This window comes from Onychomys torridus, chromosome 18 (assembly GCF_903995425.1).
Source record: "Onychomys torridus chromosome 18, mOncTor1.1, whole genome shotgun sequence".
NCBI lineage: Eukaryota > Metazoa > Chordata > Mammalia > Rodentia > Cricetidae > Onychomys > Onychomys torridus.
In genome coordinates, this window is record NC_050460.1 from 35,614,975 (window position 1) to 35,733,902 (window position 118,928).

At 42.2% G+C, this 118,928-nt stretch overlaps 1 protein-coding gene across 1 annotated transcript; it reads left to right on the forward strand.

The window, feature by feature from the left end:
- Positions 1–33,292: 33,292 nt before the first annotated feature.
- Slc9a2 (solute carrier family 9 member A2) lies at positions 33,293–116,453 on the forward strand. Its single transcript, XM_036168452.1, has 12 exons — positions 33,293–33,740; positions 66,234–66,697; positions 74,004–74,254; positions 88,545–88,762; positions 89,356–89,558; positions 101,795–101,884; positions 102,812–102,882; positions 108,436–108,597; positions 109,658–109,754; positions 111,762–111,893; positions 113,493–113,586; positions 114,822–116,453. The coding sequence occupies exons 1-12, from the start codon at positions 33,449–33,451 to the stop codon at positions 115,193–115,195; spliced, it is 2,448 nt and encodes an 815-aa protein (XP_036024345.1). The 5' UTR covers positions 33,293–33,448; the 3' UTR covers positions 115,196–116,453.
- Positions 116,454–118,928: the final 2,475 nt, after the last annotated feature.

The following is a 118,928-nucleotide window of genomic DNA, read 5'->3' on the forward strand; positions in this document are numbered from 1 at the left end:
GTGTTAGAATGTGTGACATCAGTCAGTGTCACTGACTTTGTAAAGACGTGAGAAACTTCTCTCTACATAGTTTCCCCCATATACTAGCCAGCCCTGTAAAAGTCACATATTTAAGATGAACTTATCTCATGCTAAGTTTTCTGTCTATCTGACTTTCTATTTGCCTATTTCATATCCTCCTAGACAATGCCTTCAGGCCTGGGCATGGCAACGTGGGAATTTGAACAGAATAACTGGTAGCAGGTGTCTAAAGACCATGAAGAGTTATAGCTGGGTGTGTGCCGGCAGCAGCCTCAGTGAGAGCCAGAGTAGCCTTTGGGAGCCACCAGACAATTTCCAAGAGACAAGTGACCCCTGTCTACAACTTGAAGAACACCAGCTCTAAATCCAAGAACAGGACGCACCCTTCTACCTGAGGGATCCAGGGCCTGGTGTTTGGTCTTGTTATCATCTGTGATATGGAATCAGGACTCAGGGCATGTTTGTTTCTGAAAGCCAATGTGACTAGTGTTTCTGAGATTAATTTTTGTCAGTCTTTGCTCTCGGGGTTTTGTCTTTCCTTAAGGGCAAATTCCCTGGCACCGTGGTCCCCTCCTGTTCCACGTGGTGCTTTAGCTGGCACAAGAACTGAGGTTGAAATAGGAGATTGGCTTTATGGGTGAGGTTCCTGTTTGTTCAAAGCCACCTCCTATCTTTCCCCTCTGAAGCCACCAAAGAAAACTCTGGAAATCCTGAAGTGACCCTTAATTAGCTCAGAGCAGGAGGAGGTACCAAGTAGCAAAAATAGAATGCCTTACTTGGATTTCTTTTTTGTGTAGCATATAGTGTCATGGGAGCAGAAAGGCTTTCTGGATAAATCAGCCTGCTGAGCTTCAGCTAGAGGGCCAAGTGTTGAACGAGAGATTTCTTTAGCTCTAGTTTCTTGCTTCTCGGGGTATGCGGTCATCAGCTTCCAATGGCTTTTTCCTTCCTACTGGGGTTTGCCTCCAATAGCAGAGGTGAACCTGGGGGAACAACAGAAGAGCTGATGTTGTCTCATGTGATCCAGACTTACTCCTCTGTATGCCCCTCCCTAGACACCTTTGCCCCCTTACTCCATCAAACCACGTCCTCAGAGATGTTTAGAAAAAGCACTCGGGTCCTTAGAAGTTCCTCAAGCACTAGCATTTGAATAGTTTCTATTTTGAAAAAAAAAAATGTTTTTCAGCCACCAATGCGGTGCAAAGAACTTTCAGGCGGGAGAGGGACTCCCCTGACATCCCAAGGAAAGCCTTCCTAAAAGAAAATGGGAAATGTGCACAGATCAGTATACAGATATAAACCAAAACAAAGACTGGCCAGAACTGGTATTTTAGCTGGATTTGAACTAAAAAGGAACAGCCATGTTGATCCCAAGCAGTTGAAGTAAAAACTGGAGAACTCAGCCTTACCAGATGAGTCTCTGGAGGCAACCAGCAAGTGCAATTCAAAGAATTATGAAACCTATGGTTATGATTTTCCTACGCATTTTTAGTCTGCCCCCCTTTCCTTTGGAGGGCTTTTGATTAAATCTATTGGGCAAATAGAAAGGATTGAAGGCTATTGTGGAGATAAACTAAATATTTTCTTAGTAGCGAGGTATTGCTACTGTCCTGTTGGCTATGACAGACGCCATGGCCAAAAGTCATTGAGAGGGAGAAATGGGTTGGTTATTTCGGCTTATACTTCCAGGTCACGATCCCTTATGGAGGAAAACCAGGAAAGGAACTTGAGGCAGGAGCCTGAGGCAGAAACCATCGAGGAATTTTGTTTGTGGCTCTGTCTCTGGCTGGCTCCCAGCCTCTTACTCCTCTAGTCTCTTATACAGCCCATGTCCACTTATCCAAGGATGACACCTCTCCTGGTGAGCTGGGCCCCCCTGAATCAATTCATAACCAAGACAGCCCCCCTACCCCCCTTAAATTCCAACAGGCTAGTGTAAACTGGAAAATCCCTCAGTTGAGACCCCAATCCCTTGTCAGGGGACACTGGGATGTGTCAAGTTGATAAGTGGAGTTATCTAGGACACAGGGCTAATCACATGTAAAACAAGCCATACCCACTTGTCCTGCCACTTCACGACACTCAACACTCGTGTGCACCAGACTCAGCCAGAGGATTTGTTAAGGTTTTTGCACCTTGATGCTTTCCCTCTTGTTTTCTCCAAGTAAGCCAACATGTCTGTGCTCAGCCTCTGGGATGCATATTGTGAGAAATATACACAGCACTTGCTATAGGTGAAGCAGAGGGTTTTATTTAGCTTAATCTTCACTTAGCATAGCTAGATCTTGTTTGAAGGCTCCCCCTCTTTCCTGGTCTCCCCTGTTGTGAGTACCTCCAAGTCTTTCTCCATCCCTGGCCTGCCTTGCCTCTTCCCAGGGAAGCAATGCTCCACAGGGACTGTTTCCTGGGTGCTCAGTTGGAGCCCTGATGGTGCTGTGTATCTCCAGGGCAGAAGATGGTCCCGTGCAAAACTCATTCTTGTTGTGCCCATGTTGTGCAAGACCACCATAGAACTGATACCCAATGGAAAAAAAGGGGAGGGGGGTTATTGATAACAAGCAAGCCTAGGCTTGGTCTGTGTCCAACACTCTGACACAGTGGGTGGAGGAGGATGGCCCTGAGCTCTCAAAATGAGGGTTTTTTAAAGGGAAAAACCATAATCAGGGTGGTACAAGCCTTTGTGTCATATAATTGGGTGAGGGTGATTAACCTTTGAATTTACTGGTTGGGGGTTACAGTTATCATTTGGGGGTAGGTCTGGACAAGTCCCAGGCTCTGTCCTTGAGCTGCCATGGAGGCTGGCTGCCCTAGCACATACTGACTGTGGGGGCCGACTCAGTGGCCCAGGCTCTGTCCTTGACTCATACACACAGATCTAAGTTGGTGAAGGGTCCCAGACAATGAACAATTGACTGAACCTTGAACAGTCAGAGTATGCGCAGAAAGGGAGCTACAGCTAGGTCTATGCCTTTTGTTCATGGCCCTCCCAGGAACTGCTTGCCCATGTCTCAGGAAACTGAAATTGAGGCCTGGTCTCTGAGAGAAGACTGAGCAGCCTGTTACGGTGACTGCTTGGTTGATCCTTTCTGGTTTTACTCATTACAGCTTCAGTTACACTATACGAGGATACATTTTATACCTTATACATTAACCCATTTATACTTTACATATCTGTAAGTCATGTGAACACTGTTATCTCACTTTATGAAAAGTGTGCCTCAGAAAGGAACCGTGTGATGAAAGTGAAGACTTTACATGGGGAGAACAAATAGGTGGGAATCTGTGGATAAGAAAAGTTAAAACTTTCCCAGAGATAAGACCCCAGTTGCAGACTAGCACAGCCACATGGTATAGTGGGAAAACACCGTGCTAGCCTCTTACTCTTACTGGAAGCACAGGGAGTTCAAAGACGCTCTAACCTTAACTTCTCATGAAACCAAACAAAACATGACCCTTCAAGACTGAATCTAGAGGCCTTTAGGAAATGCAAAGAAATAGTGTAAATAACAAATTACAGATTAAACACAAGCAATTTATTATTAGCAAGTAAATCATGTAAACATTTAGGGTTGAAACTTACTTAACTAGTGCATAAAAATCAAAATTATACACATGAGTGGATGATAGGCAGTTCAGACATGTGTATCTCATATAGGATTTAAATTAAGATAAAATATTTATTTCTCCAGACTATTGTTTATCTGTGGTTTAAAAAAAAAAATCTTCCAAATCCTGGTATGGTGGTTTGAAAGAAAATGGCCCCCAAAGGGAGTAGCACTATTAAAAATCCAAACAAAGACAGGAATTGGCACCGTAAGTGGGGTATTGCTGTGATGGGCCTGACCATAGTGTCTTGTTTTGTTTTTTTAAAGGAATTTGGACTTTGGTACTTTGGATTAGGAAAATAGTGGAATAGTTTAATGTGCCATACTAGTAGAAGCATGGAAGACAATGGTGCTGAAAATGATCTCAACTGTGGGAATCAAGATGTTCCAAAGGAGAAGAATATTAATGTGGCCTAGAGACTGACTGGTCTTGTGGTATTTTGGTGAAGAATGTGGCTGCTTCTTGCCCTTGTCCAAATAGTCTACCTAAGGCTAATGTAAAGAGTTTTGGAATAATTCCATTGGCAGAGGAAATCTCAAAAACAGCCTAGTGGTTATTAGTGTTAATGCTGATGAAGATGTATATAATGAAAAGGAGAAAGCTGAGCAACTAAAAATACAAAATGTATAGGTTGAGAAAGTGGACACCAGGAAAGAGAATAGAGCTGAATCCCGTGTTCAAGGAGACAAACAGATTGAGAAAAGGAATAAAACGTGATTGCATCAGGGTAAGATCCCACCCAGCTAAGTTTCCAACTTGTGAAAAGGAATTAAAGAAAAGCTTAGAGCTGGGTGGTGGTGGTGGTACATACCTTTAATCCTACAACTTGGGAGGCAGGGGTGGTGGATGTCTGTAAATTTGAGGTCAGGCTAGTTTATAGAGCAAGTTCATGAACAGCCGAGCTTAGGCAGTGAAGGTAAGCATCAAAACCAGAAAGCTGGTTAAGATATAATTGAACAAGGGGCCATGTTCCAGTCTCGCCAAGCAGTAGAACTTAGCAGCTTCAGCCACATGGTTTTAGAGTTAAGGACAGAGGAAAGGGGTTATGGAATTTGCCTCTGTGTCTAAGTACAGCTGCTGAGGCCAGGTGTGTGTTAATAGGGTGTCTCTGAGTGTAAGTCTAGAGAGGTCATTGTGTGAAGCTGTGAAGTTGAAGCCTGGTTGCCTTGGAGACCCCAAGATATTGGAGATACCAGAGCCATGGGATACCTGCTGAGGAAGGCCACTAACAGGGAATGGAAATGGTCCAAGAGAAAGAACTGTGTTGCAGTCAACAAAGCTGAATGGAGTTAGAGATCTGAAGAACATTTTGACATCAGACAGAGATGCAGTTTCAAGTTTGCCCAGTTGGTTTTGGTCTTGCTTTGGTCCAGATTTCCTCACTATGCTCCCTTCCCTATGTTTTAGAATGCTAATGTATATCTTGTGCCATTATATGTTGGAAGTATGGGATCTGCCTTTTGATTTTGATTTTATAGGGGATTTCAGTTAAGAGATTGCATGAATCTCAGAAGAGACTTGGACTTTGAAACACTGTTGAGAGTGTGATAGACTATGGGGACTTTTGAATTTGGATTAAATCCATTTTTGCATTATGATCTGGCTATAAGCCTTTGGGAGCCAGGGAATAGAATGTGGTGGTTTGAAAGAAAATGGCCCCTAAAGGGAGAGGCACTCTTAAGTGGCGTGGCCTTGTTGAAGTAGATGTGGCCTTGTTGGAGGAAGTGTGTTACTGTGGGTGTGAGCTTTGAGATTTCTTTTGCTCAAGCTTCCCTCAATATGACATTCAGTCTACTTCCTGTTGCCTGCATATCAACATGTAGCAGCTCCTTCTCTGGAACCATGTCTGCCTCCATGCTCCCTGCCATGATGAGAATGGATGGACTAAACCTCTGAAAATTTAAGCTGCCACCTCAATGAAATGTTTCCTTGATAAGAATGGCCATGGTCATGGTGTCTCTTCACAGCAATAGAAACCCTAACTAAGACATCTGGCTGTGTGGCAATTACAATTGTCACTCCACCAAATGAATTGAAGGAGGTCTGCCATAAAACTTCTATATCATAGACTTGTCATGGTTATTAAATCCAATAACAAATGCTTGGGGGCTTTGTCCTTCTGTGTTAATTCTCTTCATGGCACATATATCAATCTGACACTCGCTTCTTCTCTGATTCATGCTTTGCACCCATAAGCACAGTATAGCTACCCAATATTAAAAGTGTAGTCAATGTAGCTGTTGAAAGATACTAGCTAATTTGAATGAGTATAAACATCAGCTCTGTGATGTAGCAGCTTAGAGATGGTTAGCTTCTTCCTCCTCCTTACCAGCCCTTGAGTAACTCATCTTTATTCCTGAACTTCAGTTTTCTCATGCTGCTTCAGAGATAAATTTCAAAGGATTAAAACAATGGTTATTACCATGCAAAATATCATCTTAATAATGTAGGTAAATAGATTTACATCATGTGTAAATTTACAGTCATGTAGATTTAATTATATTCTGAATGATCTTGTTGATAGTGAAATAAGTGTATACTCTTCCTTTGCCTTCTAATTTGAATGGTAAGAACATAATTTTTCGTGGATTTCTTCTGGAATTGCAAATAATTCTGTTTTATTTTGTCTGAGACAGGGTTCTACTTTGTAGTCTAGGTTGGCCTAGAATTCACTCTATAGCTAGGTTGAGCCTTGAACTCTTGACAATCCTTCTGCTTATAGGTATGAAGCACCACAGTTGGCTTAGTTCTATAATTTTAAATATTGTTTCTTTCTCACTATGTTAAATCAGATATTACAAGCACTTCATACTAGCAACCCATTACTGGTTGCTTTTGCTTAGGGCTTCAGTTCCTTAAGGCTGCTGTAACTACTATTAAATTGATTTCCCAACCATTTTCTGCCAATTTTTTTCATCATCAATATCAGCTGTACATAGAGTTTCTGCTTATGTGTTCATCAACAGTGGCCATTTGAGCTTTAAAATAATTTACTAGAAGAAAAGGAAGTTTTTTTTCATCTGCATCATTTAGTATGAATGGGGATGAACCTGTTTCCCCTTGCTTACACATTTTAATTTTCTTTTATATGTGTGTGTGTGTGTATGTGTGATATATGTGTATATGCATATTCCTATGTTCCTGTGTGTGCATGTGTACAGGTATGTGTTCATATGTGGAAGCTAAACGTCTATTCAGGGTATCTTCCTTGGCCATTCTCTACTCTTTCCTTCCTTCCTTCCTTCCTTCCTTTCTTTCCTTCCTTCCTTCCTTTCCTTCCTTCCTTCCTTCCTTTCCTTCCTTCCTTCCTTTCCTTCCTTCCTTTCCTTCCTTCCTTCCTTCCTTCCTTCCTTCCTTCCTTCCTTCCTTCCTTTCTTTCTTTCTTCCTTTCTTTCTTTTAACAATAGAATCTCACTATGTTGCTTTGGCTGGCCTGAAACTCTCTATGTAGACCAGAATGGTCAGGGGCTCCTTATTATTTTTATTTCTTTTGTTTTATTTATTTTTTTAGTAATTTCATTATTTGCCTGTTCCTCCTTATTTTTTGAAATAGGGTCTCTCACTGAACCTGTGAAGCTGGGGCTCTCTGATTCAGTTGGACTGGCTGGCCAGTGCATTCTGGAGATAGCCTGAGTCTACCCCAATAGCTCAGTGGGAAGAGGAGCAGTTTTACTCAAGAAGGAAGTTGTAAAGTAGGGTCATTCACCTACACTTGTAATGAGAACCATGACTGTGCCGGATAGTGACTTCCCTGTCATAATCAGTGCTTGTTATCACTTGTAAACCAGGGTGGGGAGGCAGAGGCAGTTTCTGTTCTGGGCCAAACCTCTGAGAGGGAGGCCATTTATCTCAGTGGAACCCAAAGCTAATCAAACTCCCATTGGTTCCGTTTGCTCAGTTAATCAGGCGAAAGAAGTTAGTCATTGCAAATGTAGCTTCAACTCTATTGACATTAAAGGTCTCATTCTCATTCTCATGACCCGTGGATAATTGCTCGCAGCATTTATCTGGAACTACTCCATTTCTTTAAAAGGAATCACCAGCATGCTCTATATTCAGCGCATGTAATTTGTTTTAAAACCAAATGATGCTTCCGTTTGTCAAGCAGTTTCCCTGACACATGCTTTCATAAACCATCCATAAAACTCCATTTTCAATGTTGGGAGCCAAGTGATGATCACAGCTGAAGACATTATAGAGAGATGGGTCTTGATCACAGCTGTAGATTTAGCTCTGTGGGAGAATAAAAGGATGTCACCAGATATCCCACTGCCCTTGCCCTGTCCCACAGTGTTGGGTTGCATCAGTTGAGACTGACATTTTCACCATATCCCAAATCTAGCTGAGAAACACCTGCTGCTCTGGGGAAGATAGGTGGGGTTTGACCATTGCTTGCTGTAGGGAATCCCATCCATAAAGACTAATAACAACATGTTAGCTCATTTCTCAAAAATAAGATTCATGATGATTTATTCTCCTATGTGATTCTGTGAAAAAAAATTCTGTGATGCATTTAGAAATATGGAGAGGATTTAAATGACTCAAGTTAATCAGATACTGTTTTCTTGGTTTTGGAGACAGAGTGCCTCTAACCCATGACCCCCACCTTAATCTCCAGAGTGCTCAGATTACAGGTGCTGCCAGGTCCAGTGCTGAGGTTTGTTTGAGAGTCACATAGAGTCTGTTAAAATCTCGTTATACACTTAGTGTACAGAGTCTGAATAGGATGTTGATGTTTTTGCCAATGATCTCACCTGTACTTCTTGTTTTAGTATGTGTAACCCTCTCTTCTTTTCCTATTCCTCCTCTTTTCAGTACTGTTCGGACTGCCTCCTCCATATACGTCTTTACCCCTGCAGCTTGGTATTGGTGTTTCATGACATACAATAGATGGTTGTTGACTGACTGAATGCATGGTTCCATTGTTTGGCTGGCTGGATAGACTTTTAGCAGTAATAGTGCCACAGTGACCCCTGTTGATGAAACCAGAAAGTGCACTGTGCGGACTGATTTTAATGACAGTGGTATTCACACTGAAATATGAGCTCTGGCCAACCTAGAGTCCAATAGGAAAGGACATCAAAGGTAGGTCAGCATTTGGAAAGGAGAAGGAACAGCACCATTGGTTTCTCTATGTGAGAGCACAGCTCAGCATGTTTCCTTGTTTGAGTTTTTTCTTTCTGTGACTCATTCAGGGCCCAAGCATAAGTTCAGTACTTTAAATGACTTTACTCTCTTGCTGTTATTAAAAAAATTCAACATGTTATGCTGCAGGTTGATTTGAGTTAGGATAGTTAGCACACTCTATATCTTGATTATTCATTTCGCACATGTACATTTTCAGGTATGTTTGTGTGTGTGTGTGTGTGTGTGTGTGTGTGTGTGTGTGTGTGTGTGTGTGCTTATGAGTTTGGAGGCAAGAGTTTGACATGAGGTGTTCTCTATAAGTCTCCACTTTTGGAGGCAGTCTCCCACTGAACCTAGAGCTTGCCCACTAGGGATCCAAATGGTCTCTATCTCTCTAGCACCAGGATTATAGGCATGCATCCAGATTTTTGCATAGGTCTTGGAGGATTTGAACTCAGGTCTTCAAAATTTCATATCAAGCACTTTGTCAATTGAGTCATCTCCTCAGGCCTTTACTCTAAGTGTGAACAGAAAAGGGCATTGTGACATTTTAGATTTTTAAGCCATTATGATTATTATGATTATGATTATGATTATTATTATTATTATTATTATTATTATTATTTACTAGTTATAAACTGATGGATAGTTATAAACTCATCTCTCCAACTTTCTTTGTTCCCCCACATAATCACATTGCTTGGTGTAAACTTAGGAGAAATGAAGGAGATTGCCTTTGATTACATATTTAAAGTGATGATCCTTTTAGAAATGAGGCTCAAGAATGCTTGATCCTATGAGGGGAGTAAAGAGAGAGATGTTGCCACCATATCATAAATGCCGATGCTAGAGATGGCTGAGGAGCTGAGAGCCTTGAGATGCTTCAAACTCAACATTGTGCCTTCAACCTTTAACTGAACTGGTTAACTTTCTGCACAATTAACTTGATTTCCAGGCTGCACTGAACACAAACTATCCCACATGGGCTGTGATCCTGTTTCCCCATCGAACAAGGAAATACAAAATTGCTTATCTGCATACTGATAAAACTTAAAAGAAAAGGAAAAAAGAAAACCAGGAGATGAGATATTTGCTTGAATACAGATGTCATTTTTTTTTCTTTTTTTTTTTTTTGCCAGAGCTGAGGACCGAACCCAGGGCCTTGTGCTTGCTAGGCAAGCACTCTACCACTGAACTAAATCCCCAACCCTAGATGTCATCTTAATACTAATGTTATCTAAATAAAATTAGGATGAGTTTAGAGGTCATGATAGAGAGCATAGAAAGGGACGCATAGGAAGTGTCTCCCTGTAGAATTAAAACATGCTTTCTTCTGAATGAGGAATGAAAACACACTGTTTCTCACTTCCCTGTCCTTGGTGAGGCTTTGTCTATGTGAATACCATCAAATTGTGCTGTGGTCCTCCAGGCTGTGCTATACTCCTCCAAGCTGTGCTGTAGTCCTCCAAGCAGCAAGATGCAGACCTTGAGCTGCAGACCATTGTAGTTGGAATTCAAAACACATGCTTCCAGATCAAATTACCAAACTATTTTTGTAGGACTGAAGGCTTTGTCTGTTTATTTTTCTTACACACCTTCTCCTCCAAACTTTTAAAGAGTGCTAAAAATGATACAGAACCAAAGAAGATAACAATAATAAAGCAGAAGCCCCAGGAGGAAGGAAACCAAAAGAAAACAGAGGCAGAAAGGTTATGAATGCACGCAGCTCCAGAAGCTGTGCACACTTTTGCCTGTTCATGAGCCTCACCTGTAGCTTTAAACCAAGATTTAAAGACTCTGGCCAAGTGCTGCACAGACTAATACAAGGCCAATCGAGTCCTCCAGATAGTAACAAACACTTGTAGAATTAAGGCTGGACACTTTGCGCATAGAATAAAAACATACATTTCCTGGGAATTTCCCTTCAATTGCTTTTCCTGATGAAACGCCCAGTTAAAATTGAATCTCAACAAAGGACACATACTTACTCTGAACAGCAATTCCTAGTTTGCCTGTGATTCAGGTAACTTGGCGCCAGTGTTTGGATTTGCTAAGCTTGCCATGCGGAGGAAAGCATTGTGTAGGGTGCCAGCCATCTAATCCACACATGGTTCCAGTTCTGATCGATGTGTAGGACACTGTGAAAGGACAGCTGTGGACCACAGTGCAGCTTAGTCTTTTCAATACTTATAGTCTAAAAACAAAACAAGAAACTTCAAGTACATTCAGAAATGGATGCATTTGAGGAGAGATTAACAACTAGAGACATTGTGAACACGGTGTGTAAATTGATTGCATTGGTTGATCTTACCGATTATCTACACACTAGTTGGGAAACAATGGTGGTTTGGCTTGCTCACTTGTTCTGTTTTCAATGTCAAATAAATGGTTGGGTACAAACATTTTAGTATGTTAAAACAGAATTTCTAGTAGCTGGTGGATGGTTCAGTGGATAAAGTGCCTGTTCAGCCCGAGGACCTGAATTCAGAACCCTCACCCCAAGTACTGGTATGAAAACAGATGTCAGGGGCTTGATGGATGCCTAGCCCAGCCTGCTAATGAGCTCCAAGTTCAATGAGAAACTGTAACTCAAAAAGAAAAGGGGGGGATGGAGAAGATATCTGGAAGACAAGCTCTGACCTGCACTCACACAGGCACAGGCGTGGACACTTGTAAACACACACACACACACACACACACACACACACACACACACACACACAAGAGTAAATGTGTGAAAACAAAGTTCACAGAGCTCTTCCATACCATTCAGCTACTCGGCACTCCCAGAAATTCTAAAGCCACAGGCCTCCATTGCTGCTCACAGGTGTTTGGTTTCCCTCAGATACCAAATTTGTAGGAATCAAAAGCCTCACCAGAGATGTTTGACTTCCTTTTTCTGTCTTGGTGAGTCATTCCTATCTGGTTTACATTGACATGAATAATAGCATATTTATGTTCATTAGTTTTAAAGTACTAACTTTAGTGTGAGATAATGAACTACTGGAACACATAGTCAAGACAGGGACTACATTTTCTCTTTCATCACACTCAATTCAACATTTTTTTCTATATGGGGCTGGACAGCAGAGCCAGGTGCCCATTTCATGTTCCCATGTGTAATAAGCACCCACTCTAACTACATACCCAGCCCTCAACAAATATTCTTCAAGATAACTTTTGAAATCTCATTTTTTCAAGCTTTGCCTCTGTGACAATAAAGTTAATTTTCAGTGTATTAGAGTTCAAACTTAATCCTGATTTGGTAGTCAAATGTTAATAGAATTCACAAAATAAAAACCCATACATGAAATTCTTAGCATATCATAAAATCATGACCATAGTTTGCCTGTCAGTATCTCTATTAGGAAATACTTAGTTTCTGTCATCTATTGGATAGACAGTACTCTTCAGGTCATCTCTGAGAAACTGTTGGAAAGGAATAATTGCAATATTATAGGTAGAATCTTGGAAGGTTAGTTATGGGCTCAAAGAGTGTCATCAGGGTGTTATATTGAGAGACAGTCTCAATATGTAGCCTCAGCTGACCTGGAATTCATCATCCTTTTCTCTCAGTCTCTCCAAGTCTACCTTAAACTTAGAAGAAATTACCAGAAGTCTCTCAAATAAGTTGTATCATTTATATGTAAAATCACAGAATAGAGACTTACTTAATGACAATATCTACTATGTATATTTTAATCTCTGCCTATCTAACAAAACAAGCAAACAGAAATTGTATGTCTGTCTTATATTAATTTGAAACTCATCAGTTAGGAAGGAGTTGTGTGCTGTGGTGCATCCATCCCTTGCTCAGCTCCTTCTCCTGGGGCACATTTGCTACTCCTGATGGCTTCACTGAGCGCCACAGGAAAGGAGGTACGGCTCAAATTTCTCTAATGGAAACTGCGAAGTCCAAGTCTTCCCACTCCCACTTGGACAAAACAAGGAGTCCAGTGTTGCTTACCTTGTGGCATTGGACCCTCCGGTGGACTGGGACCTTTGAGAGTGGTCCAAGAAGAGGCCTTAGGTTGGTGTCACAGCTGTAGTACTAGCAGCTTCAGGCTGTGCTGCTCTTGTCCAGGGCTGTGGAGCTCAGTGGCCAGTCTGGATTAGAGTATAAACAGTTAATGTTCTGAACCTCAGTTAACTCCTCATGTGTTCAGTCAGAACTGTTGGCAAAAGCAAATGTATTCATTCTGCCTACAACCATGGAAACTGCACAGTTAAGTAGAGGGTCAATATGATATGCCTGTAAATAGTGAAACCTATCAACAATAACTTTTTCTAGTGTATGAAGGCAATCTGACAACCAAGTTTTCATGTTACTTGGAGTCAGCTGGGCTAGGTTGAACTAAAGTCTATCATGGTGTTATGTGGCTATGTCCCTGGGACTCTCATTGTCTATATATGTCTCTCATGTTAATTAGAAATTCATCAGTTTGGAAGGAGTTGTATGCTTCATTGTACCCATCCCTAGCTCAGATCCTTCTCCAAGGGCCTACTTGCTGCTCCTGAATGACTCCACTAAATGCCATGGGATAAAAGGTACAGTCCAAGACAGCTGAACCATCTGATGACCCCAGGAATGTTCTTTCTATGGTACTGATGAGGCACAAAAGAGCTATCAGAAATATGCAGTCAGTCAAGTCCTAGATAGAAATTGACAATGGAGCTTTCTTCCACTGACCTCATGGTCAAAACCAGAATTACAAGGTAGCCAAGCATGCCCTGCCATAGTGAGAAACCTTTGCCCAATTACTTGACCAATGGCACAGATACAAAGAGGGGTGAAGAATGAGCAAAGGGGGGTAATTGATGGGATCTTTTCAATATGTGCCAAGTAATGTTTACAAATGCTTTTTCAAAAATTTTCTGATAGAAACAGATATAATGACTGTATATCTTCCCTATCACCACTCAGTTTTTAAAATTCCCATTTTATCTTAAAAATGCTTCAGTTATTTATGGATGAATTAATTTATTTAGTAACTATTTCTAGGGGTTGAGAGTGTATCTTTGTGATAAAGGTCTTGGCTGGTATGAATGAAGTCTCAGGTTCGATCCTCCCCAGGACAACAGTAACAACAAAATCTAGTCAGAGAATTTGCTACATGGTAGATGTTCTGCCAAGATTTAGAGGACAATAGTGAACAAGGGAGGCAGAGTTTCTACAGCAAAATGCGTGGACATAGACAACTAAACAGGAAATGTCAGTCCAATGGAGGAGTGCTATTCACGTCCCTTGGAAGTGCATTTAACCAGACTCATGGTGAAAGGGAAGATTTTACAAGAAACTGTCAGTTGGATGTGAGCTAGAAGAGCAAAGGTACACTGAAAAGAGGGGGGGAAAGAAGTGCACTCGCAAGAGGGAGAGAACATGGTGACTGAGAAGACCAAGTCCCACGTGGACCAGTCCACAGACTACTCGGGCCACAGCAGGGAGAAATGCAAGACAGGGATGCTGTTCCAGGATGCAGGGCAGAGATGGAATGGAACTTTCAGGGGGAGAGTAGAGATGGAAGCAGCTCCTAAGGACAACTGGCATCATAACATGATGACATGGCTTGGAACTTGATTTTATGTCACGTGTGAAGGAGCGGGAGAATCCAAGTATGATTTCAAAGGCTTTTTTTTTTTTTTTTTGAGAAATCAAATACACAGTCTTATATTTAAAGAAATAAAAATGAAAAGAAAGGGTGACATTGGAATTGTGGGGGAGAAATTGTCCTGTTAAATTTTATTTTGTTATGATGAGAGCACTTGAAATAGAATATATCCTCTTAGCACTTTCACAGAGCAATTTTGGTAACTTTAGGGACTGTTGTATAGCAAGTGTCTAAACCATACCTCACTGGTTTGCATTTCCCTCTCTACTCAGGTGTCTAAGAATTGACGGGTCATGCAGCAGCTCTTCTGTGGCTGGCTTATTTCATCCCCTGTGTCTTCAAAGTTTATCCTTATAGTTGCATATTGCACTATTTCTTTTTTTTTCAAGCCTAAAAGGAACAGTATTTCATTCTATCTATATCTATAAATGTACACATACATATATATGTATGCATCTCTGTATATATTAATTTTAAAATATGTCCACCATTCAATGGACATTTGGGTTGTTTCTTCATCATCCTGGCAATTGTGAGTAGTACTGCACATAAGAATGGTAGTATTGCAATGTCTAGTGAGATGCCACGTCAGTTAAGAGTGCATATTGCTCTTGCAGAGAACCTGAGCTCAGTTGGTCAGCTCATAGCTGTAGCAGGAATCTTAAATGGTCTTATTAATAAAATCAAACCTGGAGCCAGGAATTGGGGTGAATGCTAAATGATCAGAGAAGCAGAACAAGCCACAGCTTCTTCACCTTGCCAGTTCCTCAGCTGATCCTGTTTCCTCAGACTGGATGCCTCTGTGTCCTCATCCAAATGGGTCTCAGCTGAACTGCTGCTCCAAAGCCTAGAAGCTTAACCAGCTCTAGTTCCTGGTTTTTACGCCTTATATACCTTTCTGCTTTCTCCCATCACTTCCTGGTATTAAAGGCTCTTGTCACCATGCCTGGCTGTTTTCAGTGTGGCCTTGAACTCACAGAGATCCAAGCAGATCTCTCCCTCTGGAATACTAGAATTAAAGGCATGTGTGCCACCATTTTCTGGCCTCTATATCTAGTGGCTGTTCTGTTCTCTGACCTCAGATAAGTTTATTAGGTTGCACAATATTTTGGGGAACATAATATCACCACATATAGCCACATTGTAATTCCAGCTCTAGGGGTTCTGATGCCCTCTTCTGGCCTTTTTGGGTACCTGCACTAACATGTGCACATACCCCATACAGACACACTTCTGTCAATATAATTCAAAAATAAACCTTTAAAAAGTCAAAATGAAAAGAATGTTAACATGTCAAATTCTGATTTCCATAGCAAGGTAATATGATAGTTTTATTTCTAATTGTTTTAAAAAATATTTAATATAGTTTTCTATGGTGGTTGCACCATGTTATGTTTCTATTGTTTACAAAGATCACCATTTCTCCATGACCTTGTCAACACCTCTTTTCTTTTAATGTTTAGTTTGGCTCTAGATGCTAATTCTAGTGAGTATAAGCTAACAGCTCATTATGGTTTGGATATACACTTCTCTGATCAACAGTGATCTCAAATATCTTCCCAGAAACTTGTTAGACACTCATATGTCTTGGGAGAAATATTTACTCAAGGCTTTAGGAGGTGTGGTCCATGCCATGGCAGGTCTTCAGTGAGAAAGGTGTGGATGTCAGTGGGGAGGGAGAGACTGGATGCCAAAATGTGAGGAAGAAATCAGGAGAATGAGGTTCTACATGAGACTCAAGAGAATGAGATGCAAAGTGAAAGAGCCAAATACTATGTAGTAGGAATTCAGCCTCCCCTAGTGTGATAGACAGAAAGAAAAATAGGAATCTAGAAGTCAGTAAGTGCTGAGTTTTCTGTGTAGCAGACAGTTCTTGGCTTCAGTTTCTTTTTCCTTTGGAGAAGGGAGGTGGTATCACATAGGAAAAGAGGTAAAATAGGTTTGAGAAAAACAACGAAAATTGAGAGAGAAAGAGCACCGGACTGCAGTGCTGAGGGCTCAGGAGAGCAGGAGACCTCACATTTCTACATCCCAAGTCTTCCCCGCTGGACTATTGTCACAGTCTGAGCTCATGTGTAGAACTGGACATTCCACTTGAACCAAGGGAGCCCCAGCAGTCCTGGGGGACAATGGAGAAGATCTAAGACCGAGGTGTTTGTGTTGATCCAAACCAACACTTTACTCCGTAATTGAACCATTTGGAGTTTGGCTACTTTGGATGGCAGTAGGTGGGAGAGAGTTTTGACTGCTCAGAGTCTGTTGCTCATCTTACTTGTTTGTTCCCAGGTACTTTGGTGGAATTATTAGACAGGTGGTTTCTTTGTAGTCCCTATATCCAATTACTTGGGAACACATACACACACACACACACACACACACACACACACACACACACACACACACACTGATCTGTCCCTGCACTTTATTTCACAAAGCCTCCAAAATATTTATGAAGATCAACATTTTAGGTTATTACTTCTAACTAGAAACCACTTTTAAGTGGACCATTGTCTCATTCATGACTTTTTGGGTGAAGACTCAAGCCCAAGGCAGCAGTTTCCAACTTCCCGGGGTATGAATTCATCTCAGGAGGAGAACACAAGCCAGGTACCTTGGAGAAGAGGAGATGACATCAGAGTCTCAAATTATGAGGAAGAGGCTGTGAAGAGTGAGTCACGGGTTATTGAAATGGATAAGAGGTAGATCCCAGGTACTCAGAGAAGAATGCAGGTCTGCTTAGGGGAGATGTACATAATCCCATAAAAAGTTTACAGAAGCAGGCTCTTGTTTTCTTGTTACAGCCTAAGAGAAGAACTGGTTTTTCAGCTTTGTTTGATGTCAGTGACTGAAGAAACAGGCCTTAAGAACCGGTTCTTACAGGGCAAAGACAGCACTGTACTGCAGAGGCACTTCAAAAAGGAAGCAAGCTCACACCTTGAGCTGGACGTACACAACGTTTCCAAGCCAAAATATTCCATCTGTCTTGGCTGTCTTCACAGACACCATGACTCTGATTAAGTCAGGGGGTAAGCCACATCCGTCGTTTAAAAGGACTTCGATGCAGCCACACAATTGATTTATTCTTGTAAATGTAGCCTGACAGCCATTGTGAAGTTCAGTAGACATCTGCTTTCATCTCTGCCAAGCTTCCTCATCATCCTAGCCATCTAAATCTCTATCTGCTGTCTGGGACCATAGCAATGACATCAGTGACATAGAGAACTTCAGAATAGTCGGAGTTTTCAGACCAGCTGAGAGTCAGTGAAACAGTCTAATTAGATGGAGTTCAGCTTACAATGAGAAGTAAGGACGCCTCCTTGTTTGGGTGAGGGAAGGCCATGGCAATGCAAATATTCATGTCAACATCAAAGACAAGCAGGCAGGGCTGGATTTATATTAATATTGGGTAGAATTATTTAACCCATTCATGGCTTCAAAATGAAGTGTGTGTGTGTGTGTGTGTGTGTGTGTGTGTGTGAGAGAGAGAGAGAGAGAGAGAGAGAGAGAGAGAGAGAGAGAGAACAAGCATAAGAGAGGAAGAAGAAACAAGAAGACAATGAGACAAACACTGTACCAGAAGAAACACTTCTGAAAGCCAATGGCAGTGTCCCTGGCTAATCAAGGGATCATCTGAACTTCCTTCCCCTCTTTTGCAAATATGTAAATGGGAAGGGTTAGGAATATACCTCAGTATCTCAGTGGTACTATGCACTGTGTGTGTGGAGCCCTGTGTTTGAACTCCCTACTGTATTTTAAACCACCACGACAAATATGTACACACACAGACTTGACAAAGAATTAAGTATATGGACTTCAAGGTGACTGGCAGGAACTGACACCAAATCAGAGAGTCTTTGGATGGGAGTTACTGAATTCCTAGGCAGCACACTAACTATGGGGTTTCCACCAGAGAAAGCGAAGGGGGGAAGAGAGGTGATGTACAAGTGATTTAAGAAAAGAACAGTTTAAATAACCATTCCATTCATTTTACTTCATTCATGTGTCAACAGACAGGTAACTTAACTACTTAAAGATTAGCAAGGGGCACTGTTTGGTGACCAGAAAACAAGGAGGCCCGTGCTGAGATTGATGCTCTGATTTCCTTGTTTCCTTACTGTCCACTGTGGAGATTCCTATCACAGATGACCTTTGCTGCTGGGCTTTTTCTCTGCAGCTGAGCTGTCTCCTCTCAGGCTTAGTCCCGGGAACCTGCTTGCTGAGGCTGCTTTCTCTAAGAGCCAGCAGGGGTGGGGGCGTCTCACACTAAAGGACAGCAGGTGCCCTGTCAATAAGAGCTCTGCTTGACTGACTGCCCTTCTGGGAATTCAGGTCTTGCCTGGGAGAAGGAGCATTTTAGAGCCTGTGTGTGTGTGTGTGTGTGTTGTGCGTGTGTGTGTCTGTCTCTGTATGTGTGTCTTTCTCTGTCTCTCTGTGTTTATATCTCTGTATATCTCCCTGTCTTGCTATATCTGTTTTTCTCTCTTTGTCTGTATGTCTGTCTCTGTGTGTGAGACTGTGTGTCTTTGTCTCTGTCTCTTTCTGTGTGTCTCTGTCTCTCTGTGTATTTCTCTGTGTCTCTTTTTCTATATGTGTATTTTATTTGCCTGTCTCTGTCTCTCTCTCTGTATGTGTGTATGTGGTGTGTGTGTGTGTGTGTGTGTGTGTGTGTGTGTGTGTGTGTGTGTGTGTTGACAGAATGCTTCTCGCCTAGATTTGATGTCAGATTCTGTGTGAACTGGTACATTCATGGAAAATGCCCAATAACCTTTCACATCTCTGTTTTCAGAAAATCACGAGGATGGATCAGGCTTTTCCTATATTCCTTGGCTTCATGGGGAAAAGTCATTTGAGTGTTACTGGTTTCTTTTGTTATTTTCTCCTATATCTCATTTACTCTGATTAAAGTTTAACACAATGGTCCCTTCATACCTGTGGGGAGCCATCAAGTCCAGCTCTATGGATATCAGAATCCAGTGATGCTCAGTTTACATTTGTACATTACTATGAACACCATCCTGTACAGCATAAATTATATCTAGATTATTTATAATGCCAAATGCAATGGCAATGCCATGCAAATAGCTACATTGTGTTACTTAGGGAAGGAAGCTCCATATTCAGCACAAAGCAATTATTTCAAAGGAATATTTTCAGACTCCAGTGGGTTAGATGTCCAGATGTTGAAGCAGAGGGGCCACCACATTTCCTAATGGCAAATCAATACTGTAGAGCCTCAAGATGGCTCACCATATTTCTGCACATCCATAAATGTGCTTATTCCATATACTGTTTTTATTTAAATCTCACATTCCAATGAAAGACCTCTTATATGGTGCCAGATAAAGACTTGGAAATTTTTAAGGTTTATTAATGGGTTAAAAATCATCAAAACACCAGTGTTATTCCAGAGGAGAAAAGGACATGCTGGGAACCAGGAGGTAGAGTCTTTCCTTGTATTTGACATAGATCTTTGAGAAAGTCTGTGCGTTTTAGCACCTCATTCTCTTTACGTGAAAATGAACATACTGAAATGGAAACAATTAGGGGTATATATGTGTGTGCCAGTATGTATGGTTCACACAGTATATGTCAACTATCCCCAGGAAAGGAAAGTCCTGCCCTCTTTTCAAAGTCCTTTTCTTTCTCCAGTCCTGTGTATGGAGGTTGATTTATGCAAGGGGTATGGCAGAAGTCACTGTTCATTAGGACAGACATATGTGATTGCCCTTCTGTCTTTGGTTCTACTGCTAGGAATGTGGAGATTCCCACAGTCCCCTGAACGTGCCACCAAAAAGACTTCTGAACTCTTTCTATTTCAGTGGTTTGTTTGGCTCCATCTCAAGCCTGGATCACCTGGCTCTCACCCCCCACACTCCCCCACCCCCGTGATTCGATGTTACTACTAAACAAAAGCATCTGGGAAAACAGTGTCCCCAGCGCGGTGCGACTTCTCACAGGCGGCCCTTTGATAGTTCTGGCGGTGTGTTCCTAATAAAGTGTTGTTGGAAGCCCTTTCTGCTGACTTTTGACTTCAAGGACTGCACAGAATTTCTGGCACACTGAGCTGTTAACTCCTGAGCTTAGTGACTGTGTCAAAGCTCCCTGGTTGCTAGAAGTGAATCTGAGTAGGCATGGATTGCTTCTAAAACTTAAACCTAAAGAAGCTGTATTTTAAAACCCAAGTAAATCTGAAATCAACTCTGGTAGAACTGAAATTAAATTCTGTAGGAGTGGATGAGTGTGTGTGTGTGTGTGTGTGTGTGTGTGTGTGTGTGTGTGTTCACTCTGTGATTATCCTACGTGAATGATTATAGATGCAGAAAACACAGGTAGGCAGACTTGGTCTTTTAACACCACAATTATGGACTTCAGGTGACTCTTAATTCTGTTTTGACTCAAGACTTATGTATTAGCTAGGGTTCTCTAGAGTAACAGAATTTAGAGAGAAACTGGGGGCAGGGTGATATTTATTACAATGATTTACAGGACACACACAGTCCAGCTAATCCAACAATGGCTGGCTGTGAACAGAAAGTCCAAGAATCCAGTGGTTGCTCAGTCCTTGAGGTTGGACATCTCAGTTGACCTTCAGTATACCCTGGAATCCTGAAGAAGCAGGCTTTAAGGTCAGGGAAAGAATGGACTTGCTAGTGAGGTGAGAGTAAGCAGAGAAAGCAAAAGCTTCCTCTTTCCATGCCTTTCTATAGGCTTCCAGAAGAAGATGTAACCCAGATCAAAGGTGAGTTTTCCCTGCTCAATAACCTGGATTAAAGATGAGTCTTCTCACCTCAAGTTCTGGATTAAAGGCATATATTCCTATCTCAAAGATCCATATTAGAAGTGGATCTTCCTATTTCAAATTAAGCAAAAATCCCTCCCAGGTGTGCCCTGTATTTTTGGGTTTTATAGTTCATTCCAAATGTAGTCAAGTTGACAACCGAGAATAGCCACCATAGCTTACTTCCTAAGTCGGTTTCCTCTTCCATTTTCTTTGAAAATTTATCTCTCAAATTCATCTTTCCGCTCAGATCCTAAACTTCCCTTTCCTTAGTCCCTCTCCTTCTGAAACAGAGACGCAAGGACATAAACACTTCATCAAGATCCTATCACCACACCTGCCATCACCTACTACCAGGCTGTATCATCTGTGACTGTTTTTCTGTTATCGATTAGGTTGCTCCTAGCCAAAGCCCAGTCCCTCTGACAGCCCATTCTTTGGATACCACCCCTTTCAACTAACAGAATAGTGCAGTCACAATTTCTGTGTTCCTCCTCCACACCATTATTTCTTCCTCTTTGATTGGGTCATTTCCATCACTATGCAAATACTCAGTTATGTCACCAGCTCTCAGGACTTTTTCCCGTCTTCGACTCATCACTTCCAACCGGCTCCTGTCTCACTTCCCCCCTTCCCTACAGAGTCTCTTGCTGGTCCCACTTACCCACTGGCTCCTCCATTATTTTCCTAAGATATTTTCACCAGGATTTTATGACTACTGCTCCACTAAACTTGCTTCTCTCAAAGTCCTCGACCTTGCCTGCTTTTAAGTCAAAGGCCATGTCTTTGTCTCCATACTACCTGACTCTTGATAGGGTCTAATGGTCATTCACTTTCCTGTGCATGGAATGCTTATTTGGAATCTAAAACACAACTTATGTGAGGTCCTTTCTGTTTGCCGCATGCTTCTTCTCACTCTCTAATTGGTTCTACATCAGCTGCTTGACTTCCAAATGCTGGCATGTTACACGGCACAGCCTTTGGATCTCTCTCCCCTCCTATGACTCATTCCATAGATGCTTCATATACACAAGGTTGCTAGACAATGGCCAAAATCTAATATTCTCCCTCACTAATGTATAGTTGCGGCTTGGAAAAATCTGCTAAGCTAAAGATGATTTTGATTGCTGGTCTAACCTTTGCCAGTGGAATACAAGCCAAAGAGACATGGACTTTGAAAATTCTTCTTGTCAGTCATTTAACTTCCTCTATGCCAGCCCAAGCCTCTGTGGGGGTTTGAGTGAGAATGTGGCCCCCACCCCACCCCCCCCCCACCGATGAGCTCATGTATTTGCATGCTTAGTCCCTAGTGGGTGAACTGTTTAGGGAAGATTAGAAAGTGTGCACTTGTAGAAGTAGGTGTGGCCTTGTTGGAGGAAGTATGTCATTGGGGGCGGGCTTTAAAGTTTCACAAATCCATCTCAGGCCCAATGTCTTTCTCTCTCTCTATTACTGCCTGCTGCCTGTGGATCAAGGATGCAAAGCTGCTTCTCCAGAGCCATTTCTGTTCACTTCCTGTTATGATGTCTGTGGACTAATCCTCTAAAGCTATAAGCAAGACCTCGAGTAAATGTTTTTTTTGTTGTTGTTGTTTTAGTAAGAATTGCCTTGGTCTTGGTGTCTCTTCACAGCAGCAGGATGGTATCTAAGACAGTTTTTAGTAATAACAGGAGTGGAGACCACTGTGGCAGGATTGACCACAGTACTCCTTGGTGGAATGTGGATTTGGGGATTTGGGATTAGGAAATCATTTGACTGCTTACTTGGCCATCCTAGTAGGAGCTTGGACGACAGTAGTGCTGAGGGCGATGTAGTCTAAGCATGTCCAGCTCAAGTGTTTTCCAAAGAGAAAGAGTAACGTTGTGATATATTGGCAAAGAATGTGGCTGCTTCTTGCCCTTGTCCTAAAAATTTGCTGGGGGATAAATGGAAGAGTTATGGATCATTGCATTGGCTGAGGACATTTTAGGATAGACTAGTATTGAGTGTGCTGTGTGGTTATAAATGATAACCCTTATGCAAATGTACCATGAAAAAGAGCAAGAAGGGAAAAATGAAAAACAAAACTGTATGTACAGTGTTAGGAGAAAAGGGGCACCTGGAAATGTAATAGTGGAACGAAGTCCTGTGCTCAAGGAGATAAAATGTTTAAAGAAAGGCCTGATGCAAAATAGAATAGAGAGAACAGTAACTTCAGAGCAAGACTCCATCCAGATAATCCTGCAACCTGTGAAAAAAAAGGCCTGAGGGATTTACTAGGCAGGCCTTAAAAACTAGAGGAAGTTCATGTAAATGCAATTCAAGGAGGAGGCCAGATTCCTGTCCCAACAAGTAGAAGAACTTGGCAGCTTCAGTCACATGGTAGTTCTAGATTTAGAGTCAAGAAGAATACTGGACAAAAGGAATTGTGGAATCTTACTCCACTGTTAAGGAAATCCACTGAAGCCAGAAGTGTCGCAGGAGAATCACCACAAGGAGGTCCAGAAAGGCCACTATGTGAAACTGTGAAGGTGAAGCCGGAATTACATTGGAGACCCCAAGGTGTTGGAGATGCTAGAGCCATTGGACACCTGCCAAGGAGAGCAGCAGATAGGGAGTGGAACCAGCCTGAGAGAGAAGTATATGATATATAGCCAGCAAAGCTGGAAGGGAAGAGCCATCTACTGAAGTCTTTAGCATGAGACACAAAGTTGTGGGAATTTTGAATGTGCCCATTCAAATAAAATAAAATAAAATAAATTTTATTTTCAGATTTGCTGTGGTCCAGAATTTCCCCACTATGTCCTGTTTCCTTCTTTTTAGGATGGTAATGTATTTTCTATGCCACCATCTGTCGGAAGTATGTGATCTACTTTTTTGTTTTGATTTCACAGGGGGTTACAGTTTAGAGATTATCATGAGTATCAGAAGAGACTTTGGACTTTGAACTTTTAAATAGGGCTAAGACTGAAAACTGTGGAGACTTAGGAAGTTGGTGTTTTAAATGAGAATGACCCCCATGTGTAGTTGGAAGGTTTTTCTGTGTCTCAGCCAGCTGGTGGTCAGGACAAATCTCTCCCACTCGCGTCCCTCAAGTAAACACACAGAAGCTTAGATTAATTATAACTGCTTGGCGATTAGCTCAGGCTTATTACTGGATACCTCTTACACTTAAATTAACCCATAATTCTTATCTATGTTTAGTCACATGGCTTGGTACCTTTTCTCAGTTCAGCCTTGCCATTTTGCTTCTTCTGTGTCTGGCTGGAGACCCCTGACTCAGCCCTTTCCAGAATTCTCCTCATCTGTTTATTCCACCTATAACTTCCTGCCTGGTTACTGGCCAATCATCTTTTTATTAAACCAGTGTACAAGGGCATTATCCCACAGTACCCATAGGCTCATATATTTGCAGGCTTAGTCCCCAGTTGGTGAGCTGTATAGAAAGGAGTAGGCGTGGAGCCTTGTTGGGGGAAGATTATCCCTGGGGGGAGAGGACTGAGGTTTCAAAAGCCCAGCCCAAGCCCAGTGCCTCTCTCTTGGCTTGCTGACTGCAGATCAGGATGTAAAGCTCTTAACTGCCTGTTTCTCGTCATGATGATCATGGACTAAACCTCTAAATCTGCAAGCAAACCCCCATTAAATGCTCTCTTTTATTAGAGTTGCCCTGGTCATGGCGCCTCTTCACAGTAATAGAACAATGAACTAAGACAGCCCCCGAATGACTATGTGAATCACCACCTATCTTCACCACCATGGAGTAGACTTTAAAGGGATGAGATTTTCTACTCATTAAAGCCATGAGGTTGAATTTCAGGTTCTAGACTGTCATTTAGGGGCTAAAGTCTTCTGTAATCACATCAGCATTTCCATAATTAATATATCAATCTATTGGCTGATGTAGAAATTGACATGCTCAAGCCTTATCATCATCGTTTGATAGAAACATAGTGTTAAAGAATAATTCTGGGGCCTGGGTGGTGGTGGTGCACACCTTTAATCCCAGTACTTGGGAGGCAGAGGCAGGTGGATCTCTGTGAATTTGAGGCTGGCCTGGTCTCCAAAATGAGTTCCAGGAAAGGTGCAAAGCAACATAGAGAAACCCTGTCTCGAAAAACCAAAATAAATTAATTAATTAATTAAATAAAAAGAATAATTCAGGGCTCAAAGTATAGATTCAAAATTTTGATCTTGTACAATTTTTTTAAAAAAATTTGAGTCACCTCATGTATGAAGTAGGTATACTAATATCTATAGTTTTAACATATAAGTATTTAATGAGATGGTAGATACAATTGCTTGCCAATTAGCCTGCCTCAAGATGTGCACTCAGTATATGTTAACTATTGCTAGAACTCTATCATGTTTTATAGTTCTCAAGAGCAAGACCTGTCTGATACATCTTTGTATTTCATGCAGGAATGACTACTTAGTGCATAGTAGGTCCTAAAAGTATTAAATTTGGAGTTTTATGACTAAATTGAAGGAAGGATGGACAGATGAAAAGCAGGTGAATGGCAAGCAAAACACAGTGTGGAATGGTGTAAATCAATGCTTCTGTTCTTTAAGTTGTAAGGTCAGTTATATGAAATGTATGACTTTAGGGGCTGCCAGACATGGCAAGTTGCAGGTTTTATTCAGCTTTTTGCATCCTCCTTTCCAATGAGGATCCCCCAGAAGCACATAAGAAATCCTCTCCTCTCAGCTGTTCAAGGTAATCCACATTCAATACAATCTTTGCAAAACCACTTTTTAGAGTCAACTTAAAGGACTCACACTTCAAGTTTAACTGAAAAGAGCAAGTAGAAAGAAGAGGGAAATGCTGAAATGCAGACGTGTGTGTGTGTGTGTGTGTGTGTGTGTGTGTGTGTGTGTGTGTGTGTTCGTGTTCCTGAGGATTGAACCCACAGCCTTGCTCCTGCTAGGCAAGCACTGTACATCGAGTGCCAGCTCCAACACCCCCTTTTGACTTCTTGTTTCCACACATAATCTCACTAAGTTGCCTAGAGTGGCCTTCAACTTGTAGTCCTCCTGCTTCAGCCTCCCATAGCTGCAATGACAGTCTACATCATCAGGCCCGGCTCCAAAGACTGATGTGGTTTAAATTTCAGGGTCTCTATTCTCTATTTCTAGGATTGTGCTTACAAGTGTCTTCGCTTTTGTTTTGTTTTTGTTTTTTTCCTTTTTGTTGCAATGCCACAGACTAGGATTGACAAAGAGAAGGTTATTATTCTTGCTGCTTCAAAATATGGCAGAGGGCAACAAGGGTGAGACAGAGCATGTGTGCCTGAAAGAGCTCGCCTTTCACAAAGCCCACTCCTGAGTTAACCATTGATGTCATACTCTATAAATGGAACTGCCTGTTGGTGACAGTGGAGCCTTCCTGATCCAATCACCTCCACAAAGTCCCTCCTCTCATAACTGCTCATCTGAGGGTGGAGCCTCCAAACCATGAACTTCTGAGGGACACAAAGCACAGCAGTAGGTTTAATCGTGTGTCTGATGCGAGATTGGTTGGATAAGTTCTAGAACAGTGGGCAGAGTACACATTTGTAAAGATGTGCTTTATTCTCCATTACTGTTTTAGAAACTTGTTTATCATGAGCTCCTGAAGCTTCCTCATTTGGCCAAAGACACAGAGAGGCTTTTCATTGCAGGAGCCAGGCAAATAGAGACAGGCTGGATATTTGGAGAGTTGATTGACCATGTGCCTTAGTGCGACCTCAGGGTGCCATCTGAAGGCCCCACTGGTCCCATTTTTGCCTTCTGACTGTGTTGCAGCTCAGAGTTCTGATGATGCCTGCAGAGTTAAGGAACAGAAGCATCCATCCTCTCACAGGGAAAATCACAGTACCCAGGACAGGATAAGGCACAGTGGACATGTTTGTCCCTTTGACAGAGATGTGTTACACTAGGGCCTTCAATTTTGGAAAAAGCCTTTTATAAAGAAAAACATACAAATATCTACAGAACACAGTTATTCACATCAATTAAAAGTTCACACAGTTCACACAGATAAGGCCCCGAGTTTCTACTGAGTCATTCTCCATCTATTTATTTATTTACTATACTATTCATGTATTTCTTTGTTGAGACAGGCTCTTGCCATGTGGATAAAGTTAGCCTTGAACTTGCCATCCTTGTGCCTCGGCGTTTGAGTGCCGAGTTCATTGGTATGTGCCACCATCACTAAGGTTAAGACTATTTAAAACAAACCTAAGGCTGAGTGTGGTCTTGAATGGGTTCTATTTCAGCAGTCACGAGGATGAAGGAGGAAGATCATGAGTTCCAGGCCAGCCTTGATATGTAGAAACATATTGTCCTCAAAGAAGGAAAAAGGAAAAACACAACAACAACAACAACAACAACAACAACAACAACACACACACACACACACACACACACACACACACACACACACACAGTGGTTTAGAGTTCAGTTAGTGTTAACTGTGACCATAAAATCATCACCAGCCATTGCACAGAGATCAGCATTTGTAGATAAAGATTTTTAATTGAACTGTCATCACAAACTAAGGGTTAATTATACACATTTTAAAGAAAGGAGACTTCAAAATGTAACCATTTCACAAACGTGACTAGTGTGGCATCTTAACATCTCAAGCCTCTTAGGTCGTGTGGAGAGATGAAAGGACAGGTGGAACATCCCCTATTTCAAAATCTGTAACATGAGACTCTACAAAGGCTGTAACTTTCTGAATGCTGGTAAAAGAACACAGTGGAAAACTGATTTAATTAAGGATCATAGTGAAAGCACAATCGTACTTAATATAGCATATTACATTACAGACTGCGAATATCCCCAAATGCAGGGGTGGAGATCCCAAACCCCAATTCGTCTAGTCTTTGGTGTTTTGGACTGCAGACCCTGAGCCAGCATTGTCGAGTGCAAGAGTCTTAATCAGGTTCCTGGCCATTGATCTAGCTCAGACTGAGGCTTACAAGAACTACACTAGGCATTAACCTCTGGGGAGAGTGCTGGCGCCCTGCTGTGGCACCAGGGTGCCACTGCCTCTCACAAGCAATTCACTTCCTCTTCACCTGAGAGGAAGAGATAATATACACATCCTTCTGGAAATATTGCCAAGAATGATTTGCACAGTTCTTAGGATATGGAGTCCTGGGGCTGTTTCTTCACATGGAAGATCCTGGGGGCACCCGCCTTCGACAGCTCTTCCCTAACACCCAACTCCGTGTGGCTGTTAACTTAGGCATCTTCCAGAGGTTGCTGAAACAGGCTGGGATCTAAGACTAGGTTTTTTGTGTTTTGTTTTTACATGTTCAGTGTTTGCTCCAATCTCAACATTTTTATTTGTACAGGGCATGTCCTCTCATGCTAATTTAGGTTTATTTTCCTAGCTGCTTTCTCTTGCACCTATAAATGATACTAAATGCTTTCTGATTCTTTATCTTAAGATGGTCCCCAGATGCTGTCCTGCTTGGAAGCTTCAATCCAGGAGCGATTCCTGTCCATGGCCTCTACTAGCTGCATGGATATTCTCACAGACCGCTGTGGGTGAATGAGCTAATAATGGAGGCAAGGCTTCACTGAGAAGAATCATAAGTACTTTGACACTACTTGAGGGGAAATCCTCAAATCTGTAATTACTCTTTCTGGAAATATCTGGGGTTCTTCTAGTGCAGTTAGATCTTGGTAGGAAAGTGTTGTTGGTTATTTTTTCATTCTTTTACTTTTTTTATTCTTTGACTCTTTAGGGGGCTGCCACCCAGCTTCCAAATAAATATACTCACTGACTTTTTCTTACTTTAGTTTGACTTATTTCTAGCCAGCATTTCTTAAATTATCCCATCTACCTTTTGCCTCTGGGCTTTTATCTTTCTCTATTTTTCTTTATTTATTACCTTTTTTTTTTTTTTTTTTTAAATTTCTTACACCGTGGCTTGCTGTGCAGCTGTGTGGCTGGCTCCTTCTTCTATTACTCCTGGACCTCCTTTCCAGATTTTTCCTCCTGTGTATTCTCTCTGCCTGCCAGCTCCTCCTATCCTTCTCCTGCCTTGCTATTGTTCCCCTCTTTATTAGACCATCAGGTGTTTCAGACAGGCAAAGTCACACAGTTTCACAGGGTTAAACAAATGCAAAGTAAAAGAATACAACACATCCTTGCATCATTAAACAAATGTTCTACAGCATTAACAAATGTAACACATCTTTAACTAATATTCTACCACAGGGAAGGAAAGACACATGAACCCCCGAGTATGAACCAGAAAGCGCTAGATAGAAATGTGCCATGGTGAGCCCGAGAGTGTCTACGCTGCACCCGAGCCCACCATGAGGAAGGACTGAGGCTGGGTGGCTCCTGACAATCATACTTGTATTGATCAGCCCATGTTTGGATTCCCATTGTTCTTCACACTGTGCTTGGAGCTGAGAGTGAAGTAAATCAAACAGACCAGCCACCTGTTAGGTACTTAGAGAGCTACGTAGTGTGAAAAAGAAAAATACAATCAATTGTTGAGAAGTCATGGGAGATATCTAGGGGCATTAAGGCAGGTGTTAGGTGAGATGTCCTGGAGTTAGCTACCTCAGTTAGCTGAGTCCTCAAAAAAAAAAAAAAAAAAAAAAAAAAAAACACAGGGAGGTGATGAGAAAAAGCTCCTTTGTACCAGGAACAGAATGAGCAAAGGCCCTGTGGTAGGAGGGAGTACGACCACTGGCCAGAGTTCATAAGGCATGAGGGTTGGAGAGAAGTGGGAGGGACAGAGGTCAAACTGGGGTAAATCATTGTAGGATTTGGCTCTTCTAAACAAGGGACTGAGAAGCCACTAACAGGTTTTAAATTAGTAGAGACAATATCTGGCCGTTGTTTTCAGTCACCACACAGGCACAGGGTGTAAGCAGGGGTCTCAGGGGCTGAGCTAATCCTTAGGACCCTTTGGGGAAATGGCCAAGTCAATGGTAACACAGGGGCCACATTAACTTTCCTCACTGTGGTAAACACCGGAGTAAGGACAAGGATAAAGGCTAAAAGATGTGTCCTAGCTCTTAGTGAAGGGCGTTCTGTCCATGGTTATTTGATGCTGTTGCTTTGGGGCCTATGGCAAGGCAGCAGCACACAGGGTGTATGACAGAGAAAGCAATACACCTCATGGTGGCCGGGGAGTAACCGAGAGATGTGCCAAGCTCCCCAAATGCCCTCCAAAGTCTTGCCCTCAACGACCTAACTTTCCACTCTTAGGACCCACCTCCTAAGGGCCCACAGCCTCATATCGCCACTCCACTTAGTGGCCACGTCTTTAGTCAATGGAACCGTGAGACAGATTTAAGTTGTAAACCTGACAGGGTATGTGTAACTCATTCTTAGTTCCTTCAGGTAAAATGTGCGTGTGTGTGTGTGTGTGTGTGTGTGTGTGTGTCGCACACAGTGCATGTCTGAAGCTCATTGGACAATCTCAGGTGTTTGTTGGTCCTCATCTTGTCCCTTGCTTGAGAAGGATCTGTTCTTTGTCACTGGTATGTATGCCAGGCTCTCAGGTCTGGGATCACCTGGGATTCTCCTGCCTTTAGAAAAGCTCCACTTTCTCCAGAGGAGTCCTGGGCTGACAGATGCAGTGCTGCACCTGCCTCCACATGCATCCTAGGACTGAAACTCAGGCCTGCCATTACCACATGGACTTTATCAGTTGAGCCCTTTCGCTAGCCCCAAAGGGTTGGTCTTTGAACTAACTCACCTCTTTTACTCACAAGACTGAATAAAAAGTGTTTTGTTTTTCCAAATTTAAAACTGAATAGTCTTGGCAGTGGCCAAGATTTATAGAGTTACAGTGATTCCAGCATCTGTCACCCATGTAGTCCTCTAGACAGTGACTTCCAGAAACATGGAGTGTCATTCATCTTAAGATGCAGTCATTCTTGAGGGTCTATGACTAGATGTCTAGGAAGAACTGTCTGAGTGACTCCACACCACCTCCGAAGAGCTGTCTGAGTGTGCAATTGCTGTCCGGTGATATCACAACACCTAGGAAGAGCTACCTGACTGTGTGCTTGCCCTCCTGTGGCATGACCACACTTAGAGGTAACTGTCTGACTGTGCGCTTGCCCTCCTGTGGCATGACCACACTTAGAGGTAACTGTCTGACTGTGCGCTTGCCCTCCTGTGGCATGACCACACTTAGAGGTAACTGTCTGACTGTGCGCTTGCCCTCCTGTGGCATGACCACACTTAGAGGTAACTGTCTGACTGTGTGCTTGCCCTCCTGTGGCGTCACCACGCTGCAGAACTTGGCTGTTTGGCTTACTCCCACAGAACTTCATCTTATTGAGAATTGTATTTTTTTTTTAAACAACCTCTAAAATATTCTTTGTTGTTCTCTTTGGTAAATAACCTAGAATTGGTGGACAATTTGTCCTGGGGTGGAGGGTGGGGTGGAACCAGATTCAGCAAGGTCAGACCTGCGTGTGGATTCCTTCTAGATCTTTAATAGAAAGCTAGTGTCCAGTACTGATGTGTGTGCAAGTCTTCGCCTGTAAAATAGATACAGTTTTGCCCTCCCTCCCAGCTTTGGGATTTGTGATAACCAATATTCAAGCAAAAGCACTTCCTCCGAAGAAAAGCACCATCCAGGAAGGAAGGAAAACACATCGCTTTGCATGTCCTTTCTTAGAAAGGTGGGGGACATCATTGTCATACAAATTCCCAGCAAAGAGGAAAAGGGGTTGAGCTCTGGATGTTTCAGGGAATCTTTACAAGAAAACAGAAATATCTTCACAACGGGTTCCACTTCGCGTCTGACAAACAGATACTTGAGAAGATATTAACAGAAGGATTCTGTGTCAGCCCTGAGAATCTTTCCATTCCTGGCTGAACTGGCCCCTGCCTTTCCAAGGCTCAAAGGTTCCCCTGCTTGCTTCTGCTCAGGTGGCCAGTTCATTCCTGATAGCCTCTGCTGACTGACCGCTTCTGTTAGAACTTTGAAACAAACCTGCCTGCTGTGTTAGACTGAAGGGTGTGTAGGGGCAGGAGCCATGCAGAAAAGATAAAGATATTATTTCACCAATTTAGGAGAAATCCTGTGAGTTAACTGGGAGGCAGCTGGTTTGCTTCGGGTTCCTTTCAGTTTCCCACCATGAGGAGTGAGGACACCGGGACAGTGGGATCGCAGGCAGGGCACCTGGCAAGGCCCCTGCGGAAGGTTGGGATCCGGAGGAGGGCCAGTTGGCTCTGGGAGAATCCCCGCTCTTCCCTGGTCTTTCCAAACCGCAGCCCGTCCTGTAATTATCCGAACAAGTCCGTCTAAGCTAGGCAAATCACTGGTTTTCCACGAAATAGTTATGTTTCTGATGCCCTCGGACAGATTCACCTCGAAGCCTAAAATCAGAGATTGTTTTTCCCCCAAAGCTGGGGGAGGGAAGGAAAGTGGAGTCCATACTGTTACAATGAGTAGAAAAGTGGAAAGAAAGAGTTCCGGGGGAGCGTGGGAACACTGAGTTCTGAACCGGGAGTTTCGATACGCAGAGAACAGGCTGTGTTCAATGTGCTTTTTCTCCGGAGGGGTCCAAGTCGCAGCTCTTCTCGTCTTCCTGAGGACCCGAGCGGCTCGGCTGTGTGAGTAGGTCTCTGCAGCGCCTGGTTGTGGCGAAGGCTCCCCAGTTCCGCCGCTCCCAGCGTCGCCACCCTGCCTGAGCCTGCGGCGCCTCCTCGCGTGCCAGCGCCCCGGGGTGTCTCCTTGCAGGAGCCTGCGGGGGGAGGGAGCAGGGCGCGACGCGTGGGTCGCGTCGGTCCCAGCCCTGATGGACGGCCGACGCTGCCTCCGGGGCGGGGACAGCTCGGGCCACCGTGCGCACCGCGCACCTATTGCACCCACAGCTCGCGGGCTCCCGGGTGTAGCGGGTCTTGGCCCGTGGGACCGGATAGAGAGCAACACGACCGTCGTCCCAGAGTCGCCCGCGGGCTGCGGCAGGTGCCTGTCGCACCGGGTCCCCGCGTCCTCCCTCCCCGCCGCCTGGGCGTCGCGCCCGCCCCGCCCCCGTCCCCGCCCGCCCGCGGGCCGCCCCGGGCAGGGCCTGCAGCTGCCGGGCATGGGAGGGTGGCCGGCGGCGGAGGGCGCCTGAGCGCGGCCGAGGGACCGCGCGGTGGCCTCCTGTCGCTGCGCGCTCGGCTCCGGGCTCCTCACAGTTCGCAGCTAAGATCGAGCAGGCTGGCTGCAGGGACCCGGCCCTGTGGCGGCGGTGGCGTGGTACTCTCTCGCTGTCCAGTTGAATTAGAGGTGCTGTCCCTGCGCGATGCGCTGAGGGCGCCCAGATCCCTATACCGGCGTCGCTGCTGCGCCCCGAGTCGCCGACCCCATGGGACCAGCGGGCACCACGCGCAGCGTGCGGGCGCCACCGTCTCGGCTGCTGTTGCTGCTACTGTTTCTGCAGGTGGCAGTGCCGGCGGGCGCGCTGGCCGAGACCCTGCTGGACGCACCCGGGGCCAGGGGTGCCAGCTCCAACCCGCCAAGCCCAGCCAGCGTGGTGGCCCCGGGAACGACGCCGTTCGAGGAAAGTCGGTTGCCCGTGTTCACCTTGGATTACCCCCACGTGCAAATCCCTTTCGAGATCACTCTGTGGATACTACTGGCTTCGTTGGCCAAGATTGGTAAGCGAGCTGTACCAGTGGGTGGGGGCGGGGACGATCGTGCTGGGGTTCCTGGTGGGTAACCCGCCAAGTAGGCAAGTAGTTGGTCTCAGATAGTGGCCACCTCCTGTACCAAGGCAGCCTTGGACAGATAGATTAGTTTCTGCAGATTCAAAGATTTCCTGTTCTTAATTCGACACTGGCCTTGGAAAGCCCGGGGAATACTGACTGGCCCATGGCATAGGGACTCACGGCTGACTTCTACTTGGAACTTCAAGTTTAACAGCTCTGGGACAAAGTTGATGGAGACCTGTGAGCTGAGGGAGGCAGTGGACAGGGTGAATTGTATATCATCTTCAAGTAGAGTGGGGAGAAGAGGAGCAAGTGGAAGTGGGGGCAAGATGTTGATGGGACAGGGTACCTTGGCCAGACACAGACCCTCCCCGTGTCCCTGACTGATGAAACCTTACCTGAACAGTGGACACCCGAGTGTATGGAGCTGCAATACCAATGCCCTCTTCCTTCTCTCTGGACCTGCCACTATCTAGAAAGCCTTTTCTTTAGAGGTAACTGAAGCCAGTGGGATCAGATATTCACAAATAATTAACCCACTTACCCCACCATCCCCACTTCTTAAGTTGAAAGTGAAAAACTCAGTACCCGTTTTCTCCTCTCTTTTCACCTGCCCACTCCATCCTGACGCTCAACCCCGCAGCTTTACTCTGTATTAAAGCATATTAACTATTGCCGCACTGTTCAAAAAGTATAAGGTTAAAAGGGCAGAGTGTCCCCTGGGTTTTCTGCAATCGCTTTGTGGAATGATGCAGTGTTTCATACCTCCCTGCGGTCAGAGGGAACTCACTGATGAATGGAGAGAAGCACCAGTGGTTACAATACAGGAAGTGCTGGACGGATGCAGACTGTTTCCAAGGTTAACCAGAGTATGGCCAGTGGGAGCTGTTCACTAGAAACAGCATTCTAGGGAGAAATGAAAGGCGTGGAGAGAAAAGGGGTGGTCCAAGCAGGCGGTGGGGACTGTGTATAACTGTATGGAATTTGCAAGCTAAGCCTGATATTGACTTCCCAGGTTAGAATAAATCCATTAACCTATAATGGTGGTTGGCAAAGTTGTCCTATACTATGTAATGACTTTGCAGTCTGGAATTGCTGGCCCTGGCATGACTTGCTAGCTGAGCGCTGGTATAAGGAACACAGACTTCCTTCTCAAGCAAACAGCCACATAAGCTCATGGCCTCTAATAATAGCCTGAGATGCGGTCTCTTCACATAGCCCTCACAGCATCCCTGCCCTGTAGGGAGCGCAGGTGTGAATACTATCACCGGAGAGAGATGGAAACCAAAGCTGGAAAGTTCACATTATGAACCACAAAGTCAGCCACACACACCAAAGGTAGACAGAGAGATTGGCTCTGGGTAACCTCCCTCTGCCTGAGTCAGAGCCTCCGGAGGGGTGCGTTTGTGCCTGAGCCCATTACTGCTCTTCTCCTCTAACACCCTCCTCTGGTCTTCACTCCTGATTATTTTAATCAGATTAATTACACTAATAACAGCCGCTAGTGGGCACTTAAGTTCATTATCCCTCATTTTCACAGCCTTCATCCTGAGTAGATAGGATGGCCCTGCTTTGGAGAGGAGGGAGCTGAGACAGGAGGAAGCCTTGCTGATGGGTGGAGAGACCAAGTTCCAGCTGGGAGGGCCTGGCGTCTCATCCTCCCTTGAGGCTTGTTGCAGTGTGAGAATTAGGCGAGAATGGGTTTGTCCATTATTCCTAGGACAGCGAGGCAGGCGTGCGTGCGGGTGGTGACAGTGAGGTCCTGGGAGCATCTGCAGCAGCTGTCCAGTTCCCATCCATTCAGTGGCTTTTGGACTGTCTTCTGTGCCTCGGAGCTTCTTGCCCTCTGTCATAACCCCAGAGCTCTTGTTCTGCCTTTTGGTGCCTTATCACCCCAGCTGTGGTATTCTATTCATCTTAATGGACATCATCCTTATAACTGTGTGGTATTTGGTTCAAAAGTGTGCATGCTTGTGTGAGTCAACCCTCGAAGGCACCTTTATGTGTCTGTGAACAATGTTCTTAGCTCAGTGCATGGATTTCCCTGGCTCTCTTCTATTTCAAGGGCCACTATTCCTGCCTTCCCGGAGCTGGGTTTGACCACAGTCATTATATATCACACTCATCCTCTCCCAATCCGCTTGCCTTTCTTGAACTCCATACTTCTCTGGCCACTGGGGCAGTGCAGAGACGAGAACACAGATATTCTTGTCTCCTTCCCAGACAGAGGTCCAAGTAGCCAGGTGCTGATTCCCTGAAGTAAAGTGGAGGAAGTAGGTCTCAGGACCAGAAGTGGGGTTTTCAAATTTAAAAAGCTGTTAGTTGGAGTCCTTCACTATGTTCTTCCTATTTTATAACCCAGTCCTCTCTTGCATCTTTGGCTGCTTCTGGAGGAATGCACAAATACCTCGATATACTCAAGTCTCCTTCCCAGATACTCAAAAGTCTTTCTCTGCATCCTTCCCCTAGACCCTTAACTCTCTCTTTGGCTTTGAACAAGACTGTCCTGGTGCTGCAGAACACTTTCACTGGCCAGGAAAGGGAGTTCTGAAACAGAAACTGTGGAGCTTCATATTAAATGTTTACACTTTATGTATGGAATATACTTTATGGTTTATCTATCACCAAAACAAAAATATCCATGGCAGAATTAGAAGTAGAAAGACATTAGCCTTTTCATAGCTTCCTAGTTTCAAATGTCAATTCTAATTACATATAAGTTCACTAAGTTTGGGTCTGGTTAATGTTAGTATGTGATGTTTTTATTCATTTGCAGTTTTTTATTAGTAAAGTTTATTTAAATATAAAAGAAGTTCTGTTTTAGCATTTGTGTTTAAAACCTTTTATGTGTGTGGGGGGTAATTTACATGGCCTAAGTTGCTCATATTTGGGAGAAATGGTGAATTCAGCACACATGGGGATATGCAGTTATGAGGCCACACAAATGTCAACTCATAGAAACTGGGGTTCCTGTTTGGAGCGTTTTAGTGCAAGTACCTGGTGTGCCAGAACTTACCTGCTACAGAGAACAGGGAGAACCATTACCAGGGATTAATCTAAACAAGGATGAACAGGTTGCACTTAATAACATTTGTAGGTGGTTTAAACAAGGGTGGTAAACTTAGACTGGCCATCTAGATTACACTGCATCGGGATTTGGAAGTCCCCTTAGAGGTCAGAAAGTCTTCTGGTTTTATTGTAAAAAGCATAATTCAACTTACCTTCTCATCACTTCATCTGGTTATTGGGGGAGGCGGGCAGGGTAGGGAGACAACTTCCTGATTATTTGCCTAAGGATTTAGTTATAAGATTTCCTGCAAGCTTGATGTTGGAACCAATGATGATGGGTGTGTATGTGAAGCAGCTTAACAGAATGAACAAAGAAAGCAGAGTAGGTTTAGCCCACCTAGGGATGAAGCGCCTCCTTGCCTTTTCTCTAGGTCCTTGTGTGTGTACATTCTTATTAGCCTCACCATGCATATAATTCTGCTAATGTATTGATTTTATTTTTTTGTGTGTGTGTGTAGTAAAACCCACACATGTTGCCTGCTGAGTCTTGTGTGCAGGGATAGAGCTCTATCTGGCAATATGAGGAATGCAGAAGAAGAAGCCAAACACAGTTTCATGGTGTGCTTTACAGCGGTCTTCTTCCCTTTCTCTCCTCCTGAGCAGGGCCATGGGGGGCTGTGTCTGCTCTAACCTGAGTGAACATGGCTGTATAGTCTACTTCTGCTCAAGGTTTAGGGACAGAGCACTGGGTTTCATCTTTATAGTGATCAAATTCCCTTCTTTGTCCCAGGATTCCCTGGGTGCTCCTTACAGCATAGGGGTCTTGCAGTGGTCAGTCTATTTGCCTTTTCTACCTGGTGTCACTGGTTACCCTTGGCCTTTTTATTTTCTTGACCCTACAATTTGGGGTTAGAGCACAGTATTTTTCTACTTCTCTCCATCTTGTTGTTTGGGAAATAAGTTGTTATTATTATCACTATGACTGTTATTATTACTATTTTGAGAGAAAGGCAAAACATTTGGTCCATGAAGGTGTCTTTTATGGGCTCCAGACTGCCATAAATTTAAAATATGAGATTCAAAAGTTGTATAGCTTCCTGAATTACAAAGATTTTTTTTTTAACCTCTGGAACAAAATATGTCTCCCTGCACTTGACTTATTCTATATCTAGTTTGTCTGAAACTTATGTACCATCTGGGGGTGGGTGGGGTGAAGTTCATGATATTTGCATCTCATTTTGTACATATTGTGTGTCTGCTGGCATGTGCTTTGATTTAATAAAGCCAGAACACTTCAGATTCTTTTCTCTTGAAAGCACCATCTATGCTCGGGGCTGCCCATACAGTTTTAGTCTGAAAAGGGAATGCAGTAGCTTTTTCATTTCTTTCTAAAGACTAATTCAGGCACCCTCAAGAAGGATGTCAGGACTGAACACCACTGTGTGCTTATTTCTAAAATAACAGGTTTTTGTTTGTTTGTTTTTGCCAATTGAAACATCTTAATGTTTCTCAACTTTAACAAGGATAACCTTATTTACCGTTAGTGGGGCGCTTAGTTCTTGTGAAGCCTTGAGAAGTATAATAAACACACACACACACACACACACACACACACACACACACACACACACATGTTTTCTTTGTAGGGCTGTAAAAACTCAACTGCAAAATTAAGTGAATTTGGTGGTTCTGCTACAGGGATAGATTCTGGATGATGATTCAGTTATTTTAATATGCACAGTCAATGCCCTATTTGATTTATTTGTGTTTTTTTGAGTCAGTTTTGGTAACTTATATTTTTATGTCATTTGAACTTTTACATTTACTGAGAAAAAGACTTTTTCAGAGATCTTAAAGATCTCTAGCTGGGCGTTGGTGGCGCACAACTTTAATCCCAGCACTCAGGAGGCAGAGGCAGGCAGATCTCTGTGAGTTCGAGGCCAGCCTGGTCTCCAAAGTGAGTTCCAGGAAAGGCGCAAAGCTACACAGAGAAACCCTGTCTTGAAAAACAACAACAACAAAAAAAAACAAACAAACAAACAAAAAAAACAAAAAAAAATCTCCATTTGCAATCATGTGTTCCGTTTATTCCTAACATTTTTATTCTTGTCATTCTTCATCCTGACCGAAGTCATTTTCTCTTGTATTTTTTTAAAAAAAAACATTCTTACTTGTTGGTGTCTAATTTTACAGCTTTTGCTCATACTTTTGTGTCTTTCTTATTCTTGTTTTCTTTGACTTATTTATTTAGTTATTAAACTGAAAGCTTAGATTGTCAATTGTAGAGTTTACTTTTCGATAATATGTCAGTTAACTAATTCACCCAAACCATTCATAATGGAAACCCCAATTACTGTTGTTTTAAATATGTATCAAATACGTGCAATTTTTTGTGGCCATCTGGGCTCCCAACTGACTCAATAACATTGGTAAAATAACTTCCATACTTTACTAAGTTATTGGAACTCCTCAACAATCCACTTTGTCTTCATTATTCTCTCTATGAGTGTTGTCTTGTGCTCATTAAGTTCAAAGCCAGGACACATTGTACCTTTAAAACTAAGACTACAGAGTTCCAGCTTACACAGAGAAACCCTGTCTTGAAACACGCCCCCCCCCAAAAAAATGAAAAAAAATCATATTGATAAACATTGAGATTATTTTTTCAAGATTTATTCCATTTTTTTCTTGGATTTATTAATTTTATTTTATGTCTGGGTGTTTTGTCTGCATGTATACATATGTACCATATGAGTGTTTGGTGCTTGTGGAGGTCAGAAGAGGGCCTTGTGTCTCCTGGAACAGGGCTTACAGGTGGTTGTGAATCGTTATGTGGGTGCTGGGAATCCAACCCAGGTCCTCTCAGAGAGCAACAAGTGCTCTTAACTACTGCACCATCTTTCCAGCCCAGGGGCTGTATTTTCTTCCTTTATTTTGAAATTTATGCAGCATTGATTGCATTTTGATTAGAATGCTGATCATTTTATTAGAGTCCAATTCTGTGTGGACTAATGTGAGGCTGTTTTAAAATCAGATTTTCCTATGTGAACTTGAAAATATGGTTAAAAAGTAAGAGTATTTAGTGCCATGTATTGTACACATTCACAGGCATGCATGTATACACTCACACACGTATTAGATCAAGTTTCTCATCTTGGCATTGAACTCTTCAGTACTATTACTAGGGTTGGGCTGCCTTATCAGTTTCCGGCTTGAATAAAAGCTACCACTATGAGGATCTATTTGTAATCTTGTCAAGTATTACTGTGTCTGTTTTGAGCCCATGTTATTAGGTGTATATTGATTCAATATTGTTACATCTTCTTGGCTCTCCCTTTATAGTTTTCTCTGGGGCTCAAATTTGACTTTATTTGTATCATTGCTGTTACTCAAAATAGAACTGGTTTCTGCAGTTCTTCTTCTCTCGGGGGTGTTGCCACATCGGTATTTCTCAGATACGTCTTCTCCTACATCTTAGTAAAAAATTAGCAATGTCATTTTTATTTAGATGTCTCTCATTAAACCACATATAATTGGATTTTCTGTCTCTAAAACTTGACATCTCTGCAGTTTAAAAGAAAGCACATTATTACATTTATTGTAATGATTTATTGGGGCTCAGTTTATTCTCTGCTTTTACTTGACATCTTTATTTTCTTTTCTTCCAATATTTTGGCTTTGCAGGAATTTTTTTTCATTTATCAAATGCATAGCTACCTCTTCCCCTCTTCTCCTCTCCCTCTTCTCCCCTTCCTCTCCGTCAAACATAACATTTGCTATTTCCGTTGTTTTTATTAGCCTGCTCCTGAAGATGCTTGAGCTTTATACATTTTAAAGGCCTGTTCCCAAGTTTAAATTGTTTCAGCTCGGCTTTCTCTATGTCGTGTTTATTTAGATTTGTAAACATGTTCAGCATCTTTTCTTTATGGTCACCTCTAGCTCTTCCTTCTTGATTATTCCCCTTCTCCTCACATGTATTCTTCAGTGCATACTTCAGGTATGGCCTTGGTGTTTAGCCTTGTTCATACCTTTTTGTTTGTTTGTTTTTGTTTTTTTCTGGTGGTAGAGTTTTATCTAGAACGTCATACATTCTAGACAATGACTGCCAATGACTTCTGTCCCAGCCCTTTGAAAACATCATTAATTTGATTATACTCTGCAATGAAAATTAAACTGAATGTAGGGCTTGGAGTTCTTTTAATTAGAAGATATGATGTCATTGCTCTCTGCCCTCTTTTTTTCCTAAGGGCTATTGTGTTATCCCACAGCCCTTCAGAATTAATTTGACATTTTCTCCCTGCTTGCATTTTGGAGTGTGTGTATGTGTATGGGGGTCTCTGGCGATTTCTGATATTTGGCTCCTGTCTTAATGTGTCTAGAAACATTTATGTGATATTTTTTTCTCCTATAATATTTGTTACATGCCTTTTCCTTATTTTTTCTATCTCTCTTCCTTCCTTTGTTACGTATTTTTCATTTCATCACATCTTTTTGTTTCCAATTATCATACTGCCCCCCCAAATACTTTTAATTTGTAGTTAGCCTACTTCTTATACTTTTAATCTTAATTACATTTTCATTTCAACATTTTGTACCCTTTTCAAGTCCACCTGCCTTCTATTCGTGCTGTTTTACTTAATTGTATTGATTATGGCAATCACTTCATTTTCGTTCTTCCTACGGTCATTTTAGAGTTCCCACCAGCATTGATATTTTTTCTTCTAACTCTGGGTTGTAAATTCTTACATTTAGTACATCTCCTGGAATCCCCTTTTGGATATAAATGACTTATATGTATTGTAATTTTTTACTGTGAGCTGAGCCTCACTAAGGAATGCTTTTTTGGTTGAGTCTGTTGACCTTATAACCTGTCCTTACAGAATGGTTCTCAGCATTTCATGTCAGTGACAAGTTTTAGTATTTGTGTCATAACTTGGCTTTCCTGTATGAATTGAGCCCTGTGTGATGCAGACCTGGAATTCTATTTCTATCACAGGTGAGTTCCTTCCTGGCATGGAGCCATATTGAATTGGCCAGTTTCCTTTCCTTTTTCCCTGGCTACAGGCATCTTTTTCCCCCTTCTATTTATTTATTTAGGGCAAAGTAGTTCTTTGAGAGTCAGGAATTTCTGCAAAGGCCCTTCCTCCACTGGTCTAAATCTTATTACCTATTCTCATGTAGATGTTACAGTATCGGGTCCCAGCATAGAGGATGTACAAACAGCTCTGTCTGGAACTCCCCTGGCTCCTGGATCGCTGTGGCCTAAACAGCCACTGACTTCTCTTGCTTTACTTTCTCTTCTTATGTCTTTTCTCCTAAACATTATCTTCTATGTTGACCCAGGTGACTAGACATTAATATAATCTTTACTGAGAGGAGGATATGCTTACATCTATATTGTTTTATACTGTGGTGATGGTTTGTATGAAGCTTTTTAAATAAATGCTTTTAAAATGTATTTAACTGATTCACTGATGGTGTGTGTGTGTGTGTGTGTGTGTGTGTGTGTGTGTGTGTGTGTGATTTGTATGTGTTGTATCAAAGTGCATGGTACATGTGAGGGGTTTAAAGGATGATTTTGTGGACTCTCTTCTCTCCATCCACCTTTAAGTGAGTTTCAAGGATTAAACAGAGGTTATTAGATTTGCATCTTCAGGTTGCAAGTGTCTTAATCCCCTGAGCTGTTTTGCCTTCACAGAAAGGTTTTCACACATTGTTTAAAGCTTATGGCTAGTTGTGATGGCTTTTCACTTGCAAGAAAAAAAAATAACCATACTTTCCTCATTTTAAAAATATTGGACTCTGAAAGAATGATGCTGCTGACTTCATTTTATTATCTATGATTTTTTGCTTGTGCAGAAGAGTACTAGCTCAGGCAGGAGTCGAAGAAGCACTGGAGGAAAATACTCCCTGAAATACCTTGGAAATAGGATGATCGAGTTCTATTCTGGTCTTAGATCTCTGGGGAGTCTTCACCTTGTTGGGTCTCCCATTTCATTAGTGGAAGTCGGGATTAATGGAGCTGTATGTCAGTTCTCTATGCTTAATATGTCTATATGGACAATGTGAGAAAATTCTGTACAACAAAGCTTTCAATTTTTTAAAATTCATCCATCCATCCATCCATCCATCCATCCATCCATCCATCCATCCATCCATTTTGCATCCTGTTGCAGTTTTCCTCCCCTCCTCTCCTCCCAGCCCCTCCCCTCCCCTCTCTGTTCCCCCAATCCACTCCTCCTCTGTTCCTGTTTAGGAAAGGGCAGGTCTCCCATGAGTATCAATAGAACATGGCATGTCAAGCTGCAGGAAGACTAAGCACCCTCCTCCCCCCATACATTCAGGCCGGGCAAGGCGACCCAGAGTGCCTGTTTGTTATCTGAAAGTGATGTGTGGACATGGGTGGGTTGTCACTGTGAAGGATGCCTGCTCAATTGCAGGTTACTTACTTGCAATTATGCCTTTCTAAAGTGATGAGTCATAATTGAGGTACTTCCTGCAATAATTCCACGCATTGTCCGTCCGCCTTCATGGGCTTTCTCATCTGGATGTATAAAGTTCACTCCTTGTTTGAAGACATCTTTGTCTTCTTCCATCTCTCTATTCATTCCACAGACAGACCCAGTTATGCTCTTTAAGCTCTGCCTGTGACTGATTCATACTTGACAGACGAATGCCATATTGTTTCCTCATTTTGACGTACAGAAGCTTACAGGGCAAAGAGAAAAAGTAATGGAACAAACAATTGTATGTAGAAACTTATACTGAAGGCTTAGGGCTATGTAGCTTATTAGTAGATACTTAGTCTTTCTTCCTTTCATTATTTATTTGTGTCTAGCCTTAACAAGGACCTGGGTTTGATCTCTGTAGAAAAGCGCGTTAGAGATGTGTTCAGGTATTCTTTGGTTGTTGCTTTTGCCTTTTGAGTTTCATGTAGTTCAGGCTGTCCTTGAATTGTCTATGGAGACCAAAAAAGTTCCAATTCTCCTGCCTCTGCCTCCAGGGGCTGGGATTACATACATGTGTTACTAAGCCTTGCCGTGGTTTATGTAAAGTTTATGCATGTAAAGTTCCTCAGGCAACCGCAGGACAGTGAATAGCTCTACTTCCATATTTCTGTGTCTCAGTCACTAACAAGTCTGCTACTCCCAAGTCCTGAACTTGTTTCCCAGGATCTCCAGCCTGGAAACCTGAGCACTGTAATGAGACTAGCATTGTCTTCTCTTGCAGTGGGTGAGACTCTCACAGTTTCTTTCATAAGATAATAACAGCTAAGAAGGGCAGGGTATTAGTCCCGCCAGCTATTTGGCTACATGCTTACTTAAATGCTCACATGTTACTTAATTCTCATAGTAATGCAAGAATGTAATCCCAAATTTCAAAACACAGGAAAAAACGTGAGGTCAAGGGAACTTAACTACTTTGCTTCAGACAGCCCAGCTGGCGAGTGGGTGACCTGGGGCCACAGGTTGTTCTTCATCTCTGTGTGGTGTTACCTCATCACTTCCTGGAAGAAAAAGCATATTGAGTTACAGTAGGCCTCTTGTCTGTGGGGACTGCTTCTGTGCATTCAACCAATAATAAATCAGAAACATTAGAGCCGTACTGGATCTATATACCAAACACTTGAATATGAAGGGTTTTTTCTGGTTATCACACTGTAGTATAGCTATTTAAATAGCATTGACATTGTTCATATGTTATAAGTCTTTTAGAGAGGACTTAAAGTGTGCAAAGAACATTGCATAGGTGCTATGTAAACAGTACACTAATGCATGTAAGAGACTTTGGTACCTGAGGGGATTCTAGAACCAATGTCCAGAAACTGTGAAGGTCAACTGTGTCACGCCCACCTGTGGTCTCAAGAATGCCTCAGTAGATCTTATCTACTCATTCTTTCCTGGACAACAAAGAACTGACCTTGAGTCTCATGCTTGACCCCTCTCATCTCTTTTGTTCAGATTGTAAAATGCCATTGAAAAATCAGTCTATCGTGGTAATTCCATCTGCACTGTGAAGGCACAGGGCAATTGTGAGAACCAACTGAAATAATACACAGAAGCAGCTTGTGGCCTAGAGCTGCTAGTAATACGGTTTCCTAGCAACCCCTCTCAGTGCGGTAGGATGGAAAGAACAAGGAGAGAGTACCCGGTAGCAGCATAAAAACTGGAACATGAGTCTAGAATTTTGGAGTCTTGGTGGAGCCTTTTTGTTGTTGTGGTGGTGGTGGGGAATGTACAATGTTTATGCTTTGAGATACAGTAATCCTCCGTGATCTGTGGTTTACGTCCCACACTATCATTTACCTGTGGTCACTTGTGGTCAGGAATGAATCATTTCATTAATTTCAATAGTCTTATTTCTTTCAAGAGATAATACCTGGGGTTGGAGAGATGGCTCAGTGGTTAAGAACACTTACTGCTCTTCCAGAGGACCAAGTTCTGTTCTCACCATCCATGTCAGGAGGCTTACAAACCACCTGTAACTCCAGCTCCCTGAGGTACCAGCACTCACAAGCATATACCCAAACACACACACATAATTAAAAATAAAAACAACTTTAAAAAAACGAGTGTTCAAGAGAGAATAATTGTACCAACCTAGCTATTATACTAAGTTTGTTGTTGTTGTTGTTGCATACATGTGTACTTGATGACAGATCATCATGTACATTTGGAGACCTAACCACACACAAGTGACATGCATTAAGATGTGGTGTTTGTGAAGGAAGGGACTATATCTATTTGACTTGCTGTCTGGAATTGTATCTGACATATAGTAAGGAGTCAATAAATAATTATTAAGTAGGTGAATAATAATTAGAAAACCTTTTTGTTTCTCCACACTCACTTACATTGTACAGTAATTAAGGTAACAAAACACCCTGCATGACACCTGTGGTTTAGATGTATTGTCCTGGCACATATATTATTTATTTGCCCTTTCACTCTCAAATATCTTAGCCTTTCCACTTGCCTATAATGTGCATTCTATTCTTGAACATACTTGAGTGGTCATCTAAACTCTAGTTTGCAGAATCCCAGCCCCACCACTAACTTGCTGTGAATCTAAGGTCACATGATTACCCTCACTCACCTCTGCTATTTTACCCTACAAAGTGAGATGCTGATAATGACAGCTTCTTCATGTAACTGTCCTGAGGACAGAGTTGCCTTGCTTCAAACTTGCAGTCTTAAAGACCTCAGAAATGTGGCTCTCCCTAACGAGAACAGATATCTCCTCCCTTCCCCAAGTGTAATAGCATCTGGCAAAAGTCCGTGTTTTGCCCATTTGTTCTCTGGCAAGTTGTTCGGTTGTTTAGATGTTCCGGCCCCCTGCTGTTGGTGTTATAAGTAGGCTTCTATCCAAGTCATACATATTTCAGTTCCCAACATTGCATAAGTGAACAGAAAGAAAATCGTCTGTCTGCTTTTGCTTAGCCTGCCTTGGAAAAGAAAGGCAATGCACACCCATTGTTCTCACTAGTTCCTCCTGGAAACTGAAGGTTGAGCAGCCAGGCATAATAGGTGGAGGCCAAATCAGGCCCTGCATGTGGGGCCTCTCATAGGCAAGGTGTACCCCTCCCTGTGGGAGCAATCTGTCTCTATGACACTCCTCTGGCATGTCCCTGGCAACCCAGGGCTGTCATAAGTATTCATGGATAAGTCAACTATGTACAGGCAGTGGAAGTACATCATATAACATACACACACACACACACACACACACACACACACACTATAATGTATAGTATATAATGCACAAACATGTTATATATTAACACATCACCTATTATTATGGTAAAATATAATAGACACTATATAAAATAATAAAAATATACATTATAATAGAATATATAAAATATATTATATATACATATTCATGATATAACATAAATAATAAATATATAGATGTAGATAATCCACTTCCATCTCCCACTGTCCTCTCTTACGCTCTTCACACTCCTACTGAACTCATGCTTCCCAGGATGTGTGGCCCGTTGCATACGATGGAGGCTGCACAGATGAGCATAAGTGGAGAATTATCCCTTTAGGAAGAAAAACTTTCCAGTAGTTACACCACAAATAACATGGCTGGTTCCCTTGCAACAACCATTAGCTGCCTATAGGGCCTCAGGGATGGGTGGGGTCTCATGACACCCCCCCTCCTCCCATGATAGAATGTTGATGGTCCCATAGAGAAAGGAGATACTGGGGGTGGAGAGGTCTAGTTTTTATGCTTTTTTTGAGACAGGGTCTTGTATCCTAGAATGTCATAGAACTCATGATTTTCATGCCACAACTTTCAGTAGATGGAATGGTTGGTGTGCAATAGTGAATTCAGCTTTCATCTTTTCCATCTGATTTTTCACTCCTGGTCTTCACAGTTGGCAAGAATGCCCTGTCATTGTCCGTTCTGGGCTACTCCCATCACGGAACAGCATCCGTCTTTCATAACTGTTTCAAACAGTCTGGAAGATGATGCTCATGGCAGCTCAAGGGATGGCTTTCAAAGAAATCAGAACACATCCTGTCTGTGTGAAACAGCCCTGGCCCCAGGTATCTGTGTTCTGCTATCCAGGCCAACCTTCTTCTCAGCTTTTGGCACCCTTAACTGGTCATTTATGTGTGAGTGAGCTACTGTCCACAGCCTCCACAGAGGCTTAGCACACAGGCCTCTTGTTTTTGTCTCGTTACAATGTGTACAGTTAGGACCAGCACTTCCTTTATTTCTTTGGTTATTTCACAACTGCAATCTGCTTTGTTCCTCTGGAGACTCTTTTATCTCGTGCTGGGTTCCTGCTGATACTTATTCATGTACAAACACTCTAAGGCAGTGGTTCTCAACCTTTCTAATGCTGTGACCCGTTCCTCATGATGTGGTGACCTCCAACCATAAAACTATTTTCATTGCTACTTCATAACTAATGTTGTCACAGTTATGAATTGTAATATAATGTAAAAAAATTTTGGGAGGTAGAGGGCTGCCAGAGGGGTCACGACCCACAGGTTGAGAACTGCTGCCCTTAGGCCATCCATGACTGTTGATCAGTTTGATAAAGATTCTGCGGATAAGACAGGTGATCTCTGTACTTAAGGAATTCATTTCCTCTCTTGTGATGACACATGATGTTTCAGGCTTTTGCTTTGAGACCCATTAAGCCAATGGACCATGATAATTTTTAGATCTCAGAAAAATATGCAAAATTGGCAAAATTCCAGTTTTCTGTTTGTCTGTCAAGTGAATCAATGGGCTTGACTATTAATTAAATGAAGAAAACCAACTGTGATGACAGTGGAGCCTTGAGATCCCCCGCCATGGAGCCTGAAGATGCTTATGTTCACCCTGGCACTCATGGGAGTCCCTAAAGTTTGCAACTGCAGCCAAATGGGTGTGCAGACCACCACTCAGGAAATCATACACAGGGAGGAGGAGGAGGAGGAGGAGGAGGAGGAGGAGGAGGAGGAGGAGGAGGAGGTAAAGCCAATGGAAGGGTAGGATTGTAAGCAGTTTAAAAAACAGAGGAATTTCCCAAACGGGCCAGTTTCTTACTTTAGCCTGTGTATTAGTCACTTTTCCATTACTGTGAAGGAACACCTTGACCAAGGCAACTTACAAAAGAACACCTTTAATGGGAGGCTTACTTACAGTTTCAGAGGGTGAGTTCATGACCATCATGTCATGGGGGGGTGGGTAACAGGTAGACATGGCTACAGATAGACAGACATGGCCACTATGGAACAGTAACTGAGAGTGTACATGTTGACATAATAACCACTGGGGAGAGAGAGAGAGAGAGAGAGAGAGAGAGAGAGAGAGAGTGTTTACTGGAATGATGTGAGTTTTTTGAACCCTAACGTCTACCCTCAGGCCCAAGCTTTCTCCAGTAAGACTACCACACCTCCTAAGCATTCCCAAACAGTTCCACCAACTGAGGCCCAAGACTTCATACTTATGTCTCCATGGGGGCCAGCCTTTCTTATTCAAACCATCTCATTTCACTCCATAGGAGCCACTAGCATACAGATATTCCCCCTGCCCTGTAAACAAGTGGTGACTGCTACAGAGTGTTAGCAACCACTTAATTGAAAAGTCAAATTAGATGGCAATTGTTGGCAATTGCAGATTTCTGTCCTATACTCCCATCTGTTTAAGTAACTGGTCACTTCGTTTAGCAGCCAACCTCCTGAAGGAATAACATTCGACCATAAAATGATGTTTCCACCTAAGATGGTTGCAAGGGTGGGGTGACCTCCTTGGAAAAACTTGTATAATTTTTAAGGACAGCAGGACACCAACGACAAAACCCAAATCAGAGTTAGTTGTTTTACTAACACATGGGCTGAAAGAAAAGATGAATCCTAGGACTTAGCCTCTGCTGGGGCAATAGAGTGAAAATTACTTTGGACCGTTGGCCTGCATAATTTAAATTTAGGTTAAAGCATACCCAAGTCCTTGTCACTCCCAGTCCAGTGCCATGCTCATTCCTTTAGCTAATCTGTGCAAAGGGCAGAGAAAGAGCAGTTGGAACTTAAAGATATCTAGACTCTAATTCCACCTAAATAATGTCTCCGCACTGGGACATGTCACCTGGGAAGACGCTCTTCAGGTTGACCTGTCTCTTCCTAAGCAACTTTATTAAATAGTGTTTCTAAAATGTGTGGACGTGGGGGTAGGGGGGATGGGGAGGCAAAATACACTGCGGGGTGCCTAGAATGCAAGAAGAGACTTAGAGATTATAAAAATGTCTCAACAGGCTCCCCACAAGTTGAGTGACCTCTACTGGGGCTTCTCCCACGACATATGAGACCAGGAGTTTTCAAGTAAGAATTCTTAGCATGTCCAAGGGCAACACTCTGTGTTTTAACAGCAGGAATCTCATTTCCTACCTGGCTATATAAGAAATTCCCCTGGCATCTGTGGGTGACTCTTCTTTACTTAAAGAGGTGCACATTTCACACCCAGAAAGGATATGCCCAGAAAAATTTGCAAAGTGTCCAGGGTCATTACTGTTATTTCCTGGAGCAGAATTACAGTGTGACACAACTCAGCCCATTCTAACTACCAGACTTTCTTAAAGGTGTCTATCATGTATTTTGTTTTCACTGCATTGTGCTCCAAGAGAATTGTGCAGGGTTCCTTGGATGCCAGCAAAAATGATGCTTTTCTGCTAAATGCTGAGCATCTGAGTGGGCTAGTGGGAAACTCTGGCCGTCTTTCAAAGCAGAGAATGGCCCTGACACCCATCCCCACCCTTGGCTCAAGAGTAGATTATAGTAATTGGAGATGATGTCCATCAGCAGGAAGTGGCCACACTGTGCAGGTACGTGATTGGTTTGCATTTCATATAAAATTCAGAACTATTAATTACCTTAAGTCAAAAGTGAACCTCATGATTGATGGAGAAGCCAAATGTTCCTTTGTTTATAGGTTTCTGTGTTACACCTCCTCTGGCCTTCAGCTGTAAGTTCAGCTTGCTTTCTTAGGTTGAAAAAGCAAGAAATCAGTTTATTTTGTATAAGATCAACGTATGAAATTATTCAGGACCCGTACAAAGATGGTTTTTTAGCTGCTCTCCTAGTTACTGTCCTAAAGGCTGTGACAGAATTCCTGACAAGAGCTTCTTTTGGTTCTTTGTTTTGGGGGGATATTGTCTATATTGTTTATATTGTGTCCAGCAAGGAGCTGGAGATGGCTGGTCACATTTCCTCCACTGTCAGAGAGACTGGCATATGAACACTGCTCCTCAGCTAGCTTACTCCTTTCTGTCTTTCCCATTTTTACTCAGTTCAAGTCCCCAGCCCATGAGATTTCCCTCTTGAGCGACACTTCTCTGGAAACGCCCTTACACACAAGCCCAGAGGTGTGTCTCCCAGGTGATTCTAAATCTAGCCAACCTGGCAATGAAGCAATGAAGATTAAAGGTCAAAAGTCTATCCATTCCCAACTCTTCACACACACACACACACACACACACACACACACACACATCCCTTCAAATCATAAAACCTCCCACCACCTGGTCCCTAAAGTCTGTTTTATCTCATAATTCAAAATGTGCCCAATCTACCTCTAAAAGTCTCTATGATCCTTTAACAGTCACAGACCTGTTCAAAACCCCAGAGTCTATACTATGATCTTGCCTGAAACTCAAGACAATCTCTTAACTGTAAGCCTCCACAAATTATATATATATATATATATATATATATATACTCATTATTCCATGGCCACAGGGCTTATTTTGGGTCATGGCTTGTGGGGCATGGCAGGGTAAGGAACACATGATGGTGAGATGCTGGTCCTGTAGTGTCCACAGGAAGCAGAGAGAGATGAGTGCTGATACTGACCTTGCTCTCTCCTTTCTTCCCTTTTTAATTATTCTAGTACCCCAGCCCACTGGATAGTGCCATCCACATTCAGGATGGATTTTTGCCTCCTGCGTAAGATTAACTCGGCACTTCTCAAGAACTCACAAACATGCCCAGAATGTGTCTCTAGATGAATTTAAATCCAGTCAAATTGATAATAAAGATTAACTACCATTCCTACTCTTGTGCATAGCTGTGTGTTAAAATTAAGATTGGCTATCATTGCTGCTCTTTTGCATGCCTGCACATTAAGATTCCTGGGAAAACTATGAGTTTTTGTATCACCGAAGGAGCCTGCACTGATAGCATCTGGAGATGTCTGTGGTTGTCACTTCATTGAAATACATTTAGGTGTGTATTAGAGGGCTAAATCATGCCATTATGTCATAGAGAAGAACAACATGGGAACTGCTCCTCTTACAGTGTACATTGTGTAGGCTTTGCACCCTTAGCACACAAGAGAGCTTCACCCAGGAGTCTCCTACCCAGAACCAACTTGAGCAGTAGGATCCTGGAGAGATTCTGGCCCTGGGAGCTCCTGCTTAAGTTCCCTATGAGCTGATGTATTCAGTATTAGGAGTTCTTTCCAGACTTCCCTGTTACTTCTTAAAGCACAATACTTCCAAAACATCTCTGTGTGGGGGACAAAAGTTCCCTGTTATTAGAGGGCAAATGTTTTCAATTTTTGTTTGTTTTTTGAGACAGGGTTTCTCTGTGTAGCTTTGCGCCTTCCCTGGAACTCACTTGGTAGCCCAGGCTGGCCTTGAACTCACAGAGATCCACCTGCCTCTGCCTCCCAAGTGCTGGGATTAAAGGCGTGTGCCACCACCGCCTGGCTTTCAATTCTTATCTATATCAGATTGCTGAAAGCAACATCTTTAGCTACCTCTGTGACACATCCTTTTGTCAGAGTGGAAACCCTTTATCAGTATTTAATGCAGGGAATTCCAATAAGCCCCCCCCCACTCTATCTCTCCCTACTTCCCTTTGTGTGTGTGTGTGTGTGTGTATGTGTGTGTGTATAAGTATACATACTTGTATTTATATGTTCCACATTCAACAATTTTTAATTCTGTGAAAACAATTACCATGTTTCTGATTAAAAGACTAGATATGAAATTTCTAGTTATGAATATTAGAAGAATCTACCAAAAAAAATTTCGGCTCATCTCACAGATGCTTAATTCATTGGAGCCAATTTCTTATAAACTAAAATATCCTGCTACGATTTGATCTAAGTTTTTCTAATTGTCCAGGCTGTAAATAAATCATAGTTTGAGACTGAAGAAAGGACAGAATGCAGCCAGTAATTAAACAGGGCATGAGGCAAACTGTTTCCAGGACTGGCTCTGTGCTCAGCTGTGTTCACCTTGCGAGTCCCCTCATCTCATGGAAGTGACCCTCAGCAAATCTCTGCTGTACTCTGAAACCACAGTGACTTATCCATTGATAGAGTATGGACAAAGGTACCCTGAGACTCTGAGCAGCCAAACATTCACTTAATGCTCAAGGAGGTAGAAGTCTGTCTGATAAATCATTGGATCTCAGAGTCTACGGTTTATTTCCACTGCTGTGGTTGAAATGGAAAGTTAGGACTCTAAAAAGAGCAGAGAGAACAATGGAAGGGTTTTGCCTGGCTCCCGTCTCCATCATAGCCATAGTAGCTCCTGATGCTTGGCTTCCTCAAACTTGAGTTTTGATGAAAACCATCCCTTATGAGACTTGATGGTGTTTCTTTGTTCACTTCAGGATGGGAGAGGTGAGAACTGGGAGCAGATGACCTGTAGAACCAGCTGAACCCTAACCTGTCTAAAAAGTACCATTGCTCCATTCTCGGTGGTTCACATCTTGCAGAAATTAGCATGGGGTGTGTGACAAGAAGAAGTGCCCGATCTTGCTGATTTTTTCAAGACAGACACATAGAAAAATTTCAGTAACAAATCTCTCATTTCCAAAGACGAGCTTAATTTTGGAACTACTCCATAGACTAAGCAGTGCGGACTCACAGGCCATCCTGATATGCCAGTTTATAACTCAGTCTAGGATTTGTCAAGTGAAGTGATATTTTGTTTCTGCTGCAGATATACAATTTATAATGCATCAGGTCCCAATAAGCTAATGTTAAACTGAAAACAAAATTAATAAACCTGATCTGTGGAATAGTATAGCTTCAGAACATAGCAACTATCTTGGCTGTTTCTTCCGAATGGGAGCTGAATATCAGTGGCTCACAAGAGAAAATTGGGCCATGTAGCTCCAAAAAGATCAGAATTCAAAGTCTGGTTGCCATTGAGTGTGACGCCTTTCACAGCCCTATGAAGTGCAAAACAAACAAACAAAAAACGCAAACCAAAAGATTCTATCAGTTCTGTGACTTTGTACCTCATTATATTTAAGGGTGACTAGGATGTTCGTGCACTCAAGGTGAGTGGGAATTTATTTGACAGCCAAATTAACACTAATGAAAATGAGTGCTTTTTCCAGCATGCAATTAAAAAGATAAATACATACAAAGGCTCTGGGTGCACGCTAAGCAAGAGCTCCAACACTGTGCTACATCCCAGCCCTCTGGCAGTAATTAGTTGCCTAAATGAAGATGTTCCTTAACTCTCACTAAAAAGAGGCAGTTTGCTTTAGCTAGGGATAAAGATCAATGAATTCAGCCACTTTCATATTCTAATTATTCTTGTGTACTTTTTTCATTGAACATTTTTAATAAAATGAAAGAAGAGGGGATAGAATGAATACACGTGCTGTGGGATATGGAGATATCACAGCAGCATATTACAATATATTCAAACATTCCTGTTATTTTACATTTTTCTCTGAGAATTTTTATAAATTATATTTTCCTTTGAATTGCCAACAATTCTCGTGGTTCCCACACATTTCAATGGAATCCAGACTGCCTTAAAGAGACTCAGTTCACACTCTGTCAACAGATCAGTCAGTATTATATTTTGGGGTTTAGCACCTAGTACCTATGTGTACCAGCAAATATCCATCTGAGCAAACCATCCTGTTTCCTACCTGTGTGTTTAGCAGTGTTTCTGAGGTTCAAACAACATGTCCTTTCACTTTTACACTATTATTTTATAATAATAGGAAGGAAGGATAAAAATAAAAGTAAATTTGCTGTGGAATGTCCTTCTGTATGCTGTGAATATGTGTTGCTCTGATTGGTTGATAGTAAAGCTGCATTAGCCTATGGCAGGGCAGGATGGAGCCAGGGGGGAAAATCCAAGAGAGACAGTAGAGAGGGACAGGAGGAGGGTGGGGAGAGACGCCAGCCACCACCAAAGGAGCAGCAAGATGACAGCAGATCAGTAAAGCCACAGAACATGTGGCAAAACATAGATTAATAGTAATGGGTTAAGTTATAAGAGCTAACTAGCAAGAAGCCTGCCATAGGCCATGCAATTGGTAATTAATACAAAGCCTCTGAAGGATTATTGTATCAGCAGCTGAGGAACCATGGGGCTGGGTAGGACCGGAGAAAACTTCCGACTACACAAATTATAAAATTGGCCATCTTAATTTTAATGAAATAATTTGATGACCATCTGTGGTGATAGCTCATCTGTCTTACACAGCGCTGGGGGTTTGGACCTGCTTTCCTTTTCTCAGTCAAGGACTGGGAGTGGAGTATACTGGTGCAATTCGTATTCTCCAAATTGGTTTCACTGACTGGGAAGGGCTCATTGCCATGGAGGAGAAAGGAGAATCCCATATCCCTCCTTCTGGATGCTCTATCAAACTCAAGCCCAGGTGTTTCCATCACTCTTGGGAGGGTGGATTCTGGACAGCCTGCTCAGACCTCCTGGGGTGAGACCACAGTTTGTTCTGTGCTGTTTGGCTGGAGCTGAGCTGTTATTATTTAAAACTTCTCTTTCTTGCGAGGTGGATTCTTTCTAAGTCTCTTGTCCAGATAAAAGCAAACCATGTTTAGGTCTTTGTCTCTGGCCACTGAAATTTCCTGCCTCTGGTTTCTTTAGTTTAAGTATGAAGATATTAGAAGGAAAAGCAATTACCGCCTCCCCCCCCCAAAAAAAAAAAAAACCCCACAAACAAGCAAGAGGCTGAAGGGATGGCTCAGTGGTTAGGAACACTGGGTGCTCTACAGAGAACCCAGGTTCAGTTCACAGCACTCATATGACGGCTTGTAACTGTGTAACTTCAAATCCTAGGGCATCCAAAGCCAGCTTCTGGCCTTTGTGGGCACTACACACACTTGGTGCTTGGACATTCATATAGGCAAAGCACCCATACAAATAAAATAATTTTAAAAGCAAAGCCTCTGAAACAAAGCTCAGTGGTCTGTCATTCTTCAGACCTGGGAATCGGCACCACTATTCTTCCTGTCTTTCCTCATCTTTGCCTGTTTGCTTTGGGTTCAATGTCTGAAACTTTTCAGTGTGACAAATGAGAACAGAGAAATGTACTCCATCTTATCAGGGAGAGAAACATGTTCATCTTTTTTTAACTTTCAGTAAGATGAATTTAAGCATTACCATTTTAAGAAATTTTTTATAACCTTGCTTTTGTTTGTACTTGTTTTAATTTTATTAGAGTTACATGAGGCTGTTTTCATGCAAGGACATAATGTACTTGGAGCATATTCTCTAGGTCCCTCACCATCTTCCCTCATCCCGTCCCCTCCCTTACCCATGAGCCCCCTCTGCTCCCTTGATGGGGTGTCCAACCTTTTGGCTTCTCTGGACTATGTTGTCATCTGCAATGTGAATGCCCAAGAACACAGAACTGATTTACAAAAAGCCAAATCTGATAATGTTTTCAATAAGTTTACAACTTTGTGTAGGGGTGAATTCATAGCTACCCTGGGCCACATGTGTGCTGCCAGCTCTGTGCCCATATGTGGCACTTCTGACACAATTTCATTTCTATTTTTGTGATATATTATATAAATAGAAATGAGAAAAATACAAATGAGAGAAAACTGGCATCATTTTTTTCCTGAGACTGACTTTTGATTCACTTATTATTTCCAGTTGCATCTGTTTTCTTATAGACAATGTAATTTTGTTCTTCTTTATGAATAAAAAGTCCTAATGTGTGAATAAACTATGTTTTCTCCATTCATACTTCTGTTGATAGCCTTGTTTTTATAAGACGTTTTTGTTTCTTTATGCACTATTATCTGGGTTTACAGTTTCATTCCAATGACTCATTAATAGTGCAATAAAATCACATGGTAGTTTGTGGCAGCCCCTTGTTTGTTAGTTTGTGGATTTTTTTTTTTTTTTTTGTATTCTTTTTCCTTCTAAAGTTCCAGACTTGAACTGAAGTAGCCAGGAAGTGTCTGCCGGTGAGTACAGACAATAAAAGACCTAACAATTGTCTGCTTTGTCTGGAAAGAGACTTGTAAAGAGTCCATCTTGCACATGTCCCATCAATTAATGTGAATCCTGTTCCATTAAATACCTATGCGCAAATCCTTCTGTGGTGTGCTGACTTGGGGTACTTCACGTACATGTGCGGGAGGGGCATACCTGGGTCACATGACAGGTTTTATGTTTAATGTTTTGAGGAACCCCCTTGCTGATTTTCATGGGAGCTGGGCTAGTTTACATTCCCCCACCAGTATATAAGAGTTCACTTTAGACCTCCTCCTTGTGAGGCCAACATTTGTGTATTATTTGTTTCCGTGATGACTGCCATTCTGACTGGAGTAAGGTAGAATCCCAACGCGGTTTCTGTTGGAATTTCTTTGATCATTTGAGAGCAGTCTGTTCCTTTTACTAGCCTGTTTACCAGTTGTGGTTTTGTGTGTTTGTTTGCTATTTGGTGTTTTGAATCCTTTGTATACCACAGCTCTGCATCCTCTGCTAGAGGCCATCTCTTCACTGGATTGCTTCGGGGTATGAATTTCTGTCTACTGTTGGCTATTTCTTGAGCAATTCAAGTCCATTCAGAAAGCGCTTCCTTGTCCGTACCCATGTGTTGAAGTGGTCTCCTCCTCTCTTTGTGGCAGCAGCAGAGTATCAGGTCTTACATGGAGGGCTTCAATCCGTTTTATGTTCATGTTCATCAAGGGTATGAGATCAGGGTCTACTTTTGTCCTTCGATGCGCAGATGTTCAGTTTTGCCAGCACTGTTTGTTCAGGAGGCTATTTTTCTTCATGGTGTACTCTCAACATGCTTGTCAAAAACGAGGTGGCTGTAGCTGTGTGCATTTACATCCAGGGCCTCTGTTCTAGTCTACTGATCTATGTGTGTGTGCTTGTGCTGGTACAAAGGCGTAAACATCTTCTACCTTAACATTCTTTACCTTCTTCACTGGACAATCATCCACCATTAAAGTGATAAATTACCTGAGAGTTTTGTTGTTTGTTAATTTGAGGTCAATCTCATATAGGCTAGGTTTACTTTGAACTTTCTATATAGCTGAGGTCAACATGGACATCCTGATTGCCCTGCCTCCTCTTCCAAGGTGCTGTGATTACAGGTGTGTACTACTCCACCTAGAGTCTTTTTTTTTAAACAGTTGAACTATAAAAGAAATTTCCGCATGTACTTCAGTTATGTCTTGTTATTTACATAATTCTATAACAGCAGTCAAATTATACTCTCTGTCCTCATTGGTATCTGGCCTTTTTCTTTATGAGACATTTTTATGCCTTTATGCACCAGTATCTGGATTTGCAGTTTCATTCTTATGATTCATTCAAGGTGCAATAAAATCAGATGATAGTGTGTATTGCAGTGATTCAGAGCTCGTCTGACGTCACATCTTTAGGAAGTCATGGTTTTCTATAGATATTGCCTGCCATTTCTTTTGGTAAACATGTTACCAGTATGTTAAGCAGAGTGATATTGTTTAAGAACTTTCTGGTTGGTATTTGCCTGTTGTTGTCCATTTCAACAATAACCCACTCAATATCCAGTTGGTTGAACTAAAACTGGGGATTCACCCTTGACCAACACCCATATCAGGACTCTCCAGGCTAGTACCATCCTGTGTTGGAGCAACAGTATCCAAACTCACTCATCTGACCCCCTCTCATACTCACCTCCCTCTTAATGAGTACCACTTCCCAACTGCTCAAAAATATGCTGATAGCAGCCAAAATGACTCTTTACAATCATGCATCCAGTCATGTGTGCCTCTGCTCATGAGCCTTCTTGGACTCCTCGTTACTCTCAGAACAGATCCAAAGTCTTCTGGCCCCAGACATGCCATGTCTGGCATTTGCCTGTTCTTTCCTTTCTACTGTGTTCTGATTTGATCTCCAAGCCCCTGCCAGACTGGCCTGGTTAACCAGAAGGCTCTCAGCTCAAGGTCTTTCCACTGTTCATTCATATGCAGGAAAGTACTTGTACCAAATTCTGGCTCCTTCACTTCACTGGGACCACACAGATATGAAATATTCATCAGAAGAACTCCCTCATCCTTCTCTGCTTTCCTCTGTCTGCTCATAATTACCTGTTTCTGTGTATCCATTTAACTCCTGTTTCTTACCCCACTATTTCCCCAGTGTGAGCTATAATAACTAGTGTGTGAAAGGGTCTCAAGAACTATAGATTGGATGAAACAAAAATAATTTAATGGGGTGAAGAATTCTACTTCCTCCAGTTTTTCCCCATCACACACAATGTCATAATAAATATCCTCAGTGCAAAATCCCTTGACTTTTCAATCATCTGAGCACAGTATCTGAAGAGAAAGAGATCTTTATTTTCTGAGAGTCCTTTTTTTTTTTTTTTTTTTTTAATCACTAAGTGGTCATTCTGTCCTTAACTCCTCCTTGGGCTGAGACCATCTTCCTTGGGATCATGCACAGGTCTGCATGGAATCTGGGTTAATCTAAAGCATTTTAGTCTCATGTTTTTCTTCACATGGATAGTTAATCATATCCATTTGTTTTACTTCTTGGGAAGTCTTGATTTTCTTACTTCTAAATTGTTATCTGTTTTTTAGGGAGGGGAAGGAGCTTCTTTCTCTTTCTGCGTATATACAGACAAGGTGACATCAAGGTTTCTTCACTAGCTTCCACTTGTCATGGTACAGAGGTGCATCAACAGTTTTTGCTCATATTCTGTGCAGCACGGATCCCTGCTGTTTGGTGGTAGCCCCTGCAAACCAGTGACAACACACATTCTTCTGAGCTGGTCATCTTTCAGTCTCCCCTTGTGCTTAATTACTATAGGAATGAAAAAATTCTCATCAGTCAGTCTTTTTGTGTGTTTGTTTGGTTTTAGAATGTTTATTTTATGTATATGGTGCTCTATCTGCACTCCAGGAGAGGGCATCTGATTCCATTATAGATGGTTGTGAGCCACTCTGTGGTTGCTGGGAATTGAACTCAGGACCTCTGGAAGAGCTACCAAATGCTCTTAACCGCTGAGCCATCTCTCCAGTCCCTCAGTCAACCTTAATATCACCTCCACTCATGAAGATTTTTTGAGGGTCCTCATCTGACCTGCTTTCTCCCCCTACATTTCTGATACTTGTTACATCTCCTCTATGACAGCATTTGTTGTGGTCTTTCTTCTATCATAAATGATTATGGCCACATCTTATCTATTGGACTGGAGATATATGCACTGAATACAAGGTACATTTGTGATCTAACTCATCCAATCTTTATCTACAGAAGGTATTCAATAAATCGGTGATGTAAGGATCCAACCCTAATCTTTGTCCTTTTCTAAAGTCCATCCTGGGTGGAGAATTTGTTAGCTTTCACTTTCCTCTAAGTGGTCCAGTCATCTGGAAAAATTATATAGTACCCAAGTTCTATTCTAGAATGATTTCAGCAGTGTTTGACGTTTCTTTATATTTTCAAAGTTTGCAATTATTCTGTCACGATAAGTGTTTTGTGGAGCATTCAATCAGAAGAAATCCTTTGTATATAGAGCTATATTATATTTGATGGAGTGATTGTTAAATTCATTTTTCAGCTTTTGCTTATGATTAAATGTTATAACAAGTCTACACTCCTGGTAGTAAATTTTTTGATAAGTAGTTTTTGTTTTCGTTTTTCGAGACAGGGTTTCTCTGTGTAGCTTTGGTGCCTGTCCTGGAACTCACTTTGTAGACCAGGTTGGCCTTGAACTCACAGAGATCCACCTGCTTCTGCCTCCCCTTGGTAGTAAATTTTTTATTATATCAGTTAATTCTGCTATTTTTTTAATTCTATGTACTTTGTATATTATTTGTTTAATGCCTTAACTATATGAGTTAGTAGTTAACTTAATGTAATTTACTTTCAGAAACACATTTTACTCAGTCTTTACTTGAATTATGTCATGATAGGAATTTGTTGGAATATCTGGTTTAAAAAAATCAAGCTACTATTTTGTTTGTTCTGTCTGGCTAATTGTTTACTGTAGTTCTGTTTCTGAAGGTATCTATTTAATTCATATACAAATGGAGATACTTTAAAAATAGATATTTTTTAGGTTTAAATGGCCTTGCTTATTCTTCTCAATACAAACTTCCATATTATTTATTCCATGCTCTTCTCTTTTGTCCCCCTCAGTCAGGAAGGCATGACCTACTTAGAACATCACTGACTTTGAGGCTAACCCACCCCAGACCCCTGTGCTGGCCCAGACAGCCATGATCATTGCACAGTGCCTCCTTGGGGCCCACACGCCATTGTCCTGTGCTTAATCTAAGTTTGGCAAATATTTGTTGATCCAGTAGATGCTATTAGATATTTTTCGATACCCTTTAAAATGTAGAACAAAAATAAAGTGAAATTAGAACATTTGCATCCATCTTTAGTTCCTGCTAATGTGTCTCCCCTGAGGGCTGAACTACTCTCTTCTGCTAATCACCTACCCACCTTGAGCTGATCCCAAGTGTGTGTGTGAGAATGTCGAATGTCCCCACCTGCCTTGAGCTTGCAGATGTGTGGTTTGCCTGGTTGGTTTTTATTTTCTTATTGTTTTTAGGTTATTTTTTTGTACTTTTCTCTAACTTTTACATTGTTGCTCTTTGGTGGTGTGTCCTGCTATCTGGAAGCTTCCTGTGTATATATATATATATATACACACACACACACACACATATATATGTGTATGTGTGTGTGTGTGTGTGTGTGTGTGTGTGTGTGTGTGTTTATTTTTTTTCTGTTTTTACCTTCTTTCCAGAATTTGATAAACAGGTTATTGTTGCTACAGTGAGAAAATATAGTAAATTAATCTCAGTGATTTTACTTTTATGCAGATGTTAAGTTTTTAAACTCAGCTTATTTCTACACTTGTATGTAGAGAGAAGTGAAATTCATGTCACTCCTGGGGAGGAGTATTTTACATTGTATTTTTATATGTGTGAGTCTTCTCCTGTTCGCCCACTGAGATTTGTTACAATAAAAATAAAACAATAAAAGTTTAAAGCACTATCATTGCAGAGTTTTATATGCTGGTAATAAAAATTGAATGAACAGACGTACAATACCCCTCAAACAATAAACAGAAGTTACCAGGCAATAGAAAGAGGCTGCACCTGGGCAGGTGAGCACAATAGCAGCCTGGAGTCCAAAGACGGCCCATGCTTAGGCTTTGTATTGCCTGTGGGCTGAGAATGGCTTTCACATTTGCAAGTGATTCAACCCAAATCTAGATAGGAACATGGCACCCCGTGGAAATGTATGGAATTCTAGTTTCCGTGTGTGTGAATGAAGGTTCCCTGGAACAGGGCTACAGGCACTCGCTTCACTGTTATCAACAGTCTGTCATTTCATTTGTGCTAAAGACAAGCTAAAATATGGTCTTCAAGTTAAAAATATTTACTGTCTGGTACTGTGCTGAGAAGCTCGGCCGCTCTCAGAAGTGCACAGCATCATCTCTGCAGTAGCTCCTGTCAGCGCCCTGAAAATCCTCAACAGTTTCCTTTGGTTTTTCTCTCCAGTGGCTGATACATTTCTGGATAATTTAGATGGGATGATCATTCAGGCACCGACACTCCTGCCATTCCGAGTTTATTTCACCTTCACAAAATACTCAGGGAGAGAAACAAATGTATATACATTTGTGAATGGTGGTTTTCTTTTTCTGTAAATAATGATATTTAAGAAGCTGGTTTAAAAGAAACCATCCATTTTGCTGGTCAGTTGTTTCCAGGTGCTCAGTAAAGCATAGTCATGGGAACACAAAGTCTTACCTACCGGCTGAGTGTCACACTGTGCCTTTCATGCCTCTGCTTAAGTTCCCTGAAGAGCACTATGCTGAGGATGCCTGTGACTGCCCTTCACTGAATCCTTCTTGAACCTGCAGCAACTGGGCAGATTCAGTAGCTACTGTCCTATTTCAGGAAAGGGTCACTCTGATCCATTGCATTTAGAAACAATGGAGAAAAGATTCTTGACACTATAAATCTCTATTGACTCACAAGTATTCCTGTTGGACACTCTTCATTCCTGAATTCATCCTTTGATTGTTTTCCCTTTCTCCTGGGTCCTTCATCCCATTGCTGGCTCTGGTCGCTCCCTTCATTTACATTTATGTTGCTTTGTTCTATTTGCTTCTCCATCATGGTTTTCTATTGGCTAAAGTCTTGTTCAGAACCTGGCACATATCATGAACTTGGAAGGCATTGACATCTGGTATACATGGATACCATCTCTGTCTCTTGTCCCTTGCTTCAGCCCATATGTCCAGTTTCCCACCTTCCACTCATCAGCCTTAGAACATGCTTTCTGCGAGCCCTGGGTCCCAGAGGGGTAGTTAGTGAAGGAAAATGAAACATCGGGAACAGGAGTGGGTGTCTCTGAAAACAGTCCTCCTCTGGTTCTCTGTTGCCTCCTGGGTTCATTATGTTTGTCTGCATATCATTACAAGTGCTTCATTTTGCTTTTTCCTACAAACCAGAGGAGGCAACTAAAATACAGGGCACGGGCGATGTTGCATGAACAGTGCCTTGCTGTGCAGTCAACAATCCGGTTATCATTGGAGATGTTTACCTGCGAGGTATATATTTCATTGTCTCAGGCAAGTAAGAGGAGTCTGGCTAGAACTAGCCTTCCAACTGTTGTCACATGCAGAGTGAGTGGGAGAGCTGCATTCCAGGCCGTGACAGTAGTCCAGTGTGGCAACTTTGGAGGCCTGTGGCAAGGAACCTTCAGTTTAGGGCTGAGTTCCAGGAGGGAATGGATTGTGCTTGGCTCCTGGGTGCCCCAGGAAGCTATTATTGGCACATTCTTACCATACAGGAAATGCTGGCTGTGAAAGGAGGCAGCATGGAGAGAGATACAAAGATGGTGTTTTTGGAAAACTCTTTCTTCTGTTTGACAATGAGGTCAGTGGGCCAGCCAGAGGTCATGGGCAGAGGACAGCTGTACCCACTGGCTATGTTAATTCCACTTATTACTGCAGCCTGCTGAGTTGTAGTAATAAAATAACCCACAATATGATGATTTGAATACCCCACATACAGATGTTCACTTCATTGTGTAGAAATTAATATTTTATGTTCCTCCAAATACTATTGCTTCAGCTTATGGAGTATTTCATGCTGTGGTTTTAGTCCTCTTTGTAATAGGGTTTCACTTATTAAAACAACTGTGGCCATGAGTCTCTGGGAATGCATACTGTCACTACCAGACTCTCCCTGGTCCTGTCATTTGGACATTTTTCTGTCTTAGACTATTCCTGATGCTTCAATAGTACCATAGACTGGTAGACTGGGCAATTTGAAAGAGAAGACATTTTTTATATTCTCATGGTTTTGAATGCTAGGAGTCTAAACCCAAAGTGATGACGTTTGGCCTCTAGTGACAGTCTCTCTGCAGCACTGGCACATGGCAGAGGCAGAAGGGCAAGGGAAGAAGGATGGACTCCCCCAGACACTACCGAAGGCCTCTTCCCAGAACAAGTTCACAGAGAGTAGATCTCAGAACTGGTGGGTCTCACAGGGCGGGGACCAGTTCCTGTCTCGAACACCAATGGAGGGAGGCGTCAGCCATTCTTTGGCCATAGGTTGAGTGTTGGAGGTCTCAAAGATCAAGCAGCGTTCCTATTTGGATAAGTCTCACTATCAAGGGCACCATATTGTAGCGATGCAGGGAGGCCTTGGTTGACTGGGTGTGTGGAGAGAAATGAGGTGTAGAAGAACAATGAGAAAAAGCTATTAAGCCTGAGAGGGCAGGGGTGCCAAAGGGCAGCGTCTCCATCCTCCTGGAACTTGTCACTGCACTGGCAGAGCAGCGCACACTCGGTCATCAGAAGGGTGCCACAGAACACTTTGCACCTGGGAATCCGAACCCATCTTCCATGACTGTGGTGACTTTCTGTTCATCTTTGCACCAGTATTGGCTTCGTCATGATCTTCTGAACTTCCCTGCTGCTGCCATGCTGGCTCCAATAGACCACCGTTGCCGAGGCTGTCCAGTGTATCCTGTTCCTGGTTTCAATTTCACTGTCATGATGGCCTCTCCAAGTCCCCGCGTCTTCATTCTGTTATAGTGAAATCGGGAGGAGATTCACTCAAGCCACAGTTTTTTCATAGTCTGCTTTGGTTCCAAAATATATGAAGGGTCTCAGGGTGATGTACTTTTATGTTGCAATTATAGACTCTCCTTTTTTTCCTACCACAGCCTCTGCTCACGTATTCTCTATGTCAAAAGTACACTGGGCTCCTGCATGGAGTAGCAAATAGCTGTTCCCTTCTCTTCCTTTCTTTATTGGGAGGCTTTGGTGCCTGTCTAGGAGTTCTGTCATTGATGTCTGTGCAGTACTGGCTACTTCTGGGTATTTCTCTATCAGAACACTTCCTACTTTGTGTTTACCTGGCTCTTGGTTGGAACCTGAGCCTACCTTGGATTGGACTGGAGTAATGCACAGATGCACCTGTCTCACCACTTCTTTGGGAACTGTTCCAGATGGTGGAGTTCATGACATGTGTATATTTTTCATCAAACTGTTATTTCACATATCCCAATGAGTTGCTTTGGTTGTTCTTTAAAGGACCCCACATCTCAAAAATTAAACATATCCAATATTAAAATGAAAAGATTAAAGATAAAGAAATTACTAATTTTTTTTATCAATAGCAGAGAAAGCATTAGTAATCTCAAAGATGATTCATGACCCAACCAGTTTGTTGAGACCCTAGAGGGTTTTGAGCCTTGGTTCTCACTTCAGTGTTTAAAAGCATAAGAATAACTCCCTTGCCTACCTATTGGAGTTTTGGTAGGATGAGATGAACTGTTACATACGAAGATGTTCTGAACAGAATTAAATTGTTTTCAGCATAAAATTGCATTGTTTGGGGCTGAGCAGTAGGAGTTCCATTAAGGAAGTGCTTGCTGTAAAAACATGAGGACTGACAGTCAGAACCCAGGGAAAATGCTGGGTGGTTGGCATGTGCTTGTAATTTCAGTGCTGGGGAGGCTTATGGATGTCTAGGATGCACCAGCCAGATTAAGTCATTGCTGGTTACATACCCTGTCTCCACACAAAACTAAACAAACAAACAAACAAAAAACCAAACCAAACCAAACAAGCTGAGGACCCACACTGGAGCTGGCCTCTGATCGGCATAGGAGCCTCCTAGGAAAGGAGAGAAGGAAAGGAAAAAGGTGTCTCATTCTCCACGGGGAATCTTGGTGTGCTTCTCACATAGAGAACACCTAAGCAGAAGCCTGCGGGAGAGAAAAGGAGGGGGATGCTGGTTGTGCAAACACAAGCAAACATGTGTACTGGCATTCGCACAAACAGCTCCTACCAGCACACACCGGACCGTGTCTAACACACGCATACAAATTGCATTGCTTTATTTCATTTCCATAGTCCCAGTAATTAAGAAAAATGTAATAAAGGTATAGAAACTCCCACGTTGTGGCATGAAAACAATGGGTATCCACAGCATTTGATTTCTGGCTTAAAGTTCACACTGTGCCTCAATAGTATCTCCTGCAATATGCAAATAACTAAATGTAACCTGTTTAAAGTGGGCCATTTTACAATCTAGACGCCAATTGCAGTCCAGTCATCTGGGAGATTTTGAAGTTAGGCCCACCGTTTCTATGGGGACTAATCATATCCATTCTCCCCAACTCCTGCATAACCCAGACTCTGTGCTTCTCCTTCCCAGGTTTCCACCTCTATCACAAGTTGCCCACCATCGTTCCTGAGAGTTGCCTTCTCATAATGGTTGGACTTCTACTAGGTGGGATCATCTTTGGTGTTGATGAAAAGTCTCCCCCCGCCATGAAGACAGATGTGTTTTTCCTGTATCTCCTACCACCCATCGTTCTGGATGCTGGCTACTTCATGCCCACTCGCCCCTTCTTTGAGAACTTTGGCACCATTTTCTGGTATGCTGTGGTAGGCACGCTGTGGAACTCCATTGGCATTGGGGTGTCTTTGTTTGGCATCTGCCAGATTGAGGCATTTGGCCTGAGTGACATCACTTTGCTCCAGAACCTGCTCTTTGGCAGCTTGATCTCAGCTGTGGATCCTGTGGCTGTGCTCGCTGTCTTTGAGAACATTCATGTCAATGAACAGCTCTATATCCTGGTCTTCGGGGAGTCTCTGCTCAATGACGCTGTCACAGTGGTGAGTAAGCAGGTGCCTGGAACATCACCGAGTATGTGGGAACCATCCATCTCTTACATCTTAAGAGGCTTTCCAAGATTCTAGAGTGAATAACCAATCAGGTTTCTCTTGCCATACATTAACAGCATGACGTGATGTCAAATGTAGGGAAACATGGCAATGGAGCAATGGATCCTATAGTGGACATCAGCTAACTTCCCTCTAAGTCAAATCATTGCTGATACTGTCTATCTAGAGATAGCATCAGGCATACAGGCTGAGGGCTTAGTTCCCCCAAGTCGGTCTCTTGCCCATTGCAAACTTCAGTTCACTTGACTTGTGATTTTGACTAATGGGCTGTACAGTAAGAGTTCCCACACCTCCTTCTGGCTAGAGTAGCTCACAAAGCCCATATACATTTGTTTAGTATATCAATACTGCAAAAGATACAGATGGAGGGTGTATTGAGCAAAGGGGCATGAAGCTTCATATCAAACTCTCTGCATCTGTCACTTTGGGTTCTTTTAACACAGGCATGATTGATTACATCATTGGTCATATGTTATTAATTTCACGTTCTACCCTTACCCTTCCATGAGGCTAGAAGATGAGAATCAAAGTTTCAACTGCTGAACTTGGCCTTGGTCTTTCCAGTGACTAGATCCCATCTTGCTGAATCTGCCAGCCACCAACCAGTCATTAGCATGCAAAGATACTTGTCACTGAAGAGAGTATAAGGATTTTAGCAACTGCATGTTTGGGGAGGGTTGGAAAAATGGAGTACACACTTCCTAATACTAGAGCCCTTCATTTGGATTATTGATCCTATGTTGTGACCTTGAAACTCTTAATACACATTTTAATTAATTACTTATATTTTATTTATTATGGTATACTTGGCTACTCACTGGACCCCACAAAGAGTGTATACCTGGCACCTTCATAAAATACAAAGCACAAACACAAGGTTAAGGAGCTTGAACATGATTGTGGCCATTGTCTCTCTAATGGTTTACCTCTGTGATGTTTTTTAAACCTAATGGTCTTTTATAATAATTCAAAGGATTTCAGATGTCTGTGAGAAGTGATGTTACTTTATACATTATATATATATATATATATATATATATATATATATATATATATACACACTAATATAAAATACCTGTGAAGTGAAGTTTACTAGGGAACATTCTCATTCTCTCTGGAAGAATTGATGCCATTAATAAATATATATGTATATGTATATATATACATATATATAATATTTATATCACACACACATATAGTATAGTATATATAATAGATACTAATATATAACACTTGTGAAATGATGCTTACTAGGGAATGTTCTCTCTGGAGAAGTGATGCCATTATATTTATAATATGTACTAATGTACAATACTTGTGAAGTGATGCCTGTTAGACAACATCCTTTCTGGGAACAGTGTAACTGCTGTTGACAGTTGTAAAGAAATCTTTTCTCACATGCACACTTTCTGCTCCCACTAAATCAGCACACCCCTGGCCCTCATCATGTTCCCATAGGCAGATTTTTATTTTTACAAAGCACAAATTATTTTAATCCACTTTTACATACCACATAGCTGGAGTCAAATGTGCTGTGGTCTTTACCTTAGCAGAACTTCCTTCCACCTTGATGAACTCAGGCAAAGGGTGGTGGGATGGACAAGAAGATCCTCCCCTGATCCCTGGCCCTTTGGAGAGTCTCCCTTCAGTAGTTACAGTCAAGGGATCCTGAACTGGTAAACCAGTTAGTTGGCACTAGTGAGGCTTTAAGGGTGGCGGGAATGGCAGCCATTAACTCTTACTGAATGCCTTCTCTCACGATCAGCTCCTTAGACAGCCTACGAGAAAGGTACTATGACTTTGTAGATGAAATCGAGGTGGGCGATTTAAAGTGTGTTTGCTTTGCTGACAGTACTCTCCCCATTGGCTCTTACCCTTCAAATGTTATTCACGACTCATTTGACAGTGTGCACGAAAACAAGCATGATTCTCTGTTAGTTATATTTTACTGCAAAAGCAAGATCCCTGAACGAATTAAAAATATTTTTACCTGGAAGGATGTTCATTAACTCCAGATGGATATTATTATGGAGAAAGTAATTTGATAGTTAATAAGCCGTATAATTTTAGAATAGCTTCTAAGATATTTTTTTCAGACAGCAAGTTAACTTACTCAATAACAAAACTTAATTCATACATTCTATTATTTATTAACAGTGATTTGTCATTAACTTTCAATATTAAATTTTAACTAGGAAACCGTGTAACAGTAAAGACATTTTGTCACTCATTCTGATTCCCTCAGGCTTCAGGCATTCCATCAGGACTTCCACTTACATGTAAATTTTACCCTTGCTGGAGGAGACTGTGTGCCTGTGAATGTGGAGTTTTTGGAGTGAACCTATGATGAAATAAGAACACATTGCTGGAATCCTTCTAAGGGATCTCAGCAAAGTTAGGTTGGCTTCAGGATGACACACAGTTTAGATGGTCTTCCCGCTGCTCAGAAAATGCCTCATCGAGTTAGATTTCAGGAAGGGATCCAGCTAACTCATTATTCAGTGTACAGATGCAGTGGTGGGATACAGAGGCACATCCCGCACTCCCTGTCACGGATGCGCAGCCATGCCCTGTGGTGTAGATGGGGATGGATGGCTGCCCCAGGGAAGGCCAGGAAGGGACAGAGAAAGCACATGGCTGTGTGTAAAAGTGGAAGGAGTTCTTCTCTACAGTCAGAACCAGTAAGTCAGGACAGCCTAATGGTTTTCTGTGGAAGACGATGCCTTGGCTTGCAAACTCCCTGAAAACATACACTCATGGAATATTAGAATTGTCCCCCTACCCCAGGCTTGCTGATGGCATAGGATAAACTCCCTAATGTTTCTCTCACAGAATTGACTAAACACTGCACTGAACTGAATCCATGTGAGGAACAACTAGAGCAATGGTGTAGACCCTTATTTGTCCTTTACCAGATTACTTCAAAGGACATTTTATTGAATAGCCTTTGACTCCTTTCCAGTGTCTTATCACTAGGAGAGGTTTCAATAACTCATGGAACATGAAAACGTGTGAAAACATGGATCATGGTACTTAGACCCCAATATATAGCATCACCAGGAGTTGAAGATTGAGGGATATCAGTCAGAGCAACTCACCCCTTCCTGTATCATGATAAACTCAACTAGGAGGGTTAAGGGGGAGAAATCCTAGCTCAAAACTATCCCAAAGCATGAGTACTATCTAATCTAGAAGTTGTAATCCAAACTCATCATGCTATTGTCAAAAGCTAAGGTAAATTCGAATCAAGTAGAGGAATGGCACACAACTGAAAACTTAAAACTGATTTTTAGTCTTTTCATTTTAATTCGTTTTGGTATTTTTGTGAAAATATTTCATATCCAAAGAGACATCCTACTGTTTCCACAGTGGTCTATAACAAATTGACTTCTTCTCACATGGTAATGTCTAACATCATGCCTAGGATCTAGTGCAGCCATTGAGTGTTCTAACAAAGTTTCCTGGAAGATTCAGGGAATCTTCAAGTGTTTCCTAGTTAGCTACCTGTAGGTAGGGCTATAAAGGACAGCTGTCTTTGAAGACAAAAGTTAGTGATGTATCTTGATGGTAAGTTATCATGGGCTGTGGGGTGAAAATTCACTTAAGGAAGGTTAGCACTGAACATTGTGCACTCAACCTAGACTTGCAAATCACAGAATTATCTGAAATTCATGATAGAAAGTAATTATGCTTTGAGAAAATAATTATCACTTTTTTATAATAAAGGGATCTGCATGCTATTTTCAGGAATAAACAACTGTATTTGTATAATTTGCTTTATACACTTTCACTGAATCACTGCACATTTTAAATCCAAATCTAAAACATTTAATTTATAATTCACACGTGCATATTTATAAATATTCATAACAAATGGACCTTAGATCATATGACAGGCTTGAGAGCACTCAGCCAACACATGGGCTTATTATTAATTTATTACAGAGGTGTCACTGGAATTTTAATTTAATAAAAATACATGTCAACTTTCTGGCCGACACCTGAAATACTTCTGTCACACAACATACATCATTATCTACATGTACACAACACACACACACACACACGTGTGTGTGTGTGTGTGTGTGTGTGTGTGTGTGTAAATTAAAGCTCCAAATCTCATTTCTGTATAGATTATCTTGGATAAAATAAAAAACTTAACTAAAGTGAACTATATATGCAGTTATAACTAGTTCCATAAGACTGAACATAAAGCAAGTTGGAGCTTACAAGGGCTTTCCAATTGTAGATACTGCTTAAAGCTTGCCATTCCCTCCAACATGGCACTGGTATCTTTGGCAGTAAACTGGTCAAACTGGACATTTTGTCCATTGCCCAAAAGTAAAGCACCTGTGATCCAGCTTCTCTCTTTCTATACATAGAGCAAAGTTTGAAGCAGGACACTGTTTGATAGACTGGATGTGTTGAATGGCTAGGAAAACAATTTTGGAAGGGTCGTGAATGTGCAACTCTGCTGATAACAGCTATTTCATGCACAAGCACATTCAGGCTCCCCACAAGGTCCTGTCAGTGTGGTGGGTGGAAGGATGATGGAGGGGGAGCAGACTCTTTCTGGCTCACTCTGTAAAGAGTTTCTTGTTTTGTTGGGGGAAACGCTATACTCACTGCGAAAGCAGCCAGTACAAGATGGCAAAGTACTATGTGGTTTGGGGTCCATCTGCGTATTGCAAATCAGAGGAAAAGACAATTCCCAAATGCTGTAGGAATCCAAGAGGGCCCTTGGGAAGAATGGCAGCTTCAGTATTGCTATCTTGGAAGACAGTTCCCAGGGTTAGGAACTTGCCTTCATCAAGAAAGTGACAGGAAAGAAAGCGTAGGGAGGGATGGGGACATGTGGTGTGTTTTTTCGAGTAGTGAGGAAATTCTGCCTCTGACTTTTAAGGGTATTGTGGAAAGCAGTAAAATCATGGAGGGAAGGAGGAAGGAAGGAAGGGAGGGAGGGAGGGAGGGAAGAGGAAGGAAGGAAGGAAGGAAGAAAGGAAGGAAGGAAGGAAGGAAGGAAGGAAGGAAGGAAGGAAGGAAGAAGGGAGGAAGGGAAGGATGGAGGAGAGGAAAGAAGAAAGGAAGGATGGGAGGGAGAATAAGATCCATGTATATTAAGACTATTAGGCCTTTCCAAAGTCAGGCAACTGAAGATGTTGACTCTTGAGAATAGAAAATGGAAAACCCGAATAGGCAGGGTAGACAGACAGAGAGACATGGGCTCCCTGGTGCAGGCTGGAGACAGAGCAGAGCTGGTGGGGTTGAGGACAGAACTGTAGTATCTCAATGGAACTGGAGGGAGGCTGTCTAGGCAAAAACTGAATTGGCCTACCATTGAACACTCTGAGAAAAGCCACTTCTGATGCAATGGTGGGTGTCACCTTTGTCTTTGGCAGTTTGGAGGCAAGAGATTTGTGTGTCACCTCTCAAACCCTGACAGGCAGCAGTGTGACACAGAGTTGCTACTGTACCTGGACCCTGTAGCAAACTCATGACTGAAAGTAAGAATTGCTGCGTCCTCTAGGCAACACAGAAAACAGAACTCCTAACAAGGAGCTGGTTGACCCGAGAGAGCTTGTAATCCAGAAGAAAGAAGGAAAACATTTCTGCGAAGCCCATGAGGTAGTAGACTCTGAAAATAACTGAGATGGTGGCGGTGGTGTGGCATTCGCTGGGACACGAGCTGCTTATCAGGAGGTGGCTGACTCATGGGCCCATGTTGAACCTTGAACCCCTCATCCAGGTTAGAAAATCTGTATTCCAACATCACCTCTGACATTTTGTGTCCCTTGACTTGAGGAAAATTTGATTGTTTTTTACTTTCTCAGAAGCCAAATGAAGGTACACCCCACCCCTTGTGTCCAATGCCTTCACAAGTTGGCTTTTTAGAATTTCTGAATGCCCCCATAGTGGTTAATTCCACAGTGAAAAAACATTCTGGAAACTTGTTTGAGTTGAGCTTGACTCTCCATCTGTGGGGAAAAGTGACAAGGCTTCCAAGTCAATCTTTCCCCTCTCATGTGGCACAGAGGCTTCGACACATATAACGTACAAATATGGGCTACAACTTATTGCCCAGTGGACATGAAGTGAGTAGAATTCTTGAAGTCTTAATTAAATCAAGACTGCTAAAAACAAACAAACAAACAAACAAACAAGCATACATCCATTACTTTACAGGCATCAAGTGTGTGTGAAGGCTCAACACACACACCCCACACAGATTCACACATCAAGTACATGAGGCCTCTTTACTTTTAGAAACATCCTTGATGCTTTATGTTATACCAGACACACTGCATGTGTAGGTAGAACAAGGAGGTGTGGATATGAGTGAGGATGTGTTTTCTGGAAGGAGGAACCCCACAGTGGGGTACCTGCCCTAAAGGGTGTGCCCGTTCCATGTCATGACCCTGTGGTAGGACTTTGTAAATGTATTTCCATGGCAGGCTGGTAAGTTTCTCTATGACACATGGCTTCTGAGCAATGGCTATATGAACAGGTGATGGCAAGCAAGTGTTTGAAAATAGCCTTCCAGGTGGTGGCTGGAAAAAAATCATCTTTGAAGAATAATTTGGGTGATATATTTGCAATGTTCTCTTCTTTGCTTCTCAAAATAGCTTATCTGACAAGACACCAAGACACTTTTTGCTAAAGATTTTGTTTATTTAAAGCCACAATATTATTATACATGGCAAATAACTACACAGTATTTCCTCTGACATAGAACAAATCTCCTTTGTAGATTTTTTTTCCAGTGCCCAGGGTGATCATAGGGAAGACTGGGAGGAATATTTTTATTCTTTCTCATAGGTATGCATGTGTGCATGTATGTACATGTATGTGTGTGTGTGTGTGTGTGTGTGTGTGTGTGTGTGAGTGTGTGTGTGTGTGAGAGAGAGAGAGAGAGAGAGAGAGAGAGAGAGAGAGAGAGAGAGAGAGAGAGAGAGAGAGAGAGGAGGCCCAAGGTTAACAAAATCTTCCTCCATCATTCTCCACTTTATTTACTGAGGCAGGATCTCAAAGCTGAACCCAGTTTGAAGGCCAGCTGGCTTCTGAGATTTCCCGTCTCTGCCTCCTGTGGTTACAAATCGGAGGCCTCCATGCCATCTCTGAATTTGCAGGGGTGCTGGGAATTCAAACACTGATGCTCACACGTGTGTGATAAGCACATTCTCCACTGACGTGTCTCCAGCTCCAGGGTGCCCAATGGTGTGCTTTCTCTTTCCCCCAGGTCCTGTACAACCTGTTCAAGTCATTCTGCCAGATGAAAGCCATCCACACCATCGACGTGTTTGCCGGCATCGCGAACTTCTTTGTTGTGGGGATCGGCGGGGTGCTCATCGGCATCCTGCTGGGTTTTATAGCAGCCTTTACCACCCGTTTCACGCACAATATCCGGGTCATCGAGCCTCTTTTCGTGTTCCTGTACAGCTACTTGTCCTACATCACAGCCGAAATGTTCCATCTCTCAGGCATCATGGCGTAAGTGTCTCACCACTAACAGCCCTTGACTCGCGCATTTTATTGAACTCGTACATTCTGAGATGTTAAAGTTGACCAAGGTATGTGAAAGACTAGATTTTTCTTAGCCTGAGAACAACCAGCATTTGATTTTTCTCAAACCTTTTGTCACATTGAAATGAAAGTATATGTTACCCAAATTTAATGCTAGTACAATCCGGAGCTGAAAGGAAAAAGGGGCAAACGTTAACTCTTGAGTTTCGGCGAAATTCAACAATGAACGTGATTGTTGATCTGGATCAGATATCAGCATTTTATGAGTCTGATTTCCATTCAGTGTGCCCTGTGTGGGAGGCTGCAAAATGTTCCGACAAGGTTACATCAAGGTTGCCTTGTAGCACCTGACGTGCCCATGGAGTTCTGGAGCTGTTGCTGTATGTCCATTTGAACATTCTTACTCACAGTAAGGTTTGCTGGCAACAGTTTAAGCTAATTTAATACAGGATGCGATGATGAAGAAGATCTTGTGATTTCATATATCTTCTTTTAATATGGAACTTAAATTTTTTGATACAGGGTTTAAATTACTTTGAAATTAATAATAATAATAATAATAATAATAATAATAATAATAATAATATGTATTTATTAAAGATACATTTACCATCTTGTTCAGTAAACTCGGAGGAAGGTTTGTAAAAGCTTGTACATGTGAGCTGCAGATTGGTGACATTTGGATCATACTGGCCTTTGGAGTGTTATGCCAAAGAAAGCTAGTCAATGGAGAGTTTTTCTCCCCAAACAAGTGCATTGTATGATGGTGGAATTCTCTCTAGGGCCAATGAACAACATCATAGGAATAAATAGTGGAACGCCTGCCTTGGTTTTGCTTTGACATTCAGTTGCACCCTGTAAACTGTAGTCTGTGTTAGGGTGTGGGGAATGTATTTAGAGTTTGCTCTGTAATGTGGGCCTCATTCTTTCTGCAATTTTCTCCCCTGACCTGATGTAGGTGGTACTTTGATTAAAGAGTGTTTGGGTTCATGCCTCTTGGCCACACTTTCATTTCAGAAGCAGATGGAGTCTGTGGTGTGAGGAGGCAAAGGGAAGTCGAACTCGCTGTCATAAAAGCCACGAGTTAAAGGTTGGGTGGTTTTCCGTTTCAAAGAGAACCTAAATAAAGCAACGTATTAATCCAGTTTGACCCAGTAATGAGACATTCCTGGTTGCTATTCATAACGCTGTGTGACTTCCAGTGTCCCCGCTGTTCTTTGAACATCGTCACTGAAAACGTGTGATCAGCTAGTTACGAGGTCTGTGACAGTGTGTGGGCTGGGCCTGGCATCTGATTTCTCAGCAGGTTTGTTCTAGACACAGCTTCATAGGAACCCTGGATTCCACAATCTCGCTCTGGACTATGTGCATGTCTAGAACACCCAAAGCAGATGCCGAAAATTAGTCATTGTATGGTGTTCAAGAGCGGAGATGGGAGTCCCTGAAGATACTCAGTGGTTGAAAAGATGCGGGAGGGGTAGAAATGTGAGTGAGAGCAACGGCAAGGGTCCATGAAGCATGTTGGGCCTAGTCTTCCCAAAATTAACACCAAATGGAGACCAAGTATTCAAATGCCCCAAATTTATAGAGGACATCCCATGCAAACAACCACATCCTATTGTACCAAAATAATAAAAGTACTAATAAGTACAAAAATAAATAAGAGATTCTAAAGAGATCAAAATTCCCTTACACAGCCATTATCCTCTGATAGTAGATGAAAGGGCATATTTACATCAATGCACCAATTCTCTTGGAAGTGGGGCTCTATGTTCCAGTGTGGGGTAGTCAGCATGCTGCTCAAATCCTGAGTAGGTGTGATGCTTCTACAAGGCACACTCACAGGTGCATTTGCAAGCACTCTCCTTGGAGTACATTATGTAAACTCCCAGGCTGTAGTTACTATATTTAGCTTGGGACCCTGGTCAGGGCATACAGCATATCCATGTCCGGAGAAGTATGCATCCACACTCTTCTCATGGAATCAACAAATTCCTCTGAATTTGAATTGCACTTAGATTAGAAATTATTCTGGTCCTTCCTGTTACTTAGATTCTTTCTTATCATTAAAAAAAAACAATTTAAAAGCACACACCTTTAATCCTAGCACTCGGGAGGCAGAGGCAGGCAGATCTCTGTGAGTTCCAGGCCAGCTGGTCTACAGAGTGAGTTTCAGGACAGGTTCCAAAGCTACACAGAGAAACCCTGTCTCAAAAAACAAAAACAAACAAACAAAAAACCAAACAAAGCAATTTTAAATTTAATGGAAGTGAAGATCCAGGGATGCTGAATGTGCCAAGTTCTCCCTATCATTTGCTGAGGAGAAGAGAATGTCATCATATGGATGCAAATAGGTAGGAGGCCCGTCAGGTGACGTCAGTCTACACTCCTCCCCAAGGATCTGTGTAATAGTTATGAAACAGTACACTTCCACTTCCCGCCCTGCCTGGCTGGCTCCCTCATCCTCTTCCATCCCTCTCCCTCCTCATATTGCCCTTGTGGCCGCTGACTTGGTTCAGGAGCTTTGCTTTTAGCCGAACTCCAACAGCCTGTTCTGGAATGAGCTCGTGGAATGATCAGGTAGTTAACATGAGAGTCTGATTGGAACAAAAGCTTTAGGCTAAAAATAAAACTAGATTTTTCAGGGTAGAAAGTAGAATTTATGTCTTGATTTTAAGGAGGTACTCCAAGCAAGTGTTCTCAGGGTGTTCAGAAAGCTTGTCGTTTCTGCTGTTGGTTATCATGAGACTGGAGTTGGATAGGCCCCCTCGCTGACAACTCCATTAATTACAATGTGATGGAGGTCTTCCTGCCTTCCCTGGGCATTCTTAGATTTAGATTGGGATTTCCCTTTGTGGTGTTACCCAATGCTTTGACACCTCATGGAATGCAACACAGCATCATTTCTGCCTACATTTGCCTGTATTTTCATGAAGGATGTGTGTGTGTGTGTGTGTGTGTGTGTGTGTGTGTGTGTGTGTGTGTGACCCATTTGTCTGTGTTTAAGTGATTCAGGGTTCATTTTCTGTGGCACTAGACCTAAAGTTCTGGGTAGGTTTTCACACCCCCTCTACACAAGAAATGTTGTATGTCAACAGCTCTGGACCCTTTTCCATATCAAATCAGCACTGAAGGGGACAGGGAGGTGACTAACAAGTCTTTTAGGAATTAGGAAACTCTTGGCTTCTTATACGTGTTTTGAATTTTGTGCTCAGTACATGCTCACTGATGATTTCCCCACTGGGGGATTTGACATTTTTTTTCTCAAGGGCTCTCTGACTGACACTTTGACATTTTCCTAAAATCAAATCCTTTCATGGAAGTTTGTGATCTCCCTTTGGATACCAAGTTCTGGGCTTCAGCTTGTCTGTCACACAAATCCCTGGAGCCTGATGTATGCATTGCCCTGCAGAGGAGTGTTTTACCTCTATTGTAGCTTGTAGCCTACTGGGAAAGGGGAAAGGGTGGCTTTTTTTTTTTTTTTTTGGCTAGGCTCCAAAAATTTCAGAAATGCCTCATTTCTTGGAGGAGTTATGTTCCATGTTTTTCTTCATTTTATTTTAATGGGTTAATAATTCTATAGAGTTCTCCTCTGAAGAATACTTCCTAAATATTTTCTATTTATTATTTCACTTCCTGTACCTGCCTTATTGGGAAAAAAGTAGGAAGTGGTAGTTTTTAACATTACTTAATGAATGTGTACATTGAGGCCCAAACTTGGCTCTGGGCTGCCTCAGTAGGTAGTTACGCCTATACCCTGCCTCTCTAGAGGCAGAATCAGTCCAGTACATGTAAAGAAAAACAGGGAGAGGAGAAGAACCATGAAAAAGAAAGGAAAGGGAATTTCTAGAATATAAGTGTTTCTAGAATGATTAGCGGGGGCTGGAGAGCTAGCTTAGAGGTTAAGAGCTGTGCCTGTTCTTCCAGAGGACCCAGGTTCAATTCCCAGAACCCACGTGGCAGCTCACAACTGTCTGTAACTCCATTCTAGGGGATCTGGCTTCCTCACATGGACATACCTGCAGGCAAAACACCAATGCACATAAAATAATAATAAATTATTAGAATGATTAGCTCAGGTCTGGTCTAGGTGTGGGTCCAGTCTATGGCCAAGCTGGTTGCTCCTGCAGTGAGGATCCTGTTCTCTCTTCTTACTTTCCTTTGTAGGGTTGACAATCTACTTTACATTTTGAGAGAAATGAGAAAGTTTGTCTTTGTTTGCTATCTTGGACTGGGTCTGAATTCCTTTATTAGTTGCTCAAAAGGGTCCTAGGGAGCTAGGGGCATGTTGTTGAGACAAAATAATACCATTTATCCCGTAAAGTGGTGAAACTGAGCAGATCAAGGTCCCAAAAGACCATGGTGATGTGGGTTTTAGCTCCTTTAATTTTAGGAGGAAATGATTGACAGAACTGTGTTGGTAATTTGTCTGTTTGCAGCAGATCTAAAGTGGAAGGAGTGATATTGGGGACGTTTTTGGGTAATTTAAACTTGCGCTGTGGGTTTAAATGATCAGTTAGGGTCATGGACTTTTCTAGCAAAGGGGAACTGTTGGCTACAGCTGCTCTCTCCTCGTTCTTCACTGTGCTGGAGATTATCACTTCAAGACTCACGAACAGGAAGTTGTTTTTCTCCATGCCAGAATGAGTAGGTCTTATACTACTGTTGTCCAGTAAAATGCAAAAACCCAAGGAACACAGGACACCACAGTGCATCATAACACATTGTACCAGACATCACAATTAAGACACATTTCAGACACTAGGAGCATCTTGAGCATCCAACTACCAACAGAGAGAGAACTGGCTGGAAGGACACAGGGACCAAGTCTAGAGCCCAAGATCTCTGACTTCAAGGCCTTGACCTTCTCCTTGGGTCACTGTTCCATACAACACACAAGAAAGCAGTGACTTTTTTTTTTTTTCAATATCAGTTTATCCCTTCACTGATAGCGTACCTGAGTATGACCAAACCTTTCAAAATCAGATGCGACTACCCAAGTATAGTTTTCAAATGGGAGGAATCATGACAAAAGGGGACAGCAAACCAGGTAGATAACAGGAAAATAAAAATATGTCCTGCAGTTTCCTGGGAACCTTGACAGGAAAGAGAAAAACAAAGAAACAGACAGAAAGTTTATTATCTTTTTTCAAGTTTGCATTCACAATAGGATAAGAATTTTTCTTTTAAAGTGGGAATTTAAAATGAGATAGCCCAGGGTCATGTAAGTAAATTAAGAATTCTTTTGTATTTTATTTTGTGTTTCCAGTTGTTTACTAAGTGTCAGCTGATAAATACGAGAATTTGCATTGTTTTAGTTTTTTTCTTCCAGCCTGTCTAATGTGGTGGCCATACCCACATAACGCTTTCGAGCACCTGAAATGCAGATAGCCAAAATTAAGTAGCGCACTAAGAGAAAAAACAAATGTTTAGTACCAGGAAGAAAAAAAACCACACACAACTATAAGGTATTTCATTAGTGACTTTTATATTAATTGGATGTTGAAATAATAATATTTAGCATCTTTGTGAAAATCAGTATCACCAATTTGTATGTATGTGTGCAAAGTAGAGTCATTTGGGAAAAGGGAACCTCAGTTGAAGAATTGCCTCTATCAGATTGTCCTGTGAAGATGTCGGTGGGGAGGTTCTTGATAAATGGTTGATGTTGGAAGACTAGCCCACTGTGGGAAGTACCTCTCCTAGATAGGTGGTCCGGGGTTGTGTAAGAAAGCAAACTGAGCAATTCAGTATTTAGCAGCCCTCCATGGTTTCTGCATCAGTTTAAGCCTCTCCAGGGTTTAGATATAAATATCTTCAATGTTCCAACTCGATTGGAGCTTTCTCTGGGGAAGATTGTGAGTCCTGTAAGAAAAAAGAAAACAAAGCAAAGTCTGTAGACTGGGTTAGCACCTTTTGTGAATGGAGTTATAAAGTCACATAGCTTTCAATATTAAAAATACACTGTGTTGCCTTCATCTTCTTAGAGATAAAACAACAATAAAAACATGATTTTCAGCTGTTTGTGTGAACCCCGGGCACACATGCCTCTTATCTCAGCATTTGGAGGGTGAGGCAAAAGGACCACCATGATGTGGAGGCTGGGCTACAGAGTTCTCAGATCCTGTCTCAAAAGCCAAAACCAAAGAAAGGCCTTTCTTCTCATGCCCACTTACTTTATAGATGGGTTGGAAAACATTAGTGGGCACATTACTGGAGATAACCACGGTTGGATTTCAAAGCTGATGGCCAGTCGTCCTTCCCTCCAAGCACACTTCTGATTCTGCAGGAGGTTGCGCTGGTGAGGTGATGGCTTCACCATCCAAACACAAGTTAATTCATCAGTAAGATGAAGCCAATAAACGCTATGCTTGGCTGACTTACGACAATCAGTACATTGCAGTCTCATGGCAACATTTTTCTAAGATAGCAGAACACTGACACCATTTCCCTGGCAGGGTCTGATGATACTTTGGGCTCCTTCAGTGTTGGCACTAGGGCAGATTTAGGGTGTGATTGGGAATTTCATAGAGAAGAAAATGTAGGGATGTTTGCCTGCTAAGTTAAAATGACAGAGTTCAGCAAACTTAGTTCAAGAGCTGATCCTGCCTTGTCCCCTTGAAAAACAGCAACATCTGTGTAACTGAATAGTGCTGTGATCACTAATTTTGGGTGGTTTCTTGACTGTTCTTTACATCCTTTTAAAGGAAATACCTGTGATATTATTGTTGACTTATCTTTCAAGAATGCTGAGTTAAAGACAATAACACTGCTTTCTATTAATATAATGGTCCAAAGTATAAAACAATATAATGAATCATAAGTAAAATTTATTGATTTATTATTAAGAAATAATTATCTTTTCTTTCCAAAGACCCCCCCCCTTTTTTTTAGAAAATTGATAATGAAGTGGACAGTCACTTTCTAACTAGAACTTCCTAGAATGATCCTTAACTTTACCTTGGTAATGATCATTTGACTCCAAGTAAACAATTTAAACCATAGAAAAATGCAAAGGATTTTATGATTTATTTGTGGGACCCTAAGCAACACAGAACGGTGATTCTCAATCTTCCTATTGCTGTGACTCTTCAATACATACAGTTCCTCATATTGTGGTGACCCCCAATAGTAAAGTTAATTTTGTTGCTACTTTATAACTGTGTTTTGTTACTGTTATGAATTGTAATGTAAATATCTGATATTTCTGATGGTCTCAAGCAATCTCCATGAAATGGTCATTCAGCCCCAAGGGGTCATGAGAACCACTGACTTAGAGTAAGGCATTCAAATACAAGAGTGTTAGGGTTGGAATTTCAAAAGACTCCCTAAAATCTATAGGCTGAAGGCATTGTTGCCAGCCTAGAGGAGGTAGGACCTTCTGAAGGTGTGGCTGAGTAGAAGGAAATTACATCACCCAGGTGTGCTCCTGAAGGAGATACTGGGACAAATGCCTTCTGGCATTTCCCAGCAGCCATAGGCAGCTTCTCTGACACACTTTCCCACGGGCCCAAAACAGGGTCAGGTGACCACAGACTGAATCCCTGTACCCAAATCAACATCTCTTCCTTTTAGGTTGTGTATCTCACGTTTCTATTGATAGACACCCATCCAACACAGAGAGTCAAGGCCTTGCTCTTCCAGTGACCTATCGGGCACCTGAAGGCGATTACCAAACCTTGATTTTAAAGGCCTCAGTTTGCCTCTCCTTTGTCCTCTGCATAGAGAGGTCATGGCCTGGGTGACTCTGAGGACCAGCTGTGTCCCCCTGGTGAGGAACAGCAATGTGAAGTTCCTCTCTGTGCTGGAGAACTCCTCTGGCCCTCTTTCTCTTGACTCCTACTCTTCTCTTGCCTCAGTCAAAGCTCTGAGTTTCCAGTGTTCTCCAGAGATCTGGCCAAGTGGCCAAGCCTGCCTTCCCACGTGTCCTCACACTTAATCCCTTAGCTATTTGAGGTAACTTGAGTCATCTTGTGTCCTTGTAGCCAGGTGTCCAGTTCAAATAGGATAGCAAAGCTGTGTGAGTAAGAGGAGCAGGAACAAACCATAAGAAAGGAGACTCTCTGGGTCAGGTGACTAAAGAAACTCCTGACAAGGACAGGTACGAATCATTTGGGACACAAAACCAAGGACTCCCCATGTTCACCAAACTCTTTGCCAACACTTCCTTCCTTTGTGTCATGGTTAGGTATGAAGTAAGATGTATGTAGAAATTGGGTTTTATGCATCTGCAACCCGATTGCTGGCGAATGAGGGAGATCCATCCAGTCAGTTCCTATTAGGAAACGTTTCAAAGGAAGAACAGTGACTGGCCCAGCACTTTGGAGAAGTGATTGAATCAAACTCATGAAAAGTGAAGCCTGTTACCAGTAGAAGGCAGTGGTTTCACAATTGGCTTCGGCTGAGACAGCCACCCAATCTATGCTGACTCCACGTTATCAGGAGGAAAAAAACCACACACACACTTTTTAAAAATAGGCTATAAATGATGATGCTTTTTAATGAGATCCTATTGATAAAAAGAAGAGCATTTTGAGCGGATGGGAAAGACTAACAAAAGCCTCCAGGTTGAGATGGTGTGGGGCCTCTGGGGACCTGAACTCTGAGGAGGAGAGGAAAGCTGACTCTCCCATCCACCATGCAGGTATCTGGGACCCATTCTGTGATTTACCCACTTGTGTTGCTCTGTTATAATGAATGCAGCAGCAGATGTGTCCCTGTCTCTTTTACACTGTCTTGCATGCAACTGACAGTATAACTAAGGATTCTGGGGGGTTAAAAGCCGGAGGTCATAGCCCTAAGTTGGCCAGCTGCCTCCAGGGCTAAGGAATGTTTGACAGGAGAGGGTTTGCATCTGACAGCAGCAGGAAGGTGCCTGGTTGGAGACTGGGGGTGGTGGAGTGGAGAATAGCAAGGAAATGCCATTCAAACACAGTAGTCCTCAGGTCCTGTGTTAGCCTTCGGGTCCACCTTCCAATCAAACACTGAGTGAGATGATTCATCTCGAGTCCCATCCATTTCCCCTTCATGAGCCTGCCAACCGTGTCCCGCTTACTCTCTTAAAATGTTGGTGCATTCAGAAATTACATAGAATGACCATTCCATGTAGACACCCTGATTTTCTCAGATGAAGCACGGATTTGCATCTTTCCAAGGATTTCCACTAATGATGTGGTTCACAGACATACTGTTCTAATACACATGCCATACACCATAAGAGACTTCATTAAAGCAGCCACTTGAACTCATGTTCCCAGGACACACGGGCAATACTTGAAAATACTTTGTACATAACAGTGGCACAAGTGTGTTTGGGGGGTGGTTCCCATTCCCAGCACCACATGAGATCTATCTCCACTGTGCCTGTGTAGAGGGGATCTACATTAATTTCTTTGTTAAGACAAGACCAAATCTTGCAGGCTCTCTGAAATCTTACTCAGCACTCTTCAGCTCGAGTCATCTGACTCCATGGTCCTGTGATTCCTTATAGTTCATTACATTTTGGACAATGACTTATGACCCTTTGTGTGATCCTACTGCATGAAATCACATCTGCATCAGGTGCTGATTAGTGATATGTAAACAGTAGTCGAATTGAAGGCATTTATATAAGATAGAGTAAACACCAAGGCAGGGTGTCTATGAAAGAGAACAAGGTCACAGGAGTAACCCACCATTTACAGAAGTTAAAGACCACTTATTTCATTTTTTGTATTTTACAAAAGATGATTCAGTTTTTATGCTTGAGTCTTCCTCTGAAAACAATTTTCATTTGCATTTTATAATATGTCAAACCCACTTTCTTTTGGTTGTTGGGTTTCCTGGAAGAGACAACTCACTCTATAGTAAATTCATGCTCTGGAATAATTAATTTACTTCACATGGGTGAGTTCTTTTTCTGAGAACATGCACTGTGCCCAGAGTCACCATATGACCTGAATTTAATCAATACAGAGAAAGCTAATGAATGGGTCCTCATCATTGTAAGGCTTGACTCTGAGTTTGCCTTCATTTGGACACAGTTTTCATTGAAAATATAGGATTTGTTTGCATCACTCCTGTAATTTTATTTGCATATTTTAGCCTCACATGCAGATTCGTTGTGGGAGGAAATGAACTGTGCAATGGCCTATCAACACAGTATACTCCAAAGCTGCTCTAATTCTAGGGAGTCCCTCTGTGGTCGTTTGAATGTAATTGGCCCCATCATCTCATTGGGAATGGCACTATGAGGAGTGAGACTTCGTTGGAGTGGGTGTGGCCTTGTTGGAGGAAGTGTGTCACCGTGAGGGTGGGCTCGGAGGTTGTCCATGCTCAGAATACTGCACAGTGTCTCAGTTAACTTCCTGTTGCCTGCAGTATGTAGAATTCTCAGCTACAATTCTGGCACCATGTCTGCCTGCACACTGCCATGCTCCCCATTATGATAATAATGGACTGAACCTCTGAAACTGTAAAGGAGCCACTCTAATTAAATGTATTCTTTACAAGAGTTGCCATAGTCATGGTGTCTCTTCAGAGCAATAAAAATCCAAACTAAGACAGCCTCCTAGTGTTAATGTCAGAATTGAATTTAGAAAATTAACCAGTGTATTTTTAAAGGTATTTATGTTTATAATATAATAGACATACCATATATAAATACACACAGAAAGCAGTCTATGCATGTCTGTACAAAAATGATAAATATATATCTCTATAACATATATGTAAGTTTGTATATATGCATATACATGCACTTATACATCTTTACAACCAGAAATCTGCCTCCACCTCCTTCTTTCAATTCTGATGCTAGGTCCCTTTGGTTTTAATGATCATGCTCATCTAGCTATAGAACCTGAACTTTGCAGGGACTCAGGTACAGAGCCCACTAAGCAGAAACTATTATAAGCCTATATTTTCTCAAAGTACATATTCTGACAGAGAAAAAATGCAGGTTACAGAAGGCCAGCTTCATGGGATGCTATACTGGAGTCATGGCCTCCTCTAGAAAAAGAGAATCATTGGAAGAATTTTCTATTCACAGATAGTCAAATGACAGATCATTTAAGTAGAAACTCAATCTTTCCCTTGAAGAACTTGTTGAGGGAGTATTAGTTAGCCCAATCTTTGCCTATGCTATATTTTAAGCAATACGAGGATGAAGAAAACCTCAATTGCTGCTGAATGCAAAACCCACTAATTACAGTGATTTTGCTTTTCCATCTCTAAATTGGCGGTAATCACCATACATTTATGTTAAAGTGAGGCAAGATAATCACAAAGCAGTATGTCTGACCTCTATGTGGTCTCACACAAGGAAACCTAACACCTGTCAAAACATGTCCATGTTTTGGTGTGTTATATAGGCCAGGTGCTGGAATGGGTTTCGAGAGTGAAATGACAAGCTATTGAAGGAAACAAATTATCTACATCATTTTGGCCTGTGCCCTTCCAAATATGTCCTCTACATATGTGACACCCCTCCAGAGTTCCCCCCCCCCCGAGTATAATTTCATTCATGTCAAAGTACCATTTCTATTAAGAGCATATTCATATAGGAACTGAGTCAAGATGCGTTAATTATATGCTTGACATATACAAAGCAGGGGACACTTTTCTTGTTCCTAATGGACTTAGAAGAAATCGAGATAGGGACAGAGATGATGGAGACTGAAGACAGTTACATTCAAAGAAATAAACCTAAATCTCTTACCTTGTCTACAGAACCAAGTAGAAGGTCTTGATGGTTATGTATAACTATCATTTTCTGACCCTTGCTTCCTTTAGTGATCTTTTAATGTTATCATTCCACTCCCCTCTGACTACCAGAATATTCCAGCAGTTTCCTGAGCATGCCAGCCTCTTTCTTTCAAACTTCTGTGCATTCCCACCTTCTTCTCATTAATTGCTCTGCCTGGAAATTAGAAATGTGCTGTCAGTGAAGCTCAGGAGTGAGAGTTTCCCTAGTGTGCAAAATCTTGGGATTCAATCCCCAGTTACTTCGGGCCGTATTAAGCCAAAAAGCACGAAAAGATCTAGATTTCTGAGATGTAATTAACCAAAGCCACCAAAGGCTTCTACATCCTGATTCATAGAACTTGCTAATAACTTACATTCTAAGAGAAATGGGACATTGCAGATGATATTTAACTAGGTTCTTGAGATGGGGAGATTGCAATAATAATAATAATCAGATGAGCTTGGTGTAATCACAGGAGTTAAGCATTGTCACAATCAGGAACGTTAGAGGCGGAGCGATGTGTCCACAAGCCAAAGATTTTAAGCAGACTCTAGAAGGTAGAGCAGAAAAAAATGACAGATTCCTCCTTGGAGGCTTCCAGAAGGAGCATAGCTCCATCAACATCTTATATTATTTTTAGCCCAGTTAAAATTATTTTTGATTTTGACCTATGGAAGTGAGATGATCAAATGGACTGTTAAGCTCTAATTTCTTACAGTAGAAATAGGAAACAAATAGAAATAGCCTTATGCTTGAGAGTAGAGGGCTCAGAGCTTGACAAGAAGTGTACACTACCTCTCCCACAAGACTGCTGGGCTCACTAAGAACTCCCAGGAGTGAGGATCGGGTCTACAACAGCACTGGCTTCCATCAGACTCCCTGGTTGAGCACTGGGGCACCACCATTTACTAGCTGTGAAATCTTGAGTCTACCTTTGTTCTCCCGTTTATGAAAGTGGGGGTGATAATAGAACTTGCCTCATAAACAGGTTATGAGGATTAGCTGACACAACCCATACAAAGTGTTTACTCAGTTCCTGGCTCCTAGGAAAGCTTCTCCAAACACGAACCTTCATTGTATAAGCCCTCAGCTATGCAGAGGCTTTGCCATGTTTGCGGCTGCTCAGTTTTATTAGCTCATTTAAAAGGCCACCCCCCCTTTTTTTTTGGGAAACTGCATCAATTACACATTCTTCACCCATATAAATCTAAAAGAAACACTTTTCTTGTTCTGGCTGTGGTAGTAACATTGTGTCTAAAAGCAGAATCCTTGCAAAGGTAGGGGTGTTGGTTTTGTTTTTAATATAAAAACAAGATTTAAAAAAAACCATTTATATGAGGAATGGGTATGTTTGTTGCAAGGGCACAGGCTTGTGACTTCCTTCTGGCTCTGATCTTAGAGCATCTGGGCTTTGATTATTCAACTGTCCCATGCCGTAAGAGGACACTTTCCTTACAAACAACTGTCTCAAGTTAAGGAAGACCACTGCACAGGCCGTGGGCCATGCACACCATGCACACTGTGGTGGGGTGGCCCCGGAGTTGAATTGGATCCACTATGACTGGAAGTTGCTTTATGACTTGGCTATCACTCAGTGGAAGCTCACTAGAGTTCCATTGTTCTGTTTTGACCTTCAGTTCATTCTCATAATGAAGTCCTTTGGCACTATATGGGGACTGTACCTCTTCATAGAGGACTTGATGTATGCTGTCACCTGCATCACATTGCATTTCCATCTTTGGGTGGCATTTGAGTTGGTTGGGGTGATATCCTGAGCTAACATGAACTTGTGTGCCCATGAAGCAGACAGTAGGCAAGAATGTGGCGTGCTTTGCAGGTGATGGGCAGCCGGGGTATAAGGTGTGTGCCAGATGGAGTGAGAGAAGGATGTGAAACTTGCGCTCCAGTGAGGCAAGCGCATGAGGATTGTGAGTGCCCACCTGACCAGCGTGTGTCTGATCTGACATTTTTCCAAGGTATGCCAAGATGCCATGTCAAAACAGCTACCCTTGGAGGGATAGTGAAGGGCACAAAGTTGTGAGGAAAATGCTACAGAGAAGAAACAGAAACTTCCTTTACTGAGAAATTCTTGGAGCCTGTTTTGAATTGCATAAAAGCAGACACCACAGACTAGTTGAAATGACATCCAGATATATGGAGAGTGGCATGATGAACAAGATGAGCAGGGAGGAAGCCAGGTGAAACCTGAGAAAGTGTAGGGTTTTATGTTGTAGTTCAAGGTTTTTATATAATGTAGGAATTATGTCAGAGAAGTGCTTTTATAGGATGAGAGTGGGTTTCAAATTACTTTGGACTTTTAACATTTAGGATGTTCAAAGGAGAGTTGATGGTGATGGTGACCATGGGTTGTCAGAGCATATGGATGTCAAGCAATGAGCAGAACATACAGGGATTATTTAGAGCTGCCGGCAAGCAGAAGGCAGAGTGATTGTTTCATGCTTAGGAGCTGACCCTGGTATTCTGACTGTGACAGAGGCTGTGTTTACATAGAAGCTGCATCTTTCCCTCTAGAATCACAGCATGTGCCATGACAATGAATAAGTATGTGGAGGAGAACGTGTCTCAGAAGTCCTACACAACCATCAAGTACTTCATGAAGATGCTGAGCAGCGTGAGCGAGACCTTGATCTTCATCTTCATGGGCGTGTCCACTGTTGGGAAGAACCACGAGTGGAACTGGGCATTCGTCTGCTTCACCCTGGCCTTCTGTCTGATCTGGCGAGCGCTGGGTAGGGAACAGTCATTTGTTCAGTTGGTGACAATGACCCAGTGGGACTTCTTTCTGTTGCAGCTGCCTCTTTGTTTCTTCTTCTCCTTCTCCTCCTCCTCCTCATTATTATTATTATTATTATTATTATTATTATTATTATTATTATTATGCTTCTCCTCCTTGTTCTCCTTCTCCTCCCCTCCTTCTTCTCCTCTTTCTTCTTCATCTACCCCTGCTCTCATCTTCTCCCTTTTCTGTTCTTTTTCCACTGACTTTTCCTTTTCTTTCTAACCTTGTTCTTTTTCTATCCCCATTTGATTTTTCTCTCTCCCTATTTTCTTTGTGCTTCTATATTGTCTCTAGGCTTTTACTGTAGATAAAATTAGTCTCTATTCACGTCTTTAATTCTGATGGGTATAAGCTTGTTATCCTGAAATGATAAGAACAAGGATCCAAGAGTCCCCAGGATTTGCAGGATGGGGTGGGAGATGGGGTGCACACTTAGCACAGTCTTGGAGACTCGGAGATTCAGAAGCCCAGGTCTGTCTCTGTCTGTCCCTGTCTGCCCATATTCACATGGTCTGCTCCTTCTGGTTCTCTTTTTGTCCACAGGTGTCTTTGTCCTGACTCAAGTGATTAACTGGTTCCGGACCATTCCCTTGACCTTCAAGGACCAGTTCATCATTGCCTATGGAGGGCTCCGAGGTGCCATCTGTTTCGCCCTGGTGTTCCTCCTCCCTGCTAATGTGTTTCCCCGAAAGAAGCTGTTCATCACAGCCGCCATTGTTGTTATATTCTTCACTGTCTTCATCCTGGTGAGTGCAGCTATTTCTTCTAGAAAAGTCTCCCCCTTCCTCAGGAGGAAGCAAGCACTATTCTGGTTCCCCAAGTGAATTCTGGTGGTGGAGGCAAAGTGGCATAGGTGTGTTGAAGCTTTGGGAGTCACCCGAACAAGGAACATGATATTTCCTGTCTGGATTCATGTGTTGGATGGTGCAGGACATTGAAAGAGTCCAATTTGGTCACTTGGCCCCCACAGAGGAAACAGTTATTTAAGGAAACTCAGCTCGGGGATTTGTTTTTACTACTGGAAATTGACAAAGTGCACGCCCTAGCCCTAATCCTTGTCATTTGCCCTGCTCTCCAACCTGGTAAATGTACTTGCTAAGTGCTGGTTGTGAGCCATGACCTTCCAGCAGCTATTTGACAAGAGCTGGCTGCTGACGGGGCTTTGCCTGGAACAGGGAACTAGTGAGCCCAGCATATTGTGGGGAAGCAGTAAGCACGGTTCATCCGTCTTTATAATTTAGTCAATGTGCCAGCTCTCAGGAGATTATAGTCTGTGCATATTCATTTAACGAATATGAATTTGTTCTATGACATGCATGCTCTTAAGAATTTAGAATTCTTACCAGAGCGAAATATGAGAATATATTCCTGTCTCTGCAGAACTTCCGTTCTTGTCAGGCCTTAGGGGAGGGTGGAATAAGCCAAGGGAGAACCATAATGGTTGAAATGTGGGATATACTTAAAGGGGGAAGATACTATACAATAAATAAGATGGAGATCAGGAATGAAAAGGGTGACATAGGCAGAGGGTAGGTTACATCTCTAAAATGATGGTCACAGAAGAGAAAAGTGGGGAATATGACATTGGAGCAAAGGCCAGTAAGGAGCAGAGGCCTTAGCCAAGGTGGAGGACATTCCAGGCACGTGTGCTGAGGGAGATCTTGTTTCTTGGATGCAGAATGTTCTTGGCCAGAGTATAGGGTGGTCTAGAGTAACAGAGGCTGTGTTGGAGGCTTGTGTTATGTAGGGCTGTGAAGAGCTATGTAAGGAACTCCACTCCTCTCCTAAGGAAGGGACACAAAGCAGAGGCCAAGGCAAGCTGAATACAGGCCCCAATGGCGGCCAGAAGAGAGGAGAGATCCTGTTGTACATTCTTAACATGGATCCCACAGGATCTCTCTGGATGTGATGAGTGTGGGGAAAGAGGAGGCTTCACTGACGCCCAGGGCTGGTGCCTGAGTGAGCAGAAAGATGGACTTACTCTCAAGTGAGAAGGGGAGATCTGTGAGACCAGAACTAGCGATTGGCAGTTCAATTACAAGCTCGTTGGGCTAGAGATGTCTGTGAGACTTACAAGTGCAGACACTGACTGGGCAGGTATGAAGAGCTCAGGTTCAGTAAAGAGGCCAGTTCTCAGCTGATGGTATCTGAATCCACAAGATGGGTTGGGTTATCTAGAGCGTGAATGTGTGCATTAAAGAAACAAAAAGGTACCAAGAATGAGCCCTGAGGCAACCTGACCTCAAGGCTTGTGCTGGGAAGGAGACAGTCATGGAGACTAACACGTGATTTTCATTGTGTGTAACCATCTTCAAGGGCTTCCTAAATATCTTACCCACAGTGTCATCACATAGTATTTGTTCCTTTAACTGTCAGAACTGCTCTCTGCCACATAACTTCAGCAGCTCATTGTTCCTGGTTTTTCGATAGGGAAAGCAAGGCCTAGAAATTGAAGCTAAACAGTTTTGTGAAATGTATCAGTACCAGATGGGTCTTTGCCATGAGCTGAGACTCTGCAAGAAAGCCAGGTGTGAAATAACACTCAGCATTGCATCCCATGTAGATTCTTCTAGTCACTTCTCCACAAGACAGCTGGGCTTTGCTCGTGCTCGGACCAATGTGAGGACAGTGGGCCTTGTGGAATCCTGGCCATGGATGCTCAGGATGCTCATGGATCCTGTTAGCTTGAGAGATGGCACTTCCCCTCCCAACCACTGTCATCCACACCTTCATAATGCTCGTTCCCTTCAGTGGTTACCTCAGGGTAGCGAGCATATCAGGTGCCAGGTTAGAGGTTTCCTGTGTGTGTCATCTCATTCCATTCCCCAATGCTAGGTTATGGTTATATGTGAGCGATGGTGAGCCTATGTGCAGAGAAAGACAGTCTTAGGAGATTCCACTGCTGTGTAAGCATCACGGTATGCCTGCACAAACCCACTAGCACACCCCAGCTTTGATATGGCTATTTTAACATGAAGTTTCTTTGAAGCATTTTTGTGATGGTAAGGCACCAGTACACACATTGGCTTAGACCTATGCAGGATCAAGACCCTCAGTATCACTGTGTCTATTCCTTTCTATTTGTCTCAATGAGAGATCTTCAGGGACAAGCTGTCACTTCCATTGATAGCTATGCTTTCTGGAATCCTCTGGTGAGGTTGAGTACAGGGATCTATTTTTATGAGTACAAGGAGTGTGTTCTCAAGTAACGTGGAAAGTATGGGACAGAATACAAGTGGATGAACAGTGTAGAGTAGTCATTGTTGCTGTCAAGTGTTATGTGCTGTGCATAGCTACACAGGGCATATGTCTAGACAGCTGGCAGTCCAGTAGCTCCATTTGACCCAGTCTTACCTCACACAGGTGAGTGATACTTTCTGTTCTGGAGTTACAAGGGCTATGGCATTACTGATAGAGCTTCTTGGCTTCCTATCGTGTATATGGCCTATTGCTGACCATATGACACAACTGTGAGGCTTTGATTTCAATTACAGCTGTGCTGTAGTATCAAGACTCATATTGACTTGAATCCCCTCCTTAAACTTAGGAGATGCCACACACATCCTCTGTGTACTAAGGGGAGGAACGTTCCCCTGACTTCCTCTTTTCTCTTCAGTGTTTATGGAATATTTACAACAAGCCATTTGAGTTGCTCTGTAGTTAGTTTTATTTTACTCTTTGGGGGCCCACCACTTAGCCCCCAAATAAATATATGGAGACTTTCCCTTACTTATGAATGTCTGGCCTTAGCTTTGCTTGTTTCTAGCCAGCTTTTCTAACTTAAGTTATCCCATTTCTCTTTAACTACATTTTGTCTCTGGGCTTTTACCTTTCTGTATATCTCTTTTTCCTTACTCTGTGGCTGGCTGTGTGGCTGTGTGGCTGTGTGGCTGTGTAGCTGTGTAGCTGACTTCTGATGTCCTCCTCTCCTCCTTTTCTCACTTCTTCCTCTTCACTATCTTCCCAGATTTCTCCTCCTATTTATTCTCTCTACCTGGCAGCCCTACCTGTTTCTCTCTCCTGTTTAGCTATTGGCTGTTCAGCTCTTCATCAGATGAATCATGTGTTTTAGACAGGCAAAGTAACATAGCTTTTCAGAGTTAAACAAATGCAACGTAAAAGAATGCAACACATCTTTGCATCATTAAATAAATATTCCACAGCATAAACAAATGTAATGCATCTTAAACTAATATTCCACAACATTGGGATAAAATGTGACACAAAGTAATTTTATCTCTTGGATTTTCACCTCCCACAGTGGCCTAGGGCAGAATAAATGCAGATACAGACCAGAAGGGGCCAGCAATTTTTCTCTTCTTTCAAGACACTCTGATTACCTTGCCATCACCTAAGACCCTCTTAGCTGTACAGTGCGTAGTAGGAAGGGGCTGCTTCTCCCAGACAGATTCTGTCATCCCAGAGTACTAGGCACAAAAATAGAATTGTGTCATGTTAGGGGGATGAGAAACTAGGTCACTGGGAGAGGACCACAGTCCCCAGCACAAGTTCTCAAGTGCCTCTAATATGAAGCCAGTCCTCTGCCACAGACACCACAGGCTTGTGCAATTATAGAACACAACTGATGTGACTTCCTTCATAGAAATATGCTAATTAAAGAGAGGACATATCATATAATTTTAGTAGTTTTTACTCATTAGTCTTATCAAACACAAAAATACCTGTCTATAGTCAGAACATTATATATGAAAAAAGTATTAAAAATAAATGCCATCAATCATGGGATGTATGTGTAGATGATTCATGTTAACATTAGTACAGAGTTATCATTAATAATTTTGGCTTTTTTGAGGATGAGACTAAATCAAGAAATAAAAGTAAATTATCAATTACCTACATTATATGCCTTTGGACTCACTTCGTTTTGTTTTGTTTTTTGAGACAAGGTCTCACTGTGTAGTATCAGCTGGCCCAGAACTCAGTTTGTAGACAAAGTAGACCTCATATTTACAGAGCTCTGTCTACGTCTGCCTCCTGAGTGGTGGGATGAAAGACATGTACAATGCATATAAATATTTGATATTTAATATTACAGACAGACTTGTTATTTTGATTTGTAATAAAGCACTGAAGTGGGAATCTAAATTTATCTCTTTGCTGACTTGTAGCAACAGTCCCAGGCAACAGGCTCTGCTGAACAGCACCACTAGACTTTCATGTCCTATGCCTTAGGCTATTATCAATGACAGTACAGTAAACATGTAAAACTTCAGACACCTTGGATAGATAATATTGGCCACAGAAATCTAAGGTTAGCAAAGTCTTTTGTAGGAGTGACAATGAATCTAAGGTATGAAAGCTGGTTGATGAACGTAAGGTATGAAGGCTGGTTGATGAATCTAAGGTATGAAGGATGGTTGGTGAATCCAAGGTATGAAGGATGTGAAACCAGCTAGCATCTGGGCAAATAACATTCAAGGTGGAAGAAAGAGGTGACACAAAATCCTGAAACAGAAAGTGCTCAGAACAGGAATGATGATCCAGATGATCACACCACAGCAGGTAGATGAAAGCACGCATTGCTGAGTTCAGAAAGCGCAGGTAGAGTGTGCTTTTAACTGACGGCTATTGAGAAGCACTGGTAGCAGGAGAATGGCATGCCTTGAACAGGTATCACTGACTCTTTGATGAGAGACAAAAACAGAAGCAGGGAGACTCCTATGGGTGCTTGTGCAAGTAGGTAAAGGTACGTAAGGGTCCTAAAGGAGATGAAAGGACTCAGGCAACAGACAGACAGTAGGAGCCATGCATTGGCTGCTTTGAGTATGGTGAACATGTCCACCTAACTTGCCCTCTGTTGAAGATGCATTTTAGGGTTCAGTTTTGAGACCATGCTAGTGCACCCAGGGCAGTCTATTATAAACTAAAGGATCACTTGGCCAAGTTCATTCTGATGGCCATAGGGAAGGAGTGGCCATAGTTCTCCAGTTTCTACCATGTTCCTCTTCTGTTCCAGTGTGGGCACACCACTTGACTATGACCCCTCCTTTCCTTCCCATACCACTCTCATCAGTGTTTCTCTGGACACTACAAACACATACATGCCTGTGCATGCACACACAGATTTATAAGCCCATCCTTCAAAAAGAAAGAATTTTTTAAAAATCAGAATCCATTAGTGAAATAAACCTAGGGAAAAATATTTGGGGTTTTTGAGACAAGATTTCCTCTATGTAACATCCCTGGCTGTCCTGGAACTCACTTTGTGCACTAGGCTGCCCTCAAACTCACAGAGATCTGCATGCCTCTGTCTCCTGAGTGCTGGGTTTAAAGACATGTACCATCATAGAGTACCTAGTTACAAATTCATGCATAAAACTGTGCCTTTAAAATAGAATACCTATTCTTCTCCAGATGACAGCCTTTATGTTGCTGGACCCACTATTTAATTTTAAAAATTATTCATTTGTGCATGAGTGCTTTGTGTGTGGATGTTTGTGCACCACATACATGCATGCCTGGTACTCTCACAGACCAGGAGAGGGCATCAAATCCCCTGGAACTTGAGTTATAAACAGTTATGAGATGCCATGTGAGTACTGGGAATGAAACCTGGGTCTTCTGTAAGAGCTGCTGGTGCTCTTAACCACTGGGCCATCTCCTCAGTGCCCCCATTATTAAATTTTAAGATCTATTTCCCTTTCCTTACTTCATAATTTCTCGAAGGATAAATTCTTTCAATCTGATATATCAAGTTCAGACTGTCTTCAAAAATAGGTTACATGTGACATGACTTATTATTTATCATAATTTGTCATGATAATTTAAACATTGCTTAAATCATGTTGCTAATTTGAGTAGCACATTATCATGCCACTGAATGTAGCATTACTTATGGAATAGCAAATGAGTAAACAATCTTGATTTCTAGACATCTGAGTTCATTTGCCTTTCAATAAAACCAGTAATGTTATTTATGTACAATATGACCCCATTGCTCATGGTTTAAAATTATATTACAAATTGTGGGGTGCAGAGCACAAAATGAGACTTGAATAGGGCCAATCTGATCTGGCCTTTTGACCCTGTTCCATGTAAGTTCTATTAGACTCAGTTTACCTAGTTGTGGGTTATAGATTGTGAGATTGCCCTCTCAGGTCTTGTAGGGGAATATGTATATATGGTACAATTCCTGACATCGAGTTTTGACCTCATGATTTCATGTAAAATATTAGGGTAAATAGTAATAGAAAAGTTGACGTCTTTCGGTATACTTCAATTTGAGCAGAAAGATAGAGTACCGTAATCATTACTTAGTTATCCTTTCAGTCATGCAGAAGATTCCAAGAATTCTATAAACCCATTCAATAGCCATCTGGAAGTGAATGAAGTAGAGGTTAAAAACAGCAACCCATCAGCTCTCTGTCGCCATTGCCCATTGATGATGTAATGCACATCCTTGTGCAGACTGTGAAGCAAGCAAGTGGGTAGTGACACCAGCCTGCTGGTTCAGAGACAGGAGGCTTTATTATTCATGGTAGAAGCAGTAGCCAGAACATTGTGTGGCTTTGTGTCAATTTTCCTTAGCCCTTGGTTCCGTAGAGGTTACACAAAGGGCCCATGAAGGACATATGCATGCGTAATGGTCTGCTTTATAGGAGAGTGACAGAGATTAGGAATTTATCACTGTCTGTGGAGGGTGATGTTATTTTATTTCTCAAGATTTCTCATTGCTGGCACCCTCAGGAATGCCCCTGGTAAAAGACTCTTTGTACAAACAAGAACATGGGGATGCTCAGGACCCATGGTGCCCTGAGTAATATTTCCTGATAGTGCCTGCCAAACTGAACTGATGGTGCCCCCTATTATATAGACATTGTGGGGACTCTGGAATGTGCTTCATTTTGTTAATAAATCACTAGGTTTAATTAATATTAAACTATTATTATTATTATTAATATTAAAATATTAAACTGGGAAGAATTCCACAGAAATCAGGATATTTAATATAGTCCTAAATAAAATGAGTAAAATGATCCACTTTTTTAAAGGAGGGAAAATTGTATGGTGAACAATTTAGGATGTGTGTTGCCCAGTGCTGTTGACTGACTGAGCAATCAGGGTTAATTTAGTGTTGAACAACTTGGGGGGATTAGTGAGTCTGTGGGGGTGGAAAATAATTTCTCTATAGCTATCCAGAAGTTGATGATCTGGAATTCATGATAGAAGCCAGGTGGGTGGGACACCCCCCAACTGTGGCATAAACCTAAATAGATGCCTTTTAAAGAATGAGATCGGAAGAAATTATTCATAGACGAGGGAAGAAGAAGTATAAAAATGGTCTGAGTGTTAAGCCAAGAAACACAGCATTATTGGGAAATGGATAAATTGTTGAGGGAGCTAGATAGTCCTGAGAGAGTAAACACGGTGGCTGGTGATGGAAGAGGCATGGAAGGAGGTGAGTGGCAGAAGCCTTGTGATGAGGATGTTCAAAGAGAGGATTCCATAACCTCTGCAAAAAGCAACAGCATTGTGAGTGAGGAGTGGCCATCCTCATGGAAGGTCTGTCATGAGGGCGACCCGTTGACCCACCAGACCCAAAAGAGAGGCACCAGAGGCAGGAGATCTGCAAGGGAAGGGGTGACAGGAAAAGGACCCTTGCCGTAGCTGGCTTTTGTTTCAAATTTTCTAAGGTAAGAGCTTCAGCGACACATTTGATGGTGGAAAGTGTAACATGGGCAGATTTCTGTAGCCCACAATGGAGGAAGGCATTGTTTATCAGAGGGCCAGCATCTAATGGAGTCCTATGACCACTGTGTAGATGGTGAGTGCTAGAAACCAGGGGCAGCCAAGGGACACTTTATAACTCTCATTCTGTTTATCTCAATCCCAAGTGATTTTTTTTCACAACTTGGTTTATAATCTTGGCAATCAAGGTATTAATGTGAGACAATAATTAATGTGTATTAATATAAGACAGCACGGCCGTGACAGTGGTAGGCTTGTGTGTATGTATGTATTCACGAGTGTTATGTGTGGTGTGAGAATGTTTGTTTGTATGTGTCCATACAAATGTGTGAAGTGTGTGTGTGTGTGTCTGTGTGCACATACGTGTGCAGGCATGTATGTGTCTTTAGGTATGCTTACAGAGGCCAGAGGAAGACTTCAGACATATCCCTCTGTCCCTCACACTGCCTTATTCCCTCAAAGCAGGGCCTCTTACCGAACCAATCGTTCCTCTTGTTTTTGCATAAACCGGTGGTCAGCAAACCCAGCCATCCTCCTGTCTCAGCTCCCGCTCTGCACAGCGCTGTTTATGGACATATGTGGCCACGCCTGACTGTCTGTCTGTCTGAATTCTGGCATTGATGCCCTTGTAGCAAATACTCTTACTCAGCAAGCCATCCCTCAGCCAGACAAGTCTAGTTTGTAGTAAGTGGGAAATTTCTTACAAGTTTCCTAGGGAAACCCTTGCTAAATCAGAAAGGAAATACAATGCGCCCACCTCACCCTTTTGGCAGTATTAATTCCACAAATCAGAACTCGCTTTTCCCTGTGAATGGACCAAAAGAACATTTATTTTAACCAGTCAACAGATTAGCCTTTTTTCGTCTCTTCTCTAATCGTCAGAGGCAGGGGTGGAGCAAAGCAGAGAGAGAATAAGATGGGGATCTCACTGCCCAGTGACTCTCCATGTCCTTGCTGTTGGGTGAATCTGAGTCAGACACTTCTGTGTGTATTTGTTGTGCCAACCTTGAATGACGGGGGCGGGGGGGATTTGTTTGCATGTTGCAATGATTTATTTTGACGTATTGTTGGTAAAATTGGGACTTTTATTTTTAACTTTTCAGCCCCCACAGATAGTAGCAAGCCATTTTCTTCTTGGAAGTTACTATCAAATTGCTTCCTAGGTAACCCAAATTAGAAATTTTCCAAAGGGATTAAAGTAGGTGTCCCCTCAGAGGTATCCTGTCTCTGTCCTTCCAAACCAAAGGCTTTGGCTTGTGTAATAAAATATCCTGATTGGCCGGAGATGATATGCACACATGTCACATGCTCTACTTTTAAATAGATGACTGAGGAGGGAATGAAGGAGAGATGGAGAGAAACTAAACAGTACCTCACAAATGATTCTTCAGTGTGATCAGACAACAACATAGTCCGAGAGATGAACATACACTAAAAGAAATGTCATTTGAATTAGGTGAATAACTTTCAAGTTTTATTAATTGTGAACATATATATATATACACACACACACATATATATATTATACACACACACACATATATATATATATATACATACACACACACACATATATATATATATATTATACACACACACACACACACACATACACACACACACACATATATGCTATACATGTACATACTGGAGTTGATAGGGGCTATCCACACTTGCTTCTTAGAGTTGGTCAGTGCTCTTTAGTCGTTTAGTGACTTCCAATCTGTCAGTCTAGTAGGAGTCAACATCAGGATTGGGACTGCCCATCCTTACTTGCATATACTGTGGTTCCAAATGCTGGAATATCCCATTTTATTTCCTGACTCAGTGTTGAAAGGGGAAGGGTAATAGCAATTAGTGTCTCCAGGATATGTTATATGTTTTCAGTGTTAAGAATTACACTGATTTTGATACACACACACACACACACACACACACACACACACATGAATATATATATGCTAGCATTCAGCTTGTAGTTCTATGGGGCATGGAACTCAGTGAAGTCACCATTTCTGAAAATCACAACTGCACTCATTTTTGTTTGCATATGTTAAAATTTCCAGAACGTGTTGATTGGGAAACTGTTATTAGCTCCTGTGTTATTTCCAAGTGGCAGACCGAAATACAAATAGAACACAAGAAATGTCTCATACCAAGTTTGGTTAAAATCAGTTTCCACTTAAGAAAGTAAAAAAAAGAAACTTATATTAGAAAAATCCTTGTGTTGGATTGATGGAATAAAACTGATGACTTCCTTTGAAGAGGGTGTGTGTGTGTGTGTGTGTGTGTGTGTGTGTGTGTGTGTCTGTGTAGGTATTATGTTATCAATGCCATTTTTAAAGACTAAAAGCCAACAGTGATGGCTCACAACTGTAATTTCAGCAATGGAGAGGCTGAGGCAGAAGGACTGATACACTTTCAAGGCCAGCCTGGGCTAGATAGTGAGTTCTAAGCTAGCCTGAGCTTGTCTCAACTCATCCCTATGATTTATTTAAACATCTAAATACAGATGGAAAAGTGAAAGGGAAACCAAATGACAGACAATATACTTCAACACAATCCCTCCTCTTGTCAAGAAAATGACAATCCTCCCCTGTGTGTTATGTACTCCCAAGTAAGAACCCGGGTGCTCTTCCTGCACACCACCTCTCCTGCCTCTTCTGTGTCAATATCATAGTTTATGTGCACCATAGCTAGTAGATTGCGTTGTGTCTGCAAATTCCCCTTCATTTTCCTTTTTGAAAAAATTCTGGTTAACTAAAGATTTCTCAAGTTCTGTTTCACACCCTAAGCAATACATTATAATGTTTTGGTTTTTTTTTTTTTTTTTTTTTTTTTAAGCTGAGGATCAAACCCAGGGCCTTGTGCTTGCTAGACAAGCACTCTACCACTGAGCTAAATCCCCAACCCTATAATGTTGTATATAGATATTAGTTAAGAAAAAAGTCATTGTAATCTATTTACCCTATTTAGAACTTTAAATGTATTTTTAAATTTCTCATTTCTCTAATATCCTTCAGTTAATTTGTACAACTCTCTGTATAAGGGTTTTATGCAATTGTCATAAAGCTTTAGATACATGACTATATTCACATGGAATATATCTAATACATGAGTTTAATATGTACATAGTTTCTCCTAGAATACAGGTAATATCATACAGTAGTATATACTAGTTACTAAAACATAACCCTGTAGCCACAATATGATGTAATACTTAATTCAGTAAGTATTGCTACTATGTGATTATTGCTTATATCTTTAAAATGATGTATGTGCTGGATTGTGTGTGATAATTTTATACTAGCCCTGTTATTGCTATTTTAATATGAAAAAGATTGTCTTGGGCCTTAGAACAAGAATACAAACTATCATTAATTCTTGTCACTTTGTTGCCAGCACTTTTTGCCTTTGGTCTGTTGACTCTGCTTGGAAAACAAGCAAAGTTGTGCTGAACGGCAGAACCTAGTGATTTCTGCCCTCTGTGCCTCTAAGGGAGGTGCTTTTAATGTTTCATCATTGAGTGAGATGGTGACTATGACATTTCGCAGAGATCTTTGTTCAGAGTATGGGGTTTCCTTTATCCCCCCTCCCCCAACACACACACAGTTTACTCATCAACAGCTTGTAATTTTCTTCATTTCCCAAGCTAACTCCTAAGTGTGCCTGGACTGCCTTGTACTGTTTCCTGCTGCTACTCCTTGGCTGTTCGGAGGTCTCTGCCAGGAGATGATGCCAACACCTTTCCAGATGCCTGCTGAGCACTTCCTATCCCCTCTCCCTGAGTCTGCCTGTCACTCTTCTGCCTACTTTGTGACTGTCTTGGCATAGAGATGACTTTCTTTTAGATCCAAAGTCCTAGAGCCGAGGTCCATCCATCTCTGTGTTCCGATGCCCAAGCTCCCTGACAGGCATGCAGAAGCATCTTGGTGAAAATTGTCACAGTGGAATGAGCAAATGACTCACTGCAGAGTTTTTCTCTGGGTAATACAGTAAGTAGCAGATTCCACTGACCCTCGTTGCTGCTTACAGTTACTTTTCAATATCTTCCTTTTTTGCCATCTGTTTTAGGTTGAAAATGGTCTTTGGAAAATAAGACATCTGGGGAAAGAGAGAGAAGAATAACAAAATTTTACATTTACTGTTTAACTTTTGGCAACAGGCTAGCTTTTGTTGGTGGTCAGCGATTATCAATCAGGTGATGATAAGCTGTGACTGAACTTTTCTCTTATGCGAAGATTGATTTATTTATGTCCATATTTTTGTGCAGGGAATAACCATCAGACCACTGGTGGAATTCCTTGATGTTAAGAGATCCAATAAGAAGCAGCAGGCTGTCAGTGAAGAAATCCACTGCCGGGTGGGTACCAAGCGAAGAACAGCTTAATAATGAAAATGTGGAGTAATCACAGAAACAGTTCTGTACTAGGGTGAATTCCTAGAGGGGAAGGAAATTGCAGAAGACTCTAGGGGGTGGGGGAGGCCTTCAGAAGGTCTGTGATGGGTCCAAGTCTGCTAAAGTCCTGAATCTGATGAGGGAAAATCAAGCCTTCAACCTGAAAATGTTTCTACTATCCATTTCTTGTAATTTTGAAAGTTATGATCAAACCTAGGATGATCAAAGTAATGAAAACATTGCCTAACAAGCAAACAATTGAAGATAGATAACTGGCTTATAGCTGGGCGGTTGTGGCACATGCCTTTCACCCAGCACTCTGGAGGCAGAGGCAGGCGGATCTCTGTGAGTTGGAGGCCAGTTTGGTCAGCAGAGTGAGTTCTAGGGCAGCCAAAGCTACCCAGAGAAACTCTGTCTCAAAAACCAGAAACAAAAACAAAAAGGTTGGCTTGTGGCTTTCAACAAACAAACTATGTGGGGTGATACATTGTGTACTCTCATAAATAAAATTTGCCTGAAGATCAGAGGATAGAACTAGCCCTGGGTTAAACACAGATGCCAGGCAGTGGTGGCACACACCTTTAATCCTAGCACTTGAGATCTCATGCCTTTGCTTGGGAAGCACACACATGCCTTTAATCCCAGGAAGTAATGGCTGGGCAGAGAAATGTATATAAAGCATGAGGAGACGGGAACTAGAAGCTTGTTAGAGGTAAGATATGGCAGCAGTTTGTTCCTTTGTCTCTCTGATCTTCAGACAAATTTTTCTAGGGTACACAATATATCACCACAACCGTGGGTATCATTGGAGTTAGGTATGATGCCAGAAGAGCGAAAATGATCAGCTGTCAGAAAAGTGAATTGATTGGCTTGTCTTTTCCTCTGTTTTAGTTTTTTGATCATGTGAAGACTGGGATTGAAGATGTTTGTGGACACTGGGGTCACAACTTCTGGAGAGACAAGTAAGAGGCCTTGCAACATTCTATCAAAGTGGCTCTGGGTCACTCTTGGAAACAAAATATCCCAGCTGTGCTGTCTTCCAGGCTGGGAATCCTATGTTGTGTTACTGTGTGTCTTTTTAAGGCGACACTTAGCTATAGACAGGCGTAGTGATATATACTCATGATCCCAGAACACTGGAGGCTAAGGTAGGAGACTCTACATGAGTTCAAGGTCAACGGGCGTGGCTACTTAGTGACAGTGCCAACTACAACAATGTCTCAGCTATGACAGAGATATAAACTTGTTACAAATGAGGCAAAAGTTTGTTTCTCCATGTGAATAGCCAGAAGTCCGAGACTCAGGCTTGGCCTATGAGAGCTCCTCCCAAGGGTAGAGCCACTCACTAAGAGTTGCCTCCATGCTTGCCCTTGGGGAAAATTTGCTCCTTTGGTGTCACCCATTTCAGGCTGCAGGATGGAAGAAAGACCACTAAAAGACAAGACATCTTCTGCCGCCTCTAACCAAGGTCCTCAAAAGTAGTCAAACAGCTTTTCCATGCAGATCCCATGGCTAGGGTCAACCTTTGCGGCCATTCCTCACCAAAAAAGAACCAAGAGTCCCAGTCAATGAGTTAAAAGATAAGGGTTCCATTCCTCTCTATTCTGACATAGAAGGGGCATAGGAAAGGGAGAGAGAGATTCACAGCACCAGAGAATAATAGTAAACCTATTCAAAATAGTAGAAAAAACATGAGCTTACATTGAGGGATTCGTGTACCTGAAAGATTACATTTATAGAAAGTACTCATGAGTTCAGGCACACACACACACACACACACACACACACACACACACACAGAAGAATTTACTTTTTTTTTTTTTTTTGAAAAAAGGCTATGTGTGGTGGTCAGATACAATTTAATACCCATCTTCATGGTTGTTATAAATTGAGATGGGAACAATCAACCAGACAGGGTGATGAGATCAAGAAGTGAAGGGATTCTGATAGCTACATTTAAAACATGGGGTCTAGGATCCACCCCTCGCCAGCTAATGTAAGTGCATGGTGGGTATCCTCTCCTCTGGCCACATTTGGTGCTATCCATAATAGTTACCAGAAACAACCAAGTGTTGGGAACTGGCTAATGCTATTGTCAGACTCCTTTTTTTTATAGAGAGATCTGTGAGTATTTGTGCACCTCTCACTGGCTAGGCCAGACTTCTGAGAGAAGCAGAGTTTAAGCTGGAATGTATGGTCAGAGGGACATGTTCTAGACTGTATTAAAATATTTCCTCTTGTTTTTTTTTTTTTTTCCCTAACTTGGTCACAGAAATGTTACACTACTACTCACTCATTGATATCCACTTGGCTACTTGTTAATCTATGTATTTAAAGTGGAAGAATGTTGAATGGTTCTGTTTGCTCATACGTGTAGCATGGTGCTAGTCTACATAGGATGTATATGTCACAGAGTTGTATATGTAAAATTATATAATAGAGTCATATATTAAGCAGGGGTGTGTGTGTGTGTGTATGTGTGTGTGTGTGTGTGTGTGTGTGTGAGAGAGAGAGAGAGAGAGAGAGAGAGAGAGAGAGAGAGAGAGAAGAAAGAGGGAGGAGGGGTGAGCTCCTTAAGGAATTCAGTGAGTTACAAAGACATTAGTATCAGAGCAATTACAAAGCTTATAGCACTGTCCATGTTCACACATGTTAGAAGGTCCCTTGAGCTTAGCCTTATTTCATAAATCAAGGAAAGATATTTTTGTACAGGCAGGATACCCAGTTAACCACCTGGGAGCACAAGGTAATAAAGCAGACTAAACCTGAACTGTAAAACTCAGAACAAATTGCTATTGCTCTTGTGAAACGTACATTTTTTTTTTCTGCCTGCCTTCTCTCTCCCACTTTGCTGTACACCCTAGGAATTTCCTCACATAGCTGGGCTCTTCTATGTGCTGAACCAATACAACAGACTTTCTTCTCCTCTTTTCCCATTATTTTACCTTCTTTCTTTTGACCCAATCACCTTTTCCTTCCTATAGACTCCCATCAGTACCCTCTCAACGTGATGAGTGAGAGGCATAATGCAGACTAGCAGGTTTCCTTTCAAAAGCAAAATCAGGTTTCACATTCTGCATCCAAATAGGGAGAATGCATACATGTGTAAGCACACACTAGGTCAGCAGCCCCTGGGCACTATTAGGAAAAAGAGGTGCTGCCCTATTTGGCTGTCTATTGTTGTGAGAAAGACCAGGACCTGAAGCAATGTGTGGAGGAATGGGTTTATTTCATCTTATAGCTTGCAGTGGACTCTGAGGGGGAGTCAGAGCAGGAACTCAAGGCAGGAACAGAGACCATGGAGGAGGAATATTGCTTCCTGGCTTGTTCTTCATGGCTAGTTCAGCCTGCTTTTTTTTTTTTTTTTTTTAATATCACCAGGACCACCTGCCCAGGGGTGGCCCAAGCCACAGTTGACTGGTCTCTACCAGATCAGTAATTAATCAAGAAAATGATTTTACAAAGGCACATTCTCAGGTGGGGTTCCTTCTTCCTTGATACTCAAGATGATGAAAAATCCTAACCAGTCCAAGAAAGGGGAGGCTGTGATCATGTGGGTTTGAAGCGGAATTCAGGTGAAAGTCAGAGGAGGTACATGTGTCCTGTGTCTCAGGCAGCTAGTGTTTCTGAGGTCCATGGATGTCTTGTAGGCAGAACTCCCAGGGAAGCCATAGCTGTACTGTAAACAATAATAAGAACAGTGCAAACATTTGGCTCGTATTTGGAAGCAACTGCCAAATGACCTTTTATCAGGAATGAATAGTCTTCATTGATCCACAAGCATTTAAGACTTCCACGTTCAATTATCACACCAACTTCAAAGCATTTTCTTGGTTGTCATGTATACTGCACAATCACCAGAAAAGTGGGTATGGGAGGCTGGGTGTGGACACACGCCATTTTCAAATCACTTCTGCACATGACCTCTTTGGTGTGTACAGAACCAGGGACACTACTCAAAAGAATGTACAAAAAGAAGCCATAGTCCGAACATGTTGGATATCTTCCCCTGTCCTCCCAAGCCCTGGTGTGAGAGAATCTCATTGGCCCTGGCAGAGAACTCTTGGGGCACCTGATCACTTGAGAACAGAATGAAAGGTGACACTGCTCAGGCCCAGCAAGCAGAAGTCTCACGATGTGAAAGAGAACACCTATGTGGAGCTTGGCAGTGGGTTGGGGAGGGAAATAAGGCAATAAGAAAACACACACTCCCCGTGCAGGAGAGAACAGCTGCCTCTCCCATCCCTGTTCACTCTCCCGTTTGTTTATCTTCAGGAAATATCTAAAACAATAACAGTCATATGAGAAGCACTAGAGACTCGGAATTACTGTTGACAACCCTGGCTCTGAGAGCCTAACACAAAATTCAAAATGAACATTGGAAAGAGTAGGCCCATCTTTCATATAGTAGTGGGTCACTCGCACAGTGTATGCAGGGTAGTGCTTTAATTATTCAGATCCTTCCAGTATTTAGAACAAAGGACCAGTGCCAAGAAGGTTGGTTAACGTTGGTTTTATTCATGGCACAGGTGTGCCAGTAAACTTCTTTGGGTTGATGGTGAATCAATGCTATATATTTCTTTCTTTCTCAAGGAACATTTATTGCCATGTTGTTATACTCCTATACTGGCATGTGGTGTTACATAACAAGTCGTCCCTCAAAGCCAGTGGATCAAAATAGCAGTCATGTATTATTAAATTGTGTGAGTCAAGAAGCTCCAAGTGGGCTGGACTAGAATGGGCGGGGCTTGTCTGGGCTTGGGCTTGGGCTTGTTGCTGATGCTGTGGGTTGGATGGCAGTCGGTTGATTCTGCCAGAGCTTGTCTCATATGGTGGGGGTAAAATAACTACTTCATCCATATGCTATTCACGTTGGTTCATACCACTTCATAGATATGATGGTGTGTGGCTATGATGATATGGGCATACAGGATCCAGGCTTCAGTCATAAGCCTCTTTTGGTTGTTATGTCAGTAGGAGGCTAGTCACCAAAACAAAGTAACGTTATTGATCCCAGTGACTAGGAAAAAGGCAGGGGTCATCTAGGCCATGGCAGAAAGCTATTGCTCGGTTTTGGCAGATGTGGATACAGGAAGGCCCTGGGGCCACTATACCACACACGCTTACACTGTGCCTGGCTTAGCTCTCAGCGTGACGATACAGTGGTGGAGTAATACTGTATAATATATATACTACTCCCTGTAATACTGACTTTCCATTTGACTGCTAGGAGACAGGCTATAAGATGAATAAGAACATTACACATCATGCCATAAAATGAGAGCTGGTGTGCAGAAAAATACATCTGAGAAGTGAGAGAGGAGATGGAGTATAAAGGAATGTCCAACTAGAACAAGATGGAAGTAGCTGCATTGGGAGCATAGGGGGCAGAGGTCTGGCTTGTGGAGGTTCTTTTGAGATAATTACTACTGAATGTTGTTGAGAGACAGACATAAAGGCTATATAAGAAAACATTCCTGGTAGGTGAATATAAAGATCCTCAGAGTACAAGTGACAAGTGTCAGAGATAGAAAGGACCCCACAAAGAGTCACAACTGAACTGAAGGGCAGACCCACACTCAAGCACCTCAAGTGTGTACCATTGTGCTGTTACTCAGATGACATTTCAACTAGAGATGCTAGTTTCTGTGCTAATACACTGTAGGGTCAGGGACACGTGTTAAGTGCCCAATTCAGTGTCAGAGTCCAGAAAAATAAAATCAGTGGCATCCGGGACCAGAGTTATGGCACTAGAGGTGGTGAGAAACGATCACATTTTTTTATGCATCCATTTGATGGCAGAACTTAAAATGATTGCTCATTGAGAGGTATGGAATGCTACTTCATTCAGGGCTGCCATAACAAATTTGTATGCAGTAGGTAGTTTAAACAACAGAAATGGCTTGCATCACTTTTATGAAGAATATAAAGTCAAGGAGCAGGGTGTTAACAGTGTCCATTCACCTCCAGAGCTCTAAGGGAAGGGGGGTGCTGGTGTTTGCTTGCAGAGGGCTGTGCTCTCTGTGACTCCTCACACTTGTGTCTCTGTGTGTGTCTGTGACTACGTCCACCCTTCTTACCCAGAGTGCCAGTCACACGAAGTGGAGCCCACCCTAATGACTTCATCTCAACTTAATCACATTTGTGAAGATCATATCTCCAAATCCAGTCTCAGTCTGATGCACTAGGAAGTAGGAATTCAGCCTAGGGACTTTTGCTGGGACACTTCAGTCCATAATATGAAATATAGAAGAGAAAGATTATACAGGACACTGAAGAGTTTAACCTGGTGGAGGTCAGGGGAGAGCTTGGAAGATTGGTTCAGTTTGAACACACGGAGTTTGGAGGCTTGTTAGTTACACTGTATATACATGCATATATCTGCACACATGAAAGTACATATAAAAATATACACATGGTAAGATCAGTTTAACTTTGCTATGTTTTTACTCTGTTTTACATTTAGTCAATGAGTTCTATTCATTAATTTAAATTCTGACTTTACTTATGTATAGGTTTAAGAAATTTGATGACAAATACCTTCGGAAGCTCCTGATTCGGGAAAACCAACCCAAGTCTAGCATCGTGTCCTTATATAAAAAGCTTGAGATAAAACATGCCATTGAGATGGCGGAGACTGGGATGATAAGTACCGTCCCCTCGTTTGCGTCTCTTAAGTGAGTATCACTTTGCAGAGGGAAGCTAATAACAGTAAGGAGGCACTGGTGTGGTTTTGAAACCAGTGATAGTAATAGTATTATTAGAATAATAATAGTATTGTTGGTGTAAGTCCTTAGGTGGTGGCTTAAGATCTCAGAGCAGAATGGGATTTGGTTAGACAACAGCTCTGGGTGAATAGTATGTGTGTCATATTTATGTTACATTATGCTCTATGTTGTGCTATATGATAATGGCAAGTCCAAAGTTGCAGTCATGTTTAGGATCCCCCTGCCATTGTCAAATTAGCCTTGGGAAGTTCAGTACTGGTTGAAAGTGAGTTAAAAAAAATCTCTCAGTCTTGTCATATGGAAGGTTTGCTACTGTGAGTATACACAGAATGCAGCTGTTTCCTTATTGACTATTCACAGTAGCGTGGTTAGGCTTGGAGGAAACAGGCATGGACTCCAGCTGCAGTGACGTGGCTCTGGCTGCACACTGGGAACACCTTGGCAGTGTTAAAGACTGTAGAGGCTGGCATGTCACACTCCACAAGAACTCAGTCCCCAAGCTGTGGTGATGGGACTTAGTAAAACACAGCTAACCAAATTTCTATTTGAACGGACACTCCTGCATTACTTTCTGCTAGCAATAATGAATCGGTAACACTGTGAGTCATTCTCTTAAAACTAATCACATGAGAAGCTGGCTGTGGTAACTCACACCTGTAGTCACAGTGTACTGGGGCGAGGTCTCAGGATGGTGAGCTTCAGGCCAGCCTGGGCTATGACACAAGACACTGGGGCTGTGGGGAGCATGATGTAATAGCAGACCCCGTAGAAACTTATGCACAGTTAAACTTATTAGGAATGATTTTTACCATGGAAATAAGTTTCAGAAACTTAATTATTCTAAAACTGAGTATTTTAAAAATATTTAGAATGTTTGAAAACATTGAGCAATTCCTAATTGTTCTTTTTTTAAACTAAAATCTTACTGTGAAGTAATGATGTTACAGCACCAAAGAAGAAATTCAATGATTCAAAAGGTAAAATACTTTTCCCTCTTAAACTTTTACAGTGATTGCCGTGAAGAAAAGATAAGGAAGCTCACACCAGGTGAAATGGATGAAATTAGAGAGATACTATCAAGGAATCTCTATCAAATCCGTCAGCGGGTAGGAAAAATTTATGCACCAAAATACTTATTTGATTTTGGCTGAAAACATGCTTTCCAGCTGAGAACTGTAAATAGATAACCTCCATAGCATTACCTGCCCCTGTGAGCACCACACGGGGCATCCTTTCTTGTTTTCTCTGGCCCCATCCTGGAGACTCTCTAAGTTCTTCTGGACACCTTCCTTAGCTGAAGCACCAAAGGCCTGGGGGCTCTGTTTGATGCTTAAGTTTTAAAGATGAGGAGTGATGTGCTGGCCAGTTATGAAGAAGTGATCTGATTGTTTTTATATCTGAAAATACTTGTAGGGCTGGGGCCATAGCTCAGCAGTCAAGAGGGTGCCCTGCTCTTCCAGAGGACCTGAGTTCTGTTTCCAGAACCCATGCAGGTTGACCCACGATCACCTGTAACTCTGGCTCCAGAGAGATCCAGTGCCTCTGGGACATCTGCACACATGTACACATACCCCCACATAGACACACACACACACACACACACACACACACACACACACACACACACACACACACACACACACACACACACACACACATACACACACACACACACACACAGACACATAAATAGGTAATAAAATACAATCTTAAAAAAGTCTTATCGCTTGTACTGCAAATGTATCAATTTTGTTTTAAAGAATTTCTTTCTTCATATCTTCTGAGTCATTTCTTTCACTGTAGTATTCCCACCGTTAACAGCCTATTCTAATAACATGCACATTATATATTAATAATATGTTAATGTTTTGGAGTCTTGCCGTTTTCTAAGTACCATTTAGCATACTGTTTTTCTTGACTCCTTTAGTCCTTCCCGGTGCTAGGTGTTATTGTTGTCTCCATTTCACAGATGAAGAAACTGAGGCACACTCAGCTTGGCAGAGATCATCCTCATTTCTTCAGCGTTTACCCCTGTAGACTCAGCAGACATTGCATCAGGCTGTCACCATTTCATCCGTGTTAGGTTTATTCCACCCCCTTTCTCTCACTCTTTCAAGGACGGCAGCCTCTTTAAAATGAAACTGAACAACAGTTGTTTCCAGGATAATTTGGGGCCACTACTACCAAGTTCCACTTTATCCAACATTATCCCACATTCCATCCATCCACTCACTTCAGACTTTCATAGAACAGATTCTGTGCTCAGGCCATGGCCTGGGTAGTGTGTACAATCTCTCTATACTTAGAGCCAGCCTCTGCTTCCTGCTAGCTGGCCCACAGCCTCCCATATTTCAGTGTTTGCCAAGAATCATCATACCATCCCAGCCCTATTCTAGATCAGATAACACATGGGGTTTATGCAGTGCTGCCAACTGAGCGCTTGCTCTCATGGTTTTATTAGACTCAGATGTCTAGCTAGATAGGAAACTTCAGGAGACAGAAGTAGAAGCCACACTGTGTCACCTTTTCATTGGCCTGCAGGACCTAGTACATTTCGGGATGTGAGATATTTCCAAGACTTCCATGCCAATTCTGTCAGGAAATGAACTTAGGTATTAATTATGCTGCATGTGGTATGATCTGGGTGGCCCTCATTTAGAGGTGATAGTTGCTGGTGGTGACAGGATATCTCCTAATGACAGCCTGATATTAGTCCGAGGATGTGGTGCCACCAAGTGTCAGGGTGACTCATTCATGTCAGCAATCTCTCCACTCAGTAGAGATTGTGTTTGAAAATGATTTTTGTTTTACTATTAATCACAGCTGGATGCATAGAAGGCAGACGAGGTGTTCACAAATTAAATTACTTTTCTAATTTACTAAGCTCACACTTTGCAATAAAAAAAAAACCCAAAACACTGATTTGCAGAAGGATGAATTCTTCCAAAACTGAGTGTTAAACTTTGAGACTCTGGATTTCAGTTTTGGTCTTGTCCCACCGAGAAACTGACTTCACGGATGTAAACTCAAAGAAAAGTGAAGTTTTAAGTTGAGGAGACATGATGGATTGTTTGGTGGAAAAAAAAAATGCCCTGTGTGCCTTGTCATTTCAGACCTTGTCATATAACAGACACAACCTGACAGCAGACACAAGCGAGAGGCAAGCCAAGGAGATCCTGATCCGCAGACGGCACAGCCTGCGGGAGAGCCTCAGGAAGGACAACAGCTTGAATCGGGAGCGCAGGGTAACTGTTGCCTTCCGGAGCACAAGGACTCCAAGGGCAGAGGCCTCAGCTGTTCCCCTGACCAGCTGACAGGAAGGACCTTTGGCTCTGCTGTTTGGATGGCTGCTGGAGGCCCATTCCCAGCTATCCTAGGGTGGAATCCCTAATAAAGTCATTTTACCATGTGTAGAGTCGCGCTCCTATAGCCACAACTACTTGGAAGACTGAAGTAGAGCTGCTGGAGGCCAGCCTAGGCAATAGAGTGAGACATATCTTAAGAAAAAAAATAATAGTTAATTCCTTTCTATTATTTCTTTTGTTTTTGTTTCATGTACTCAAAATCTTCTGTAACACAGGCTGGAATTGAACTCACTATATAGCCAAGGATGTTTTTGAACTCCTGGTCCTCCTGGCTCTACCTCCAATGTGCAGGGTCTGTAGGCCTACGTTACGCTACTTGTCTTATATTCTTGCCAGTCTTAGACACATGGAATGCACTGTAGAGTAAAATGTATAGATTCCTATACTTAAGATTCTTATGCTAGTAGAGAAGAAAAAATATACATTATGTTATAATTGAATGCAGTAAGTGTTTTGGAAGGAAAAATAACATGTTTTAAAAACCAAAGGAGGAAGCTGGCAGACACAATCAAAACACAGTTTTAATCAGAATGGCTAGACCCATTTTGTATGAATGGATAGTGATACAGTGACATGTGTAGACCACTGAGATACATTCTGAGGATGTGTTGTTGAGTGATTGTGTGGTGTGAGCATCGTGTGTGTATAGACAAGGAGAGCTGTGCTGTTGCTGGGTGACAAGCTCCAGAGAACACTGCTGCACATTCCGTTGGCCTTTGACAGTCATGTGGTCCATGACTACATTTGAGTCTTCCAAGAATAGGTACCAGGGTACAAACTGCTGATGGCAGGCAAGTCTCACCTTCCCTGGAAAACTACAGGAAGCCCAGAGTGCCAGGGGATGTGAGCATTCACAGTGCAATTTGGCCCACAGTCCAGCTGCACAGGGACTTCTCAACAGATGAGGTAAACCATGGACAGGACAGAGTCAGTGACTGATATAAGCATGGAGGGCTTTTATTTTCAATAACATTCTGTATTGGATCACCAGAAGTATTCGAACAGAAGACTGTTCTATGTATGATATGCAGCAGCAACCATTAAACACCAATTCTAGAAACCAAAGACAGAATCTTAGTAACTTGATTTGGTAACAATGTGTTATTCTGCCATTTTAAGATGAATTGAAATAAGTGAAACTTAAATGACCACATTTTAGTGTATGTTCTTCCCCAGATATTCCACATCTTACTTATGAATAACCTCTATGGACAAGGATGTCAGTTTCCTTTAAGAACCTGTGGCTTTCACACCTTCCTAATGGCCCTATTCATTTTCCTCCCTTTCTATTGACCTGCATTGGGTTTGGAAGGCATTTGGTTGTTGGAAGCACAATGGTTACAATATCTAGAAAAGTAACTTTGGAATGAAGGACAAAAATTATATTTTAAAAGTCTAGTTTTGTCACCAAGTTTAGCTTCTAGTTCACAGTAAGTGGCATTTGTGTCTTCCGAATAACTTTTTCCATTTCTTTAACAGGCCTCCACTTCAACCTCCCGGTATTTATCCTTACCTAAAAATACAAAGCTTCCAGAGACGCTCCAGAAGAAGAAGAAGAGGATTTCAACTGAAGGTAATGCTTCTATCTAGGGCAGAAATGCTTTTCGGTCTGTTTGCTAATGCTGAGAAAAGAAAACATTCTGGTTTTCTTAATTAAGGAGGAGCTTAATCATTGTGAACCCCAAGAAGCAACAATCTCCCTTTTATTAGACTTGTGACCTTGTTTAATGGGTCTCTATCCATATTATAAATAATCCAATCACTTGCTTTTCACAATGATCTTTTAAGTACAGCAAAAGCAAATCCATTGACTGCAGACTTACTAAGCTGTAAATGCAAAGTTATAAATCTGAAGATGTATAAACATTCACACTTGTACAGTAATACTAATGAGTTTTCTTAGAATCGAACATCGATGGTATTTCTCTGTTTGACGATAATCTTCATGCACACACACAAGCTCTTTTCTGTAAATTCCAGAACTACATTAGGATCCGGTTTTATTAAAAATATGGGATGTAACCATTTAAACTCCTTTGCTACCTCCCTTGTTTGTTTATGGAATTCACCAAGATGGGAACCGTCTACAGGTTGCTTGTGACAATGGAGGCAGGGGTCAGAAACAAGAAGTCATGGAAATGGAAGGCACAATAGTAACTATTAGTAACTGCCAGTCTTGTTACCACTGCATGCCTGCAGAAACATTCAATTCTAATCATGCCAGCTAGTAGACAAGGGATGGGTCCCATCAGTGACCCTCCCATGAACTCCAGCACCCAGACCTGGCTCTAAGGTCTAATCACACTTCTTCGCTTTGCTCAGGAAGTTTACATTGATACTTTGGTCCTTCTGTGGGCCTGTAAAGCAAATCAGAAGCAAATCATGTGAAATTCCAGAAGGGAAGTATCTAAATATCAGAAATTTCATAGTTTGCTCGCCAGTGTCAGAGGCGGAGCTAAGCCCTCTTGCCAGGGATCCTGGGTGCCATGAGAGCAGAGCCAGAGCTTCTCAGATTGAATAACAGCCCCAGTTCTTACTTGCTAAGTGTTGGACCTTTAACCTCACTGTAAAAGTAGGAGGGTGAGATGGAGTCAGTGGGCGCATGCATTTAGCTTAAAAATGAGCGTGGGCACATTCTTGTGACACAGATGTTCAAGGCCACTCAGGGGGGTGTTAAGAGTGAGCCTTCTGGCTTCCTTCTTCCCCAGAGCCCCCAGGAGAGGTTGGGACTCACTGGGCTTCCACTGTGACTTGGGCTATCTTGGTGATGCTCTGCTTGTCCACACTGCTCTTCTTGTTCTGTGACAGATGGCCACAGCAGCGACTCAGACACAGATGCCGGGACCACCGTGCTCAATTTGCAGCCTCGGGCCAGGCGCTTTTTGCCAGATCAGTTCTCCAAGAAAGCCTCCCAGGCCTACAAAATGGAGTGGAAGAACGAGGTGGATGTGGGTTCTGCGCGAGTGCCGCCCAGCACCCCTCCAGCACCCCGCAGTAAAGAGGGGGGCACCCAGACACCAGGGGTACTGAGGCAGCCCCTGCTCTCCAAAGACCAACAGTTCAGCCGAGGCAGGGAAGACAGTCTAACTGAAGACGTTCCACCCAAGCCCCCACCGAGGCTGGTGCGAAGGGCTTCAGAACCCGGGAACAGGAAAGGCCGCCTGGGCAATGAGAAGCCATGAAAGAAAAAGGCAAAGCAGGCTTGGCGGGGAATGAGCTAGCATGGCTGTGGCTTGCTACTCAAACCTGACCAGCTGTGGAATCCATGTAAAACCATCTATCTAGAAACATCCTCTGGGTGGTAGAGTCAAGCTACCGATTCCCGGGAGGAGCACTTATCTATCCTAAGAAGAGGAAAGTCAAAGGAAGGAAGTTCCACAAAATGACTTTTGCGACTTTTGGCCAGGAAATGTATTCTTTACAGGCCTGAAGGAAAAAAAAATATATATATGTGTGCCTTTATTGAACTTGAATGACAGAACTTGAAGATTTTAACACACCTTTGTTGGTGAAAATTTTAATATATTACAAATACGCCTCGGTTTTTATTTATGAAAAAAAAAATGTGTTTATCTGTAGCGACCGTGTTTTAAAGGGATGGCACTGAAAGTGGTGAGAACATCTTTCCCAGGGGGTGAAGATCAGCAGCTCCTAGAGGTGGGTCCTAAGTTCCAGCTCCCACCTGACCCATCCTGAGCTGATGGACCACTCGGTGAAGTACAAGATTGCCTATAGCAGAGACCTTGGTGTGTAGCAGCAGGGCACTGGTTGAAGTGTGTAGACAGATGAAACCGAATAGCTTTCAGGGTGTATGTAGGTTGGAAGTCTTCTGTGTAACAACTTTGAAGCAATGAAGGTCAGATGGCTCTTAACCTGTTCCTGTGTTTACCATGGCTTTGGAGTAATGTATAATCTCCACCTCCTCTTTTTTTTCCCCCCACTAGGTACAGAAAGAAAGATTTGCTTGAGCAAAATCACTTCATAGTGTTTATAGATTTGGTGGCAGCTTCTGAGATGTCCCTCCTGTGAGGACCTCTTGTGGCCAGTGGGGAGACAGGGCAGCAATTACTGACTGCATGATACTGGGAGAAAAATGGGGGTGGTGCCTTTTATATGCACCCATGATCACCTGCTTTAATAAAATTGTCCTGTAGTACATTCAGAGCTCTGAGCTGGGAAGGGTGAAAACGTTCACATGCCTTCTTCCAACGCTGAAGGAAATGGGGAGTCTTCGGGTTTTAACTTTTGGTGAGGAAGCACTTTGGAGAGAAATCCTACTTTTTTGCACTAGTCTATAATTTGTTACCTCTTCACCTTTCGATGATGTGGTGACTTCAATTTGTCATTAAAAAATCAGATTCTATTCTCTGAAGTACTTTTTAGGAGTATGGCAGAGAGAAACAGTGGGACACAATCATTAAAGATTCATATTTAAATCAATGTTTTTAAGCTGTAGATTTATTGACTTGTCATTTGTTTTCTGAATAATTATCCCTTAACGCTTTCCTGGGTTGACATTTTGAATGAAGCCACTACTGTAGTTTTTATTGAGTCCTTTCGGCCACAGCAAAGGATACAAAGTCTTTTGGAAGGGGTCCTCCTTTACTTTTCTGTTACTGTCACACAACACTGACCAAAAGCAACTTAGAGGAGGAAAGGGGTTATTTTCAGCTTATACTTCCGGGTTGCAGTCCATCTCTGCAGGACGTCTGGACAAGAACTGAAGCAGAACCTACAGGCTTGCTTTCAGGTCTACTTCCTTCCACAGGGCAAGGCCCACTTTAGAGGTGGTGTGAGTCACAGTGGGCTGGGTCCACCCACAGCACATCAACAATGACAATCTTTTCAGACGTGGCTGGCCGCAGGCCAGTCTGATAAAGGCAATTCTTCAATCGAGATTCCTTCTTCCCCGGTGACTCTAGGCCATTTCGAGTTGACAACACAAGTTAGCCAGGGCAGAAGGGGAGGACATGCCTAAGCAAGACAGAATGGTTCTGCCGCCCCTTCTCCACCCGCATCAAGGTGGCCCTTGTTGAGTTTCTGTCGAGAGACGGCTAGACCATCATGTGAGATGGGAAGTCAGCACCATCCTTCCCCAGCTATCCCAGACGGGTCCATGGAAAGCTGTGTAAAGCACAATTGGAAGGCTACATGTTTAGAACTTTGTGCCAAAAAAGAAAAAAAAATCTCTATTTTAAAGGACTATATTTTTATAAACCATGTATTCCTTCTGAGAAGAAATTAAAGTTTTCATAGGTTTTACTATAGAAATAGAATGCAAAAAATGTTATGTTTATTTTCAAAAATACATAGCCATTGGGCATCGTGATGGTAAATTCATGACTTCTGGCAAGGAAAGTGGGAGTTGAAAATAACCTTCAAATAATTTTTCTGGTTTTCTATATTAATAAATATTACAAAGAACAATACCTTTTTGAAACTGAAAGAAGCAACATGAAATAACATGTTATGACACTTGAGGCTAAATAGACAGACCAAATTCAGCTTTCACCAAGGAAAACATCACATAAGATATTTGAGTGACATTGTGTAAATTTCAGAAAAGGAACACCTAAGCAGTTTTATCTTAATTATTATCAGTGAAAATTTGTTCAATGACAAAGTCAATAAAATAAATTTTATGTTAGCCTTTCCTCTGTATTTTCTTCATTTGATAATTGGTTGATTCCACTCACCACAGAAAAGGGTAGTAAAGAGATGAAATTTGCTGGGTGGTGGTGACACACGCTTTCAATCCCAGCACTCGGGAGGCAAAGACAGGTGGATCTCTGTGAGTTTGAAGCCAGTCTGTTTTACTGAGCAAGTTCCAGGACAGCTAAGCAGATACACAGAGGAACCCTGTCTCAAAACAAACAAAAACAAAAACAAAACAAAGAACAAGAAATGAAACTCTTCAAGTGCACTAACCATTCAAAATTCCGAAGTGTAGAAGAGCCTCCATCCTTAGTAAATGACTTCCTTTGTCCAAACATCACCTGACTGGTCAAAGTTCCCTAGGGCCTGGAGAATTCTGAGAGTTCTCCTGACCATGGTAACAAATTGTATTTGAACTGCCTAGACATGAAATCCAGGCCTTGATGCTCTCCGGCAGTCAGCAAGTGAAGAACACTTGGCGCCCAAATCCAACACTTTAGAAACTACATTCTTTGCACTTGCCTCCAAACGTGCGAGATGGAGTTTCCCTCATTCTTTTGTGGGCACTGGGGGTGTTTATTTGCATATAAAGTGTAGTCAAGAAGTTGTCTTAGCACACTTTGCATTTGTTTGGGTTAAAACTGCCAGTTCACCAGCAGTTATAAGAACAGTAGCACCAGGGACAGTTCACAGGGCACGTTGGACTTTATTTTCTTTTTTTCTTTTTCTTCCCCCCCCCCCCCCCAGGCTGGCCTCGAACTCATGATCCTCCTGCCTCTGCCTCCTTCAGCAAATCCTACCACAACTGGCTGGACTTTATTTTTAAAGGATGATTAAAAATGTGGCTTTGTCCAGAGGAAGTGACTGATGATACTAGCTGCTGAGCCCTAAATGCCATTAAAATATGGATTCAGGGACCCCTAGAGGATATGAAAATCTACAGAGGCTCAAGTCCCTTACATAAAAGTATTGCAGTGTTTACATATAACCCAAGCATGTCCTCCATGCTTATTCATCTTGAGGTGACCTATAATACTTCAACTGCACATACTCCTTCAGTAGTACCCTGCAGTGCTTAGGGGGAAAGGACCAGATAAACAAATCTGTCTTTTTACTTTACATCTTCCATAGCAAGTGAGTTGGAACTGGGAAGGCAGAAACGTCAGGCATTGAGATATGAGAGGTGGGTGGTACACAGCCCCCATCTTGCTGAAAAGAGAAGCTTATGATCCAAACTGGTGCCTTGGGCTTTTGTTTTAT

Coding starts and splice junctions, on each gene's coding strand:
- Slc9a2 (XM_036168452.1), top strand. CDS start 33,449: ATGGGACCAGCGGGCACCACGCGCAGCGTGCGGGCGCCACCGTCTCGG. Junction 101,885..102,811: donor GTGAAGAAATCCACTGCCGG/GTGGGTACCAAG, acceptor CCTCTGTTTTAG/TTTTTTGATCATGTGAAGAC. Junction 108,598..109,657: donor CCCTCGTTTGCGTCTCTTAA/GTGAGTATCACT, acceptor AAACTTTTACAG/TGATTGCCGTGAAGAAAAGA.